The sequence below is a fragment of the Aquila chrysaetos genome, chromosome 15, assembly GCF_900496995.4.
Source record: "Aquila chrysaetos chrysaetos chromosome 15, bAquChr1.4, whole genome shotgun sequence".
Taxonomy (NCBI): Eukaryota; Metazoa; Chordata; class Aves; order Accipitriformes; family Accipitridae; genus Aquila; species Aquila chrysaetos.
In genome coordinates, this window is record NC_044018.1 from 6319942 (window position 1) to 6441837 (window position 121896).

Consider the following 121896-nt stretch of genomic DNA (forward strand, 5'->3'; position numbering starts at 1 on the left):
AGGCTGGTCTTGTAGGAAACAATGGCATTGTTGCCACTGGAATAAACATCCTGGTGGCCCATTTGTGTTTATCTGGTATTTCCATTCTCTGCTGATTAACCCAGCCAAGCGAGGTCTTCATGTGGTAATTACAGCACAGCTCATTTGTGTGTGTTTTACAATGGTGTTGATATAATCCCACTAGAGCACCCCAAGCATGTGCAAGGAGTTCCCACCAGAAATCTAAATATCGCCCCAGCGCTGCTGACAGCTTAATAACATGACAAAGTTCAGTCTCGCTGGATGTCAGGGACAGGAATGCGGCTCAGGCTGCTCTGACCTGGAGCTTTCAAAATACCGTACACTTGAGGCTGAGCTTTTGACAAATAACCTTTTCTTTGCCTGCTCAAATCCATCAGACGTTACCAGGTGCCATGGAGAGGCCACATGCCACTGTTAAAATGTTAAATTGAGTGGCACAGCCATCGAATGCTCTGGGGAGGGACATTTATCTTTATTATTATTGTTATTAATAATGCAGATATTGCTGTGCGTTGCATTCCAAGGTATTTTTGCAGCATTAAATCATCCAAACGCCCATCGACGGCCCTGATAAATCACACAATAAACCAAAATTCAATACAGCTGTCAGCCCAGACCCCAAGCAAAATCTCAGTGAGCTTAATTATAAAGTTCAGGCGGGGACTGAGCCTGTTTGCGAGGGGATGAGCACCAGCACGGCACTGCCATTTCAGGCACTCGGGAAAGGCTGTATCGGCCCTCTCCTCCTGCTCCTCAGTATCTCAGCGCTGCCGCAAGCAGCGGGATGGGGATGGATGGCTGCTCATGACAACATTTCTCACCATTTTCCTCTTTCTGCTTTTTCCACACTGTTTCTTTACTTCTTCCTATTTATTTTAAGCTGTTTCTCTCCATTTGTATTATTTCTACTTTTCCTTTTGCTCCTCTGTTTTCCTCCCATTCTTTCCCTCTCCCCCATCATTTGCTTTCTACCTCACCATCCCTTTCTTGTTCTTTCCCTCTTCTTCCCCTCCCGATCCCCCCCCATCAAAGCAAGGAAATCGTAACCCAAAGGAAGAACAAGAATTGAACCTGTGCCAACGCAATGGGCCAAGAGGCTACATATGGAACCAGCAAATCACAGAGCCATGAAGGATGTTAGTGATTTAAAGTTATGTATATTGAAGTCTGGATCTTAAAATGAATCCATAATGGTAGAGGTAACTAATGGAGAGAATTAACTGACAGCAAGCAGAGTTTTTTCTTTAACATTGTTATGTTCCCACAAACTCCTCTTTTCCGGTCCCCACCCTTCCCCTGCTCCCCTTTCTGATTAGTTCAACATCCACGTTGACAATGAAAAGCTAAAGCTGCTGCTTTATGAATAAAGATTTTAGCCCATACACCATAAATATGAGTGCTGCTCTGGCTGGATGCAGAGCAAGGCATCCAACTGGCTCTGACAGCCACAGGGCCCTCCCTGGGGAATCGTGCCCCGTGGCAAGAGGTAGTGAATTTTCCCAGCCAAACTGGCATGGCAGCACGATTCTCGCTGCGATGTGATAAATAACCTCCCTAGGACTTGGGCTTCAGCGGAGACGTGGTGCAAAAGCCAGCTGGTCCCCTGTGGCGGCTCAAATACCAACTGCACCAGTTTTCTGTGGTCATTACAGATACCAGAATTAAAATGCCGCTCGGAGGGAAGGATGCCACCACGCGTGTATATACACACACACACGTAAAAATAGATTTATGTATGTGTGTATGCATAAATATGCACACACACACAAAACATTATAGAAAGGAAAACTACACTACAACTTTACTATACTTGCAAAGTCAAACACTCTGAACTTAGGAAAAACCAAATACTGCTCATCTGAGCCAAATTTGCTACTTCTTAGGGTGGCACTGGGATCTGAGGTGGCAACAGTTGAGGTGCAGGAGCTCTGAGAGCTCCCAGCTGCACTTGAAAGCAATGGGAACGTAACCCAGATACCTGCCTTTACTACTTAGTGTATATGTATGTATGTATGTATGTCTAGACTGTGAGACCCCTCTTGGCTCAGGCCACCTAGCACCCTCCCAAACTAAATCTGTCCCCAGCATCGCTTGGAAGTTCATTTGTCCAAGGCCTGTTTCTAATAAGCAGTTTGCAGGCAGCCATCCAGTTTAGGAGGGTAAAGCCAGTATGGACAGGAGCCATCTTGTGCCAGTTTATCCTGGAGATTGGGAGTGGTCCCAGCACATTGTATTTGTTGGTACAGCAGTACCCTGAAATTGCTGTGCTGTGCAACATACTGTGGAAAATCATGGCTTAAATAGGTGAACCTGAGCATCCAAAGTGAAGAGAAAACTCCTATCTGACGTTCTCAGTCTTGATTCCCACGCTGTGAAACGTCATCCTGTCCCCCTTAGGGATACATGAAGTGATTTAATGAATGTTTGTGAAGCAATTACAAATGACACTGCTGTAGAAAGCACATGATACCACGACTATCTTAAGGAGCTCCCTAACAGACTGAGTAATAAGCAATAAAGAAGGCTCAGCACCATGCATTGCTGAGAAAACGGGGCAGGACCTGCGCAGGATGTGGTACATGAGCCGATGAAAGCTGGTACCACAACCTGTCCGCACAAGGAGGTGAATGAGAATTACATGGGTGACCTGAACTCCAGCAGGTTCTTAAAAGTCCTTCCCTTGGCACCGATAATATTCTTTAACGTTGTTTTAACAAAGGGTTGGGGAAAAGGGAACTTCTTGCTATAAATTCTTTCTCACACTTCTCAATGAATATAATTCCATCCAGCTTTTCCCAAAATCTATGGCTTTCAATGCAAGGGAACTAGAAGAAATCCCCCCTATTATCTCTGCCCTAGAAATTCAGAGCATAAGGGTTACTTAAACACTAAAGAAAACACCCTTTCTTTTTGTTTTTGGCAATTTAGGCTTTCCAGACTGCTGCACCTTCTTCCCTATGGCATGAAATTCCCCTTCACATTCTGCAATGCTGATTTAAGGAGAAACTTAAATGGATTAAAGCCCCTGGAGTGTACACACAACACGAGAGAGAAGGGCTGTGTTTCCCTCTAGTTGCTGAACAACAAGGTCGATTAGAGACTGGCCACCAGCTCTTGGCATTGCCACATTCAGCGCTGGGATGATGGTGCTGGAGGAGCCAGTTGCAATCCTGCTGCGGAGTGACTAGACTGCGGGTTTTTCCTTTTCCTCCAGGCTTCACCAGAGAAAGGCTAGATACTGTTAGCGGTGGCTGAATATTGGCCAGATTATGGGGCATGTGGGTATAGCCTATATTTATTTTTTTTAAGTATATATTTGTTTGATGTTTTGCAAGCATCTGCTTAAGATTTCTGTGCTTATCTAACGGGAGGAAAGAGCCCATTCTTCCCAAAGCCAATTCAGTGCAAGAAAATGTCATAACACTGCTGGGCCCCTTTGTTTCATCCTTCGCCAGAGGGACTCCATAGTTCCTCTGCTACTTCTTGGAAAGCCAAGAGCAGTGGCTGGCAATTAAAGGCATCTGCTGGGCTCACGAAAGGAAAGGCATGCACGAGATATGAAGGATGGATGACACCTGAAATGTCTAAACTCTTGCCTGGCGCAGACTGGACTGATTGCAGCGTGTCTAGCAGGATGTGTAGAGTGTTACAGCAGGTATTGAGATAAAAAAGAAAAACCAAACTAAACCCTCCTTGACAAAGCTTGCCCCCCCATCCCTGAAGGAAGAGGTGCCAGCAGCTAAGGACTCTATTTTTCACATGGCAAGTGGGGAGAGACAGCAGTACAAATCCCCGTCAGATACAGTGATTAGCTGGGTAGAAGCGATCCTTCAGAGACCAAATGACCAAAAAAATGACCAGCAGCATAGAGACACAGCTGTGGAAAGGGGAAAGCTTGGGCTTGTTCGGAGCAGATGTATAAGGAATGATAAAATAAAGACAGAAAAAATGATGAGTGATCCAGGTTGTTACTCACCCCATTTTTCATCATTCAGGTCTGCAATCACAATCACTCACGCACAGAAACCTCTTTTTTTTACACAGTGCCTAATGGATCTGATTCACTCACTACCGTAAAATATCACCTCGACCACTGTCCAGAGAGCCTGAGACCAGTGTCAGCTTTGTTTGTACAATGAGAGAAGCCAGAGCTATAGGTAACTATTTTTAATGAAATAAACACTAAAAAACCAACTCCAGTGTGGAACATCTTGTGTGTGTGGTCAGTATGTTAAACGCCAAGGTTTGGGGCTCCTGGCACCACGCTTTGAAGCATTCAGTACTGGCCACTCCCAGAGATGCTCATCAGGATGGTGCAGTTTCATGCGTGTGGTTCTGGCAACGCAGTGACACGATGGAGCTGTGCGAGGTGTGGGTTTCTACGAGAAAATGCATGGCAGCGTTACCAATCACCCATAGCAGTGCTGGCCATGGTCAACCCTCACGCAGTTGAGTGACCGAACAGCAAAGCTGTACTTCCATTCAGGACTGGTTACAAATTAGGCGAAAAAGGGATTGCATTACCTTATTTATTCATTCTTTGATATGCCCAATGGTCACTTTTGCAGATGCCCTGGTTTTCCTCCATGCTGCCACGATCAGAGAGAAAGGGAAAGACCACGTCTGCTAGGAAGGTGCAGCTGGGTGCTTGCACATTGAGAGCTGAGTCCAAAAGCAATCAGCCGAGGCCCTGGACTTCTACAGTTCTGGACAACTGAATAGTTATTCTAACACTAGTTAAAGCAGAAACATTAGACTGACACTTACCAGCTTGGGTTTGAAGAATTTGAAACAAATTCTCATTTTTATATCACACATCCCATCAAGAGAGATGTGGTACTAGAGAGATGTGGCCTAAAGGGTACAGCCCTTGGTGACCAGAAAAAAAATTGACACGTAAACTGGGAGAAATCCTACTTGTTCCTCTCCAGTTGCAGCTGGTGGATGATGAACTCTTGTTACTTCAGATGGACGTGATTCCCTGTCATTTGCTGTGAGAGGGACTCCGAGCCTCTGTCTCTAATGCTTCTCTGGAAGTGGTTTGCTTTGGGGAAACTAGACTAAAAGTTTTGTGCTGGAATAAAATTTACAATACTTCACATTTGTGTATCGTAGCGGAAAGGCCATCCTGGAGCCAAGCCACCCAGCCCTACCTCAGCTGTGTCTAACCTCTTGCAGCAGAAGCAATAAAAGAAATAAAGCAAATGGAAACCTACTTCTCCCAGCCCTGGTATTTAAGGACTTCTTGACCTGGAAATTGCAACCAAACTTTCATGTTTAACAACATTAACTGATGTGTTCTTCATGAAGTTATCATATCCATATTTGAATCCCATATTCATTTTGATCTGCATAGCATCTTCCGGTAAAGGGCTCCAAAGTTTAATTATATGCTGTAAAAAGGCACTTCCTTCTGTTTGCTTTAAACTTCCTGCTTGATAATTTCATTAGGAACACATAATCTGTGATATGAGAAGTGCTGAATAATCATTCCCCATTTCACCCCATCCATTACTTTATAGACCTGCGTTATAACCCTGCCACCTCTCATACCCCGTGTGCTGCACTTGGACCCTGCCTTGGAGAGTGCTCTCTGGTCCAGGCCAACACGGTACCACCAGCTGCACTAACTATATGGCACCAACATCTGGGGGACCAGGCACAAGTTATACCCTGGCCGTGTTTCTTCTCCTAGCACTGACGTAGCTTACTTGTCCTTGCTGACTTTCCCTTGATTTCTATTTAATCGATTTTTAGAGCCAGTGATGAGTATGGCTGTATTCAAGCTGTGAGCGCGCGTTTTTTCTTGCAGCTGAGGGAATGTTGCCTGTTTAAAAAAAACAATTAACAAATTAAACAAAAGTTCAGGAATAACCCAATGAGAAAATAAACCACTTTTATTCAAATTATCAGGTGTTAATCACTCTTGGAATCTAAGATTATAAACAGCTCCAATTCAGGAAGGTGGATTTCTTCATTTAACATATGCTCATTTGAAGGATACAAAAGAAATGTTTCCTTATTTATCCAAAAGCTTAAAATGAAACAATAAGCAGATACTTTTTTGCTTCTAAAAATTAAATTTAACTGTTTCTTCAATAGTAAAATATACTAGCTATTATAAAAAAAGGACATTAATTTTATTCACAGTTGACAGAGTACAGCTGCACAATCATAATATTAAAGGTGAACTGCAATGACATTTTAATTATATTATTCCTATTATTATGTATTACGAGGGTTAGAGCAGCACACAAAGGCTCTAATCAGGCTCCTGTTGTGTTAGGAGCTGCACATACAGAGAAGAAATATATAGTTCCTACCCCAAAAGGTTACAGTCTAATCTAAAATTACCCATTAATAGAGGATGTCCCTCAACTGAAAATCACAAGTATGTGAAGCAATTTATCCTGTCTTTCTTTCTTATCTGGTGGAGACCCCTAGATGCACAGCTACTTTTCACTGTCAACCGCTATAAAATAGTTGTTTACAAATAAATGTCTTTTCTTTGAAGCTTACCAGGTCTGAGTTTGAAGGTCATTCCTGCTTTCTCCTTAAGAGTTCCTGATTTTGCTTTTTACCCCAGAAGTTCAGGCGGTGATAATCCTAACAGCCATTAGATATTTCTGAGATTAATGACATTTTGGGTGAAAAAAAATCTAGTCCTGATCTTGGGTCTGGGCCAGTAGCTAAAAATTTGAGTGTCCTTTCAAATGAGATTTTTTTTTTCCTGTATAATGCCCCAAAGTGGTACCGTGCCTGATGGTCATGTCACTGCACATCCCAAATTTTGCTTTTTAATGTCACTGCAATTTTTAAGCAACTGTGGGTCAGCTTAGGGCCATTCAGGTCTCTGTGCAGGTTGCTTTCACACTGAAGACGGGAAACGTGTCCATATACCTTTTAGGACTTCCAGACTGGTTCTTGCTATCCCCTCTCAGTGGAAGGACAGTAGCATGTACAGTGGGCTCCCCTTCCTCTCTTTCAACCTCAGACTCCCCTCAAAGTAACAAGGATTGTGCCCAAAATGAGTCAGGATTTGAAAATGAGTGGGGTTTGAGGAAAAAAAAAGCATTTGTTCCCCCTTAAATCTCACTATGCAGCTCGGTTTTGATCTTCAGACTTTAGAACTGAAAACAGTCAGACTACAAAAATAAATCTATTGATCGCTAGATGATAAATTTCTAGGCAAAAGAGAGCAAAAGCCTTCAATTTTTTAAAAACAAAGAAAAAAACCAAAGTGAGGGGGTACCATCATATCTCTGAGGATTTGCACAGATGAGGACCCATTCTCCAGAAACCAAACCAAGCAGCTACTGGGAATTTATTCATAGCCTCTGAAAATACAGTCACATACACAAGCAGTCAGTTTTGCACTAGGAAAGAGGGTTGGGTTGGGGTTTGGGGGTTTTCACCCCAATTTCTTATGGTTAATATTGCCCAGTAATTTCCAGCACTAAACGACGCAATATACTCCTGGTTTATTTGAAACCCAAGGCTTGGACACAAAATGGCATTGGGAATGAGAAGTGAGGCAGCGTGGCAGCTCAGCACACTTAAGGGAACATTTTTAAGCCATTTAGCAGGAGTTTATTGCTTCAGCGCAGGAGTCTTTGAGCATTCAAGCACGACAGGGTGTGCATTGTTGTGCCAGAATTGCCCGCCTTGGGTGTGTGTGGTGTGCGGCAAGGGGCCAAAGGCTGTGTTTAAACGCACCCGCACGAGAAATGAGATTTAGGCAGAACAAAGCCCACTCCTGTTGTGCCTCCCCGTGATTATAAAATAGATCTGTGTCGTTATAAATAGAAAACGACTGGTGACAAAGATGCTGCTTTGACTCACTTCTGAGGCCAAGCTCTTACGCTGCGGTTCCTGATGTCAGACCAATTTAGCGGCTGCGCTGCAGGCAAATGTGTCTGGTTCAGGGTTAGCCAGTCCACATCTCATGATGGCTTAATTTCATTTTATAACAGCAGGGGATTCACTGTGGTCCTTTGCAAGCAACGCTATCCGTTCACCCAAGGACGGTCCTGGACGCCTTCCGAAATGCGCTGTGCCCACTGCAAGACTCAGATTGCTAAAGAGCAAATTACCCTGTCCTCCACAGAGACTGCCAAACTATCTGGAGCTGTGAAGTTGAGATCCTGCTTCTACACAACTAAATGGTGCTGCTCTTGTTTATTCCAGTGGGAACAAAATCAAAGACACAGAAATAATAGTGCTGTTTCAAGAGTATAAGTTTTCCTCTTTATGCCACCTTCCATCCCAACACACTTTACAGCATTATTGAATGAAATAATGCAGTTAAATAAAGTGAATATATATATAGTTTCTATGTTGTGCAATCAGTAAATAAAAAAAAAAACAAAACAACGGAGATTGGAACAGAATCTTAAATCCCTATTGCAATTTCTGGAGCATTCTGTTCGTTTAGTCCTAATCATGCTCCTTAAAACAAACTGTAATCTTCCTGCTTAAATTATTTAATCAGAATCACACTTCTATATATATTTTATACCACAGTTTATTCCCAAAGCTGGGGATAACCTCTCATTTCCTGAAAGCTCTTAAAAACTTCCTTAATGAAAAAGTAGAGAAATCTGCTATTTGCAAATTCTATTTACTTATTGCTTACTTCCAAACTAAAGTAGTTAATTTAATGAAGGGGAAAAAAAAAAGTGAAAAAGAGAAAGATTAATGTGGTGCCCGTAGCCATTTCCCAAATTCTTCAGAGTTTATAGACCTAGGGAGACAGGGAAAGAGCAACTTCTCAGCAGTGCAGCAGAATAGGCTGAAATGACCCTGTGAAACCCAAGTGATTCTGGGAATTAAAGGATGTTCACTCCTGTTATGGTTCTACACTGCAAACTGTTTTTAGGGCTCCCAGTAGTACCCATTAGCAATAGCTAAGCTTTTCTGTTTTAATTTAATTTAATTTAATTTCCACTAACAAATTCCACCCTGTGGTGAGAATTGACAGTATCATGTTGAGAACCATTAAAGCATATTTGGATTGTTTTTACTCCATGTATATATAAAAAAAAAAATTCCCCCACCCTTCTTAGTTTTCTTTAGACAAGCCACTTCATAATAAGAGCGAGGCAGACACAATGGAGGCATCATTATACTGCGGGGTACCACCATAGGGAGCGTGGTTGGAGATATAGCAGAACACGCCTCGCCGTTACACTGTCAGCGTGGCCTGGTCCCAGTTCGCCCCGAACCTCCCCATGACAAACCAGAATGGAGCCTGACAGCACTGGTGGTGCCCCTCCAGTTACCACTGGGACAGAGCTGGGTCCCCTGTCCTGCTTCTGTAGGAAGACTCTATATATCACTGCCGCTTCCTTTTCTGCTTGAGTGTTTTCTGTTCTCTGAGGACATCTTCACGCTTGAAACATCTTTGTGCTTATGTAGCCTTGGGCTCTACTGGGAATTCCTATTGGGAATTCCCCCACTGGGAATTCTGCCACCGGATTTCAAAGGAAAGAATAATAATGCTCTTCATTAATATAGGCTTTTCTGTCATGACTTTTAGGCCCCTATCCAGGCAAGCAGGCAAGCACATGTTTAACATTAAACACATGAGTAGTCTCTATTCACATGCTGCAAGCTAGAAATGCTCATTAGTGCTGGATCATGGCCCCAGCTGAGCTGCTAACACACATCAGCTAGAGAGCCGGGCTGGAGAAAAGGTGGCACTGAAACCTTTCATCATGGTTGCACCATCGCTGGCTGAGCAGCTTCAGCGTTTCCCACCCGAGCGCGGCTACTCCAACGGGCGACGGGTCGTCCATCTGGCAGCAGAGGCACGACCTGCTGAGCTGCGACAATGTCATCATTCAGAGCTGGTTAGCTGACGAGCACGGCTCGAAATACACCACATTCAAGTGCATCCTCTGGAGTATTTTCAGCTTTAGCATCTCTCCAATAAACGGTGAAAGGGGAATGATTTGGGGCAACAGGGGAATAACGTGATGGCTGCAGTCTCTGAGACGCTGCCGAGTCCTGTAACGCTGCGTGGTACCTGAGGAGTTACACGGGGCTCTTCAGACCTTTATGTCACATGTTAAAACATGGACTGATCAAGCTTTGAAAACCAGTGTTGGACGAGGTTTCTGTGCTTTCCTAGGGCTGGAGTGTTGCTTGGGTTGTGAGGCAAGGAAATAAGAGATTAATGCTTTCTGCTCTCCCTGCACATGAGCTAGAAGGGAAAGGAAGGGAACAGGACCCCTCTTTTCACTGCTTAGCACTGAGTTAGTGGCTATCATAGTTCAGTGCCAATACAAACCAGCAGATCCCTCCTGACCAAGGAAATAGGAAGTTTTGTGACCCAGAGAGAACACTTCTATGTATCCTGGGGAAATCCCTAGGCAAAGCCACCTTAAACACGGTGGGTTGCTCAGTTCTGTGCTGAACATCACAGTCCAGACTAAACAGTCTATCACTCTTGGTTAAAGTAGCCCAGGTGAAAAGACACATTTTTTAAAAATGCTTTTAATATTGTTTTCTCCAAAAAAAATCATTACCTCCTTCAACTTCTCAACAAGTATAAGCTTCACAGCTTTCCTGCCTCCTCTGGAATTACTAGGTCATTGCAGACATCAAAATTAATGAAGAGATGAAAGATTCAGCAGAAAGGCTCAAAAATATTTCTTAATATCGAAAGCAATTCAAGAATAATGAATATATCTAGCAGAATAATAAACAAATGCAAACTTTCTGATGCTTAAAAGAATACACATGAAGGAGGACACAAGACTTTGGGCTTATTTTTTTCTTTAAAACACCAATTCATTTTAAAACGTGAATGTTTCCATGTGCTTCTGGAGCCTTACATGAGTGGGATTTCCACTGCCTAATTTTTTGCAATACTTTAAGCTCAGCTAATTAGCCAAACTCAGTCGATGCAGAAAGGGGGCTCTCTTTGCTTCATTCCACAAGATGGATGGGTTATGCTAAAACACGCTTCCCCGTGTGTGGGATGTGCCCATCCATGAGCTACCTGCTACTTAGCACTGAGGAAATGGCAGAATGGTTATGGCTAACTTGGAGTTAATTTGAGCAGGGAAGAGAGAGGAGGAAAGGTGGCTAGGGGTTAAAATAAAATAGATACATATTCAAAATAAATGCTATGTGAACTTCAGCTGAACTTTCTTGTAGGAAACAAAGTTGTCTAGTTTCTTTGTAATGTAGACTGTCATTCCTCCCTGGCAGTGGCTTTTCAGCTGAGCAAACATAGGAGTAAACCTGTAGCTCTGTATCGCACACTAGACCTGATAAAGCAATATCATTATATGATTCTTTCTATTGGAAAAAATGTTTGTCAGAAGCCCTCATTTAAATAGTCTTGAAACATATACTTCTTTAGTCCTACCTGTACAGTAAGATGACCTCTTGGCAATTCAAATAGTCTAACAGAGAATAAGAGTAACTAATATATGAGATCCTCTAGCACTCCCATACCACTGCTAATAGAAGAAAAATCAATATTAGTTCCAATATGAATGGAGTGTTGGATTGACTGAACAGGGAGCTTTGAAATAAATATCTAAGAAATGTTTGTATGAAATGGACATCTTTACAGACATTTGGTCTGCATTTCTGAAATGTAGATGATTAAATCCACATTGTTGGCTTCTTCCCCCTCTGCACTATGTCTTTCTTTACATCTTGCAAAAAATTTATGAACAAAGTTATTGTAAATCTGCAATGTCTGTCTTGTCACTTAGATTCTTTTCAGAAATGCTGCCTTCCCAATGTAGATACACAATCCTGTATGATTAATATTTATTACTTATAATTCTAAATACAATGGAAGGTCACCAAAAATACCCTGCCTAAAGGAGTCTGGAGCCCTTTAAAATCTCACTGGTGATGGATCCTGAGTCTTGAGAACTGAGCTCAAAATCTTAGCAAAACACTTTTCTATGTAGGATTTCCAGTATTTCCTGCTTCTGACTATGGCTAAAGCCAAAAAGCACAAAGGTGAGTGAAAGCTACAGATCTGAAAACATGAGCTTGGATTTCAAACCCAAACAAAGGTCAGGGAATGCCTGAACCTGTCCATAATCTTGGATCAGCCTATAATAGAGTTATGAGTAAAATGCAAAGTTAGGATGCAGAGTGAGACTTGGATTCAGACAGAACAGGCACGGTAGCTGAAAACTGTTTCAATTCCCTCTTATTCTTTCTCATATCCATCAACATATTTTATCTAGATTTTGGGGGGATATTGTTAGAAAAATAAAGATATTCAAGGATTTTTTTTATTATTAATTAAAAGGTAGGTAGCTTGGGGATTTTCACATTTTATAATGAAACCCTAAAAAGATTCTAAGAACATGCAAATCATCTTAGAAAAAGCTCATTGCACTAACAACTCATTTTCTTTTTGGTATAAGCCCAACCATTTTTAAACATAATTTTTTAAAAACAGATGCAAGTTGAGGTCACTGAGATGAACTGATTTTGATTTGGCCCTCTTCTAGCAAAACTAAAGAAAGACGTAGTAGAACATTTCAGAACCACAAGATTCAGCAAATTGGTGAAGATTCAGAGACGGAAATCAGGACAGACCCTGAACTGGTTCAGTTACCCTGCCTGAGATCTGCTGCATGTTTGAACAACCTTCTCTAAGGAGTTAAATGTAATAAGCACAGAGCAAGAATCTGCATCTGCCTCTGCGTCTTTATTCAAAGATTCACTGCAACTGTGATTAAGCAAAGCCACTAACTGAAGTACAAACCTGGAAAAAGACAACTGAGAAAAATATAGATCCTGTTGATCACAGTGCTCCAAGCCAAATCATACTGAGAGGAAAAAAATCCTAGTGACCATTAATCAGATAGAAGACTTTTCACTAGAAAATAATTTGCACAGCATTACTAATAACACTTTTCTAAACAGACAGAGCCATCTTGACCAGCATGCTGAGTCAAAACAAAATCAGAAAGACAGACGGAAAGGACTGAGTCAATTAAAATAAATAAATAAATAATTGCCTTAATTTACAAAAAAAAAAAAAAAATCACAAATAATTCCAATCTCATGAGGAAATGTTTTTAACAAGCCACATGTGCTTGTGCAGACACTTCTAATCTCATTAGATTTTTCTGGCTGCTATTAGCGTTCTCTGAGCCAGTTGATTTCTCAGCAATATTTTAAAGAGTGCGAGCCTCTGCACTTCAGTCTAGCCCATTCTAGGAGAAGACTTGGGAGTTCATGGGTTTTCTTCCAAGTTTTTGAAAGTTCAGAACAAATTGACCATTGCATGTGAAACAATAGTCAACCACAAACTATCTTCACAGTCAACGAGCAACATTCTGCTCCCAGCTGGTTTAGTGTGAAAAGTGGAATAATCCCACCAAAGCAACAGGATGGCTTCAGATTGTCATCAGCATCACACGGCAGAGGCTGGCTTTCGATGCTGGATCCAGTTCTCCAGCTCTCTGGCCGCAAACAAGACTGCTGCGAGGTTTCCCTCGGTCACAGCTCACCAGCTTGGGATACCCCTCAAATCAGTGCAGCTCTAGCAGCTCTGATCAGAAGGGGAGCCACATCGGGTTACAGCTGAGCTTTGGTTTATCTTTGAAAACAATGATAAATCCCCCCAAACTGAATATCAAGAGGCATGCGCACTGCTGTACATATCAGGGCACGTGAGTTTCATGCAAAAGAGCTGCCATTCTGAATTTGCTGAAGTAACTAATGTGCAAATAATCACGAGTATAAAGCAGATTGTGTCAGGCAGATCTACGGATAGAACAAAATAATCATTTTTAGAAAACAAGCCTAATTCAGAATCGTGTAACCTGGATCAGTAAACCCTGGATGAGCGGGACTAAGGCATCATGCATGGATTTCTGCTAGCATTCTTGCTGAATTTCTGGCTGGAAATGTGCCTTTCTCTGGTTTAGCCTGTCCTTTTTGAGGCTCTCAAAGCAAACTTCTCCTGGGGTGAGATGATGAGTGCTTGAAAGTGACCCATCTGGAGCCCAACACGAAGAAAGCACTTCCCCTGCCTGGAATTCCTGTGCAGCGACAGCTTTCTCCTGCCTATCCAAGTTTCCCAAGATAGCAATTATAAAGGAACTGGCAACCATACAGTCAAGATGACAATATCCTACGTGGTTTGGTTAGCTGTGCCAATTCCCTCTGTAGTCGCTGGAGTCAATATGCTGCCCCCATTATTGCTGTATCTGTGTGTCTCTACCAACTAGCAGATCCACTGGGCATTTTGGCATGAGCCTCGCTCTTCCAAGGGCTGCCTGCTCAATTGCTCTTTCACTCTCTTTCGCTTTAAACATTCGGATCCAACAGCATCATGCAAATTTTATGCAAAGTTGCATCTGCAAGTCTGACATATTCGCTCAGGCTTCCCCCTCTTGCGCCAAGTTAAAAATAAATACCCTATAAACTCTTGGGCCTGCTAAGACAGAATATGCATTCAGAGAGTTTTTTAAAATATAACTGCTAAGAGCATTTCTCCTTTAGGGTCAAACTCCTTTTTTACCCCTCTCTCTCTCTCTCATATTTTGCTCCTGCCTCAAGGATCTCAATAGCACTGGGAGAAAAAGCGTCCTTGAAATAACCTACAGAAGAACCAGTGCTATGTGTTCCTAACTCTCTTACTTGAAATTTCAGCTAATGTCCTACTTCTAAAACTCCGAAGAATACGGGTGGTGATATGCCCCCAACATGAAAGAAGAAACTAGTAAAGTGGACTCATTTCCAATACTGATTGTGAATAATACTAGTTGAGCCAGATCTTAGGTTCAGATTTCAAAGGGTGTCCACCCCCCACACTAGAGCTGCCTTCTCTTTTCTCCAGGGAGAAGCAGATTTGTCCCTGACCAATACACTTGAACAGGTGAAGTCATAGGGATGCCAACCAGATAACATAATGATAAAGTATATCTTAAGGCCACAAGGAGAAGAGTCTGTAAAAGGGGATACTGAGCCACTGCTGAGGTCAGTTAAGACTTGCTGAGCCGCTTGGCCACGTCTGCGTAGGCTTGCTCAATTTCTTTGTCTGCCGCACAGGTGTTGGTGAATTCATCCCTGGCATATGCATTCTTCAGGTACCGCCACAGCCCCGTCATCTCTGTCGGGAATTCAAAGTTGCGGTATTTCTTTGCAACAATCTAAACCAAAGACAAAAAAGGGGGAAAAAAGCATCTTGATGGTGATATATTTCCAGATTCCTTTTTAGAGAGCTTCTTACTCTTTCTTGTCACATAATTAATAGCAGAGTAAAGGAATGCTTAAAGACTCAGAGGCTTATAACAGGAAAGCCTGAAAAGTGACTGTTGGTTGTCCCCTATCTTGCAAGGATGCTACTTGGCCTAAGGACACTCTAAATCAATGGCCTGGCTACTGTCACCAAATTACTCTTATGGTCACTGAATTTCATTAATTTTACCATATAGTTTTTTGGTGGTTTTTACCAGTCTTAGGTATGTCATTTAAAGATGAGAAGCCACATCAGAAAGAGCTGATTAGCTGAATCAGAAAAAGGAAGATAGATTTAAGGGAAAGGCATTAGTAACAATTATATATAACATATTTTCATACTATTATATTTATATTTAACATTATATCATCTTTTATATATACTGTATTTCTATTTTTAATATATGTAATATATTTTGCCTAGCCAATGGTGTCAGAGGATGTAACCACCTACAGCTGTTGGAAGGCCATATCTGTGTTCATGCAAAGGAAGAATTCAGGGTGGTATGGGTACCAAGACTGAGAAACCAAGATGTTCCTAATGTCTGCAGACATTAGAAACAGTAGTATTAGGATAAACTGGGGGAGAAAATGGTTATTTCAAGACTTTTTAGACTAGGAAATTGTCTATCAAGGGAAATTTTCGATTTCTAAAAACACTCAGGCCCTTATTCAGGAAAATAGTTAAGTGCATACTTAATTTTAAGCACCTGTATAGTCCCATTGAAGTCAATGGGACTAATCTGTGCTTAAAGCTAGTTGGTTAAGTAGCTTGCTGGATTGGGATATTTCAGTTTTCCTGTAAGAATATACCATATAAAATAATCCTGTGGTGACAGAATGAACTGGCTGATAGGAAGGGATGGATTAGCTGATTTAATGAGTGCTTCCAATCTCTAATTTTTCTGACAGTATAAAATTGTTCCTGGGCATAAATTACATACATATGTGCCACAGAGTTCCCCTTTATTTTTAAAGCACATGGTAGAGCTGTTTTCTATCTCAGATTTCTTAGGACAGTCATGTTCTCAGAAATGACTGTGATTTGTTTTTATTACCAGGATCCACTCAGTATTTGCAAGTCCAAATCCTGTCCTAAACTGCATTTAATTAAGCATTCTTGCCTTCAATGATGCTTCACACACACATGGGGAAGATAAAACCTGCTGGGCAACTTAAGTCAAGATTTTCACAATTTCCAGCGCACATCTTCCATCAAATGAAAAAGTCCTAATAATTTACCCTTTCCTTCCATCTGTAAAATGGTTTTCAGGCAATATCCTATGGCTATGCTTGTCTGAGAAAGATTTTAATTCTCTTTTGACATCTTTCATTTCATCCTAAGGAGACAGGAACCAGTAAGAGGCCACACATTCATTTTGCATCATCTGACTCCAATGTCAACAGTGAAGATGAGCCAAAGAAAGAGCTAAAGTTGTGAGGATATTATCACATTTCTTACTTGGTGACTTATGCACTTTTTTTTACTTTTTTTTTTTTTTTTTTTGCATGCGTGCAGTCAGTTCGCAGGCTTAGTTTATGTTTTGGCTCATGGAGCCAAATTAGATGCATGACTTGGCTTTAATTCCTAGCTTTCTTGCTTGCCAAGGTCTGCCAGGTACTTGCTTTATTCTAAAGAAACATGTAATCTGATAAATTAAATAAATGCAACATTTAGAAGTCAAGATGATGTACACCACTTGCACTCTACCAGCAACCATTGTACACCTTAAATCCTGGACCTCAGCGGTGACTTTGATTTGTTAACTTTTCTGTGTGAAATACCAGATGGAACAAATATTCCCCCAAAGAGGGACTGCTGCTCTTAAGTTACAAATGGGTGGGAACTGACTAAAGTTTTGACATCTCTCTTCAGAATAATGGAAACTAATTAATATGAAATATGCTGTTACTTCCAGCAGGGTAAAAATAAAGAGATGGGATACCTAGATCTTAACATTGTCTTTGCCACTAATTAGCAATGGGACAATTTCCCCATGTACTAAATATAAAGTTGCTTAAGTTAACCTAAAGGAAATACTGAGGACCAACAGTGTGTTAAAACTCTGTTCTTCTAGGACTTAAGATGCCTCTGCTGAAACACGTGTTGGCTTTAGCTCACGGCTGTCAGAGCAGGGCACTTCATCGTCAGATACAGCTTCTTTGACCATCGCATGACATCTTTTACCTTGACAACATGGAGTTTGGGGAGAAGGTTGCAGTCAGCAAGAGTCAGGTCATCTCCATCCAGAAACTTGCGTTTAGACACTTTCTCCTCTTCGGTGCTGTCTGCATCAATCTCCTCTGGCAGAGGGGTTCTCAGATAGTCATCCAGCTTCTTCAGAGCCTTCACCAAGCCTCTTTCAAGGGCTTTGCAAAAAAGCAATGAATAAGTGATTAGGGCAGATAAGAATTATTTAGAAACACTCATTGTCGATGGCTATGGTTGTATCTAGAAAAAAAGGCAAGAACCACTTCTTTGTTGCTAATTTGTGCTCCAATGCCTACACAATCTGGTGACAAGGTAGCCCTGCAAGGGTTACCAGTACCCCAGCTGCCTGAGGGTAAAGCTCATCCTGCAACAGAAAAAGGGGACACAGGAAACTGTTATGCCATATCTTCTCCTGACTAGCACAAAAAAAAACCCCAGTGAAAGACATCCTGAAACAAAAGAACAGCTTTTCAGTATGATACACTAATAAACCACATACAACCTACAATACTCTTCTGGTCTGTTGAGGCCGTCACACAATAAACTGGAGCCCTGTACGATGCTACTTTATTTTTCTAAGCAGCCAGGTAGGACTGTAATGAGGCAGAATTTTCTAGCATGACTTCAGCTCTAAGAAGTTGTACTTTTACTTATTTTAAACCCCTTCCAGAGTAATTAAAGGCAATAGCAATAATTCCAAAGATGCTAACCAGAGGTCTACAGAGCTGGAAGACACACTCCAACTGAAATGAAGGTAATATAACAATAATTAATTACAATGCTACACAAAAGAGTTGAGATATTCAGCTACTGTTAAGATTCCCCTCACTTCAGGTTCAACTTAGGTGCAGATCGTCTTTTTGACATTCTCAAACAGAGTGTCACAATGGAGAGGAGACTTTGGACCTCTCGCTTCAGTTACTAAAAATCATGTCCCACACTGCTGCTGGCTCCAACAAATTCCAGCCTTGAAATGCCTCTTAGACATAATATACAGCAGAGTGCAGATTTTTTACTTAAAAATATCATCCTAGGCACAGAATTTTTGTTCTTATGCTTTACTGGAAGGATAATAGAAAAAGTTGATTGTAATAATGCACTTGCAGAAAGCTGAATGGCTGTATACAGGTTTGCATGTTATTTAAACAGCAAACACTCTGGGGCAAGAAGGGTCTTTTCCATCTCTGTTCAAAGGGTGACAAGCACGATGGGGTCCTGGCCCCTGACCAGTGCCCCCAAGTGCTAAAGCAATATAAATAAGAAACAGCAAGAATTTACAATGTGAAAAAATAACAACATGACTCATGGGCTTAGGGCCAGAATTTCAGCTGGTGAAAATTACCTGCAGTGATTTATACCTGCTGCAGATCTGGCCTGGAGTCAGCGTTTAAGGCCTAATCCTGTAAAACCTTATATCTCTGAGTAACTTACTGCCATTTAACTTATGGGAGACTACTCAATGCGTCAAGATACTCAGGCGGTGTAGCACTACAAGCCTATGGAGATAAATATATTTATGGAGCATGACGCAAGCTTCAGAAGGCTGCAGTGATTGCCCTGCGTAGAGCAGCCTGCTGGCACAGGTAGCTCCGCTGGCTCTGTTGTCAGCTGCCCCTGTGTTTTTGGCACAGGGAGAAAGGCGGTGCGTATGGGGCCGTTGAGAGAGCAGAAGCTGAACACCACAGAACATGATTTCTCTGCTGCCCTAACATCCATTAAACCTTGTGCCAGTGGTGGAAGTCAGATTAAGCTGCCTGATGTCTTGCTTCCACTGATGCCTCTTGGCCAAGCACCAGGGAACCATACCAGCTCTTTTGTGGCTGACTCTTAGACACAGTGGCAAATCCTGGCTTAATTGATTGACTGGAGAAATGACTGCGATCCAACTGAAAACACCCCAACAAACATAGCAGGGAGGGAAAGAATTTTATTTCTGAAAGCAGAGCATCTAAAGCGACTGAAGTGCTGCCATCCATAAAACAAAAGTGTTGCCATCCCTTATTTAATCAATTCAAATTGAATTTTGACACTGACTTTCTGCTGTCAGATGCTGGCAGTGGTGTCTTTAATCGTCTGCAGCTGTGCTCCGCCGCGCAACTTCTACTGAAGGGTAATAACTGCATAGCGTTTAAAATACCCCCATGTGGCAACACTCAAAAGATTTAGCAATCTCTTTTTGGTTTGACCCATAACACCTGTTGAATAGATAGTTCTCCTTCCCTTGGTCAGCCTCAGACTATGTCCTCTTACAATGAATTCATTTAGAGACAATGGAATCGAATTACTGCGATTTAATTCAATTTTGCTCATCCAGATTTTAGAGAACTGGTTTAACGCTGAGCATTTTCCAGTTTCCCCTTCACCCAGTAAGATCATTGGTTCTCGGAGTCATCTGTGTAATATTTCCAGTATCAGTACTACATTAGATGCTTCGTGCTAACCCGTGGGGTCAGTTAGGTGTGTGTATGAAGACAGGAGCAGCAGGTGAGATGTGTTTATGTAACTTTTCTGGAACTTATTAGGATTAGGGGTTTTTTTTTTGTTCTTACTGATATATCAAAGTGCGTCATGGCTGTCTCAAAAACAATGCCTGGAGTGAAGCCTATTTGTGACAGTGGGAAAAACATCTATCTGAATTCATACTTGGCGCTTGCATACGGCAGCTTTAGGCCAGAAATAAGCATATGTTCAGGGTTCAACACATCTCTGACCTAATTCACAGGCTCTGCTGGAACCCACGGGATCCTGATATCTCACAGTGAAATCACCACATGGTCAGGACCATCTCATATACTGATAGTCAAGAACCAGACCACTACTTGTGACACCAATGACCTCATTTAATTAATCAAAACTCTTCTGATCCTAGTAAATCTCTCAGAACAGCCATGAAAACAGAAGAGTACTGAACAAGGAAGAACTGCCTTTCTTCCAACTGAGTAGTGACAGAATTTTGAAAAGCTAAGAGAATTAAGATCCTAAAATCGCCATTTTAAATGAAGTTTAGGTGCACAGGATCAGATTTTTAAAGCCTGTTGATGGTTTTCCAAGGCATTTTTTGAAATCCAGATGCAAATATCCATGTTGGAAATCCTACTTTCTACATGCCCTGACACATTCAGATTTATCTATATGATTTGAAGTCTTATGTTCCCTGAGAAGGTGCTCAGGGAAATCCCCACTCAAAGTAGGAGGATGCGTAAAAGAATCTAAAAAATATTGAAGCAAGAGGCTTCTAAGCGCCACATCTCAGAGAAAGCCAAGTGTCTAATGCTGGCATGGGTGGGAGAACCCACCTTATGTTTGAATTCACCAGTGAGCCCCTAGAAGAGAGAGGTAGTTTTTTCTTTCTTACAGAAAATTTTGGGAGAAGTGCTGTGATTTTACCAGTGGTATAGGGAGAGCATTTTCCTAGAAAGTGGAAGACTGAGTTTCAAATGCTGTTTTAATGCAATGTCAGCCCAGATCTGGCAGATGAGACCCCACCAGTGAAGTATCAGGTAATTTGTACAGCTCTCCTGTTGGACTGTTTCACTTTCCCTAAATGACTCAACATTCAGTGGATCATGACTGAAGGCTGACTCCACAGGTGAAAGTCAGAAAAACTAACTCTCTCATTTTCTCTCTTATCTGGCTGATATTTAACCATTATGTGAAAGGTGAAAAAACATGAACAGAGACAAAGAAATAACCTGCTCAGAATATCCTACAGCTCTGAAGGTTTTGGGACTCTTGCTGAGGGAAGAGCTGCCTGGGTTCATATTACTGAGCAAACTCAGCAGAAGAAAGATTTAATTCTAAATCTCCCATACTATGGCTATTTTGTGAAAATCTGGATGACTATACATTGTCTCCACTGAGAACATAGGGGACAGCAGGCACTCACCAGGGCAGGGGCCTTGTGAATACCAGTCACAGGACTAGACTGAATGAAGACATTTAAAAAGATGTGACTAATTAAAAAGTGACTAATTCCCCATTTGTGAACATACTATCCACAATGAATTTCAGAAGTGGCTAAGCAGGTAATTCCCTTGGCAACTTATCCTCTTGGAATCATCATTAAATAACTAAATAGGTTTGTTGATAACAGCTGAGGCTCCACTGCAAGTCTATGGGTGGGGTTAATCTTCCCTGAAGTGAATAAATTAAATGAGTAGGTTTGAATTAAATACACTAAGCTTCCTCTGTAGTCAGTGGAGTCTTCTCTTCTACACTTGGTTTAGGTGACCCCTAAATCAGCTGTGTGGAGAACTTTTCCTGAAGTGTCTAATCTCAGCCTTGCATTGTCTTGGTAATGTCAGGGTGGAGGATTCAATATTACAACACCAAGTGGAACTATGCCTGAGAATGTGGCTCTGCACTGCTTTTGAAATTTCTACCTCTAATTCCTTCCCCACCCTGCAGACTTTCAGTATGAACTTGATCCCAAATGTGACCAGCTCTGTGAGAGGAGCGCTGTCATCAAGTTACCCATGCAACAGCTGCAACGTCTGAACTCCTGGAAACCATCTTTCTGGACAATGAAATCACCAAGCACAAAGGTATCAGCATCGTATTGCCTCCACGGTGATGTATTTAATATAACTTCAAATTCCAAGAAGTTCTACCTGTGTGTATACAAAATCCATGGTAGAACCATCTCTCTCACTCTTCACTACTCTGCTCTGGGCTACTTAGGCATCCAAAGACAACTTATAGCAATCACAGTCCTGCCGTGTCATCCTACCAATAGTAAACAACAATATTAATAAAAAAACCTCACGAGCACTTTGTGATTTTCCTTCCCCCTTCAAAACTATGCTTTTATACAACTTTACTGAAGAATCCTGAGTTAGAAGCCAGAAAAATAGCACTTTCCAACCTCAAAGCAACCACAGAACACTTAATGAATGTATTACCATCTGTCAAATGCACAGGGTGAGGTTCAATTTAGCTGATGATACCTAATTCACAATGACGCTCTGTTTTCAGCAAAAGGTTACTTGATGTTGAACAATGAGATTAACAAATCCTGACATGCACAGAAATACCAATAATGTAACAAAAGTTAATAATTGGCAAAATAGTGCTCTCAGTTGCACTGACATAAAAGAGGAGTAACTCCGCATTGTCGACAAGCTATTCCATATTTACTCCAGTTCAACCGAGAACAGACTTTGGCTCTGTTACTCAACTCTTCAAGCAAAAACTTCCTTAAACTATTAGCCTGCGCAACTATTTCCAGGGGACAAAGAGAAATCCTTGTGTCTTGAAGTACTTATACCACGACTGAAGAAAACATTGGAAAATGTAATGCATGGAGCAATCCTGCAAGTCAAGGGGAGGGCCAGATGACAAAGATTCATTACTAGGTACTCAGGGTGAAATTTTGGCTATACCGAAGCCCATGGAAGTTTTGCTGTTGACTTCAGTGGGGTTAGGATTTCTCCAGCAGCTTCTAAAGCCAAAAGGGACTATTATAATCAGTTAATCTGACCTCCTAAATAATACCGGCCATAAAACTTCCAGCATCATTGGTCGTTTCCATCTCTATTTTCTGTGGGTCAAATAAGGCTGAAGCAAAATGGAAAGTAACTAGAAAGTAGTAAAAGAAAAATGGTTTGGAAAAAGTAAAACTGGTTCAGGCTGCCCACACCCACAGCATTTGCAGAGGTCAGACAAGGACTCTTCTTCCCCTTCCTTGAACTCCAAATATTTCCTTCCTTGTTTAATGCTGGGACAAGGAGAAATAGCAAAGCAGACAAAGCACATAAACGCCAATCTCTGTGGCCTGAAGGAGCTACTGGAAGGCAAATCAGTCCATCCTAAAATAGTAGCCTAGGAAAAGCTGAATTACCACCAGAGGAGCCTCTCTCTCTTTTTTGAGAATAGGCAGACTGGATACCTAAATTTAAAATAGCTAAAATTAGGTGAGATGACTCCTATTTTATGTGTCTGAGTGGAACCGTTTGCAGGATGAGGATTTTACATTTTACTTGATAGTTATTATGGGAAGAGATGCAAAGCATAGAGCACACAATAAGAGCAGTAAGAACAATTGATTCTTTGGCAAAATTGAACATAAAAGCTATTTGATTTACATTAAAAGAAAGCAAAACTAGTTAAATTTTTTAAACAAACTTAAAGCAAAATAACATAAGATTTCCAAACAAACATGAAAACAAAAAGAAAACCATGTTTTGGGATGGTTGGTTAAGTCAGTCATGCCTAGACATTCAGTGATTTTCACATCACTTTTAAAATGTTGGTAATCTTGAAAATTAACATGTCATTTTCAAATTAAAAAGAGAATAACCTTTTGTGTCAAAAAGTTTAAGAGAAAATACTTTTACTTTTCAAAACAAGTCACCAAATTCACCACATTTGCCAATAATTCAGGTTACTCACACCACCCATGGCATTTTTTGTCAAATAAATATTTTGTCACAGAATATTTTCTCTAAGGCGAAGTAAAATACATGTAGCCCTCTTCATAAGTGAAGACCACTGAAAGCACAGTGACAACAAGGCTTCAAAGTCATCGAAGCCCAGCAACATAATGGCTTTTGTAGCCATCATCTGCAACCACCTGAGACTGACCTCAGCAGAACTGCAAGTTTCTTAATTGTCAAGCCCAGGCAAGTTCAACAAACAATATTCCATGTACAAAAATGAACAACGATTCCTGCTGCTACCCTGGATCACTGATTGATGCTTTTCCTTTTTACTGCTTTCTTCCACTGCCCTCCAGTAAGATTTATCCTGTAACACACGCAAATGAACTTGGTGAAATATGCAATGAGGGAAAAGGGGGAACAGTACATAAATATTCACAGTCTCACACAAACAATCTGAAATTTATTTTTCCTTTAAAAAAACAAACCACCTTTCCTGATCACTTCCAGATTCACAGAGTTTGATATTATAAAAGACCCAATACTGTTTTCTGGTCAGAGAGGGAAACCAGCTAAGAAACTGCAATTTAAGGTAAGAAAATAATATCATTCTACTAGTCTGACAGTCTGATTAAAGACCAAGGATTCATATTTTCACTCTCTTTTTTCTCTATCCTGCTCATTTTTTTCAGGCAGGCTCAACAGAGTATTGTAACTTTAATCTGTATAGATTAATCCTTTTCACATGGAGGAGCTGTGACTGCAATATGCATGCCACTGTATTACATGTTGAACAGTTTATCTTCCCCCCTACGATTTCAATATAACCCTCGAGATTTGAGTTCTGCCTTGATTTCTTCTGTTTAGCCATTTAAGAGTCAGGTATCTTGTCTAAGCTGGTTATGTAGGTTCCCTCTTGGCTAAGCATCTCCAGAGGGCAATTCCTTCCAGCTGCCTGAGACACCTGATTTAAACTGGTGTGACTCACTCCACACACGCCCTTCTTGCTGCCTGAATTACAGATGAAGCCTAAAGGACTAGCTCAGGCTAGACACCTAACTTTCAGGGAGGTGAAGTTAGAGATGCATCCTACCCTTTGAATATAATTTCACAGTTCACCTAAGAGATGTAGGATAGTATCTCCCATTTTTTTTAAAGTTACTTAAATATTAGGTCTTACTCCCCAAAGGACAAGTACATTGCAAATTTGAGCATTGCAACATCCTTTCCAGGCATGTTTCTGCCTTGCAAAATCCCCAGCTCTGTGCAGCGTCTATATTGAGAGGCAAATGAGTGGGCAGTCACTAAGAGAGCCATTGGAAATGCAGAGGAGAAGGATGGAGGTTGCATGCTCCCATGCATCCAAGGCATTTAGATGCCTAACTGTGGGCCAAAGGGAGTTTCTGGGGTGAGTCACCTCTCCTATTAAAGATGTTGCACTCTAGATAAATAATTCAATACTCACTGGAACAGAGACTTGTGCATGTTCCCACAATAAAGGTAAATGCCCATACAACCATGCTGAAAAGTTGTGATGTGTTTCTACTCAATGAATCAGCAAATACCTGGTTGCATATGTAGAAGAGACATAGATCAGTGTCTCTTATTTCTCAACTCTACTTTCCTGTTTAGGGGTTTCTTTTAGGGGACAGGTGTTAATATTCATCCTCCAGATCAGTCAGAGCTGGGACTTGAAAAGGGATTTTTTTTCCTGGTCAGTGTTCGTGTCAGTGAGCATACACCAGGAGTGGGATAAGTCACACGAACACAGGTGCACACATGCAAACAGCCACATGACTTTGGTCATAAGCTGCCTTTCAGAGATGGTCTAAACCAGGTATAAATAGGTACATATTTTCCATATATGTTGGTGCATATGTTCTGTGTATGTCCAGTGGGAGAGGTGCTAAAGCCCAAGAGCACTTCCTCCAGGACTCAGAGGAACATGGAGCTGAAATACAGCTGTTAGTTACCCAAAGCAACCTTAGGAACCCAGACACATCAAAAATCTATTGATTCACTTATGGATAAGATTCACCTTGCCTAACTTCAGCTATCTAAGTGTTAGGTAATTAGTCCAACCTACTTGTCCAAGTCTCCGTTACAGATAGCAGTGAAAGACAGGCACCTCTAAAGGAAGTTCCCCCAGCTTTAGATCCATCTTTTAAGATAAATCAAACTGCCCTTTGGAAATGGATTTATGTCCCTCTCCACTGATCACAAAAGAAGCCCTTCCCATCCCGTCTACACACCCTTGATCATGTGGATTGATCAATTAGAGCTTCATCCGAAAAGTTTGGGATATTTTGACAGACCTGTCTCAAAAACTCCACAGAAGGTATGTCTCAGTCTCAGAGAGACTGAGACCTTGATTCCCCAGGTAGTCTTTCCTAAAACACAGCACAATGATCCAAGGGTTAAGAGGTTACCTGGATTTAGGAGACCTGAGTCTCTTCTCAAGCTTTTCTACATGATCTTATATAAATGGTTTAAATTATCTGCCTTCCAACTTCCTATATACAAAATAAGGATAATAGTACTCTTCAGCCACAAACTTTACATTGGTAAAAGCAGTAATGCATCAGCTGTAGACTTATGTTTCAGGTTAGAGGGGATAAACGGTAAATATAACAAAAAGAAGAGGCATCTTCCTATTTTTGTGATACCATCTGTCCTACTCCCAAATTAAACCTAGAGAAACAGGTGGATCGATAATGTCTTTAAAAAGAAAATTAAACACATATTTTTCGAGTATCTAGAAAGTTTGTTTTGACTTGTTTCTAGTTTTAGACTGAAAACTCAGGTTTCTTCCTTTCCTTATTCAGTTTTACAGTGGAGGCAAAAAATAAATGTAATACTTGTAATGTTATCATGAAAAATGCAATTGGAGCACCTTCAAATGCTGTTTTTAAGAAGAAAACCCAGGTGTTCAAATGACACCAAAAGAAGGGTTCATTTCCAAGTCTCTTAGGAGTCCAAGCGACCCTGAGGGCAGGAAGCAAGTGAATGTAAAACTACTGGCCTACAAGTGCCCCAGGAAGAACAGTACCTAACTTGCATTTCACAAATCATTGTAACTCTGTAGCAGCACATAAGTGACAAGCATCATTTCTAGAGCACGTCCCCAAGGGCCTAATCCTGACCTCTGCAATGCTAGCCTTGTGCAGGTGTCCCTAAACCAACTGCAGACAAGCAGCAGCTGATTTGCATCAGAAACCTGGGGGGGGGGGAATAAAAATCAAGCCCTGCAGATTATAAAACCACATATTTATAGTATGAGATTATCACTCCGGTATCTTGATTTTTAAGATGCTGTGTGTTTACTCAGAGTGTAAAGTTTTGTTTTACTATCAAAGAGCAAAAAAGATGATTCTGGGACTAACAAAGAAAAACTAACTACATGTTTGTGCATTAAAATAAGAGTAAAGTTAGCTTCTGGTAGAGTGCAACTGGGCTTTAGCGACAGTGCTGTGGGGACCCCTTGTGTTCTAATATTTAAGCAAAGAAAGAAGATTGTTCATCTACAGGCTTTTGGCACTTGCATCTTTAAAGTCAATTTCTTTCAATCCCAGGCATGTAGAGGAATAAAGTTTTGTTTACACCAGGATAATCCCAGTTGCACTCCGCCGATTTCAACTACGTTATTTAACTTCAGCAGTGGTGAAGACACGAGAGGGAAATGCAGAGGTGCCTAGCTAGCAGCACCTGAGGATGAAGTTTTAAACCTTATTGAGTTCCCAAATTCCTCAGTTCACTTAGCAAATCTCAGTCTCAAATAGTTTTATTTTAATGTTTCCAGTATTTTCTGCCCTTTGTGTTCAAAAATTGTTCCTTAGATAAAAAAAAACACGAGATGATGAGATTTACAAATGACTCACATCTTAATTCTTTTCCATTGTTTCTCTGCTTTTGAGACTTTTTGTTTCAAGCTCCATGAAATGACTTAGGGATCATCATGATAATGCCTCAACTTAACCTCTCTGAAAGGAGCAAAAGCAATAAGAGTTACAATTATGTCTGGATGTATGAAAAATTTTCAAGTACTAGTAGGGAGGTCCTATTCCCTCTGTTGCAACTCTACTGTCGAGACAAGTATTAAGAACATTTTTCCCAGTTCTGGTGTCCCCAGTTAAAAAAGGCTTTGGAAATTCCAGCAAGAGGTCAAAGGAGAACAATAATACGGTGCTCAAGGACTGGAAAACAAGCCTCAAAATGCAAGGTTTGAAGAGTCTATTTGTTCAGCTAATCGGAGAGAAGGCTGAGAGGCCAACGTGCACAGATGCTCACCCATGGACAAACACCTGGGAAGTGTGAGGGAGCTCTTCAGCGTTGCTGACAAAGGTGTGGAAAGGTCTAATGGTTGTAGGTTGGACAAATTAGGTTTCCACGTTGCCAAAGCAATGAACTGTTCAAGGAACCAACAAGGAGAGAGGGGAGGTAGACATACTTCTTGGGGTGTTTATAATAAGACTAAGAAAAGGCAGACTTTAATCCAGTTCTGGCAGAAATAGGAGAAACTGGGATGGAGGGGGATGGAGTCACATGGGCAGGTCATGGTACTTTAAAATCCCTAATACCATCTTTTAGGTCTTGGAACAAGGACCATGGTAGGCTGACAGTACCACCATCAATGTCACAGAGAATTTGCTACTCAACATTAAGACAATGACTGTAATTAAATCTCATGCTTCGAGACTTAAGATGCTTGCAAAGATCACAGTATCTTTTCTCCCAATATGCAATGAATCAGATGTGTTGTGGGGCTTATCCATGGCCGTCAGGTCATTCTCTGCTAGAGATGGGAATGGTTGGACCAATGCCTTGGAGCCATGCAGAAAGTCTTGCTGAGTAGATGCCTTCCTCAGGTGTTCAGATGCATCCCAGTTCCAGGTTAAGGTCCAGGAAATATTTGTTTTACAGCTTTGACTGGCTGAAACGCTGGGGATTCACCTTCCCCTGCGGTGCAGAATATGGACCAGCTATTGCCATCAGCTGGGCATCTCTCATCCAGTAAATTCCCCCTTAGAGGGGCATTGTGCACCAAAGACACTTCAGTTTCTCCTATTCTCTGCTCTAATGGCAAACAACTTCTATGCTAAAGGCTGAAATACTGACAAGTTTGCTCAGTGGGCAAAACTGACTGGGATGTGATTTGCAGGAGATCATAGTAAATAATCCTTCTAGTGTCAAACTCCATGAAATTCTGATTTTTTTTTCTGCAATCATAAGAATCAGGATATTTAGACAAGAATCACGTCTCCAATTCCCACTTAGTCACCTTATTCCCAGCACTGTTTTAAAGCTAAAGGTCAACTATTTAGGATCTGATCTAATAAAGAAAATTAGCAACATTGATTTTCATTTATGTCTCATTCTTCTCTTCCCTGTTATTTGATGAAGAACATTTGCATGCATAAAACAAAAAATCTGTTTTGGGAAAAACAGATTCTGGGCCAATCCTTCTCCCTTTGAAGTCATCAACAGTTTTGCAAACTGACTTCCAGGAACCAGTCACTGGGCTCTCTGTCATGTGATAGCTTGCTCTAGAATTCCTAAATATAAGCCTGTGAACAAGCCTCTCGGGACAATAAGACCAGTTGGGTGCTTAAATCTGGACATTTGCTTATTTAAGATTTGGACACTTTACTAAGGCCATAACTTCATCTAAGCCCTTGCTGTGGGGAACATACTTCAGATGCACCAAGTATATTGCAACGAAGGGAGTTACCCACCAGTGCGAAACCATAGAGCAATGAAGTTAAAACTCAATTCTAAATAATAATGTAATTTAGGCCTCCCATTCCAGCAGCGAGGCGCTTAATTCCTCCCAGGACTGCTGCCACCAGATTGCTCTAATCCACTTCCAGCTGTGCTACTGCTCCTGTGTGTGAGCATGGAAGCTCGGCTGGGAAACAGAACAAAGCATCCCAGTAAAGCCAGCAGCACTTGGAGGAATATTCAAACACACAGGGGAAATAATTCCCTCTTAAAGAAGAGCATCTGCCAACTAGTTCCCATTGCAAGTATTTTAGTCTAGGCCTGGCCTGTGCATATAAGCCCTGATTCAGCAAAGGCTTGAGAACATGCCTTAATTTGAGCATATCATTAACCTCGTTGACTTCAGTATATATGGTCAACTGTTTTTTAGGGTTTTGCATATTCTGTGTCTTGAACTTATATAAATATATATATATATATTCTTTCATTTTTTCTCTCCCTCTCTATGATATGTTATGGCTTCAAAGCTACTTCAGCACAGATGTGTCAGAAAATTATGTCTGCTAGTGCATTAATTGTAAATATTTACTGTTCCTGGAATGGCTGCATCTAAGACTGCTAATCAGGCATACCAAGTCCCTGCCTTGGAGGGCTTGCAGTCTGATCACATCTGGACTTACACAGAGTTTTAGTTTTGTATTGTTTTCAAATAGTATTTTTCACGTTTCCATCAGGAAATCTTCATACCTTAATTAGCAAGGTCTTAGAAGAAGGAAAGAAACCTAAATGATAGGAAAGTTCAGAAACATTCCCTAGTAAGGTACATATTTCTGAGATTAAGATGATGGTTTGTCATAATTTTAGAGAACTGAAAACCTCTTCCTTCCAATGGCATAAAATTTCAGTTCTTAGTTTTGGCAGGTCAAAAGATATTGGTCCTTAAAGCTGTCACTGGTACCAGACAGAATATTGATGGCTCCAGGCCTCCAGCCAGCATGATTTTGAGGAGAACCTTCAAAAAGTTATTTCTCAAGCAAACTTATTTTGCAAACTGCTTTTTCTGAGCATTTTAGAATCAGTCTTTGATTACTGGGCAGAAAGCAGATAAAGCAATTTAGGACGGATGATAAATGCAACTTGCGGCACTACTTAACAAGTTAGCACACAGCTATCACCACTGTTTTAGTGGTCTTTATATGTGTGTTTTTATAAAGAGACAGAGTGGAGAACAGTTTTATTAACATATCATGAGTGAGTTATATGGGTCATCCCAAATGAATGGCAATAAAAGCTTTATATCACACTCACCAACATGTATTTGGTACTTTATGTGCCACAAATGTTGCAGAAAAGCTATTTTACATATGTTTTAAAGACTAGGTATTTTTTATATTAGGCCTGGTTTTGTAAAGCTGCCAGGCACTTTAGCTACTGCAAGCCCAACAGTATTCCGCTCAGAGGGAGCCATAAAAACTTGTTTAAAATGTTCTGAAATAGGCTTTTTGTGCTTCAAAATGCCAAAGTTAAAGATCTGTCATCCTGATATGTTCCATCACAAAGCAAGTCCTTTTCTCTAAAACTATTTTAAAAGCTATTTCTAGTCCTTCCTGGTTGCATGGCAGAGAAAATTTAATATTGTCATAGCATAGGACAAGTTGTGACTCGTGCTGGGCCTTGGACAGGTGTGGGGTTTTGTAGTGGAAAAGGGAAATTCTGCAACTGAAGAAGGAAAAATTTTAGTTGCAAGTTGATACACAGACATCACACACACAGAGATATATATTTATACCTATATATTTATATGGCACCTTGAAAATATGTGCAAAAAGCATAAAGCATTAATGTTGGTCCTGGATTAGAGCCTGATCCAAGATCCCTGTCACAGGAAACTCCCCATCGATACAGGGACATTCAAACAGCTTTTAAAACTTGCTCTGTTAAAGTCAAGAGGAGCTTTGCCAGGAACTTTGCTGAGCACAGGGTGAAGACTTTAGGCACACAATAGGCCAGAAGGATCAAAGACTCAGGACAAGCTGTATCACGTTTACAGTTATAATCGGACCCCTTTGGATGTGAGAAGCCGGGCTGGAAGGAAGAGAAGTGACCCCGAGCTCTTCCCCACCAAGCACGGAGATGCTTTGGGAACATATGTTTTGCTCTCCTACACCGACCTGCTGCTGGAGACCAGACCAGACCACGTTTGTCAGGACGACACAGGCTGGCCCACAACATCAAGAAGCTCCTGCCCCAGCTACGTACATCAGCTCAGGTGCCACAAAGGGTCTGCACCACAGAGCTGTTATTACTGTAAATATTCCACGTAGGTTTTTGGCGTGAACTGATTTTCTGCTTGTTTAAGGAGGCACGCGATGGTTTCTAGAAAGGATCAGAGCACACCATTCAGCCTGTGCACATACCTATACTGTGGGTCTGACTCTCTTCTTAGCAGGAGCAACTCCACAGCATAAAACTGATGTAGGCCTGTTTTAATTCCAGCCCTATGTGTGTGTGTGCATATCTACTGTATACATACGTACACAGCACACGAAGAGAGACATTTCCCACCTCACACACTTAACCACAAAGTGTGATGTAGCTACTGAAAGAGGTGAATGGCATTTAATCACATGTAAGTTAATGATTTAAATGCGCTTTTATTTTTGGCCTCTTGATGTAAATCCAAACCAGACAAGCGGAGTCCTCTGGTCAGACGGCTGGAAATTCCTCTGCATGAAATCATGTTGGTGGTCTCCCGGCTCAGTGCCTTCTGAAGAGCCGTACAGTGAAATATCCTTCCGTACCACTAATGAATGCGCCCACCCACACTGGAGCTGGTGCCCCCTAAGAACTCAATTCAAGAACAACTTTTTAAACTCATAAATGAAATCAAAGGGCTCATTCTATGAGCCAAAGAACTTACAATTTTAGGCGGGACAGTTAATGGGTGGTTACTATAAGTTGTCCCCTTGGTTTGCAGTATACAGTCTCGCAAGAAAAAATAACAAGCAGGATACCGAATATGTACACAGCATTCCAATTAATTAAATTTCATCCTCCTGCAATGAATACATAAATTGTTGCTACCCTGGCTACTGTACAGAGCTTGAGTGACTTGCTCAGCATCAACCAAAGGAACCAAAGTAAACTCACAAGATCTCGGTTTACTTTCCTGTGCTCAGACAAGATCTCCTTCTAGCTATTAAACAATCACTAAGCAACCAAAACCTCTCAAATTGGCCATGAAAACTTGAGCAAGAGCATCCAGGGAATAATTTTTAAGACTACCGCCACTAAACTCTCCCAAAGACTCCTCTTCTTGTGTGAACAAGCACTTGTCATTTCAAGAGCAAGCGGTGAAGCCGGGCGGCAACGGCCGGAGAATTGAAGAACCCAGTTGTGCTACCGAAGCGAGGCGCGGATCTAATCCCACGATGAGGAGATGACTCCTTCAGAGAGGCCTGTTATAAAATTATCGAGTGACACGGGGGGTGGAAGGAATCAAGCCCGTTGTAATTGAACTGACTTGAAATAATAAATGCACACACTTTCTTTAAACACAGCTTGCCACATCCTGAGAATCTGGAATCAATTCCTTCCCTTTCAAGACGCTTAAAAGTGGTGGGACTTTGATATGGCATAAGCATGTTTGCTTCTGGGCTTACAGCCCTCGCCAGCCCATTCCAAACCTTTCAACGTTTTTATATTATAAGACAGAAAAGTTAGGAAAACAAAGACAGAAAAAAAGAATCAGAAATTCAGGGAACTATTAAATCAGGGCAGCCTAGCTGCCAAATACCTTTGGTAAGTAAATGAATCATGATCAATAACATATTGCCATACAGACTTACAGGAGAAGGTTATCACCTGTTTCTGTGCCAGGCATGAAACATAACGGTGTGTGGCTAATGAAGTACTGCATGAATCCAGAAAAAAAGTACCATTTTTCTCTGTAATGTTAAAGCATTTTACTTCAAAGTACTTTTAACTCATCCAGAAAAAACATGATTTTTTCCATGAAAACTTTGTGAAAATCGATAGGTTACTATGAAACACTTTGCTTTTGACGATGTTGCATTTGTAAGAGGAAACTGTCTTGATAGAAGGAAACCTGTTTTGTTATGGGGGTGTTTCAGCCCTGATTGTAAAGCTGCCTGCTTTATATATTCACATATTTGCCAGCAGAGGGTATCACAATCTTAGAAACAGACAGACATATGTATCATCGTGTCTATTCATTTACATGCAAAATTCAGACACATACTAAACCAAGAAATTACAAATCTCGTTTTCTTCAGGAACTTTTCCACTATTGGGGAAAAAAAAAAAAAATCATTTAGCTACTTAAAGGCTACAGACTCTGTTGTCGGTGCCATCTCACCACCTCTCACGATAGGAAACATTGCAATGACATAGCCAAGTGATGGCACCACTTGAAGTCTGAAATTGTTGCATGACCCTGGCTGTAAACCCTTCTGGGAGGAACACCAGCTTGGGCTTATCTTTGGTGTGCATTAGGTTCTCGTTAATTCTCACATCCAGTATCCTCATACTGCATAAATCTCGTTAATTACCCTAACCACTTCACGGCACTTTTCTGCAAAAATGTAATAGCCACAGGCTGTAGTGAGAGCTCATGTTACGTCGACCGCATGATCTCTGCTAAACCACTATGCTACAAAGAATGATCATGTATAATCACACCTAACCCACACTTCTCATAGCTAGAGATAGGCTGATGCTACAAATTCCCAGCCTGATATCCCACACATTAATGAATTCGCCTCCCTGACTCCCAAGTTAAAAGAACATAATTTAAACAACCTGATGTTTGGTGCTTTAGCTTACTTGGTATTCAGCACTCCCCTATTCCCAACTAAAATAAATTAAAATTATTTTTTATGTGACAGTCTGAGTTCTCCATTCTATTTTGGATTTATTAACAAGTTTTTTCCTATTTGTGTATTTTGATCATGTGCAACTGATGTCCTGGTCACTGGTGTGGCTTTCCAGATTAACCCAAGCACTTGAGTCAGCTGGAGCTAGGAGCAGATATAGAGGATGACTGTGAGACATGTATTACCTTTATCTGAGAGCTGGGGTGTATAGGAACCATTTAAGATAACCACAAGCAGCAATCTGTGTTCTCATATGCTCATATGGAGACAGGGAAAGGGACATTCTCCTAAGTAAATAAATTTTAAGTTTATAAAATGCTTTCTATTATTACAGAACTATACACAACTACTGCTGCTGTTATACAGGAAAAACAGTGCATCAGAACCTGCTGCAAAATGACACGTACCAGATCGGGGCTAGAGCCCCAGATCCCTTTTTGATTGGTGTTGCAATTTAAAAAAATACCAAACAAAAAGAAATAGGTTCATTAGGAAATATGCATACAGTGGTGCTGTCCTTTTTGCACATAGTCTTTTCACTGCTCAAGAAATCTAACACAACTACTTTTTAACTAACTGATTATCTGCTATCCAAATCAGCCTTCAGAATAACTGCTGCAGGTTCAGATGAGCTGGATAGGGAAGTTTGTAAAATGTCCCTGGGACAAGGGAAAAACTGTTTGTGCTTAGCCCTTGAAAACTGAAAGTCAACTACTCTGCTGAAATTGAGGTCTACTTCCCGCGTTGCATAAGTCTGCACTGATAGTCCCAAGGACTCTGAGGTCCTCAGGTGCTTTACTCCGTTGTTAGAAAGAACATATAGGTACTACTTATACTCTGTTCATCTCGGCTTTATTCTCCTTGCACTGCAGCACTCCAGCTGTAGAAAATTAAGCCAGAAACCTTACTCTACTTCAAAGAGGAAAGTTGAGTATCAGTATGTTCAGAGATTGCAGTGTGTCTGGATATCACAAGAGCATGAACCAGCTAACAAAATAGAGTGAGGATGTTTGCAGGGAACAAATATTGTTGCTCTCCTGCAGCTTAACGTATCTTTCCTCTATAACCTTGGTGTGCTTAATTGCCATTGGGAAGTATTTTCCTTTTATTTTCAAGAGTACCTAAACCAAGACCTTGTTAGGTAGAACTAAGGAAAACTTCCAGTAATCACACTGAAGCTAGTAAAAATGTGGAGGCCCGATCATGAGGGTTACATTCCTTATCTCACAGTGGCGGATATCCGACCTTGAATTCCAGCTCTGGTTATGGCCAGATGCAGATGCCTCTAGGACAGCCATTTATTACTGGCTGGAGCTGCCAGCCCTTATGAGTCCAGGGATTTGCATATTGCAGAGTCACTGAGAAGCAACACGCTGGGATGTGGACAGATACCCGTGGCTGTTTTAGAATGCAAGGGGCAGCACAGCTGAATTTAAGATTTACAGTTGCGGAACAGACCATAAAAATTCCTTGTAAATGGCCAAGATATTTTATTTTCACCGTAACATCTATTTAGTCTAACTCTTAATTTATCTTCCTTTTACAACTTCCTACAGAGGTTAGCTGAGCATCCCATTAGCATTGGACAAAAAAATAAGTTTTTAGCATCTCTGAGAAGTGAAGCACTATAATTATTTCCTTCTGTTAACAACACAAAAATATTAAGGAGCAGATTGTTATCTGACATAAATCATCATTTACCCATTTTCATCTCATGGGTCAGCCCCAGGCAATGAAATATAATCACACAGATGAAATCTGTGGCAGAGCTGGAACCTGAAAAAATCTAGTTTCTCTCTGAATGATATAATAGGAGCACATGGTGTTTAACGTGCCTTAGGTCTCTGTCTGTGAAACTAGTAATATAAGGCAAGATGTACACCAGTGAGTGACTGCAAATATTCTACTAAATCATCTCAAGGGATATGGCAGTGTAAATCCAGTAGCTTTCATGGAGCAACAGGAGCTTAGACTAGCTGAAGTCTTGCCTCTCTGAGGAGAAAGGAATGTGGAGAAGAAAAGCAATTTCATTAAGAAGACAGTGTAGGATGCATGTAAATATGCATGGCATCCAACTTTGGGGGGGGGGATTTCTTTTGACACACAAACATGTGAGGGAAAGTCTGGAGCTTACAGAGTGCCATTACATTTCTTAAAGTCACTTCTTTCATTTAATTACTTTACGTTTAATGTCTTGATATAACTCAGTTTATATGAGCAAATTAGCTATAACAGCATAACATAATCATGACATAAGCGGGCCAAGAGTCTGATGACCGCATCTAACAAATTACGAAGGGTCAGGGCATAAGTTGCTCTCACCCAGTCATTCACTGCTAAATTTTTAGTACTAGCGTGGTTTTGGGTCCAGTCAACACACACTCCTCTAAGCAGTGCCTGGGCAGAGCAGAGAAGGTAGCATGGGCCACCACTTCCAGTAAGCAGTATGGGATCCTGTTCTGGAGAGGAAGCTGGGCTGTATGGCCAGGAGCCATGTCCTGACAGTTGATAAAGGGCCTACTAAACACTCTGTGGCCTGTTTTACTAGTATACTAGTATAGATGTAGTTAATTCAACTGCAGACATGTGAATTGAGTCCACTGAACCAACCATCTCAAACTGATCAGCAACAGTACCTGATGTCATATGAACAGAGTTTAAAATAAAATGATGGGAGAAAGGCAAAATTATTCCACTTCTAAGCACACAAACTCCCTAGCACATTTGGTAACAATCCTACTCACCAGCATTGTCCTGCTGCTTGGTATTTTTGATGTATGCAGAAAATTTGGAAAAGATATCAATTCCAGCAGTGTTTGATTCCCGGTGCTTAGCAGCCAGCTTGGGGTACCTGAAAAGGGAGAAGCAGTGTGGAGAGTAACATCTTGTTACCAGCAACATAGTGATTAGTGATGATTACAAATACAATTTACAAGAACAAAGAAAAAAGCCCTGTACAAGGAACTGCAATTAACGCTGTCATTTATCTCAAAACAACAGCTTGGCAAGTCCTTCTTAATAATAGCTGTGTCTGTCAAGGCAGGCATTTGGATACTTACACAGGGATGGATTCATGACAAAGGTAATGCACTGGTTCTTTATGTTACCACGATCCAAGATACAGTGGCCCTAAATCAGAAGGAAGCATAACTTTCCAGAAAGGTGCAGGGGAGTTTGGCAGCCAGCTCTCTCTATTATGAATGGCAGTCGTGTCTAATTCCCTACACTGAAAATGTACTCCAGGATGTAATAGCACGGCATGTTCGTATTACCCAGGTGAAGGAACATAAAGTTTTCAGTCTCTGAATTGTTTTTTATAGACATCTGGTGTAAAAGAATATATCGATTTGAAAGACCAACACAAACTAACGACTCCTACTGACTTCAGTGGTCTTGGACCAGAGTATAGAAAATTTAAATATCTGATCTCTTGCCTCAGGACTGGCCTATAGCTGCTGATTCACTTGGAGGTAAAACACTCCATAAGGAACCAAGCCAATTTTCATTGATTCATAGATTTTAAGGTCCAAATCACAAGCCAACAATTTTTTTCTCCCCATTATCCTCGTATTAAGTACAAAATGTTTGACTAACTAAGGCATATCTGGTAAATCTAAACCTTTCCTTGGTAGCTTGTTCCAATGGTTAATCATTCATACTCAAAAAATCTGTGTCTTATTTCTGATCTGAATTAGTTTGGTTATAACTTCCAGTCATGGGCTCTTGTCATTTCTTGACTAGAATAATGAGCACTTTTCTGCCTCCAGAGCCTCTCATACTCTGTAATCAGTTCCCCTTCCAACCTTTCTAATACACCACACAGCTCAGAAACCTCCAGTTTTTCGCTGTAAAATGCTTTTCCTGGCACAGATATTTTGTGTGGCAATTCTCGGCATCTATTCCAAGTTATTTTTAGCTTTGTAAAATGTGGACACCAGACCCCTACAAAATTTTTCTAGAATTGGTCTCCTTAATTCTGCATACAAGGGCATCCTGAAATGTGTACAGAGAAAACATTCTGCAGTTATTAGTCATACAAGTAACCTTCACACATGGAAGTCATCTCACTGAAGCCAGCAAGTTTCATAAATAAATATTACTCCTGTAAGTAAAGATTGTAGGAGGGAGTGCTTTTTAGGAACTTCTCTTAGGACATCTTTCATTCCTAGGAAATGGAATATTGACTGAAAAAATCCCAAGTTCTTACTTTGGAGGTGCAAGAGTCTCTTCCAAGAATTCCTCAATCTTGTTAACATCTGTCTTGACTTCTCCATTAAAAGTCAAGAAAGGTGGGTGGGTCCCAGGAGCCAGATTGTGTAGGTCAGCTGGCTTTCTGCAGAGAGAGAAAAAGTAATGAAATCGCTAATCTTTATGGTCAGGTAGTTTCACAGATATTTATAGTTCCTACAAAATCAGTTTGCCCTTCAGTTTTTTTTCTGTAGTTTGTGGTTAGAAGACTTTGAAACTACCCCAAGTACCCTGTTTAATATAAAAACATTCCACAAGTGAAAAAAAAAAGAAAACCAAACCTGAATCCCAACTATTTTGTTGTGCACCACAGACTTTCTAGGCTAGATACAAATCTGATTGAACTTGGTTGGGCCTTTCAGTAGGGCAAACACTGGATCATATAACTATTTTCAATTAAACTGAACAATTTTTACCTTTTCAGGTCAACAGTGGTGACGTTGAACACAACTCCTTTGAGCCACAGAATCATGAAGAGACGCTGGGAGAATGGGCAGTTCCCAATGCTTTCTCCATCTATACCAGCCTGAGGGATGGAAAGAGAGGAAAAATAGATTTCAGACTTGTTAGTCACTTACCTCCCTCAAGATGGAAAATTGGATGTTGAAAGAAAAATAACCAGTTTAAAAATAACCAGCAGTGCCTGTTATTTAATATAGTTTATCATCAACACAAGCATGGAGTTACTCCAGGATTCAGCCTTCATCAGGAGCTTGAGAAAGCAAACTGGTGCCTCTCCTGAGGGCAGCTCTGGGTAAAGGAGGTGTGTCCCTTGCTGATGGCAAGCAACATCCAGGAGATTGTATATTCTTTCAATTATTTTCATCCCTACAGGGCTGCCTGCTTCATGGACATGCTGGAAAACTCAGGACAGGTTTTCTGCTCTATTTAAGTCTGTGGAGTGCAGCTTATATCAGCTCAAGATCTGCTTCACTGTTTTACTATCCAAAATATAGACTTTCATATCTAGATTTAAACCCAAGCACTCCGGACATTCACTCATTCATGTTCACATCCACTAAAGCAACAGCCTCTGACACAAACGACCAGATCCAGACAGAAATCTCCATCCGAATCCTTCCAAGGTTCAAAGCAGAATTCAGCCACTGCATTCAGTCTGTTCCTATCTCTAGTACCTAATGAGTTGCCTACAAACCACTACAAAACAATAAAAAACTGCTAGTGTTAGCATTGAGGAAACAGCCTATTTTTTCCTCTAAAAATTTATGGTCCTTAGCCATGCAAATTCTGACTTTGAGCCATGGAGGGATACAAATAACACTAGCTGAACTGAGCCAAAGCTGTGTCCAAGGACAACATCCTTCTACAATAATTATGCTTGTGGCCAAAGCTTTCAGGACGATAATGGTTTTGATAGATTTCCATTTTAATTTGTGGTACCATTGTGTTTAAAAGATTCTTATAATCCTGGTGAAGCAACCAACCTTCCGCTGTTGACCCACATGGGTTGCATAACTGTATTTTAAGCACACAGTGTGTGACCGAAAATGGCTGATGAAAGAGCTAAGCAAATACATGCCCTTTTCATTTGTAGAAAATATTACATTACTCTGCTCTCATAAATTTTATCTTATTAATATTCAAGATGTGAGGTAGCATTTATCTGTCTTAAAGAAGGAATCACTTCTAATCATCGCAGTTCTGTGAAGCATTCACAGCACAACTAGAAACAGTTTGAGATGTGTCCAGTTGCTACAAACTCAGGCCTTGCATGTGAGATGTTTAGCTGAAAGATTTTCTGGTAAGCGTCGCGAATCTTTCTCATGTATTGAATGCAGCTTTTGATGATTCTGGGTTTATGAACAAATTCCACAATTCCTATCCACCAAAACATAGAGACAGTGTGGATTCAAGGCTTGGAGATACCCGTCGTAAAGTTTAGGGCTATGTAAAGAGGTTTTCTATGGGTTCAGATTTGGTTTCAAACACTCAGACTTTAGAGGTATTTGGATACGGGGGTACAGTTTGTCTGAAGTTATGGATCAGCAATATGCCTGGCACATGACGTATGCAAGAATCAGCAAACAATGTGGGTGAAAGAGTGGTATGGCATGAGGATGAGCAAGAGAAAATGCATTTTCCCATCTGCCTGAAGTGTGAGTAGCCTAGTTCTGAAAAATTTTATTTATTAAATAGCTAGCTCTGTTCCGCAAATTTCATGGCAAAACAACGACAATGTTGCCATGGGAATACCAGGCACCACTGTATTACATGCAATAATTACTGCAAAGTGACATTCGTTGATTTGGCTTTGGCTTGTTAAACCATTGCCAAGAACGTTTAACTTCTTACCCTTCCTGAAAAGAGTCAAGTGCTATAGAAGAAAACAGAGATACAACACCAAATTTCCCCTTGGCTTTTTCACCATCTCAGTCATAATCATATCCTTCATAATGGACTTGGCTAACTGAGTCTACACACAATATATTACAAACCTAAAATTTGAAGAAAAACAGATTGACTGAATTAGAGGGCAAAAGAGTACAGACAGAAGGGCTGATTCTCATCCTACCTTCTCTGGATTTACTTTGGCTTATAAATTCATTGAGTCTGATTCACTCTTCACCTGACTCCCTTCAAAGTGAGTGTAAAACCCTGGTTTGCCAAGTCCTGCAAATACCTTGCAAGCAAAGGGGTCTTGTCTCACAATAACATGCAAAGCTCCAGCCCTCCTACAGACCTCCATCCTGCATGGAGGCAATCTCCTGCCTGTCCTCATCACCCACTTCTTGTGCTGCAAGTAACAATTTCATCTTTTTCAGGGGAGAGAGTCAGGGAGACCATTTCCCTGCTCTCCTCAATTATATATTTTCATACAAAGCTTAAGGGTTACCCAGATCTGCATCTTTTTATACGTTCTCCATCCTGCAAGGCAATGGTGAAAAGCTCTCTCAAGACCAGAGAGGACTAAAGCGGGGACAGAGCAGCTGAATGGCAAGGAAGAAACAGAAGTGATGAGTCGTATGAGGATAAGCGAGACAGAAGTCACTGGGGACAGGAGAAAGATGTGAAGTCTGGAATAAACGAGATTCACTTGGAGATCAAAAATAAAATTGTGTAGGTCAAACGAGGCCTCCAGCAGCCCCAAATGGTCAAAATATCTTCCCAACACTTTCAAAAGAGTGGGAAACATTAATTGCTAGAGACACATTGGGAATAGACAGAGGAAATTCCAGAAACAAAAGATAAACTAAAGAAAAAGTACGGCATGATCTCTGTTCAAAGCTCCTGGATCTGGAAGCCAGGCTCATGATTTGGGTGGAGTCTGACTCATGGGTTTTGATCTCATGTGACTGGGCATAACTGAAAACGCTACCACAAATCACAAGGCAAATTGGTGACAAAGGAGGGAACAGAAACAAAATCTCCCCAGCAACACAATTTATCCATTAAATTCAGCTCTTTTTCTGCAGAAATTATAGGCAAGGCTCTGTCGGTTTTGTGAATCTTTTCTCATTGCTTCTAACAGCAGTCAGTAATTCAATGTTCAGCACTCAGAAAGAGCAAAACCTTAGTAGGTAATAACTTCAAAGGCTTATCAGAGTGTCTTGAGATCCCTTGTGAAGTCTATTAACTACCAGGAGGAGATGAAGAAGAATAGAGAACTTCCCAGGCTTAGTCACTCTTAGTTTCAAAGAGAAACAGCTTGCTTAAAGCACCCCAGTAGTGTCTAAATACAAGCCTATTATATATATCTGTCCAAGGTTAAGGGCTCAGAAATGCAGGAATTAAATAATACCTTCATCAAGATCAAGAACTCAAACAGTGGATGGAAAGAAAAGAACAAATAATTGACAAGCTAGAGAAACACCATTTATCCCTGCTGTTATTCACAAATGAGCACAAAAGCTTTCTCACGTAGCTTCCCTGAAGCACAGCAAAGTGATCAAGCAGTTATAAAAAAGAGCAAGTTGATGATATATGCACTCTCCCTGCCAGTAACACCAGATATTTCTGATTTAATGATTGCAGCTAGGGATAAACTTGAGGCTTTGTGAGCACTAGGATCAAGGAAATAGAGTTTCTAAAGTCCACGCTAAGTCCCAAAGCTGTGAAAGGGTTTCAGACCTTCCCTCCCCCTATGGAGAAGAACCTCACCTGAAAAGGCAAATTCCCAGAGTGACTGTGGAAGAGTAAAACAGATTCAAGGATTTGCTGGGTGATACTCCTTGCCCAATGCTCATCCCACTGAAATTTAATTGAGATGCTTAAGGGAAAGTCTCCTGTGCGGGTAAGGCCAAGATGCACATCCAAAAGAAGAATCTGGCCACCTTTCACTTTGATTGAATCTGACAAGTGCCTGAATTTAGGTGGGATGAATGCAGACCCCAGCAACAGAAAAGCCTGGAATTTATGGAGGCAGAATTTCTACAGAATTATTTTGCTCCATCTTGGAAACATCACTTTCTGCTCCCATTGCTTCACACAAGCTTACTTTTATTAGTTTACCTACTAAAAATATAGGCTTTTCTACTTAATCTACATCTGTTTAGGTACTTCACACCAACTGATGAAAGGTCCTGCCCTGGAACTCAGTATAATCACATCAGGAAAATCTCACCGTCATACCAGCTGCTTGCCTCTATCCAAGTAATGGCAAGAATGAACAAGATGTTCTTCTTTATTATTTATAAGGTGCTCCTCCTTAAATACTTCAGCTATTTTTAATAAATTAATTAAAACTTAAAGATATATGTGTGCACAAGTGGGGGATGTACAGACACGTTACCAAGGAAGAAAATTAAGGAGGTTTTGGAGGGGAGGGGGGGAGAAAAAAAAGTCTCAGTGATTTTACGAGCTCATGCCAAGTATTTTTGTAAAGTAGCGGTAGTATCGAGAGCCTGCAACCACTGCACAGCACAGCTGAATGACGTGAACAGAGAGCTCTTCTCAAGTTCAAGCTAATACTTTGCTATAAATGAAATAACTGAAATAAACTTCCTCACTTGTTCCAAAAATACTCTAACTGGTACATGCACAGTGACTGCAATGCACACAGACACCTATATATTATTTTAACTAACCTTAAGTGGGGAAAAAAAAGCAAGTTTCGTTTCCAGTTATTCCCAAATATAGCAGCTTTAATGAAATATACTGTCATTAATAATGACTAAGCATCTAGCTTAAAAATGGCAGTGCTGGAAAGAGTTGCATATCAGAAAGCACTGTGTTTTTTCCAGTAAAATAATGTATTTGGTTTTACCTATTTTCTTTCTTCTTTCATTTTTCATTGCATTGAGGCCACTCTGCACAGTGGACCAGTGCTCTCTTAGACTCTGGGGTAAAGTAGAGAGATATTTTTGATGACACTAAAACACATTTCTTTTTCAAAAGGATTTTAACAAGTTAGCAAAAGCAGGCAGGCTAATTCACCTCAATGTTTCCCAGTAAGGATTAAGGAGGGATTTGATTTCATCATCCCTACGATCAAAATCTAGACTCACATTACACATGGTTACACCCTCTCTGTTTTAAAATTGGGAAAGCGCCTGCCTTTTGACACTTACTCTTCTTACACTCAGAACCCAAAGGGGAAGTGAAAATCCTATTCGAAATGCAGAGCAGGCCAGGAAATATCCTATTTATTGTGCCATTAAAAAAAAAAAAATCTGTCTTAGTAATTATACCACACACACAATAGCACAAATCTCCATTGTAGGGAAAAATCGTTGGCTGCAACATGAGATTAGACATGCCAAGGTATTGCTTTAGTAAGGATAATTTTTTTCCAGTTTCTCGTCTCTTTTCTTTCACAACTTCTCGTCCAAATGTAAAAGCCAGTAAGCTATTTGGAGTGCCACCAACGGAGACGCAAGCTAAGAAGTGTATATTCATAAAGCAGCACTGGTTGGTCTCAACTAAGAAGTAAATCTTGTAGCACAAGTCCTGTGTATCACAGGACATTCTTGTTGACTGTGGCTCCGGTTCAGGAAAGCATTTAAGCATGTGCTGAAATACATCCCAATTCAGAGGAAGTATATGCTTGACTTTAAGCATGTTCTTAAGTCCTGATGATTTCAATGGGACTTAAGCACATACTTAAGTACTTTCCTGAATGGGGGCCTACAACAACAATAATGAATTTGCTGTGCAGCATTTTAACTTCATTGGACTTTTTCCGAGATTTCATTTTGCTAGGAGAAACTCTGAGCAGCAGCCTTCCAAGGGAGGGCAAGATAGAGCAGAAATACATCCCTAAGCACACACACATGGAAATGGACCATGTGCATATATGTCAAATAAAAATAGAGCATTTGCTAGAAAGACTGTCAGGGTAGTAACACAAAAAAAAAAAAAAAAAAAGGAAGTGGTGAAATTTGTTAGCCAGCTCCCCAAAAGCCAGCCAAAATGTTGTCCAAGTTTGGCATACATACAGACATATATTATAGATGCACATAAGCTTAACTTGGTCTGCACTGCTGGCCAATTTGAAGGGAGCTGGCTTGTTACACTTGGTTCAAACCGGCTGAGCAGCACATCAGTAGAGTTGAGGATCTCCAAGGAACTGCTGTTGCACTTCTCAGATCTCTGCAGTTTTGGGAGAGATGCATTTGTACTCTTGAGACATTCAGGATTTTCAGGAGATGGAATTGCAGGTTGGAGACCCCGTGGGTATCAGTAGTTAAGACATGACAAATATTTTCTTTAGGTTTGGTAAATCATTATTTTACAACTTTTTATATTCACATGAATGGCAGCACGGGCAGGAAGGCATCAGTCATATAGGTCAGCTTCTTCCTAGGGATCCTTTCGTGATGGCTTAGGACGTTCACAGTTAAAGATCAGTTGACTCAAGCTGGTCCATGCGCCTGGTGCAGAGCAGATTCCTCTGCCACATCAGCTGAGGTCCTGGTAGCAGAATAGCTATATGCACAGTGATCAACCCGCACAAGTAAGTCTCGGTTTTCCTCAAGGGCTTTGTTAGAGCCACTGGCCACTGCATATGTTTGGCATGAAATATGTTTTGCTTTGAAATATACTTTGCGATGCCTGAGAACTCTAATCAGTCACTTGCAGTTTGGATTTAGAAAACTACAGACTAGAAGCAGGTAAATTGTCTTATCATGTGAAAACGATTCATGGTATTCCATCACCTCTTCTGCTTTCTTTAAAGAACTAAAGGCATATAACTTGACAAATATCAACAGAGTAGAAAAGCACAGACTGGTCCAACACCCTAGACCAAGAAATGATTTTGTTCTCAGTTATATTTGCAGATCCCCTACTACGCCTGGAGTCCTGGTCTTTGGCTACCCCCCGCAGTCCAGCCAGAGGATGGGCAGGGTGCTGGGACCATGTAAAGCCGCAAGAGCACGGGGTCCCAGCGTGCAGCTCGGACTGGACTCACAGGGCTCCTGGCTGCCCGGCCACCCACCCACCAGCCAAAATTTCCTTTCAAAATTACTGACACTATTTCAGTTTCCCTCCTCGCAGAAAACCCACAGGTTCTGTTCAATAATGCTGTAAATGTTTTTTAGACTTAGAGCAATTTAGAGCAAAATCTTGAAATTCTTCAAAACCCAAAATTGCCATTCTCATCACAGCTCTTATTAGCACATTATGCACAAAGTTCTTGTGCTTCTGGACATAGTGGACTGGAAATATATATTTCTTTCTTGGCTTGATGGACAAATAGCAATCAACCCTTACACTTCTTCCTGAGCCTTTTCCAACCTAATAAAGCAACTGTGCTTCCATGACTCACCAGTATCATGGCACAGGATCCTGTGTACCCACATTACCCACTGGATGTAACCACAGAGAATAGCTTTTTAAAGCTTTGCTTTTGGGGGACCCTTCAATAATTCATTGCAACTGAGATGCCATAGGAACAAGAAAAGAACTCAAGAAATGACAGATATATAAGCTTAAAATATAGCAAGATACTGGAACAAACCATTAAACTGTAAGCTCACAAGTGCATGTGGAAATCTAAAGTTGATAGGAAAGACAATATGGACTTACCAGGAAAAAATGACATTAAACCAAGCAAATTTTGTTCTCTGACAGGGTACCACACAGCAGGTAGGAAGGAAGCAGCAGGTATCTAGAAGCTGACTTCTGTAACGTTTCTGACATAAGCACCAGACTGTTTTTTCATAAACAAAGTAGGGAAATAGGACCTGTATGAAATCTCAGCAAAGTGCTTGTATGAGTGGTTGAAAAAATACTTATAGAGTAGTAATAATCAAATTTTCTGTTAGTCTAGAAACACATAACAGAGGTACCATAAAGGTCTACGACAAGATGAGTCATATTTAATGTTTCCATTAGCAACATGGAAGAAGGAATAGAGAGAACCTTACAAAATTTCCTGACAGCAATAAGCATGGAGAAGTTATTGGTGTTTCCCAGGAGAGGAATAGACTCCAAAGTGATGCTAAGAAGTTGGAACAAAGTGTCTGAAATCACTTAAATGGAATTTAGGAAAGTAAACCTTAAGGTATAAGATGTAAGAAGAGCAAAATCTAATGTACAAATGCCTGATGGGGAATAGCTGGTGAGGCTTCGAGGATGAAGTGAAGGAGGTTTTACGTAAATCACAAACAATATGAATCATCAGCGTATGCATCTACAAGCAACAGCAACAAGATAATGCGACATACATGCGATGTTCTACACCACAGAACAGTCCTCAAGCATGTATAAGACTGTTTTACAAAGAGGATGATGACCCATTGTTGTTCATGCCCACAGAGGATAGGATTAAGTATTTTGCTTAATTTGCAACAATAAAGATTTAGGGTGAAAAAAATCCAGTGTAATTATAGGACTATTGAAACACAAAGCAGGCTTTCTAAGGAGGTTGTCTAATCTGCATTAGTGGAGGCTTTGAAGAAATCAAAAGAAAAAATTTGGTAAAACTGGTCTCGATTTTTTTCATCCTGCTGCAGAGCAGAGAAGGTGCATAGGATGTTTTAAAAATCCTTTCTAACAGTATATATTAGTGACCTTGACAATGAAGTTGTTCTTACTGTCAGTGCTAGATGCTTGGTGGCACAGACTTTTGCTTTCCTCTGACCTGCACAGGATGAAGTCTGGCCCCAGTGAAGTCAATGGGAATTTTGCCCGTGACTTTGACAGGACCAGAATTTCACTCATAGGTTTAATGGCCAGAAGGGACAACTATAATAATCTTTCCTGACCTTTTGCGTAATACAAACCATAGATTTCACTCAGCCTGTAGCCAACGTCTTGTGGTTGAACTAGAACATATGTTTTGAAAGGGTTTTCAGGATAGACATATGCTAGACATAGAGTGGTAGTAAAATCCCCTCTAGTGGTGTATGTTTGCATTGCAGGATGAAGTTCTCACTCCCGTGGAAGTCGACCACAAACATACCATTTGTAGGATTTTGCTAAAGGTAGCTAACTTGCCCCATAACTTATATATGTAATTTTTTTTTTCTTATCTATCAGCTGCATTTCTGTATGTGGGTTTAAGTGCTGGAAGGAACCTTAGTCACAGGATTAGGGGAGTCAGGCCACAGCAGTACTCAGAAAATCGTCACAATTTTAGTAAAAGTTAATACAGATGCTTAAGCATCAGCTACTGCTTGGTTATCTGGATACAACGGTGCATCTCATAGGAAGAGGTAAGGACTTTGAACAAGAAAGCCACAAATCCTTTTTTAAGACAAATAAACTTGTCCTGCAACATATTCATACTGGATAGCTATTCATGCTCTGCATATACAGAATGCAGCTCCTACATTTTGGAAGCTTATGCCTATAGGGTCATATTCTGGTTTTGGCCTTTTGGTGCCACAGCTATTAATGGATTATACTCTAATACACTTGATCTAATTCCTTAACAGTCAATGTTCATACAAAATATTCCCACTGATGACAAATATTCCACCAACTTCAGTGAGAGCAGAGTCATACTTTGGATTCACTAGTTTCTTTCTAATAAGTGATTAAAACCACAAGTGGTTTTATGGGCTCTGGAGAAATAATCTGGAAATTAATCTGGTTTAGCTATTCACAAAGCACCAATTATAAGCGTTTCAAATATTGATGATTCTATATCCTGAGAGCTAATTAGAGATGTAAAAAAATCATTCCCCCAGGAAAGCTGCAGAAAATAAAATGAGAGATAGATCATTGTCAAAAGGTGTGACAGGCAATGCAAATTATAGTTAAATTATTCCTGTTTCTAGTAGAGATCAGGTGCAAATAAAGGAGTCGTTTCTCCAAAACAAGCTCTATGCAGAGCTCAGGTTCCCATTACAGTACCAGAATCCTGCATGCAGTTTTTCTCGTAAGAACTAAATCTGTGCACATCTGGAATTTGAATGTCTCTTAAAAATCTCTGAGCCAGGGACAGTAATCTGGTCATATAGTATATTCTGCAAACGTTGATGAATTGCAGCCAAATTTCCATGCCTCTAAGCAGTGTATCGGACTAACAAATAATAACAGCAGCCAGGTGCTGAAAGTTAATGCTGAACCTGAAATCAGATCCAGGGCTGAATTATTTATTGAAATTCCATGACTTTATTTGCACTATTAGAAGAGAGAGTCACTTGCAGGCACTGCAAATAAAGGTCTGAATGGTGGGGTGCTGCTGCTAAGGGCATTTAGCACCACATCAGCTGACCCCAGCGCAGGCCATAATCTGCCCTCGATGATCTCATTTTGTATCTTATTTAACATCATAAAAATACTGTTCATCAGTGACTTTAAATGGGATGAAAGAGCAATCAGTAACTCTCAGGACCTATCCTGCAGTGGGCAGAACTTTTCTTTCTATCTCCTTTTGCATCTCCAAAGTTAACAGTGCTGCAGAGGGTATGAGAGAAGCTTCATCCCGAGATGCGATGAATGTTTACAACTTTCACTGAAAGCAGATCAAGTTGCATTGCAAAGGAGCACTACATTGTAGGCTAAAACTAGTCTTTGGTTTGATGTTTGCATCATGGTATGACTTCCCAATGCAACCCACAATACCTTCAGTAAAATAATTACTTATCAATACGATATTACCAGCATTCAGACCAAGCCCTACTGCCATAAGAATACAAATGCAATATAAACAACTTAGAAAGTTTAGTGTTCAGGGGATATTTTTTCACTTTTAATATTTTCTTACCTGCCAAAACTGTATTTGTTCATCTCATCATTTACACAGACATACAGTCAAATTTAGCTGTTAAAGGGGGTGTTACACTACAAGGTAGTCTTTTCTGATACCCGTCTACAAAGGAAGGGAATGCGACTTTCTCTGAGTATTTCATTAAACAAGAAAGAGAGAGCAAGTTCTGAGTTTGTAAATGTAAATACCTGCAACGAAAACAAAAGTCTATAGAGGTACACAAACAGCAAGCAAACATTCCTTGTGACTCATCTAAAAGCAAAACAATTTGCGTTTTCAATATCAAATGCTCAAGAAAAAAAAGCAGTGATGCTTTCCAAAAGCTACTGAGAAATTTTCAGTAAGTGTATATACTAGAAGAACAATTTACTAGTACTTTACAGTACGAAGTTCTGAAACTAATGTATGATAAATGTTGTAAATAGAAAAAATAGTTGGATCAGTGAGTGGAGTTTGGATCACATTTCTTGTCTACTTGCCATCTCAGTGCAGGATGATCTTTTAAATCTCTGTGTCTATACTGTTTGGGTCAGTTTGAAATGCTCCAGTGAAGCTGCTTTACAAACTTCCCATAGGAAACAGTTTTGACAATTTTCTCAAAACACATTTTGACTTGATACTCAGACTGAATTTCCTCTAATTTCATTTTATCCTGTTATCCAGCGTAAAAAAAAAAAACCTTAATTAAGTTTAATTCAATGTTATTTATGAAAATAATAGTTACGTTTCTTCCCTTTATACAAAATCGTACATAATTATGCGATTGCAATTTCTCTAGTACCTCTTCACCTCTTACTGTCCTCTTGCTTCTGGGATCCTTGACCATGCTGTCTATTCCCAGTATCATCTTTTTTTTTATATTGTCATCACTCCTGAGTCCCTTTCTCACCCAGGCTCCTCATGCTCCAAGTGGACCACCGTCCAAGAAGACCAGCAGTGACCCCAGCATGGTCATGCAGCAAAACTCTTCTCCAGCCTGTTCTTTCCTATCATCACACCTGTCTCAGAAGAAATCAGTAACTTTCTCCCCAAATGTGTCTTGCTCACTCTCTTCCCCCCCGCCCCAAATAATCACTTTCTTGATTTACTTTCTTTTTATGCCCCTTGCGCTTCAGCCACATACTCTGTTCACTGGCTTCACCAACCAAGTCGGTGACAACACCACTGAAATCTGCCCCCACCTCCTGTCCCTTCCCCTGACTGTCCGCTCTATATCTCTGACATTGTCACTCAGCTGCCTTATTCAAATTAAACAAATCCCATTTGATAGGGTGGAAATGGAGCATGTCACAGGGATCATGCCCTGTAAATCCCCTCACCCATTTATCATTAAGTTCATAAGAGGGTGCCACCTTCTTCTCCTCTGAAGACAGTCTCCAACCAAACTCTGTAAGTCAAATCTTTATTCTGCTTTTCTCTGGCATGACGACCCTTTCATGATCTGCAACACTGCAGACTTAATTGCTGTTTGACTCTCTTAGAAACAAGAACTTTCTCACAGTTTTTCCCCTCTCAGGCTTAACAAATAGACACAAAATATCACCTGAACCTTCTTGATCCTATTGTCTGTTCTACAGAAGAACATTCACTTAACGGTCACTAAAATATGTCACTACAGTTTAATCTGAACACTCAGGTTTGGGCTGATAGAGCTGGGTTTTGTGCTGTGATAGGAGCACGTCGTACATCCTATGCCATGCTCGTGCTTTGGACCTAGATTTTATTCTAGATGGATTAGACACAGATTTCACAGTTTTCATGCTATCAATCTACAATCTTTCTAGTCTTCTACTTCACTTATATATATTTTATCTTTGCAGTTTTATATTTTATATAAACTATTTTATATTTTATATTTACAGGTTTATTTTATATTTACAGTTTGTTGTGCAATCTGTTAAGAGGCATGGTTAATCTGTTTCCCAGCATGGTTAATCAATTATAATTCACACCTTACCACCTTCTGGTGCTATACTCTTAGGCAGGTAATTGAGCCTAACCATCAGATCTAGAGAAGGGCTGCGTCACCTCACCCTGCTTCGTTTACAAAGTTTCTCTGGCAGCATTTTGTTTTATCCTGTGGCCCTGCTCAGGGAAGGCAGCAGTTTCCATTTGCAGGCTGTCGGAGAGCTGTTAGCCTGGACAACTGCGACCTGCAGAATGCCATTTGAACTCCATATACCAAGCACCCACCGAGAAAAGCTTATTGGAACATCCAGGTTAATGAGGTAATTGAGAAACTAGCATTTGGCAAGAGAATTTCTGAACTTTTTATATACATTTGTGTACAGCTAGGCCCAGTTCACTGAAGTACCTAAATAAGCTCTGAGGAATTAGCTATTTTGTCATGTTTACTTATAATTCTCTCTGAAATGGAGACTTTTTTCTATTATTGTGAAATGCCAAGCACACAAGTGCTTCTTGAAAAATAACAAATACAGAGAAATCCTGTAAATTCACACTTCCAATGAAGAGCTAAACTTCAGTCAGCACAAAAACCCTCTTTCTGACAGCATGGCACAACATGATTACTACTGTTTGCACTCACTCTTAAAGGTCCTGGATATGGCTTTAAATAAATAAATGTTAAATAAATAAAAAAATTAAATAAATAAAATATTTAAATAAATTTTAAAAAATAATCCTTGGTGCCCAGAGTGGAAGAGTTGTCCAGGGGCTAATTATGCCCCTGCCACATGTGCAGATGGGGCTGGGAGCAGTGGCTGAGGTCAGGGGAGAGAGGCATTTCCTTCCCCTGGAGAAGAAAATTGACATTTCAAGGTTTGTCTCTTTGTCAGGGGAATGGGACTGCGCTTCCTCTAAGTTCCCCCCCGGTCACATCCTTCCCAGGCTTTCCAGGGTTGGATCTGAGTAGCTGCCTACAATCAGTACTTTTAAAAATTATTATTATTATTGTAGAATCATCTCTTTTGATATAAACATCAAACCATCAGACAGAGATTATGCTTAGCCCAGTAAGAGGATGAGGTATCCCCATAGACACATATCATAGGGCTGCTGGTTTCAGTGTACCAGGATGGGCAGGTAGATACTTCCCAAACTGGAACAAATCTTCCTGCATGTATGTTCATCTGCCTTTATTACAGACTGATTAGTGAGAAGTAAGACTTATGGGGTGTTTAGAGAAATACATACTTGGAGATGAACTAAACCCCAAAAGATTACATTCATGCACTCTGAGGAGATCCTTGCGGCTCCATCTTGGAGCAGGGTGTGTGCTTAATGCAGAGGAAGCAACAGATCATTTTTGAACGTCAAACAAGACCCAGCTCTAGAACTGGATCTAGAGTTTAACTGGGAGATTCAGATATATTGACTTTAAAAAGAAAACAAAACCAAAAATTCAAAGTTAGAACACCTCAATACAAGAAAGGGCAACTCAGTAAATCAAGGCAAAAATACTATTCCTTGCCAAACTGCATGGGCAAGTCAACAGACAGAGAAAAAAAGTCAATTAAAATGATCCAAATGTCTGAAAAAAAGGCTTAATAATGAAGGGGTTTGGAGCACTGGATCTTCTTGGCATGTCCTGAACATTTAAAAGAACTGGGCACAGAAAAACAACTAAAACTGTCATTCTGAGAGATCCTATAACCTGCAAGAATATTCCATGATTCTACCCCTCTTCATCCAGGAACAGCTTTTTGAAAAATACTATAAATAAAATAAACAAACAAAACAGGTCTCCAGCTGCACACTGAATCAGCAGCAATGGCTCATCACAAAACACAGGGCAGTGAAAGAAAATAATTTCCTCCCATGATATGCATTCGTATCTGTTTGAAGCTGCCCATTCAGCAGCTAAAAGCAAAAGGAAAGCAGTAACGCAGCGTGCCTGTTGACCCACACAAATTGAATCACAATCTAGAAAAACACCGGCAACAATAGCGATGATCCATCAGGGCCGGTTTCTCTGAATTCCACTTGTTTCGGACAATACACAGGTACAGACACGCACCAGCACCCAAACAATAGCTATACGCGGTGGGTGGCAAGGTTCAGGATGTTTATTTGGGTGTTGAAATGTTTATGGGGTGGACAAGCCTGGCAATTGATATGGAGAAGCACCTGCCCAACCTCAGCATTAAGTTGGTATTTTGAGAGAAGTTAAACCACAATGCTTGAGTAGCTTTTACAGTCGTTCTTCTATGTAAAGAGGCAAGAAGGAAAGCAATTTTAGCTGGAGAAGCTACTGGGCTACACAAATGTGAAAGTGAATGTTGGTGCAAATGTTTCATAGAAAATGAAGCCAAGGCACAGGGATGTGGCATGACTTAGACAATGACAGACAGAAAGAGAACGCGTCTCTGCTATCTCCCAGTTTAGCTCTTTCTTCATCTCAGCCTCAGGGTTTGACCCGCACTGACACAGCATTCAGAGCCCTGGCCAAGCCAGCATCTGCTCAGCCTCTGAAGGCCCTTCCAAAGTCTGGCCCTTGCATATCCAAAGATATGCAATCACATATTTAACCACCACCTGAACTAACCACATCCTGGAGACAAAGAGATATTTTAAGACAGGCAAGCAGCCTCTGAATATAATTTCTATCAGACTGACTTTGGCCAAATTTGTGTTATCTGAGACACAGAAATCAAAGATTTCTTCTGTACTTGAACCAAGCCCTGCTCTTGTTTGCCAAGATACCCTCCATTGCAATGCCTTCCTGGTTTGTAGATTTTATGTCTTTATTGACTCAAACTATATGTGTTTCATTACAGCATATCTAGTCTGATCTGAACCAGAAGAAGAAAGGGCATGACTTCTTTGGTGGTTCATTCCAATGGTTAATCACCTTTACAGTTACTATTAAGCTTATTTCTAACTTGACTATATCTGACCTTAACTATTAGTATGTCTTGTTATACTTATTACCACTATATTAAAAAGCCCGCTACAGATGCATTTAATATTGCAGTCAAGTGACATTTGGTCTTTTACTTAAATAAGAAAGACTGCCTTAAGGATGGCAATCTGAAGTATTTTTTAAACCTTAAAATTATTCTTCTCTACATCTTTTTCAATATCATAACATACATTAGCTTTGTGTGCATTTAAAATAACCAGCCAAAAGATAATCTAAACCTTGACCCCTCCCTACTAATAGCAAAGGAAAAAAAATTTAAAAGCATAGTTGTGACTAGTATAATTTGTGTATTTATTATTGGAATACCACAAATTACGAAGCAGGTGGGGCACATGAACACTGAATTAGTCGTGCTAAGTGCTGTACAAAAAAACAAAGGCACAAGAGCTATGCCTAAAGGATGGAGCACAGGACCAGAGTGGTGATCTTGCTGGACCTCTTTCCACAGGGCCACCGCTTCTCAGCTTCTGCACCTATAAAGTGCTGACCATGACTGTAAAGTGCTTCAGAATTGCTCTAAAAAGGCCTTTGTATTTTTTTATCTCAGGGACTGGGTTTTGCAAAGAGAATCATGTTCAGAGACGACTGCCAAAGCATGGAGCAGCCTGCACAACCTCCTTTGCAGAACTGGGGTCTAAGTATGCTTAATAGCTGTCAGCATCTAGGCAGGTTATGGATCTTCTATTTTCACCCTGGGTTTTACTACTAAGTGTTTAAGAAAAAAAAAAAAAAAAAAACAACAAAAAAACCAACACAACTGCTGAACATTTAAAACCTATGCTAAAATATCTTTTCTAAATTGCAAACAGTTGTTGTCCTTAGCTGTCAAATGTTTTTTTGAGATGGAGCATACATCTCCATGGATTAGCTCATCATACTTTGAACTTCACCGCTAGCCTGCAGCAGCACACACTCTTTGGAGGTGATTAGCCCTTTTCCAAGCAGTAAAGCATTATACTTCTATGTCTTTATTAGCAGCAGAAGTTAGAAAATTTTATATCTGCTTTGGCATCTTCATGGTTAACAGAAAGGGAAACTAAAGCCATACCTAAATCAAGCAAACTTCCTCTGTGTGTAAACTCCATTCCCAGTATCATGAACAAGTATTAACACCTGAAATATTAGTGAATGGCAAACTGAGTCATGATATTTTTTTCTTAGTCCAGAGGAAAACAACAAATGCAAGAGAAGCAACAAAAAACAGTCAAGAAATGGCTATTTTACAGCCCAACTTACATAAGGAGGAAAAAAAAAATTACTATTCCCATATATAATCTTTGCAAGTTTTAAATATGTAAAATTCAAGTTTTATAGAATTCAAAGTAAATGAAAATCAGCTTTGGCCTTGAATATTAGACTTTGAACACTGTTATTACATTTTGCATCAAGCACCTACAGGTGAATGCCATGGGCTTCTGTCATCTGCTCTGCACACAAAATTAGTGACTATCAAGAATGAGGATTTAGAAGAGCAAACTATCACTGTCTGAGCAACTTCATCCTTAATATAATGACATTTATGCCAAAGTAGCTATAGCAGAGATAGGTTCAACTCCTACTGTCCTACAGAGGCATTAATAAGCTATTACAACACAACCCTCCTGAAATACATTTCAATTAGTGCTTTATCTCAGTTTTATGCAGAGTTGCCAGAAATACATATAAAGGAGATATTTCAGTGTCTTTTGGCAATCAGGTGCATGAGAAAAAAAAAACTGGAGAAGCACTCAAGCTCCAGATATACAATACCTCTTAGGCAGAAGTTGAACCAGGGTACCCTGGAGACCAACATACAAGTCATGGAGATTAGGACACTGGTATAAATTTATGAGTCTGAATGCATATAAGAACAAGCAATAAAAACAGAGAAGTTGAAAAAGAAGGTACTACAGAAGATACAAGACCCTAAGAAGGAAAAAGGAAGGCAGGAAAGAGTGGACAGGGTGCCAGCAGAAAGGAGTTTTGGCTCAACTGCTGTGGGAGGCAGCTCAAACTGAGATCCCCACCACTCCACTACCTGGCTGGGCCCAGTGCGGTGCTAACACGGCTGCACAAACTCTGGGCTAGAGCTAGCTCGTGTCCAGACGCTTAATAAAGCACCCAACAGCCTGTACCTGAGAGCAGACAAATGTCCAATTTCCTCTGGTTTGATTTCTTTTATGTCCAGGAAATCAAGAATTTCGATATAATTTCTCAGGAGACAGTTCTACATCAGAGACCTGATCCCATCATGTATTTCTCTTCTATTTTAAGTGGTGTTCAGGATGCTGTGCTGGGATAAGGGTGAAGAATGTTCCCTGCTCCCACGATGTGTCCACATGTGGTGGAGAGGGAGTGGTATCAGCATTTTATCAAGGTAAGGAGAGCCTGAATAACTTGCCTTGGGTTGCTGAAGGAGGCAGAAAAGCAAAAAAGTAAAAAAAAGCCTCCCGAGAATTTGCATAGAAATCTAGTAATTTTACTGAGTTTAACACGTTACAAAATTTGCATGGCAGGACTTTTCCATAGTTTGATTAGAGCTGGACAAAAAATAATGAAAATCAGAGTTTACAGCTGGTGGGAGCTATTGCTGTTGCTTTGTATTAAGATATAGTGCTGAAACAATGATTTGTTCATAGAATGGAAAGTCAAAAAAATGTTGATTTGCATTTTGACTGTAGCCATTTTAACATGGCAAAACTTTGCTATGGTGTTACAGAACAGTATCTTAGGTGCTTCGTGTCCCAGTCTCTTTTCTGAGCACATCTTCTCTTATGACACTGTAGCCATGCGATTTCTGCAGTGCACCAGAGTCACTGAATCAAAGAGGAATCTGTGTTCTATCATGGAAGATCCACTTCAGCCAGTGAACACTACCATTAAAAAATGATACATATAGAAGGGTAAAATCATAAACACTCTAAAAGGTAAGTTATGGAATTATTATTGTGAGGGACAGAATAATACTCATTTACAAAGAATCATTTAATTTAACAGAGTCAGAGAAAACATCCTATGGACTCGTTCTACATTTATGTGTGAACTTGCAATCAAGTTGCGTAGCAAACAGCAATTACATGCTGTAAATGTAATCAGTTACAGAGAGTTCTACCCTTAGGTATTATTAGATAAAATTAATGGCTTTGGATCTTCAAAACACAGGTGAATACATTTTGAATTACTTTTGTTTCACTGTAATAATTTCCAACTCTTAAGTCTAATATAAAAATCATGCCAGGAATACATGATGCTGATTAAACTCATCAGACCTACAAAAATCAAAGATTTTTTTAACTCATAGCTCCAGATATACATATATATTACTGTTATCACACCTAGATGAGTTTTACTGCATGTCAGCAATACAGAAGAAGTGCAAACAAATGGGGAGAGCAAGAAGCAAGGAAGGAAAGGGAATGAGGATCTGTTCTGGACTTTGTTCATGTTAAACTTTACTGTGTCAAACACACTGCTTCAAGCTATTTTCAGAGTACCTACTATAGCACTTTAGGTACCTGCTCTGATTTCCTAGTTCACCTAAGATTTATAGATTTGAATCCAGTATGAATCCAGCACAAAACCAAACCTTCCTTATTCCAAATGATTCTCCCTACGACTTCCAGTCAGCCTTTGTGGAAAAAAAAAAAAAAAAAGTATCATTGAAATCCTCTGTTATTCATGTATCAAACTAACACACAAACTCACAGCCCTTTAACATCTGTCTGACTCTGTTAAAAAAGAGTAATTTGAAAAATCTTCTACCAGAGCTCTTAGCTGCAAAATGGAAATACTTGTGTTTACGTTACCTCTTTGCAGCATTGCTGGGATTATTTTGCTGGTATCTGCCAGATTTTGAAGAATTATGTGTCATACAAGAACTAAGTAATATTGTTGCTGTAATGATCAGTATGTTATCCTAAACAATCTTTATACAGCCTTCCATCAAAATATATTTGATATAGCCAGACGAACTGATACTAACACTAAACTCTGGAGCACAGGCAGACTTACTTCCTACTGGCTCTCTTGGAAAGGATCCCTGTGTATTTTTGGGATGTTATGTCAAATGATCTCTGTGACATTTGCTGTTCTGAATAACTGCAGCAGAGTCATATATTGCCAATAAAAGTTTCCTGGGGATACTTACTGGAGCTTCACTGTCATCGCTGAACCATGACACAACAACCTGTGAGCCTGACGAGACGTGTGCTGCCAGAGATGGAAAAAGAGCAATCTACAGCTAAACATAGAGCACCCAAAGCATACCAGTGGCTATTTCTAACTACAAGCAATAATAATTACAAATATCACCAGTTCTTCATGGTAGAATTAAAACACTGTATTTACCTGATTTGACTCTGCAGCTCAGAAAAGCTGGAATAAAGGAAGAAGTTAGTAGGTGGAGTTTAAAGAAGATCTCAAATACACTTAAGCTGGCCTAACTCTGCTGCCACTGAACTCAGCAGTACAAACCTGATTGGCTTTTATGGCCATGGAATACGACCCATGCTGAATGTTTCTGAAGACTTATCCATTCGAATTATGGATCCAATTTATAAAGGCATTTAAGGAAATAAAGTTATGCATATTCAACAAAGCATTTGAATATGTTTCATTTTAATCAGATGTTCTGATGACAATTAACATATATATTGATGCCATCAAGTTCAATAAAAAGCAAGTTGTCACAGCCATTTATATGAGGAAAAAAACCAAACCATGCCAGATAAGGCTGTCGTTCACCTTTAGCCATAAACTAATGATTAGAACATGAACTCAGGCAGAAGGAGACATAGCTGAAAATCCCTTCTTAATTGGAGATCCAGTTTTCCAAGCAATCCTAAAAGCATTCCAGACTAAGTTCAAGGTGGCAGGGATAGTGATTACAACCCTCCCAAGTCCTTTTATAAATTTGGCCTGCTTAAACTATTCACTGTCCATCTCTCATATTCCCACCAATGAGGCACTTGTCTTGACGTAAAACAAAATCTGCAAATGCTCAGAGAGAAAACAGACACACAGACATACAGACTCTGGGTTGTATAACTCTGGCTAAAGCTTCTTTAAAGTATTGGTTTTCTTCGTCACAAGGCAAAACAAGCAGCTTGTGATTTTAAAACATTTGCTAGGCAGCTATTTGTTAATTTATTGAATTATTTTCTTTTAACAACATAAGATTAAAGCAAAATTACATCTTGCCAAGATGGATGTTTTCCCCTTGACTATTCTTTTTATTATTTTATTGAAAATGCTTAATAAAAAGACCAGAGAAGTAACTATCAGTCCAGGCAGTAATTCCTTGATTTAACTGGGTCTGTATGGAGTTACTATTAATTTGTGATTCAAATTTAGGAGGCCTGACTCTCTTCTTGTGCCCATTTTATATATATATATAAACTCTATGGGTTTCAACCCCGTCACTCCTGATTTGAAAAGGTCTAAGCAAGATAGGAACCAAACCAGAATTACACTGAAATACCTGAGTCCCCCTGCATGGAGCTTATGAAACACATTTATAGGTGTTTAAACAAACCTAGTAAAACTATCTTCCTCCCAGTATATATGCTGGTGTCCAGACTACTAGTAAACCTTGTAAATTTGGTAACCTTAATACTAACACACAAGGCCAGTACACTAGAAGAGGACACTTAGGACGCTGATCATACACTGCCTCACCAAAAGAAGTTTGGAAGATACATGAACTGTGGTGCCCACCATCTGCTCAACAGCTCCAAATAGATGAAAAATGCAAGATCCTAACAAGCCCCCATGCTCACGCCACTTCCAGGGCGACAGCTGAAAATTATCAGAGACTGCAGGCACTGTATGTTTCTGCTTTGTAGGGTGGCTACGTCTCTCTCAAAATGTGAAAGGCTTGGCCAACCTCATGACCAAGGATCCAAAAAAATGTTATTGTTGGTCTTGGAGCACCAGACAGGTTGAACCAGATGTTTCAGTATCATTATTCTTCCTTTTGTTTTTCTCTCTTTATTATTTCCTCTTTACCTAGAAAGTTTCACTGAACATAGGAATGATTTTGTATGGAAGCCAAAAGCTGAGTTCATAATACCCAGTAAAATACCCCTACTTCTCAAGAAATGGAAGTGAACTTTGTACCTTCCAGATCTGATTGTGATTTCTACTCATCATCAAAACACTACTCGAGGGCAGTCTATGAATCAAATAAATTACAGAGCCTGTATTCTTATAATGGATTAAAAGGTTCCTGTCAAGTTTTCTCTCCCAGTTTGTAAAGCCATTATTGGTTTTGATAATCCTGAAATTCTGAAACTGAAATCAGTTCTCTTATCAGAGTGACTCTCTTGTGTTACAACTAGAAAAGCCTCAATAGTGGGGAATGACTGTTTGTACCAGGAGTAACATTTTTATATCTTCCTTTAAGGCTACATTGAAGCAGTTCACCAAAATCCAAACCAGGGTTAGTCTGAAATCACCTTTCGGCAGAGACAACTTTAAAAAAAAAAAAAAAAAAAAAAAAAAAAAAAAAAAAAAAAAAAAAAAAAAAATAACAGAAAATGCACAAGAAGAAATTTCAGAGTGCATTAAAAATCTTGCACCTCCCTGGGACAATTTCTGGGATAATTGTGTCCAAAGGAGAGGAGAAGGGCAGCTACACCCTCCCGGGAGCAGTGACTCCTGGGCTTTTGACAGAGCACACTAAATCAGCAGGATGACTGCTTTGTCCTGGACAACCAGGCTCTCTGACTGACTGATTCATTCAGGGATAGAAATTTCGGTGCCAAATGTTGCCATCGCTTTCAAACACACTCCTAACAGACAGCTAAAACTCCCCGAAATGAAACCGTTGGAGATGACAAAGGGCTCACAGGTTCCTTGTATGTGTGTTTGCCGCTCCAGGAGACTGTGAGCATACCAGGACTAAGCTCTTCTCTTTGTGATAATCCTCGAACAAGAAATGACCGTAAGGGGCCCTACAAATACTTCAGTGCTGTCAGTCCTTGAACCATACTTTGGCTGGTACCGTAGACCCGAGACATTGCAACTACACCATCACGGTGCCTGGTCGTACACAACACTCAGCTCCTAACGGGAGGAACAGGCTGAGAGCGTTCAGTGCGTTTTATGCCTTTAAGACTTCAGCTGGCAGACGGGAATATGTTCAATGTCTGAATCAGTGAGTGTGGAAGATCAAGGCCTTTGAGAGATCCCTCTTGCTTTTTATATTTGCAAGCACCTTCATGTTTTCTCTAGATGGGTGTTCAGTGTGACTGCAGTTGAACACTTTGTGAAGTAAAGCCTTACACCTTTTAAGCAAAAGCTCTTGCACACCTGAGCTGATGAACGTATCCTGAATGTTAATTACTCAACACCACAACAATGACTCCTTCCAGAAATGACTGTCTGCCAGCTCACTACTCATTCTCCTACTACCATGATGATACTACCATCTTTTGATTGTCAGAAATATGGATTAACATATATCTCATTATAGAATGTTTCTAAAGCAGGAAGATTTTTAAAATGAAATGTACTTTGGACCATTCCTGTGGTTTGTTTGCTTTCTAGACTGCACTCATCCTGACCAATGCAAATAGACAGGTGTACTCTCAAGTCTTATTTGTATCATGCTTTGTTTTCCATGTTTACAATGTATCTCCCTTCAAATTAACTTTCTGGATATTAGGCACTACTCCAATTCTGAAATGCAAGGAATGTACATCCAAACACCCGTTTCCACTGCAAACAAAAAGAAACCAGAACAGTTTCGTGATCCTCCCGTATGTATTGTAATAGTCTGTATGTAAAAAGAGCACCATTCAGTTTAGTCACAGGTGCAAGACTGCCAGAAAAAGCTAAATATACCTTCCATCAGGGTGTCATTTATACAGAAGCACTTTGCTCCTCCAGCACACAAAGAATTAAAATTAATCTGAGTTACAACAAGCCGGGTTAAGCACAGAGCAAGCACTACCTCCCGATGCTCGCTTCCCCAAAGCTGCTGCTGCCAGCGTCTCGCACTACCGCGTATCAAGCCTTTTTCTCTGGCAGCCTCTTCCAATTCCCTGTCAAACAAGTTTAGAGAGGGAACTGCTGCTGGAGAGTTTCAGCGTTCACAAAAGGCCTGCTTACACAAACTGCAGATCTGATTAAGGCGGCACCACCTCCCCGGCGGACCTCACCGCTCCTCGGCTCTGCCCGTTCTCACCATCAGTCTGCTCCTGTCCTGCCCCAGATCTCTCAATCAAGCACCTTGCAAGAACAAACACTCGTTCACAGAAAAAAAAAAAAATCTCACAGATCCAGGTTAGGGCACCATTAGAAAAAGAGTAAAATCGATGGGGATGATAACAAACAGGTGATAACCGCTTGACCTGTCTCTGCCAGAGCAGTTCGGCTAGCTGAGTCCTGGTGGTGCCCAGCCTATCTGCATAGCTCAGGAGATGATAGCTGACCTGCATTAGGTTACAGCACGGCTCTTTTGTGTGCAATCACCTCGCTACTTGTCTTTCTAAGGCTCCTGCTCTCCTGGTTGTTAAATAAAAAGGGAAATAGAGCAATTGTGTAACACCTTTCTTTTTTTAACCTGAGACAGGAACTGTTTTTATTAGAGACTCGATGGCTGGGGAAAAACAGCCCTTTCTGGTTTATTTGGGCTTGTAGAAGATACAGTTTTCTCCAGGCCATGTGTACTGCCCTGGATTTTTCTTACTGATCTCTGTGTTTTCTGGCTCTGTGTTCATTCGAGGATGCAGGGCAGAACTTTTTTCAAGGGAAGTATTAGTGCCACAAAAATCAAAGGATGAAATGCTCATTGACACCAACATCTCCTGTTACTACAACTTGCCTCAAGTGTGGGCCAGTATATTTAGATTTGCCACTTGTCCCAGCATCACATACTCATCCAGAAGTTGCCACCTTTCAGTTCTTCTTTCCAGTCTTAAAACAGACTGAGCAAGTGCCTTGTCCTTTGCAGACTTTCTCCTGGATCAGCCTTCCTGTTTTTCTCCCCTTACTAATATGCTATTCTTTTAAATTTCATGCTCTGGCAAGTTTTCACCTGTTCATATTTCTCTTATATGCTCCTATTTTTCAACTTTTAGTTCCTCCCTTGCTTGGATGTTCTTCTCTTACTTATTTTTCAACTTCTGAGATGTATAATTTAATACTCTGGTTATATGCTTTACTATAAAACTTTTTAGACTTTTAATTAAATTAATGGCACCTTTCCAAAATATCAAGAATTGCAATTTTTCAACCTAAATGGAAAGTCTCCAGGCAGACACCAATTAATTCTTTTACTCCAACTCTGCAAATTATGAGTTTTATGTGAGAGTGTCTATGCAATTCTGTAACATGCATTATGCAGGAAGTCACATTACTAAAAATGTTCTTTCTGGAGTTATAAATCTTCAAATGATGGCATGGCCGAATTGAATGCAGTGCAAATTTTTTCCAGTTACTTACGGATCCAGAACTTCACACAATGAATCTGGGCAATGACCTTCACTTTAACAGCTGATGCAGTCAAAGAACCATATATCACAAACATCCGTATCAGCCTCAATAAAATAGTGTGGGCACTAAAACAAACCACCAGTTAAAGGTTTGCATTCCAGAATACATTTGTGATGACAGAGTGCCAAAAAATCCCATTAACCTATTTTTTAGCCCACAAACATCTCCATTAAACTCACTTTGGTAGAAACAACTTGTAGAGGAAAGGTATTGGGATGTATGGACACACGCAGGTCCCTTTTAATACATTAAGGCCTATTGGGCAGTTTTGAACCAGGAATTCTTGTAAAATCAGTTTGCTAGGGAGAAAGACCTTGTTGCTGGCTCGATGAGAAAGGCTGCACCTGAACTGACTGGTTTTAGAAGACGTGTGAAGAAGCCATGTATACACATCATGGATGTGGCTGACATTTCAACTTACAGCCCAAAATATCCATCAGGGAGTACAAAGTAGTTATATACCCTCAACTTGACAGAAAGGAGGGGTTGGAATTTGCTTTCCCAATCATTCAGTACTGTGTTTGCAATGGGCCTGATATAACTCCCACATATTAATAATAATCCTGCTGATTTACAGTGATGGTTTAGGCTCAGCAAGACCAAACACCTGCATTTTATATGGGCATAGTGGATTTTAGCCTCGACATACATAGAGGCTTTGAAACATGCTCTGAACATCAAAAAATCTGAGCTCTTCACTGGGACAGAGTTTGCATGAAGTTTGCAGTTAGTAAGGTTGTATGTGTAATGGGTTTGAAGTGTGCCACTGATTTTAATGGTCAGATTTTCATAGACCAAGACCAAGAGACATACCCCATTTGAAACATTCTGAAATCCTACCATGTAACAGGTGTACTTATTTCTCTATATTTTCATTAAATCAGTTTCTGTTCTCAGTTACCCTTGTATAAAATCAGAATGAGCTTCAGGCTGAGGAAACTGAGAGTAAAAACTGATTTAGTTTTCATTTTTTTAGAAAAATAAAAGTATTGCAGGAAATAATCAGAAGACTGCCAGCTTATCTCAGTCCTTTTTGTTTTATGATCCACTAGCATTTCAGACCTGACAGCCTCTGCTGAGGTACCAATAATGGTACCCCTCAGCTCTTCATGCTCTCTTCCCAAAAACGGAGAAGCAAGTCAGGATTCTTATAGAAAAACCTGAATTCTAAAGCCTAAACTCTAAAGTTAGGACACAGTACATTGCAGGCAGCAGGCTAAGAATAACAGGACAAACTCACAGGGAGAGAAATAACAATAAAATACAGGAACTCTGACTCTCCCTCCACAACATTACCTAATTCTAATGTCACGAAGAAGAAAGCAGTGTGAATGTGTGTGCAAGAGATAACAGGCTGTCAAAGCACCGCTTCTGCTCAGCGCCAGAAAATTAAAGTTTGATTATTCAATAGAAGCCGAGCCGATCCGAGAGTCACACCAGTGTTCAGTTCACAGTGCAACTTACCTTCACAAAGAGCTCAATTTCAGGGTCCTTTCCTTCCCCATTAGCAGGAACAGAGTCTGTCATTTTTCACCCCCAAGGCTACCAGCTGATCTCCTGCTATTAAGTAGCAAAAGGAGGTTTTAACTGCACAGTGGGTAGGTTTCCCTTCTGAACTGCTCTCACCAAGCTTTTAAAACATCATTCATAATGATAAAGCTCGAAACCAGCAGAGAAAACAAGTTTGTGGGTTAATAAATAAATAATAATCATAAAAAAAAAGCAGGCAGCAGAGCAGCAGTCCCTGTTACGGCTGTGTAGTTCTTCAGAGCAACAAGTGCTGCTGTGCTCTGGTACAGTATCCTCATCTGTCAGAGCTGCAGTTCTCACTGCCTGCCCAAAATAGCCCAGAGCATAAAAAAAGAGGGTGGGGTTAACTCACAGGGGAGGAGACAAGGTCCTGGTACCTACAGCAGGATCAGCCTCTGAGCAAATAATTCTGCTCTTCCCCATTTTCAGCATTTCTGTTGTTCCCTCCCTTGTTCTTCGGCTGGGAGCACTAGTGACAGGGGAAGAGGGAAGGTCTGCAGCAGGCTGGTTTCATTGCTTGAAGCAACAGTGATGTTTTTTCCTTCTTTTCTGAAGGGCGTTTTTCCTGCTTCTAGCTGTTCAAAATCCTAATATTGTTATTGCCAAGAATGGTAAGGGGAAAAAAAGCCAAATTTCTTCACCCTGTGCATTGGCTGTTGCATCAGTGCAAGGAGCATGCAGAAAGCAGAGCTCTGCCTCGGCGAAAACCCCTGTGCGTGGTACAAAGTGGTACAGAAGCCAAAACAGAACACTCTTAGGTGAGAAAAGCACCTGTGGTGCCACCACTCCTGGTAGAGTTGAGGAGCAGAGGAACGGGAATGGGGTTACGCAGGAGAATGAAGAGCTTCAGGGCCCTGGGAAAATAAAATGTTTGGGTCCCATAACTATTTCTCAGTGTGTCCCGCGGGGTGCTGGTTGTAGAGGGGGGATGGGAGAGTGATGATACGCTGGGGTGGAGTACAGAAGAAAAATTTCAAGGGCTTCAGCCTGCTGTTGACGTACTGTCATCCTCTATACTCCCTTCCGTCGCCCTGCATTCCTTGCGTGACTCAGAGGTCACCACACAGCAACCCTAAGTGAGAGGCGACACAGGATAGAAAGGCCTGACACAGCTAAAAGGCATGGAGGAAAGGAGTGCTGGCACAGCAGGGGAAGGGGACAAAGGCAAAGGGGTCGGGTGGGACCTCCTCCTCATTGCCATCATTGCCCCGAGGGACTTCGTGCCCTCCTGCCCTCGGGAAGTCCCTCCTGCACCTCGGCCCTCCCTGTCTGCTGCTCCTGTTTCGGGACCGCCGAAGCTCCGGCTCGCAGGCTGTTTGCAGCTCGCACCGCCAGACGTGAGCAGCTTTACCTTCTCCTGATATAGAGAGGCCTTTTGGGTATGGTTTTGACATGATCAAACACTTGCCTTTCCTGAAAGTGCTCTTAGCTGTGTGCTTTCGCGATGATCTTTAATTCTCTCCCGTGACCTCTAGGCATTTGACATGGATCCAGAGCAGTAGCAGCTCTGGCTCTTCGGGTAAGTTCTACGGGAATTTCCCACAACAGCTGTTTCGTGTGCACTCCATGAAGCACTGAAATGGTTAACAACTAAATCTCATTATGCTGTTGCAACTGTAATTACAACATAATCAACATTATAATTAGTGTAAAAGTGTGCTTATGGTTTTTAGATCTAATTAGCACTCATTCAAATAACTGGAAGGTTAACTATAAGAGAATTAAGTGTTATTACTACTTTGATTTCAAATTTTTTACATGTAATTTTTGGACTAGGCACATTAATTACCAAACATTTATAGTATAATTATTCTTAGGCCTACCGGCAAACTTCCAAGGACATGGGCTAAGTGTACTTACATGTGGCAAAAAGAATCATTGCACTGTAATTATATATTACAGTTATAAAAATCTGCCAAAAACGTAACTGTAGTTCACCATATGTCTAAAATGCATCCTTAAATAATATATTATCAACTATACGATTATAAGCTTTTGGTTTTGCTGAAAAATTATTTTGCTTTAGCACCTCATGTGACAACATAATTTCCCTTTAATGAGGGTTCCTGGAAACAATGGGAAGTGGGTCATCTTGACTGAGGTTACCTGTATCTCTAGCCCCACAGAAAACACTGTTTTGATATAGGCAAGTGCTTTGAACAATTTATATCACAGGAGTGTATATATCAGCTCTGGAAGAGAAAATACTGCCAGCTATGAGAACAGTATGGAGGTAATACCGCTAATGCTAAACCAAAATGTTGAAATAAAAGCAGCATTCAAGATACCAGCACTTATGAGACGTGATGCATGCGACCTATTTAGATGTCTATTTTAGAATGAAAAAACGTGTCCTAGAAGTGCCTACTTTTTTCCACTGGTAATAAAGGGAGCCCAGGGTTAACAAGCTCAGATAAAGACATTATAATGGTCAGACAAATCCCGCTGTAATTATTAAGTAAAAGAAATCTGTGGCTTTAGTGCCTGATTTCTATGCACATGTCATCTCTCACTTCAGAAGTTGTGCATGCCTTGCGCTTCTGAAAGTTAAACTCTAGATGTAGCAATTTTGGTAGAGACTCAACATGTCAAAACACTTAAATCCTTCCTTCCCAATTACTGTCTGGGCTTAGTGGTGTATTATAATTAGTTTGCAAGACGAAGAGTATTGTGCTGAGGCTCAGCAAAGCAGAAGGGAAACTGTGCAATACAGGGAAAGGGAGCTAAGATGCCCTGAAGCTGTTTCCATCTTGACCCAGATAAAAGCTACTGCAGGAATGGGCCAGAGTCCATCTGGTTCAAGATGCTTCTGGGCAGCAGTGCCCCTGGAAGGTCCCTTCCCCATCCGCTTTCACCCATGGGGCACCATCTTGCACTCATGCCCTGCCCCAGGACTTGATATGGGATGCTCAGAGGTTACAGAGGCTGTAGTGTGAAAACCACACATCTGATATTCCAGCTGTGCTTTTAGGTATCCACAGAGAAAGTTACCAGCCCACCTCAAAAACCTCTGATTTTCAAAAATCTCCCTATGGAACCCCTAGAAGAGACCAAGCAAAACAGAGTCCTTGTTCATATAAATGCTGTGTTTTTTAAAATAGATTCTGAAAGCTTGATTTAAGATAAACATTGTAGGAGGCAGTGAGTAGGAGGAAATATATACATATATATAAGTACTGCTTCAGGAATCTATTCATGCATTTGCTGCTTTGCTGTCATATAAAACTGACTTATCACTTACATCTGGGTGGAACCTTTTTGACTATAATGGTTATTATTATCTACACAGCTCTGTTTTGTGTTATTAAATCAGGTCTTTCTTCAGCCAAATTAAGGGTAAGATACTGATAAATAATTAGTACACTCTCATTTTACTGCAAAGAATGAGTTGCTTAGTTGGGCCTATCATTTTCTTACGAGTCAGAAATGGCAGAGGCTTTGAGTTACGTACAAGAACATTAGACGCTGAATTATGAACTCTTCATAAGACAAGTCATTATAGTTTGAGGTTTATGAGATATATAAATGAATATGAGCACATCATCCCATTAATAAAAGAAGAGGACAGCTTCAGAAAAGGAACCGCCACATCTCCACATAAGACCTCTATTGTAGGTGAACTCTGACGCACTATCAGCTTTCACAGGCCTGATCCAAGCTTCACTTCCAGTAAAGATTTGTCCCGAGGGGGTGAATCAGAGGCCAAGCATCCAGGATGTAATTCTATCGTGGAGTTCTCCAGCAGACCGCTAAGTTACCAAGAAGGATCAGGGCACAGAGTGCATCCATCCCCCGTGCTCACTTGGTGCTGCCACCCAGCCCATCCTGTGAGAGCAGGCATTACAAGTTTTGTGTGACACAGGTGACATTTTTCATGTTGTGAATAAACTTCCATCGTGGATGAAAAGAAGTAGTAAAATCTTGGTGCGGCCACAGTAAATGGTATTTGGGGCTATGATTTTACCTGGGAATTATTTAACTGCCTAGTTGCCTAAAAAAACCACAATTAAGCAGCAACCATGTACTAAACCAGCATGTTTGAATGGGTTATGAAAATGTATCTTCCAGAGGCAGTTCTGAATTACTGGTAATTTCCAACTGCATTTATTGCATGCTAGTAGCTTCAACATGCTACTTATTTAACAAGTTAACAAGTGCAAGGAATCAATCCAATAGTTTTAATTTCCTTTTGAATTACAACACATCACTATCAAGTTCTTGTTTAATCTTCAGAAAAATCAAAAGGGATTTGTTGCAGATATTTGGGGTCAGACTGCATGTTCCCCTCCCCAGATGTACAAGACATGCAAGGATGTACAAAGCTCTCCTCGTCAGCCTCATGCGAAGGTTAGGTGAGCAGATATTTTCCCTCAACTCCAGAGACATACAGTGCTTCAAAACATGTTGGTTTGATGGAATGAGGAGGAACTGTGATTTTGTTCCTTCTTATAAATTGCTCCACACTCAGGGGCATGGAACAAAAGACATCAAGTGATACAAGAGGTGTACAGCCTGAATGTCCGAAGAAATGGGATGGGATGGCAAAACCTAGGCCAGAAAACTTTGCACTCCCTTAACTGGCAAATCTGAGATAGTCCACTCTATATCCATCCCCCAGACATTATGAATCCATCATAGCCATGAGCTATAGCAGCTCTCCTATGCCTTATTATGAAAATGCATTATTTTAGCTCTAAATGTCTCTGGATGAAACTCAGCTGTTTAACAGAATGGTAGATCACTAGAATCAGCTCAGGCAGGAGTTTTGCAAAGTAAGTTCTAGTCCAAAAGCATGAAATGATTTTTTATATATAATTATGTTTTCACATGGACGCAGTATCAAACTTTGCTGTAACATTAATAAGCATTAACAACTTCAAAAGAAAAACCCACTGCTGTTCAGCGTGAAGAAGGATTTCATTATGGATAATTATCTCAACACTCGCACTGTGACAGTCACAGCTAACCATTCATAAGGAGGTGGCACTTAAAAGGTACAAAATCATCTACCAATACAGCATTCAGTAGGGAGGCTTCTAGACGGCAGTGGTTTATTCCTTTATTTCTTTATTTTACTATCATTTCAAAACTGTTATTTCAATTAAAAACAAAAGATACTTCCAAATAGGACTGAGACTGCTTTGGAAAGCGGTATTGTAGGGGATACAATGGAGAGCATTACAGATTGTCCCAAACTGTGGGCTATATGGATAAAGTAGCTGATGAAAGAAGGAATGTAGATATCCTCAGCCCTTGCTTTTCAAAGTAAATCCTCCATACTGTTAAGTGTGATGAAGAGCAACAACACTAGGTAAGTGTGATGTACCCGTTATTGTTGACTCACTGCTGTCACAGAACCAAAATCACATGATTTTACTTACAAGTCTGCAACATTAAGTAATGCATATCCCTGTCATAATTTACAAGTGTTCTTAGTGCAAGTCCCTACTTAGATTATTTCTGTTCATTTCTTGGTATGCTCCTTGTCATAAACTAAGTCTAAATTAATTAGCATTCGAAGCATGTACATGCAAACCAGGATTAAATCCCCCCAAGCAAAAGACTAGCACATAACACACTACTCCAATCCCAATTTATGAATTATTATTTACAGAAAGTGTTCAAAATGGCATGTACAACTCATGCAGATCTCAGGCTAGGTTTCAATTCTCCTTAGTAAATAAGGCCCAAAGAATGCACAATTGCTGCTGATTTCATTGGATACATTTGTGTTTCACTCTGTTGTTTAGCAAACAATTTGGCTGAAAGCAGAAATTACTTTCTACATTCTGATGCCCATTATTTCTAAAAGATAAAGCCTTCAACAACTCAAGTTTGAAATTACTTGTGACTCAGACTAGCTCCCATGGGTTCAAATGTTGGCATCAGTGACATTTAGCTGTGCCAGATGAAGCCATAAAGTACCTGCACAGCAGGTTACGTGCAAGGATCTGCACAGCGGATTACAGGATACTCTATGGTGTATGTACCGTTTGGCTTCAGAAACGGGCTTTTGGTTCCCTGATAAACCCACGCTTGCTCAGTATGAAATAGCAGGGATCAGCATCTTTACATCTCTCCTTATGGCAGCAAAGTTTAACCTCTGCATACATTATGGTCCACCTCATCAATGGCAGTGCTGTACACCTAGGTTAATGCAGCTGGCTGACCTTGAGCCTTACAGTGAACTGTAGAACTCTTCCATTCTCCTTAGAAAATTGCCCTCATTCATTTTTCATTTCACCTTTTGGTACTTCTGTGATAAAGTTTCCACAAAGTTTGCCAGAGAACAAGCTCAATTTCCTTAGTGCATAATCGTTATTAAATGAATGGTAGGTTGTTTTTTTTCCCCTTCCTTCTTCAACATAAGAGCTCATCTTGAAGCACCTGACATTGACTTGGTGATATCTCATTTTAGGTTTTTTTTGCTTGAGGATGCTTTTCACTGCAGAGTTAATGCAAACAACCACAATGAATCGGAGTGATGTGGTTAATTAAGCACAGATGTGAACCCCTCTGCTGCAACTACACTTTCAATTTAGTAGATTTTCACTGGTGATGACTATGTGCAGGTTATTAGAGACCACGTCCCACATCCTTAAGTGAAAGATGGTGTGGCTATTCTTTAAGAGGAGCTTAGCTTAAGACTGAAAGGGAACCTTAGTGTGAAATTCAGCTCTGAGCACAGTCTGAATAGTGATGGGGTCTCGTTTAAGTCTGTCTAAGAATTGGGAATACTGGGTAGTCTAACTAGAAAGATTTAAGATTTTTTCCTGTTAAATGGAAAATTTTCCAAAAATTGTTCATCTTTTCCCAAAATCACAAAATTTTCACAGAGCATGTAGCAGGTATCGCTTTTATAAGGAAGGTGTGGGCCCTTGGTCACCGGCTGCAATACCTGGAAGCAACTTCATAGATCACTGAAATGTTAAAGCTCAGAGTCGTCTGCAGTCTCAGTGCTCTGACCTTGGTGACAACTATGATACAACTCTGCAGAAAATGGATGAGGTTTTCCTGGGAGACATACATCAGTTAGAAAAGTGCTAATGAGATATGGAGCCCTTTACTCATTATTAGCAATTTTTACCCATTCCTAGCCAAGCAGCAAGTGAGAGTTGATGCTGGACTAATTCATAAATATATATAAAGGTATCTCATGATGTTGAGAGAAAGTCTAAATCCCCCTGTGGAGGACGGCACCAATTAGAGACTCTCGGGTTCTCTCTTGGCTGCATATTAACACAGAAAACTGACTTTCAGAGAGGAAAGGCAGAGATTTCAGAAGGGTGAAGTTAGGTGTGCTATAAGGATTGACTCCTCTCAGCTCTGCATTTGGACTAGGTGGAAGCCACTGTGTGGCAGCTTCTACCAGCTCTGCTCATGCTGGGTCTCCTGACCAAAAAAGATGACTTTAGCCTACAGAACTACCAAACCAACATCCTCTGCAATTATCTTATTCACCATGAGAGATGTCTCAATTAAAAAAATAAATTAAAAGTAACTGAATGTTCTTATGAAAGGGAAAATGGCTAAGCAGTTACAAGTGACCTTTTCAGAAAATGAAATATATTGAATCAAAACTGGAAGCAACTTAGGTCATCTGTCAGTCTTGCAGGATATTATAAACCTTTCAGTATATATTATTATAAACCAGAAAAAAAATTAAAATACTATAACTAAACTGAAAGGAAATCCAGCCATATAAATTCCATAGTGAAATGCTTCATAAAATCAAAGAGAAGGACTCAGAGCAACTGGAATTAATACATGAGGGAATAGTTTACTATTGATAGGGCTGATACTGCCACCTATTTTTAAGACTTCCTAATGCTTTCCCTGATTACACCCTATTTTCAATTCAACGTAACTTTTGCCGGACCTTAAAAGGGGAGCTCTTCAATACAGGTGTCTGCCTTTGTTCATCCAAAGCACTTCAGACATCCAAAGGTTTATCTTCCAATGCAGTCAAACACAGAAGTCACTGTTCCCCCAAAGTCTATAGTTTAAAACAGAAGACAGGCAGAGCTTGAAAGGGAACAGAAATGCAAGGAAGTGACCTGGCTTCCCCAGAATCAACAGCAAGCCTAAGAATAGACTCCTGAACTCCTCAATGCCAGATTAGTTAAACCATTGTCAAATAAAAACACATTTGTTTTTCCAAGTGTTCAGAATTCCATCGTCATGCAGTATGCTCCCCATACAGGTGATTGTGTGAGTATATACACAAGTAAAAAATTCTTGTACAGAAAAATATAGATATTCTGCAGGCACACTTCCAAAGACATTCCACTGGCCCACCTGTCACACTCCACTTGGAAACCTGCTTGAAAAATCTGGCCTTCAGTTTCTGTCCCCCCCTTTTTTTTTTTTAAAGTAGAACTTGGTTACTTCCCCATGAGTCACACAGTCCAGTGTGTGTCTTTACTTGATGAGTTAATTGTTAAGTGGAATTAAGCAGCAGAATGTTCTCTGGTCACATATTTGCAGGGACTTGGAGAACACCGTCTCCTCCCTCGCTGGCAGTCGAGGAGGGAATGCCAGGGCAGCTGTGCTGCTCGCTGGGCTTTTATACCGGTGCTATTTTTAGCTGTTATCAGCCGCAGTGTACAGGGCCAATCGGCGCCCGATGCCTGCAAGAAACTCTGCTCCCGTCCAAACTTCATTCTCTGCAATCTCACAGGGAGGAGCCAAATGACTGTGAATTTGCTGCTCCAAACCTCTGTTGTTGGTTATACAGGCTCATTAACACACGGCAAGGGACTAGCACACCAAAGTACATGAATAGTTAAGATCACGATGAAGTTACTGATTCAACAGATAAGCACCCTGCCTACATTTGGTGAAAGTAAGTAATTTGAAGTGCCTCAAGAAGTCCAATAAAGTATGCAATCCTGCAGTATGAGATATATATATATAAAAAACAATCTGTGTGGTTTTTACAAAGTTGTTCTTTTTTATGTCACCTTGTAACTATGTGCTATGTAACTAGAAACTACTTATTGCTGACTATTTACAAATCCATGCGCTCACCAAGGGGAAGAAAGACAGGTGCCTCTTCAAAATACGCCACATGGCGTATAACAAATTTTTGATACTGGACCATTGTCCAATAACTTTAAGCTTTGAGAAACTGATGGCGGGGTTAGACTGCTCTGACATAGACCTTCAGAGCCATGTTAGAGGCCCTGGGGTATCCTGCCCAGCCTCCCACAGTTCCTTTTCACAGGAACATGTTAAAGCACTTGAATCAGCTCCCCAGCTGAGAAAGCTGCTCTTTCTCAGATAGTACCTGGTCAGATTTATCAGGTGGTCAGAGTTCCCCATTAGTCGATCTACCACTTAATGACTGACCTCCTAGAAATTTAGACTGGACAAATTCCTTAGGACAGTCTATGCTGGGTCCTGGGGTGTTTAATTCAAATAGATTGTCTCTGAGGTTCGTGAACGGCCATTTCTAGCCAAAGTAAGAATTACTTCTTCTCCATATTCAACGTCTATCCCACCGTGGAAACAAGAGAAAAGTAAGCAGTTCAGACCGGTGTTCAAGAAATCAATCATTAAAACAGGCTTAATAAATTTTACACAGATGAATCCCCAAATCCAAACAACCTTCAAACCACATCTACAGAGTATGCATCAAACTATCTTGAGTAATATCCTGTCTGCACTGAATCAGTGCAAATCTCTTACTAATTTCAGCACAGTTTACATTTTCAGCCTGAGCATGCTATTGTTTAGAAATATCTCTGAAATCTCACTGAGGCCCACTGAGCAGACAGCATTTAACCGTGATCCACATCGAATCACTTGATTAAAAATACTTGCCCTATAGCCCTTTATCATATTCATCTGAACTGACAAGTTGAATTTTCTTTAGTCCCCAAAATGACAAACAATGAGACTGAAACATTAGATAATTAAATTAAAATATAGCAATTAGTTTCTTATAGTTTCATACCTTACATCTAAATTCATCCATGATTTCTCTATATGATAACATTTTAAATTAGTTAAGCTCTCTATCTTCATAAGGCAAAGGATGGCGTTGTAGTGTTGTCCATTGAACTTCCTCTTAAACACTATGATTCTTCTTTAAAGGTTCATCAGCTTTTAAAAAAAAGTCCTACTTTCTAGTCTTCCTTTTCCCAAAGCACTGAAGCATTTAAGTGGAAACATAATTTTGTTGATTTAAAATGATTGAGAAAAATGCGAATTAAAGTTCTTATATGCTAAAACATTAGGCATGTGGTTTATACTTTTTATGGATAAGCATCAGAGCATTCAGCATGCTGCAGCACTGAGCTCTTGGACAACTTTTTTTTTTTAAACAACTGGGATATGAGCGCAGTCTTCATTCTTAATAGGCCTTATTGATGGCCTGTGAAAAAAAGCATGATATGTACAAGAAAGGTTACCTTCCATGCCTGAATCACAGTGTGATACAAAAAAACCCCAACAACAACAACAACAAAAAGCTAAAAAAACAACTCTTAGGTCACCAAGTCTACTCTATGAAATTCAGGATTCCTGAATTATTTTCTCCAGTACTTATCTGGAAAGTTCCTAAGTAACAGACATTAAAATTAGAAAGAATTTCTAATGGCATTAAGAAAAAAATCTTTATAAGTTTAAATTATTTCTCCTGGTATTCCTGTTTAATAAGGACTTGCCAGTATTATTTAGACATCTCACTAACCAGTCACATGCCATTTCTGGCTAACAGTGACCCTCTTGCAATGAGGGGCCACAAAAGTATCAGTGTTACAGATAAGGATGCACATATTTATAGAGCAAGTATAAATGTGGGGCAAATATAAATCACTTCTGCTGGCCAGATTTTTAATCAAATACATTTTAAAACAAATTTAAAAAATGGTACAAATACATGTGAGCGGTCAGAAGAGGGATTAAATACTTACATATTCAGATGCAAAGCTTCCACTCCTTCCATTTGCTTCTCAACCAGCCCTCAAGCTATGGGCATATAGTCTTGAGCTTCAGATCCTAAGATTTCCCAAAGAGCAGTAACATAGTCAAGTGAACAACCCCATCTAAATGTCAATTAAGGATCCAGAGAGAAGCCCTCTGAAGCTGATGAACTTAAGAGTCACGACCAGTACCTGTGAGCACTCAATGCCAATGGGACAGTGGGAATTATGCCCTGCTGGTGCTCTGCAGGCAGACTAGGAAACCTTACAATGATGTTAGAAAAATGTTATTGTTGCTGAAAGGAAAACAAACAGGTGTCAGGATAAGTGAAAAACTGTGAAAGGCACCAAGAAATTAATGAAACTTTTTCTGACTGACTCTAACTTGTTTATATCAGGACATTTCACCTCAAATAGAATTATGTGTTTACTTAAACAATCATAGGTATCTTAAACCAGGAGGTTATTAAAAGAATCTTTTTTACTGCTTGTTTAGTCTAGCTATAAAAGTAGAAGCAACCTGAGACAGGATGCAGCTGTGAAAAAAAGAGGCACCTTTTTTGTGGAAAGAAGATATTTGCAGAAGGGGATTACTATGACGGCTGGCAGAAATGGAGACAAAAAGGATTGGCTGGTTTATCCCCAAAACATCTGAGGATGCCTAAGCTTAAACTGATTTTAAAAAGTGTTAAGTGAAAGAATGAACGCTAATGGACCATGCTGGCACAAAAACAAGGATTTATTAGCTGCACATGAATAAATGTCATTTGGAAATTAGAGTAAGGTGTCGAACCATCAGAGCAGTGACATTCTGAAAGAGATTTCCAAAATGAGTAATAATGGCCACTTAGTTTTTAGATCAGCCTTGATCAGTTTATGAATTATATGATGAGGCTGTCTGTGACAGTAAAGGACTCTATTTCATGTCCCAAAAGGTCACCTCAGTCCCATGCATTTTTTTTCAGGTTACCAGGAACCCCCCCAAAAAATCATCTTGGTGAGCATGCAAAGATTTTTACCTTGGTTTCAAACACTGCTTACCTGTACTGAAACCAGATCTGTGCACTAACCAATTCACTTCTCATCTATTCCTAACTGTATCGCTATAACTTCATGAAGGTCACTGACTCCTTATAACATTATCAGAGATGTACCAACAGTAAAAAGTCAACCATAATTGTATCATTAATTGATATGAAAAGGATCATCTAGAGGTCTAAATATAAAAATCACACCTGCAGATAACAAATCAATGACTCATTTTAGAGTGACGTGCCGCCTCATATTTTTTTTTTCCCCACAGAAGGTAGTATCATACAGGTTCGTAACATTTACCATTAAGCAGTTTTAAGTATTTAAAAAATTGCCACTGATACAGAAAAATACAGGTGTTCCTTTTCAGCCACAATCAGAGTCTATGAGAGAACACTGAAAATATTTCTAAAGGACCAGGAAATACAGTTGCAGATCAGTGGAAAATTTCCCTCCAATACAGTACAAGGTCTTATCACTCAAAGAAACAAAGCAGATTTTCTTTTCACAATTAAAATATTAAGCTGTGTTTGAACTGCTACCTAGGAATTCAAGTTCAGCTGGCTTTCCTCTTCTACTATGGTGTCTAAAAAAAAAGTTAACTACAAAACAGATAGAGTTGAAAGAAACATATATGGGGGTTGCTATTAAGAAAAGGATAAAGGTTGACTGAAGCTAAAGAAAGTCCTGGTTCTCAGTCTTGGAAAGATGTTGAGATGTATCAGATGATTTTATCTGATTAAGTTAGACTGTCCAGTGAACAGCCAAACTGTCCAACATTGCAATGTTTGTTCACTGTTGCACTTCAACTGTTGCTGAGTGTGGACACTGAAAGAAAAAGGAAAATTAAATAGCCTGGGGGGGGGGGGGGGGGGGGGAATCTGTCTGGAGTTTGTTTCCAGATACCCATTATCAGAATTAGCTTCTAGTCTAATCTAGTAATCCAGGCTTTGTATTTAAACTGTCACTGGTGGGATCCAGTTTATTTAACTTCAGGTGACCATGCCATTGTATGCAGTGAAAGTTTACAGCTTGATTCATTTGCCTAAACCTAGATATCCAGCAGCATTTGAGAGGCCCTAGGATAGCTGAGGAAATCTGTAAATTTATAGGAGAAAGGATCTATGGGAGACCCATGGCCTTCTGCAGAGGAAGCTGGAGGCCAGGAGGGAAACCTTAAGGCATCTAAAACAGCACTGGACGCCTATGGGTGGAAAACTGAATCAGGCCCCTACTCGATTCAACAAATGGAGTCTACAGAACAACTAACCCCACCCTACAGCTGATGCCTACACTTGGCCACATAACTTACCATCCCAGTGCGCTATTTCAGATAGCTTTTTGCTGCAAAAGGAGCCTAGATATCCTGCAGAGATGTAGTTAATAACTTAGCTTACAGACACACCTTAAGTTGAATAAGCCAAATCTAACCCTTGATATCTGACGAAAACAACGAGCAGAAAAGAAAAGCAGCTTTCCTCTTGTAGACTCCAAAATAATTTACATATATCATTACCAGTTGCTTTGCAGGGACTATCTATTACTTTGTGTTTGTAAAACATCAGTCTCGGTAGAGCTGCTCTTTAGGTACTTCTGCAATAAACAATTAAAAATAATACATATCCCTCTATATTGAACAGAAACCATTTAACAGCTGACAGTACTGCTACATAGATAAGTTGTCAGGGACAGCAAAAGAGTAATCAATCCACCAATCCAAACATTTTCCTTTCCTAAAATGTAACAAAAGGAACTGAGATGTTTCGAAAGAAAACAACAAACCAGGCTGGGATAACAGTCTTATTTTCAGAACATCACAGAGGGAGTCACAAAAAGAAAATTGTACAGAAAAGAAACAAGTAAATAAATCCCATCTTAATTTTCCCTCAGTATGACCTACATAATTACATTGTATTTGCTATAGCTGCAATCACTGTGCAGTAACAATTTCCTAGACAATACGGGTCTGTATTTTGAAGCTGTTGCTACGCTACTGTGCTATACCCAGCCACAGTCGCTGCTGGAGCCAAAAGCTGAAGGTGGCACAGGAGTGTCAGCTGAAAATTGATTCATGGATCTTTCTGGAGGCAGAAAAGGTGCATAAGCAAGGCAAAGACTCAGCAGAGGTCAGAAGCAAGACCTTTTACTCTTTGTATCCAAAAGATTAAGCAAACTGCTATGCCCTGCTGCTAAAGCACATGTTCTGTTCATGACTGATAGTCAGGGAACTGGATGTTATCTGTTAACAGAACTGCCATTCGCTAATCTTTTCACACAAGCACACAGAGTAATTCAGATAAGCATAAATCAAGCTATGAAGAAACCCACAACACAGTTTTCCTCCTCAGAAATGAGGGTTACATAGCTACTAGGTTTATATGTTAACACTTAAGAGATTACCAGTGTCCTATATGTAGTAAGGTGTAGGAGGTAGCTGTAAAGCCATGTTATGTCTGCATAGTATGGTGCAGAGATATTACAGGTGTATCTCTATTTTCTGAGTTAGTAGAGCAAAAGCATTGGTGATAGTATGCTCCACATCGGACTTACATCAGAGCAATTCTCCAACTTCAAAACCATACTGTTTTCAGCAACGGGTGATCAGTCTGATCACATCACTCAGAGAAACCTAATGCTCTTGAAGTCAAATGGCAGGTGCAAACTGTGCAACAGTACTGCATTACAGCCGCTTGCAAACAGGCGAGTAATAAATGGTTGAGACCATTACAGAAGCATTTATTGTGAAAATACCAGGGCTGGAAGATGAACTTTGTAATCCTAAACAAAATGTTAAAGGATACACAAATATGCTAAAATACAGCAGATAAAGTGTCCCAACTAGAGAGTTGGACAGATGATGAATTAGAGGCACCTGTTGTAGTAATTTTTATAGGCACTGCTAAATACACTACCTGTACCTGAAAACCAGAGCTTAAGAAATATACACATTAACTGGAGAGAAACTGGAAAAGGTCAAAAAAAGCCTAAAACAAACAAACAAAAAACCCCCACAACACACCAAACCAAAGTTTAGAAATGATGACTCAAGCTTGAAGGTAGGCTGAAGGAAGTGAATTTGTTTGGTCTAGGAAAGCAAAGACTGAAGGAAATTTGGTATCTGTCCTCTAATACATAAAGGACCTATCTATTAAAAAGAAAAATAGCATAATTCAGAGCAACAGAATTTTAATAAAGAAAAATATTTGTCTCAGGAAAATAATTACGCATTGACAGAGACTAACTGGTAGAAGTGCTGAATCTGCATCACTGAATGTTTTCAAAGCAGCAACTGTTAGGGGTACTCTAAATAAGACTGAGAGCAGGAGGACGCATCTTATCACTTGATATTCCAGACTTGTATTTCTATACTTAATTGTACTTGTAAATTATCTTAAGTAAGACTATTTGCAGCGAAAAACATCCATTAATTCCATTAAAATTATCAAAAAAGGTATCATGTTAGGGTATTGGCTCCCCATTAGTCATTAGTGCACATGTTAACTTCAGCATGTTGCATCTTGGTCTGTAAATCTGCCATGACTGGAGAACTCTGAAAATAGTTCTTGGATCTTGTCCTTGCTCAAGTTGCTCAGTTAACACTATTTAAAAGGTGGATCATGAATCATTTAACCTTTTTCTAAGCTTATTCATAAGACCAAAATAATATTTGCTTACTTCCAGTAGATTTACTATTAAAAATATTTTTAAAAGCTGAAATGTCATAAAAAGCCAAATTACGATAATTTTATGTACATATAGAGACTTACACCTGCCACCTGGCTTCAGCCAGAACTCGTTTTACTACCTGCAAACCTCAGTGGAGAAGATATTGTTTAATGAGCCTTATGTGCCGTATTGGAGTCAATTAAAAGACTACCCAGCTTGCATTGCTAAAGGTATTTGGACACCAAATTATGCTTGCAAATAGCTACCACCCCAAAATTGCAAGTGCGGTTGTTTTACTCTGTAGACTATGAGTGTCATAAGAAATAAATGGTTGAAAATTTGAAAAATTGATACTCTCATTAATGTCCATATTCATCCCTTTATTTGAACCCCTCTGCAGGACTTCCTACTGAACTCTACACATGTTCTTCTATGCTGGGTACTCTTTTACTTTTCATCTGCTTCTGCAAAATGCTCAGCTCTGCTCAGCAAAGCACCAACATAACTACTAACTTAAGACTGGGCATCCATGTGGTTACATTATGATTTGGTTCTGCTCTTTTCAAATAATACATGCTAAAAATTAGCTATGTCCTGTGACTTCATGTTCTAAATTATTAATACACATTTTTGAACAAAACTTTCTCAACAGATACCAATATGCTCCATAAAACAACAGAAAAGCCAACTCAATGGGAAAGAGCATGATTTTTGCAGTGATGCAAGGGATTAATCCTACTTTCCCTGTTAAGAACACAGTCTGTCATTTATAAGAGTTCAGTTCAACTTCGTGAGTCAGTAGGGAGCTAGCACAGGGTTCTGCCATCAAGTTAGAGCCCTCAGACCTTCCTGAATTGGAAACAAGGGAGTGGGAAGCATCGTGTAGGCAAAAGAGAAATGTCCTTTCTTTCCCAGCTATTGACTTAATGAAGTTTTACTAAAGGATGCAATAATCCCAATGGAAACAGCTAAAAGTTTAAGTTCTGATGTACAGAGAAGTTAAAAGCAGTATCTTTCTTAAAATAGTGTTCTTAAATATAAGCACTGGTATCCAGTGAAAGCGCAGGAGGCAACAGGCACAAACTGAGATACAGGAAATTCCATTTAAACATAGGAAAACACATTTTTACCACGAGGGTAGGACACTGGAGTGGTTGCACAGAGAGGCTGTGGATTCTTCATCTCTGGAAATATTCAAAACCTGATCAGACACAGCCCTGAGCAACCTGCTCTAGGTGATCCTGCTCTGAGTAAGGGGTTGGACTAGATGATCTCCAGAGGTGCCTTCCAGCATCCTTAACTCTGTTACCCCAGTGCAGTGATCCAACATGCATGTTCATGATGCTAAACCACTGTATTAAATTTGTATTGTTTGCATAACACAAGGTGTTTATTGCTCGGGGTAAAGAATTACCTTCCTTCTTTTGGGAACTGTGTTCCTATGGCACAAATGTGTACAGAGAGGGTATAATCTGTAGCCAGTCTCAGGTCATCGATAAACCAGAAGGGCAATAATTTTCTTCTGAAAAGAAAATAGAGGGACTATTCTTTAAATAACAACTCAAGCTTCAGGAAAACAAAAAGTCAAAATTTTCAAAGAAACTCAGCCTTCAGAGCAAGCACACTGCTAAACAGGGAAATGCAGCATACAAGTGAAAAGGCGGGCCTCTGATCAACAGCTACAATTAGGTCAAGCTCTCCTATGCACTCAGTAACATAGCCTGTGTGTCAGTCATGTTTCTGTTCAAATTTCAAAGACTTTTGTTTGAAGAAATTACAATGTTATTGAAAGGGCATTAAGGTGGCTGTGACAAGCCTGGACATGCTGGATTGACACAAACATATCCATGTTGGTATATGCTACATGTTGGTACATGCTAGATTCTGCTATTAAAGGTACAGGGAATTCCTTGATAAAAGCCAAAATTTTTCACCTTATGGCACATCCTGAAACAGTCTACTGACGATGACATAGTTACCAAGTACTGATAATCAGTGAAAGATGAGTTAATGTGATTTAAACATGTTTGTGGTCTCTAAACACAGAACAGACTACAGAAAAGATTATCCAGTCTGACTGAAACTATGGTCCTAATGCAACAGCACTTACAATATTCTGATGAAGTTAAATTTTGATGCTAGGCAGCGCACTGCAACTAAGCCAGCTAGACTGTAAATGAGACACCGTTCAATCTTTCCACTTTCTCTGGTTTTCAGTCAGCAGCGACCTCTGTCTGACACTCATGTTTCCAGCCACTCAACAGAGATATTTTAGTGCTACAAACAAAGGAAGGAGTAAATAGTGGCAGAATTGTCATTGCCACTATTGTCCCACAGCAAAAAGTCACTGTTGATGTCTGCAGAAAAGAGCAAATCCAGAAGATGAACCCTATTTCAAAGCAACACTGGCCTCAGGTGGACTACAAACGACATGAGAAGGAAACTGTCTATGAATAATAGCCATTGACACAACTGAGAGATCTGGTTCCTATGTGCAAGGAGCGATAGCCCTCAGGTATTACACAATTCTTGTTATATATTACTCCATGACCTTCCACTTTATAGGCTGACTTTTGCTATCTAGATAATTAAAAATAGCAAAGCTGGATCTGCACTCCGTGGAGTTAGTGCTTTATTACCTTGATACCAGAAAGAAAGAAAAGCAAAAATGCAAAAATGAAATGTCATCAATTGTTCAAGGAATAAAATGCTGTCGTAGGAGTTCAGTTCAGCCACCCACCCAGAAGTATGCAGTGCCCTGCCCGTTGGGCCTCCAGCTCCTGCTGGAGGAGGATCACAGCAAGGATCACCTGAAAGCCTCACGTCTCATCTTCCAGCCAGGTAGGGATGTCTTGGGGCTCAAGGACATCTCAAAGGCAATAGGTACTTGTGTTTTGGCAAGTGAATAGAGTCCAAAGTTTGTGCTTCTCTCTAGACTAGCTGATAGGCCCCTTTATGGGATACTCGGCTACTCTGCACAACAAAAGCAAGGAAAAGGACTTCCTCAATCCTTCTCCATGACAGTTCTTTTCAAAATGCCCCTCTTCCCAATTTTCAGAAATTCAAATTAACCCCATCATCTCTGCTTGTATGGGAGCATCTGCACGCATTTTCTTTTTTCATGCACAGTAAGAGAGGACACCATTATTTTGAAACAAGAGGAACGTGAAAGAATAAGGAATAGAAAGAGGTGATTTTAAAGCCAAAATACAACACTCATGTTGCTAACACCGTGAAGTTGCTAACAAACAAAATATACTCAATTGCTACAACTTTTAAAACACATATGCAGGACTACAAGCAGAGATATGAACTAGAACCAACACCATAGATATTGCTTTGTCCATAGAATTAACGTATTTTTAGCAACGCCCATGATCCAGTCAGAGAAACAGGACAGCTGCCACTTCAAAGAGCCATACAGTGTAAGTACTATGAAGATAACAAAAAGGCCAAGTGCCCCCACACATGGCCCTCACAGCCCACTTCTACAGGAATCAGTAGCAGAAACCCTTGTGGCAGCACACATGGACCCAGAACAATTCATGACCCAGCAACTAATAGATACTCCCTCTCCTGAAGGATACACACCTTTTTAGAAGAGTAGCTGCAGTTAAACTGAAATTCAAAAGAAATGGCTGAAGTTTTGTGGTTTGTCTTGTGCAGAATAAGACTAAGTAACCTGACAGCCTTTTCTTGTTTGTTGGTTTTTTTCATTTATTAATAACTTAAATTACCTATCTTTATGCAAAAATTAGAAAAGCAATCGCAAAGGGTTTTCACATTGAGAAAGGAGACATGAAGGGGGAATAACAACTTTTCATCTACAGGAAGACATGACACAAAGTAAAAATATTTAAATCATAACTTTCTTAATGCATTGAAAAGAATCTCAAGATTCTGTTGACACTTTATGGAAGTGATTTCCTTGATCCTACAAGTAAATGTAGGATAACTTTTTAACTAACTCAGTTTTCCAAGAAATCCAAGATTTATAACAGGAACCAAATGAAGTATTAGGAGAGTCCACTAAGGCATTGATCTCCCCTAGCTCATATAAGATAATCAGCATCTCACACCAATGCAAAGGTTATAGTGTGTTCTTTCTTAAATAAACTAAATTAACCAAATACAGATATTGCTGAAAACAATTCTGCGTGTGGTAACAAAATCTCTTATCCTGCTTTCATAGCACGTGTGGAACTGAGGAACAGATCCTGATAATCTTGTTTATGCTGAAAAGTGACAAATTTCACAAGACTTCTGTTGAAATAACAGAGTATTACACTCAAGGTGTATGGTCCTATTGAAGGGAAACAAGAACTTGAAAATTTATCTCTCTTGTAGTTGAAAGGAGGAACTGTCAGGTCTGTGTTATGGCCCAATAAATATTGAGAATGGTTGAATACAAGAGCCCTTATGAAGGGAAGTACAGTGTTTATTTAAGGACATGGGTGTTTATGGTTTAGAAATTCAAGTAAGACTTTACAAGGTTAGAGATGTGTGAAAGCCCCCTCAGTAATTTATACCTAACTTGAAATTAATGAAAAATACATGTTAAAATTGTCACAGAACTACATTAATCTAACTAATCACAGAAAGACATGAATCTAAATATTGAAAGAAATATTAATGAAAGACCTCTTTCATTAAAAACTATCAATTTTGACCTATTAGCTACTAGATAGTGAAATGCAGGAATAGCTGAACTAGCTTAACTAAACTTGAACTAAATTAGTTCAAGCAGTAACAGCCTAGCTGTAACAGCAGTGAGATTTCACAGAATAAATTGCAGCAACAATCAGAATACTTTTGCCATACTCATACTTCCACTTGAAGTGAAGAAATCCCAGGCACCTCCACACAACACAAATCTTCTCCCTTCTGTGCCTTAAGGTGTAAGAGGTAAGTGAATGGATTGGCCCCCTGCAGCACACAGGCAGCAGAGTTGGGAACAAAGCAGTGGGTAGCTGTATTTTACTGGTTTGGAGGACATGTACATTGACTTGGGGTTTAAAAGTAGTGTATTCTTAGGAGCACCCAAGCTCTTACCTTTACAAACAGGAAAATCTCACCATCTTCCTGAAAGTTGTCAGTTTCTCCGAAGTTATTGTTAAGGGGGAACTTGAGGGAAGTTGAAGAGTTGGAAGAGGTGCTCTGGCTCCGACGCAACTGGAAATCCAGAGGAAAATGCACGTTGCTCTCAAACATCATGCCCTCTACATGTTTATCTTCCAGACTTGGGCTCATCAGATCCACCTCCCGGTATGGGTGGTCTTCTTCAGCACCATGGTGAGATGAAGAACCATCCTCCCCATCAGCCTCATGCTGAGAGGCCACAGAATTACTACAGCTATCTTCTGAGCTCTCTTGACTACTATCCATGCTCTCTGGGATAGTAGTGATGGAAGAAGGAGATGCTGGATCTTCATGATCATAAAGATTACCCTGTTTGTCTTCCTCAGAGTCTGGAATCTCATAGCTATTGGTGTCATTAACATTTTGATAAACGTTGGTAAAGACCTGATCTTCCATGACTGCTGGCTGGTGAGTTTTGTCTGCCTTCTGGTACCTTTAGAAGACTACAAGTGAAGTGAGATATTGACAGACAAATGCTCTTCAGGAGGAAGCAGAGTCTGTGGTATGCTTTCTGAATGCTCTGCTACACATGGCAGATCTCCAACAATCATTTACTGAGAGCTTTAAATCAACAACTACGCTTCCACAGAAGTAAAAGGTAGGGCTGTCTCACTTTTAACCCTTTTGTCGATCTGACTGCTGGTAACTGTATCTTAGGAGCTGTAATCACTTGTTGTTCTTCCAGATATAGCCTGGCCAAGTATAGTGAAAAACAGCTGAAGCACCTATCAGTACTAGAAAGCTATGGTAAAAAAAAAAAAAAAAGTATTCTTTCACAGGAAGTAAAAAACAGTTTTACTGGAAATCTTATGTGCATTTTGTGCAAAGAGGCAGAAACACAGACTTCACCCATTTACTCATATTTTCAACACACAAAAGCCTAGCTTCAAGGAAAAGCAAGGCAAAACTGCCTCAACAATACAAGCAATCATCTGCAACGTTTCAGTGGTTACTTACAACATTATCAACAAATAATGATCATTTATAAAAAACTACAAATAAAAAAAAATTATAAAGTGGTATATCCACAAGAAAAAGACATCAAACTTGAACTCTTTCCAGTTTTGCCACTGGTCCACTTTAGGACCTTCAACAACTCACTTCACATTTAGCAACTTCATCCTCTCACCTATAGAGTAGGGCCAAAACTGTACAAAGTTGTGTGAGCTGCCCTGGAATCTAGGAAAAGAAAGCACTGAATAAGCATTAACTATTATTACATATACTTAATATATCAATTACTTATAATCATATTTAGGTTATATATCTCCATGTCATAAGACATAGACCCAAGTTGCCAAAGTTGGGTTAATGCCACTTGACTTTAGCAACCTAGTTAGCCACCTTGTCTGTATAGCTCCTTTTCTCTAGAGAACGGAGAGACACACAAAACTCCACAGAATCTAAAGCGGATTAATAATTCCACTTTTGGCATAAAATGAACTGCCCTCTTAAAGACAGATGCACATTCCAGAGCATCTGAAATCAACGGAGCTGAAACTCGTTAAAGATCCAAATCTGAATTTGAATTTTTTATGAGAACTTCAGACCTTATTGACTAAAGACTTTTTATCTGTATGTTTACTGCATCTGGATTATGTAGATTATTATGAGAATTCTTAGAATCTAATCTAATCTTAGAATCTACAGAGGCCTACAAGAAAGCTGGAGAGGGACTTTTTACAAGGGCATGTAGTGATAGGACGAGGGGTAATGGTTTTAAACTGAAAGAGGGTAGACTTAGATTACATGTAAAGAAGAAGCTCTTCGCTGTGAGGGTGGTGAGACGCTGGAACAGATTGCTGAGACAAGTTGTGGATGCCCCATCCCTGGCAGTGTTCAAGCCCAGGTTGGATGGGGCTTTGAGCAACCTGGTCTAGTGGAAGGTGTCCCTGCCCATGGCAGGGGGGTTGGAACTAGATGGTCTTTAAGGTCCCTTCCAACCCAAACCGTTCTATGATTCTATGAATTATATTTAACCTTTTGGTTTTGAGCCAAAAGGAAAAATAAAGGTGTTTTCCTCCTGATCCATCCTTATAACTTCCTGAGAGGTAATTGCCACAGCCAGGCTGGATTTCTAAAAGAAACATAGAAGAGAGAGGTTAGAGAGAGAGATTGTAATTCCAGCCATCTCCAAACAGAACGACCAGGGGACACATATTGTTTCACGTGGCAGAACAAGTGTTGCTTGCCTGAGATATATGATTGTAGTTTACTGTCCTTATTCTTATATTGAACATTTTAGAATACTAATAAATATCAAAAGCAAACCAATACTTCAGCTTATTAAACTTGGATTCACCTTCTAAGGCCCCTAGATAACCCAAAAAGTGCCAAAAATCATAGTCACAACCAAGTTTAATCACTGTAACCGTGAGGAAAAACACTACAGCAGAATTTCAATTCCCTACATGGAACCAGCAATACAGTACAAAGATGCAGGTAAGTATCAGAGATCAATGAGATCTCTTAGCTCATGACTGCATTTCTGGCCTGGTGCAACTCAAGGACTTCAAGGATATGTAACCCATATCAAAGCCTAATTTCAACTATTAGTACCCACAAATTTCTGTCTGGCACAAGTGGTCCACCAGCAAACAGAACGAAGCACATCTCCTCTTTACATTTTCTGTATGTAACTCAGCCACAGCTCTGAAACGTGTGCTGTGTAATCTGTATTGCAAACTTATAGCATTCAAGACCAGCTATTAGGCTAATGATAAGACTGATTTAAAATCATGAGTTTAAATTACTAAAGCTCAAGAAACTTGGGAAAACCAATGAGCCAACTAGAACTTTAATTTTATAACTTTATTTAAAAGAAATTTAAATAACTTTAATTAACTGACCTAAATTTAATACATTTAATACAAATGTATTTCTACCTGTGTCTGTTCAACTTGCTCTGAGCATGGCCTTGATAAGCAACTCCCACTGATCTTCAACCCCTTTTTACAAAGAGCGCTTGCAGGATCAAATATGCTGGGATCATAAAAATTCCCTCCTTAGTCACTCCGCTGGCAAATAACTCGAGGAAGAAAAGAGAACAGATGCATATTCAGCACACAAAACAAAGAGCAAAGTCCAGTTGCACGGTATTAAATCAAATGACTGATTTTTTTTTTTTTTTTTTTTCCCCTCCACGAAGACAACATTAGCAGGTTGCAGCAGCACCTGCTGGAGGGTATAAAATATCACAGGTAAAATAGGGAGTAAGAGCATAACATATGAGTATTATTTAAAAATAAATAAATACAGTTGATGTGGATTTCATTAGCCAGAAATGTGAGTTACCTAAGTTCTCCTTTCCTCTGCCCCCCTCCAAAAGCAAAGTACCATTCTGCTCCAAAATCCAGACTTCATTCTTGCAACAGATAAAGGCCCAGAGTATACCTGACCGCACTTAGTTTATCCAAGTGAAAATCAGGTGCATTTCAAATCACATTATATGAACCCACCACTGGTTTACAACCCTTACATTTCATCTTCAGGGAAGACAGAAATAACTTTTGAATTGTGGCACAAAAATTATGTGATAACAAACAAGATCAAAACTGAGGCACCCACATTGTGACCTGAGATACTAGTGACCTGTCCTGCTCCCCTGTGTCCGGTGCTGCTTCCTCCCTATTCCCCAGCCAAAAATGCTCCGCTCCAGCAAAGGAACAGGGCAGACCAGCCATGTGCATGTGTGTCCAGTGAAATGGGACTTCCCTCCTGCAGAGAAGTGAGAGGAAAGAGGTTGTATGAGGCAGGAGAGCAGAAAAAGGTCTCGGCAACACTTTGCGGTCCATTCTCCACAGGAAAGTGAAGCCCTCTGAGTAGCAGTCCCAGCCCCACAGCCACAAGAATGGAAGATTACAAAAACAGAGAGATCACCAATTTCATCCATGCCCTAAATTCCTCTGGTCCCAAATCTAGAAGGTGTTGAATTAATGTGGTAGTTAGTAATAGTAATACTTTCCGCTGTTAGTTATGTAATTCAAGTTGTGTCACTTACCTTTGCGTGTACCATCCGTACCCATGCGAGCCATCTGATAACACCAGTTACTTGCTTTCCAGAAATACAAATAACCACATAAACCATAAGCAGCAAAATTCATATAAGGGCATAGAATATGAGCAACCAAACTCCTCATTTTCAAGGTTTATTTTTTACTTCACAACTGAATTTCCGTTTTTACTCTAACCTTATTCTTTTTAAAGCAAGAAGTACCAGAATTAACATGACCATAACTCGAGTCAGTATACATAAGACACAAATTACAGTCAACCAGCAAGATCTCTTGGGTCTGATTTTTAGAAAGTTTGTTTATACTAAGTTCAGCGCGCTGCTGTTCAGCACCTAGATTAAGCTAATCACTGTTTCCTTCTACAGTCCAATGGACAGCAATGGACATCTCGGAGTATGTAATAAAAAGAGGTGGAAAGAACTATGTCAGAAGGAGATTAAGTGTATTCTGGAGATGGTCTTTACTACTGTAAAACTCAGTCATCTGAGCTCCCTAAAATAGATGGTTTTTTAGACAGCAAGGTTGGAATTCACCTACATTTAGAAGCCTACAAATGGACATCAAAACTCATGCTAGGAACCTAGATAATTGCCTGGTTCACTCTGCAGAGATACACAGCGCTCAGTTCAGTAGCCCAAACACACACAGCCATTCATTGGTATTTGTTTGCTGACCAACTTGATTTTATCTGAAGGACAGCAAATATAGTAAGGGCCCCGACACACTTAGAATAGTATGTTAAAATGAGACCACTGAAGCTGCTACTGAAGCTTTATCTGTTCACCCTGTAACCCTAACAGAAATCAGCACATCCAGCTTTGACTTACTTTAAAATGTCAAGCAGAAGATCAGCTTGTAAAGAAATTCCTGCATTGCTAGAGTCAGTTATCCATCACCTCCAGAGCAGAAGAGAAGGGTGGAAAGAAGGAATAGTAACAAGAATGTCAGACCCCTAAATACCATACCTCGCATCTTCTCAGAGATTAATAATTAAAGGCAAAAAGCCACATTACACTATTTAATTCAGATTACAAATACAACAAGACTTTTACCTGGGTGCCCCTTTATTAAAGCCAATAACTTGCATGTCTTCTAGACGTTCCACAGTATGGGAAACTTCAATTCATCCATCAGTGCCATGAGTAGCTTCAGTAGTTAATAGCCCTGTTTAGAAATAGCAACCTGTTTCCATTGGAATTTCTCAGGAGGTCATTTCCAGTTGGTTATTGCTATGATTTTAGTGTTTTAATTAAAAGAGTCCTTCAGTTTTATTTGTTCTCCATGAAGATACTTGCACACTTTAAGCAAAGAGCCTGTAAATCTTTCTTCATAACATAAATTGAGGTCCCTCAGCTGCTTGCTGTAAAGTATCTTTTTCCAGCCGTAAGAGAAGCAAGAAAAATGAATAGTTAAAACAAAACACTCAGAGTTCTTGGAAACAGCTGAACCCAAAACTGAATGACGGTGAATGTTTTTTATGTCAGTAGAAACTAAGGGATCTTAGCATCCCAGAGGATCCCACATTCGTTTGCACTTATGAGCACTCAATGCAAAAATCATTAATGTTCCTGGCCATTCAGGATACTGGCTTTACAAAAACAACTTTTTTTCTTTGTAAAGCTCAAACGTTTCCAAAGCTTTGCAACACGTAGTTCAAGTACATTATCAAAACTACACTGTGGGCTCCAGGAGAAAGACTGTTTATGGTTTACAGGCACATTACAAGGGAGTTGCAATAAAACCATACCACTTTGTATTCACTCCTGACTGCACTAAATACCTGGATGAAATCAACCGCAAACAAATTTTCTTGCATTGTTTCCAGCCTCAGCTTTTACTTATACGGTTAGCAACACCTCATCTCTTCACAGTTCATAAATAGTAATGCTTTATTCTCTGCCAATCTTGCACTAAACAACATGAGGAAAAGACCTTCATCCTGCACTCAGATCTTTTAGGAAGCCTCCATGTAGGGTACTTTTCTGTTTTGGCTCTGTGCTCTCCACAAGAATGAGAGTCTAAAGTTCCTCTACCCACTTATTCCTACAGCCATTAAGACTCACATAAATAGCGAGTGCATAATAGGAACAGACTGTGAAAAACAGCACTCTTAGAGGTCCAAGCATCTGCAGCTGCCCACAATTTTTCAAAATGGGTATGATTTGGTGAGAAGTAGGAACAAGACTGTTCAGTATGGCCCTGTTCTGCTCCAGCCTTTGGATGGTCACCTTTGGACACCCAAGAAGATCACTGGAACCATGCTGCTATGATGTTCTACCTTATGAAGGACAAGAAGTTGCATAGGTATGCTGACAATTTTATCTGTATTCTATGTGTACATATGGAGTTAGTTCCTCTCCTGAAACACGTGCTTCAGCTGTTTCATATTAACTGTTGACATGTGCAGCTATAGCAGTTTCTGTATTCTACTTAAGACGTACTAAGGAAAACAAAACACACAGAAAAACCATTTCAGAAGACAGTGGTTTGGAGGAAGACTTTGATCATCACACTGTTTCACGCAAGAGTGAGCACATCCTTGAAGCAGGCCTCCAGAAATCTGTTTGTTGCTCAGATAACACTGACCTGGATTCTGCAGTCTTGAGGGGCTGGCTCATGAATTCAGGACCCCACTGTAATAAGGGTGATTCACCTTCAGCCAGATTTTGCTTTTCTACTGACACTTCATAAAAGGCATATTTAAAGCCAACACACCAGTAAATTTGACTCTGCATAAGACAGACACTTCTCCACTGGGAACTAGACAAACAATAGAAAATTATTTTGCACAGGACACTCAACTCTCATATTATCATCAGTGTTTAGTAGTTAAAAATAGCAGGACTAGTCACTGTCAACAGACATTTGAAAACCTGCTTTACCTGCTGCAGGGCCTAAACAATTATTCCTGATTTGGATGTTTCAAAGCCCTTTATTTGTGGTATTCCAGTTCCTTTTAAAAAACTTTGTTTGGTTTGCTCTCCAACTCCATGGTTGGAAACTCCATTAGAATACCTGAGAGCCTAAGAAATATTGACTTTTTATTCACCCAACTGCTCTAAGGCAGACATTTTTGTTTGCCTCTAAAATCTGGCATCATTTCAACATCATTGTTTACCTCTGAAACTAAGCACCCTCAGAAAGCCCAGCAACCTGGCTTCAAGCTTGTTCACAGTGGAGGCTCTAGTAACCGAAATAGAGAAGGCAGAGACACCACACGACTCTGTATCACCCTGTCATGCAGCCTTAGGGACATCGTTCCACAGACAGTTTGAGAAACAGTGTGGTTAAGAGCCCCATTTTGTGTATAGCCTCCATATACAACCTATTCTTCAGATTAAATGGGCACTAAAAGCTTAAAGTCTAATACAGTTTAACGGCTGTTAGTCACCTAGCTCTTTTATGGTTTTACGAAACGTCTTCCTATTTTTCTTCATCTCAACTATATAAAGATGCAACAAAACACAGTAAATGATGGATTAAAAAACTAGATAGCAAAAATTATCAAAGAGATCTGTCACATGGATAAAATTGAGAAAAAAAAGGAAAAATACAGAAAAATGTTTCTCTTTCAATATTCAGTTATTTTAACTCTAAGTAATGAAAATGCCCTGCTTTTTCTTAAGAAAGTACTTAAGACAGGTATCTGAAATATTTGTGTGCAACATCTAGTTTTCATCTGAATAAATGAGGAGTTGCTTCCCCTCCACAACACGGCCAACGGGAGGGTATAGTTTCCCATCTAGAAATTAAGGGTTTTACTAAACCTAGTCAAACACTGAGAATATTTAGAGGTTGCCTACCCTTTACTTCCTGTCATTAACTAAATTCCACTGACAGAAGCAAACATGTGCAATGGTTCTCGAGCTGCAAGTGCTCAATTCTACTACAGCAATAAGTCTGTACAGCTTCTGGCAGGATTTAGTATGGTCTAGTGCCTAGAACTGCAGTCTATACAGACAAACATGGGGTAAAATACAATACAGGGAGAGATTAAGGTGAGGAAAGGCAAACATCTTGGTAGTTTCCAGTTTTACTTCTCTTAATGTAAGTAACTCACCCATTTCTTGTAGGCATACACTGTATGAGCTGTATGAAATACGTGATACATGTTGGCTAGCCCAGATCAAAGTCGAGAGTTTGCATGGTATGCTGCCTTTATGATGTGTCAAACTGGACACATTATGTTAGGCTGGGCTCATGAATAGGTGAATATTGCAAATAGGTTTCAAAGCACATCGGTAAGGGTAAACAAGACATTACTCATACCTTTTTGGACTGAACAGCTGAGTAAGTATGTTGCCAAACTAGGTTAGCAAAAGAGCCTTGATGCTTAAATTTTGCCTGTATCTCTGCATAAAGTTTGTAACAAGAACTCCATTGTAATTTGATGAAATTGGCTAAAAGCTTGCACCTGTTATGTATTTCCTTGACCTCTAATTCACTCTGTGTAATAAATATTTTGAAGGAAATACAATAAAGTAATTCATAAAGGACACTTATTTCCCCCACATGATCAACTGTCATGTACATATTTACAAAGCGGGGGAGGAAAAGGGGGAGGAAAAGGGGGAGGAAAAGGGGGAGGAAAAGGGGGAGGAAAAGGGGGAGGAAAAGGGGGAGGAAAAGGGGGAGGAAAAGGGGGAGGAAAAGGGGGAGGAAAAAAAAGACCTTGACTTGAACTTGACATGTAACATGTAAATAGCTGCAGGAAGTCTTATCTAGCTCACCTGGAATTCTTTTTTTTCCCTCTTTTACACTCCTGTGCTTTGCCACACCTGCTACATTCCATAAATCAATGTCAATCAGAGGTGTGTCTCTTTATTCAGCGTACTGTACCGCATCTTTAGAGCCACTCCACAGTTAGCATAATCTGCCAAACTCATACATATGTAAAAGCCATTAGAAAGAAACAAGCTCAAATCTATGCAGCATTCAGAGTGAACACACAGAATGAAATTCAGGTCCTCTACCTAAGTCAATCATGAAGCTATAGACACATCTTTTTCTCAGTTTTTATGATGAAATTTAACATGGAATGATGATTTCTTCTCTGTGCTGTTAAAGTACACTTATTTTCTCTGTTTACACAAAGCTGATTTCATTGTTATTCAGCACCAGTAACTTAACAGGTTTTGCAGAATTACTAATCCTTTTTCATAATAAAAGGAAAACCAAGGGAATGTAAACTATTTGCCTTAACTTATGGACCAAACCTACAGCAGGACCCAAACCAGACCTCAACCCATCATAGCACACACTGCCTTCCTGAAAGCAGCACTGGCATTCAGAGTACTTACATTAACCAACACACACATTTTCCTGCATGCATTCTAAGTTTTAGGGTAAACCAGCGTTGTCACAAGAGCACGCAAAAAAAGGTCATATGCAGGAAAGAGTACGAAGTCAACTTTCGGAGCTGTGTGGCCGAAAGGGAGCAGGAGCCACGGAGAACAGGAGGTTTGCAGTCACGCTGACAACCGCCGCTGCCTTGCGAAGGCCACAGCCGCGACACCCGCAGAGGAGGCAGGTTACCGGCATCCCGGGGGGACGCAGGGCTGCTCCCAGTAACGCCGCCCGTCACAGCCACAGCAGACCCGGCAAACAGCCCGTACCCCTTACCAGGGGGGGGCCTCACCGTCCGCCCCTCGGGGGCCAACCCACCCGCATCCCAGCCCAGGGCGGAGGGGGCCAACACGCCTCTCGTAAAAACCCGTGCTCCCCTGCAACCCGCCACATTTCCCTGCCTGGGACAGCCGCCTCCCGCAGCTCCCCGCAGCCCTGCTCCTCTCAGCCCCCTCTCCCCCCGGCTCCCTACAGCTCCACTCACCTCAGCCCCCCCGGCTCCCTACGGCCCCCTCACATCAGCCCCTCTTCACCTTAACTCACCTCTCCTCAGCCCCCCGGGTTCCCTACAGCTCCTCTCACCTCAGCCCCCATTCACTTCACCTCAGCCCCCCCAGGTCCCTACAGCCCCCTCACATCAGCCCCTCTTCACCTTAACTCACCTCTCCTCAGCCCCCCCCGGCTCCCTACAGCCCCCCTCACCTCAGCCCCCATTCACTTCACCTCACCTCAGCCCCCCTGGCTCCCTACAGCTCCCCTCACCTCCCCTCACCCCACCCTGGCTCCCCACAGCCCCCATCACCTCCCCTCAGCCCCTCTTCATCTTAACTCACCTCTCCTCAGCCCCCCGGGCTCCCTACAGCTCCCCTCACCTCAGCTCCCCTTCACCTCACCTCAGCTCCCCTGGCTCCCTACATCCCCCTCACCTCAGCCCCTCTTCACTTCACCTCAACTCACCCCCCCTCAGTCCCTACAGCCCCCTTTCACCTCACCTCACCTCACCTCACCTCACCTCACCTCCCCTCAGTCCCTACAGCCCCCTTTCACCTCACCTCAGCCCCCCCCGGCTCCCTACATCCCCCCCCTCAGTTCCCCTCAGCCACCCCCTCCCCGCCTCCACGTCTCACAGCGCGACGCCCACTCCGCCGGAACCAATCGCAGCTCCCGCCAGCGGGCCCCCGACCAATCGCACCCGGCGGAGGCCGGGCCCGCCGACGAGCTCCCCGCGCTAGCGCAGCCCCCCCCGGCCAAGGCACTGCTCGCTCCGCGGCCGCTAATGGCAGTTGAGGGCGCGCTGGGCGGCGGGTGCGCAGGCGCTCTGCTCGTCCCGTCCCGTCCCGTCCCGTCCCCCCCGCCGCAGCCGGTCACCTCCAGCGCCGCGACGGAGCGGGCCCTCACGGTGGGCTCGGGGCGGAACCGCGGCGGGCGGGGGGGGGTGTGTCTCCCGCCGGGGGAGGCTGTGGTGACGGGGGCTGCCCGGGGACAGGGCCGCGGGAACCGGCGGCGGTGCCTCGTCCCGGGGACCGTCTCGCTGTAAGCTTTCGGGGCCGGGATGACGCGTTCCTTTACCGAACGGAGCGGCTGGAAGAGGCGGGCGGGAGGTGGAGAGGTTCGAGGGCCGGGGGGGGGCGGCTCTGTGTAGCCGGCTGCCGTCCCGCGTGGGGAAACACCGGTCCTCGGAGGACCTGGGAGCTGGGGTTGCGGTCTGGGGTCTCCCTGCGCCGCGAAAAGCTCTCGTTCTGCTTTTTTAAGCACCTGAAAACACGGAACGGGTGATTTCCTGCTCCACTGCTCATCTCATTTCTGGTTCCCCCCCCACACACCGTTATAGGGGCTGTGTGTTACAAGTCCTCTGTATCAGGAGATATCTTAATGCTGTTTTTGACGATCCTTTCTTCCAACAGTTGTATCTTCTAAAGAAATTTTAACTGTTGCTTGGGGCGGTGGTGGTGATTTCCCATGCTTTGAATTCCTCTCACTGCTAAAGCTTTAGCTAACATTAAAGCTACTTACACTTTTAAAATAATACAGTTTTAAAGAGTTTTGGGGAAAAGGTTGAGATAGGCCAGAAGATGCTACCGCAGTTAGGAAAATACCTGCTGTTCCTCCTACAGTCACCCTAGTTTGTGCAAGTGAGATAAAGGAGAAATTTGCTGGAGTGAGGCTCTTGAGAAGTAAATATGCTGTGTAACGATATTGCAGAAGTTTTTGTGGAACCTGCAGCTTCACTTCCTCTTTCTTCAAGGCTTATAGAATAATTATGGACCTTCCTGGACAGAGTACTCCTGTCACACATCATAAGCTTAGGGGGGGGGAAAATCATACTGCTTACAAATCATACCTTGCATTCGTAATAGTCATGAATTCCTTCGTGAGAAATACTTGCCTTGTGGCCAAGGTTACTAATGATATTTTTAGGTTTTTGAGAGAGAGAGAGAAATACGATATGTAAAGAACAGGTTTAAATACTGTTATGGTAGATGTACAACTGCTTAGAAGGAAAACAGAAGTAGAAGCTACTCCTGGCAGTTCCATGTATAGAGTAAGCAATGAGTAAATAAGAATGTTGAAAGGCTCAGAAGTCTTCCAGCAATTTGAGAGGGTGGAAACTGTGGAAAAGGAAAGGTGGGATGAAAAAGAAAAATTAGAATTATAGTAGAAAACAAACTTCTGGTCTGAACAGTGATGTATAAGCAGGATTTAGACTTGCAAAGGACTCTTAAATGTGGAGCCGGAGTTGTTCAGGTGCCTGTGCTTGAACATGAGGAAAATATACTGATTGTCTGTCTTGAAATATAGAATCGTAATAAGACACACAGAATGATGGAATAATTGCTTAAAAGAGAGAAAACAATTCTTCCTTTCGTTTAGTCTGGAATGAAAAAAAATCTCATTGCTCATTTGTTTTAATGCATGAAAAACTATGATGATATATGAGAAACATCTGAAGTCAGTAGGGAAATATAGACTGTTGACTTCAGTGGTTGTTTAGACTGGTTATTTTGCAGTTAACCTCGATAAGGAAGATTTCCATAATGTATAGCTAGTTAAACTGGTTCCAGTACAATTATTTTGTGTTACATGCCTTATCTTTTTAAATTTTTCAGATACATCTGATTACCTGCTGGAAATACTTTGAAGTATCAACAATGAACTCGATGTTAACATTGCTTTTTTCTGGAATAGTTGCCTGTTGTGCTCACTCTACTGGGGATTCAGTATCCAGGTTACTCCTTGTGTCCTTTGATGGCTTCAGGGCTGATTACTTGGAAACCTATAAACTTCCTCATCTTCAGGAGTTCATTGAGGATGGTGTGCTCGTAAAACAAGTTACAAATGCTTTTGTCACCAAGACTTTCCCAAACCATTATACCATAGTGACAGGCTTATATGAAGAAAGCCATGGCATCGTGGCTAATGACATGTACGATGCAGATGCCAAGAAAAAGTTTTCACAGTTTAATGATTCGGATCCCTTCTGGTGGAATGAAGCAGTTCCAATTTGGGTAACAAATCAAGAGCAAGGAAATGGAGCAAGTGCTGCTGCAATGTGGCCTGGTACCGATGTAAAAATTAACGATACGACCCCTCAATTCTTTTTGAAGTATAACTTTTCAGTAACGTTTGAAGAGAGAGTGGAGAAAATTGTTGCATGGCTGAACAGCTCTAATCCAGTAGTCAGTTTTGCTACATTATACTGGGAAGAACCAGATGCAAGTGGGCACAAGTATGGACCAGATGACACTGAGAACATGCGCAAAGTATTAGAAGAAGTGGATAATCATATTGGTTTCCTTACTAATAAATTGAAGGCTTTTGGTTTGTGGGACACTATTAATATCATAATAACAAGTGATCATGGAATGGCCTCCTGTTCTGCAGAGAAGCTAATTATCCTGGATAAATGCATTGGTCGCAATAACTATACTCTGATAGACAAGAGTCCGGTTGCTGCAGTGCTGCCAAGGCAGAGTAAGTTTTGGTTGTTTTAAGTTGTACACTGAGAATTAAATCTTGTTTGTCTTACTGCTAAAAAGTACGCACTATGGTAGACTGTTCACATCTTTTGCAAAACCAGTATAGTTCATGTTGCAGAACGCTGACATCATTTAATGAATAAGCTAAAGAATGTTTGTTTATTTAGAAATTACTTTGTTTTGGTAATCAATGGGCCAAGGAGAGTTTCTTGTCAAATTGCTATGGTGGTAAAGATGGTCCCTGTATATAGCTTGTTGAGAAAGTAGATAGGCACTTAGTATGGCTGCTGTCTTGTTGCTCACTTAGTCTATACGGTTGTAATTCACAGTGAGCATGAAATAAACTGTCATGTTTATTCACAATGAAAAATGTCATTGTCTAAACTTGCAAGTAAAAATCGAAACCCAACTTTGATTGCTTTACCACTTCTGTTTCTGTGAATGAAACTTCAGTTTTCATACTGTGAATTCAATTTTTGTATTTTGGAGTGGTTACTAACAGGCATGTCTTAAATCATGACACTGCTGGTCTCAGTTTCCGCAACTGTGGCCAGACTGAAGCAATTCTAATGAACAGAGTGATTTATACAGTAGCAAAATTTAACACTTACTGCTTTGGATAAAATATTGACTACTTTGGTGTGCGATTGCTTTCTCTTGATTTCTGTGCTTGCATTTTGCCCTCCTCCCCTGCAAGCCCAGAGGGTAAGTTGAACTGTAGGTCTGAAACCATAGCTGTGAGGTGCTGATTTAAAATGAGAGCAAATTGTGAAATCCACCTCAATACATGTAATGTTTCATTAGGGACATGAAAAAATCCTTTTCTATATGCCTTTTAAAAAAATAATTGTTTTGAAAGAAATGGATCTTAGGTTTAAAGACAGATAATTGCAGTAAATTGGGTACATAATTTCCAGCTGTTTCACATGCGTTTTTTTCCTTGGCAGACAAAAGGGTCGTGTATAACTTACTGAAAAAATGCAACAGTCACATGAAAGTATATCTCAAAGAAGAAATTCCAGACAGATTTCATTATCGTCATAATAAGAGAATTCAACCCATAATTCTGGTTGCAGACGAAGGCTGGACAATTGTACAAAACGAGTCACTTTCAAAATGTAAGTGTTTTTTCCTCATTTGTGCTCTTGGTGGGTTATGTTGGTAAACTGTCTTGTTTTTATTCCAGCCATCTGTAGAATGGTCCTAGTTTAGCTAGTGGAGTCTTGGCACTGTATCTTTAGGAACATCTCAGCATTTTCTGTAACATCTCAGCCTGAGCCTGGAGTGTTTTAACAGATGAGGAAGAGATGAGGGATATTCCGTTGCCTAAAGCACTTTGTCATGTTCAACTTAATAGCCTGTGGTACACTTTTAAGAGTTATCTTAGGCAAGTTAGCAGTCTGTCTCAAGCTTCTACTAGAGTGTGGCTTAACTATTTTTTGTATATAAAATATATATATATATATATATATATATATAGGGGAGCGTAAATTGAAGAATGCAAGACACAACATTTAATGTTACAGTACATATATGAGGAAACAAAAACAAATGGGAGGGAATACTAAAAATAATAGGAACACAACAATAATGGTCAAAGAAGCCAGAGTTCTTCCTGTTAGGGCCATCAAATAGCATGTTTTAAAGACAAAAAACAAACAAAAAAAATTCACACAGTGCATTGCTAAGCTGTGCGCTTTCTTCCTGCTAGATGCTATGAATGTCAAATTACATACGTATGTATGTGTGTATATATATGTGTGCATGTGTGTGTTTATAGATATGTATATACATACATACATGTATATATAATTCTTGGAAGAAAAATTCATTAATAGGAATTAAATACAAAGGTGCCAACTTCCAGATAGTTTCTGAGCAGCCAGCAGCTCGAGGCTGGTTGGTATGTCAGGGCTAACCCTGTTGGATACTTCCCAGACTCCCTGTTATGACTGCTGTCAGAGACATGATGCTGGGTGGCGTAAACTCCCGCTTTCACCCAGTTTGGCTCTTCTGTCTGCCCTTTGCACATCTAAGTTCAAATTTTTCTCATTATTTGTACAAAAGTACTGCTTTTAATGTAAGATATGTTTATATTTTAATTACCCTCCAGATTTGCTACAATCATCTTCAAATTGACAACACTTAGCAGAGGTGTTCTCTAATAGAAGTCTCTTTCTTGTTTATGGTTAGATCCAATTTCATGTATCTAAAACAGTTAGTAAGTGTATATTTATAAGTAATAGCATTTTATCAGTTGAAGTGAATCACTTTTCAAAACAATTTTGCTAGCCAAGGCTTCCTAGAAGCCGGCAGGGGAGGTTTTAGCCTAAAAGGCTATTTAAATGTTTATTGTACTTGTCTTCATGGACAAAGTGGAAGTGTAATGATTAGCAAGGGTACCAATACCTGTACTGTATCTAGCAATGTTAGCACACACCAGCCCTCCTACTTCAGAGGTGAAATATAGGAAACTTCATTGGAGAGGGGACTTGGAACAGCTCTGTTCAAAACGAGCAAGTAGTAAAAGGAAAAAAAATGTGATCAAGAAACATAGGATTGCATTAAAGCAAACAAACAAGGTGCAGTGCGGTAGTGTCTTTGTGGTAACAAACACAATGGTGGAAAACATTAAAAAGGAATATTGGAAGTATACTGAAGTGATGACTGTAATGTAATCAATAGGAATCTTGACATTTCACGTCAGAAACTTCAAGGAAGCAGCAGCTGAGGACAGTTCTCAGGGAGGCTTGTCAAACTGTTACTAATAAATGAACTCAAAACTTAAATGCAGTCACTCAAATACTGTGCTGTGTGTGCTATGAGAAATTTTTGGCATCTTGGACAGATTTTTCAGCCATGTTACTAGGAAATTTGACTATGGCTGCTTTTTAGCTGTTTATATTCCACCAAAAATAGGAGTGAGTAGGTCTTAAAAACCTACCAAACGTTCAAGTACTGGTGACTTTGTAGCCACAAACGTTTTGTTGTATGCCTGTCACAGACATCATAATCCTTTGACTGTTTTTTTGGGTTTGACTATTTGGGTGTCCCTGCACCTGAAGTACCTAATCTGATAAGCATGATTTCAGGGTACTTAATATGCTTGAACCTAACACTATCAAGGGGAAAGTGCTTGGCTTTTAAGAAGTAATTAAAGTGTCTGCTTTGCAAGGGGGAGATGTCTTTCCAAAAATCTGAGAAGTACCAATTTGCATTCCAGCTACGGACTCGTCGTGGAGTGGCAACATCCTTTTCAACTTTGGCATGAGGAGTGGGAAGGGGAAAACTGAAAATGTTGATGACCAAAAGGAAAAGAGATAATGGTGGGGGGGAACCACGGCTGAAGACCAGTATGGGAAAAGACTTCTGGGGATCGGGGAAGAGGGAAGGAACTCTGGGTTCCTTCAGTGTTTCATCCAACAGCTGCTTTTATGTTCTGCATTAGTCCCTGGTTAAAATATATGCCTTTTGGGGGTGGGGGAGAGACAGGGAGGGGAATACTTGATATGCAAATGCAAACTGTGACATTAACTCTTTACTTTGCATTTCTCCAGTAGGTGACCATGGCTATGACAATGCTCTCCCAAGCATGCATCCGTTCCTGGCTGCTCGCGGGCCTGCTTTTCATCGGGGTTACAAGCAGAGCACAATGAACAACGTTGATATTTACCCCATGATGTGCCACATCCTGGGACTGACACCACAGCCCCACAATGGCACTTTCAGTAACACCAAGTGCTTGCTCGCTGACCAGTGGTGCACAAATATTCCAGAAGCTATTGGGATAGTTATTGGGGCTTTTATGATACTGACTACTTTCACCTGCATTATAATAATCTCAAAGAATAGAGTAGCTCCCCCACGGCCATTTTCCCGACTTCAATTACAGTATGATGATGACGATCCTTTAATTGGATAGCATGCAGGGAGCCTGGTCTCACTTGCTAAATAGTGATTTCAGGAAAAAGAGTTTGAACTTGCACTGGATGGCATTCTTTGATGCACTTTAATGGTATCTGTATAAAATACTGTACAGCCAGATCTTGTTAACTTGTTTGTATGTGCTACCTGACTAGGAGTCCTGTAAAAATATTTTCGGAACAAAAGGGTGAACAGGTGGCTTTCTGCTGGAGGAGATGCTTAACAAAATAAGGATGCTTAGTTTTTCCCTCAAGCCTTTGAACATTTTCCAAATTAAATTCCAGAGTATGAACTAGCCAGGATAGATTAAGTGAATTTTAACATTTGTAAATTATAATTGGTTTTTTGTATTATTAAATTTAAATTAATGGTGACTTCTTTTATTGTTCTTGTACCTGTATTGGAAAGATCTTTTTTTTGTAAGAGTTGGAAGTTGTATTTGGACAGTCTGTTCTGATTTGTTCTTAAATTTGGGGATAGAGGGTGTAGAGAAGATCCAATACTTCTGTTTCAACCCTAAGCCAGCAATATGACAAGAAACTGGTGAGAAGGAAAATGGAAGTTGGTGAGGAAAGAATTGGTGCATATCACTTCTATTTTGAGCAATAAGTATGTGGTTCAGCAGTTACAACACGGGGCAGATGGCTCTGACATTTCTAGACGTGTGTCTGTGGATGTCTTAGTTCCACAGTTCCTGCACTCGGAGAGTTCGGATGGTAGTACTTGCTTATCTCACGGATGCCGATTTAATCTGAGAATCCTTGGATTACTCAGTTTAATGGGCTGTAGTAGTAAAATTACTGCTTCTAAACCCTGTGAAAAGTTTTTCAGGTGTAAACTCTGCTGTAGGTGGTTCTGACCTGTGTACCAGCTGATAGTTATCTTTTGAAGGCTGTCATGTGCTAAAAAGCAACAGCTGGAAGTTTGACATGCAATCATCAAGCAAGGATTCCAAACTCTTATTTTAAACCCTGGAAATTTAAGGGGAAAAAAGTAATTTCTTTTTTGAGATAAGATCTGTTACCTGTACTGTCTAAGTTGTATAGATGTAAAGTTCTGGTGAAGACCAGTGCTAATGGTTCTCTTAACTGAAACTCTTTTGATTCCTTGTTAATGGTCAAGTTTAGTAACTTGCCATAAGAAAAAATTAATTTGATTTAGAAAGCCTTAGTGGTACCTTACCTTTTAGTGAGGAAAGAATGTGAGTTAAATTGTTAATGCTAACCCAAAAAAAGAACTATAGTTACCAAGTCCATTTCCTACAAGTTTGATGGTTTTAAGAAATGAGAGAGCTGAGGCACCTGGTAGCATGCAACATGGTTTCTTGTTCACAAGCTCAAATTCCATGCAATTTGGTATTAGCCATGGACTACCTTTTAGTGATCCAACTGGAAGGAAGTATGGACTTCAGAGGGAAGGGTTACTTTTAACTGCCCACTGAAAAAAATACATTTGAGTTTTAAAAATGGTTTGTGGAAGCTTTACTAATTTGTATCTTTCTCTTTGAGGATTCTGTTTTACTGATTAAAAACACAATACAAAAACTAACCTGTTCTGGTTTTTCACCCCCCTTAAACTACTATTACTACTTATTGACTAATGCTTTACTCTGGATTAATCTGAACTTGAAAGAGGCTCAGGCCCCTTGAAAAATCTGTACCGTTACTGACAGTATACTGGATTTTAGGCTGTTGATATAATAGAGCAATAACTAGACTGAACACAGAAGTCACTTTCTTATCCTGCTGGAAGATTTAAAGTAATTAATTACATACAGTAAGAGGTCAGGTTAATGAGTAACTATGAAGTGAATGTTTTGCAGGGTAGAACCCAGGCTTAGAGATGCTGTAAAAGGGAGGATGCTGGAATTCCTATGTTGGAGAGAGCTGTTAGTTTTTTTTGATTTTGCTAATAACAGCTGCTACCCTCAGAGGGTGGCAGACTTGCTGGGAGCTGCTTTGCATCATCTATATATGGAAAGGCTTGCCTCAGCTAAGTTATCTTTATCTTTCTGGCAGATGTCGTAAGACCAAACTGTACTGTCCTCTACCTGTGAGGGTTTTTCTCCTAGATGCTAAAGCTGATTGATTGATTAGCACAGTATATGCTCCACTCTACTCTTCCTTTCTTCCTCCTTCCCCCAAATAGTTGTCATACAGTGTGTGACTGATGTGCTTTCAGTTCCTCTCTGCATCACTACCACAGGCCAGGTGTCAAGGTTACCACCAAAATTTTAATTACCAGAAATGTAAATGTTGACTGAAGTGCAATGGCAGCACTCTAATCTCAAATACAAATATTGTTACAGATGGGGAAATCTAGGTCTAAATGCATTTCTCCTCCTAGCTCTGGTTAGCTCCTGGTAAGAACTGCTATAGGCAACTGAGCTCTTATCAAACCAGAAAGTGAGTGGTAGTATCTAGCAGAGATCCTTATGACCCTCTACTCCTCCCTTTAGCATTGAGACTAAACAGTGCTGTTGTAGGAAGGGTTTAAAGAGAAAGTTTAAGTATTAATCAAGAAATAGGATAAACTACGTGCCAATTGCATTGCTAATTATTTTCAATTCCAAAGATGCAGTATGTTCTATAGAATGCTGAGTATTCTTCCTGGCACAGTTCTATGCTGCTGGCAGGGAGGGTTCAAAGTAGCTCTTGTACATCCAGGATTTCATACAGATCATGTACAAATCAAGAGAATCTAGAAAAACACCTCTTTCTCCTTAGAGACAAAGTTGATATATTTAAAGATGATTATATTTTTTTTTAAATAGTGTTAGTGCCTTAAACATGATGAAATATTTCCACTACCTAGTTACGGTTTGTATGAATTATTGCTTGTGAAAGTCAGCAGCTGATTTCCTTTTGAATAGCGAATTCAAGACAAGAACATAAGCAGCTGTGGCTTCCGCCTTCCTCAAAGCTGTGATAAAGGAGACATCCCACAACAGTTTGTGGCAACATGTAATGACTTGCTAAATATACACAACTCTGCAATGTTCATACAGGGCATATTAATTTAGGAGAACTTCTTAACACTTAAACTAGCACTGAAGTTTAGAAGGCAATAGGGGAAGTTCGTAACACTTACTTCCCAGTAGTAAAGACTGATGTTTCATTATATTGACTGCCTCCAAAAAGGAACTCTCAACACTGGGTAAAGAAGCCTTAAAACATCCACCCCTCTGGGTTTGTATGCTTTTTGTCCATTAGCACCAGGAAATGGTTCCAGAATTGAGGCAATTTCAACTAACTATAGGTCCAAAACACTTGTTTCAGGGGGAAGTTTAACTTCCTATAAATTGAAAAGAATGTATTACCTATGAAAATAAACCAACAAACAACATCATGTACCTCCAAGGATCAGACCACAGGGATATATGGTTACTTTAAATATGCATGGTACCACCTTTTACTGTTTTTTGCAATAATAGAGATTTGTTAATATGATTCAGATTAGGATTTCGTTATGGAAGGGCCATCCATTTGCAATGCTGCAGATACCACTATTGAACTTGCCACTTTCATGTGCTTCCAACAATTTTTGTAGTCTAACATCTAATAAATGCTTCCATTACCTTTACTGTAGTACAAACATGGCATTTCTTGAAAGATACGTACAGCAGCATAGGCATGGCCAAGACAGCATCCATGGCCACTATTTAAGCAGAGAAAAAGATTTGGAAGTAAGCCTGTTATATTTGCATTTTACAAAGCAGCAGGACTCAACAACTGCGCCTTTGTCATTCTGCCCACACACAGCTCAAGATTGTGTTGTTCCACGCTTCTGAGAAGTCACACTGCACAACCCTTCATGTGATAATAGGCATTTTTGCACCTTTTTTTTTTTTTGAGACCGCATTTATTGTTAACAGCTTTACTGCAGCTCTTTACCAAGAAAGTCTGGAAGACATTTTTTATTAAAGAAAGAAACTGTTATTTCCACTTACAGTAGCAAGGTGGGAAACAAGGAGCCTTTTATATAAGAAAGTTCTATCACACTTCCAGTTATTTTTAATAAAGGCATACACTATGGAGTACAAGAAATAGTTGGGATACATATGAGTTAAGGCCATTCTCCCCCAGCCATCCCCCCCCAACTCAAGTTTTTTTCCAGAAGTGTTTTTAAATGAAGCAAGCACTCAATGCTTGATGGCGCTACAGCAAAGATGTATTTCAACTTCAGCATTTCCAAACGGGAAGAAACAAAGAAAAGGTTTGACATCTCAAAGTATGCTTCACAGGTCAATAATGAAAGACAAAATCATGCAACCTTCTCAGCTTCCAAGCTTAACTTACAGGTACTATACAGTGTACACTTTCCAATGTACATCATAAAAAGTATCATATACACAGAAACCAAATCGCACCTCCTCCCCAACGAAAACGGAGTCTGAAAAAAATCTCACATCACATCAGAGAAAAAGTTGGTATTTTTCTCCAGTGACATTATATGTGCTTTCAATTTGATTAGGCATACACCCAACAACTTAAAACAGTGTTTAACACTGGCTAGGCAAATACCCTAACAAGGTAACTACTCAAGAGGTACCTGCAAATAGACCTAAGCAATAAAGGAAACATGTTTACACCTAAACTGAAATACCCAAATGCTGAAAGATTCCCTTCAGTTTTCTATAAAGTTTCATTTTACCCTCCTCAAAGAAGGGTTTTACAGTGCAATACAGAACAACAACATCAAGAATTCTCATGTTTGTGTTACCAGTCTATTTTGACTATTATTGTTCCCACACCCTTTGTGAGGGAAAGCCTACTGCTCTTCCATTGTTGCATGTTTGGGCAGGCAAACCTAAGGCCCAGGATGACTGAACAACACTGACCAACTTTGCCCCCTCCTTAAAATCAAGGGTCAGTTTGGCTGATGATAGAACTACACCTGTCACAATTAAAAAAGTGGGAGTTTAATGAACACCTCTGAGGTTACAATCCAGTTATTTTTACATCTGCCATAAGCATTGCTATGAAATTACTGCAATAAGAAAAAATTTCTATTAAAGAAGCAGGTTCCAAAGTGAGAAAGTGTGCAACTGAAGTAGCTACAGGAGAGGATTACAGCATCTCCAATTTTTAGTGTTATTCCCTTAACTAAGCCTGTAGATCTTTCTTTAAAACACACACGAAACTTGTACTACAATTGTTTCTAAGTTGCAAATAAGCAAAAGGTGGACTCAATGCATCAATTTGCTATCTGCCATCCACTTTTTGGAAGGTAGCTAGGGAAGTGATTAGTAACAATTTAGAGGTTTAGGTTTTCTACTCAGACTTCCCCATCCTCTCTAGAAACTACTGTGAACATCATTACTGCTTTCATCTTTCAGCCTGAAAAGCCCCTGCAGCATTCATTTTTAGCTGGCATCAGCAAATGAAACTTAAGACATACCTAATCGTCAGCTCCACTAAGAATCAGCTTTACAGTATCAGGCACACCTAACCCAGATGTTTTGCTTCAGTGTTTTCTTAAGAAAATGGCAAGGTAGGAAAACAAGGCTGTATGCAGAACAGTAACAGCAGAATTGCAGAGATGAGTCAGATTAAGTTACACAAGACTTCATACATATCCCCCAAATTAAGGGGCTGTCCTCCAACAGATCTGCTAGTTTCCTGCCTCCCTAAAGCTACTATTACAGCTAGACTTTCAGCATATACCTTAAGTTGGAGTCTTTCATTGCCTTCCCTCTCAAGAACTCATTGCAGCTAGTTGTGGTCTCTGGAAACTCCCACATCTGCCTGCAAAACAGCTTAATGTTAAGCAAGTGTCCGTGCCATCACAGAGGAATCCAACAGATTACTTCCGACGCAGTGAGCACCAGAGAGTCATCACGGAGGCAGCGAGAAGCAAGCTCCCTTCTGAACTCACCTAGATACCATTCATTAAGTCTGGAATTAAGTTCAGCAAAATGAGTCTTGTACTTGCAGTTAGACAGCTTGTTGCAGCTCCTTGCTAGGTCTGCTAGCAACCCTCCCAATTGCAGTATTAGACTGTTAGTCACACCATTAGTTTGACAGAGCACATCCAAGGCCAAGATGTTCCCATCTTTGCCCTCTGCTGGGTGCTGTAGATAAAGCAATAAATTGCACTTAGAGAAATACCCGACTGAGTGTTTGTGTGAATCTTGAAAGGTTCTTTCTCCTTCAGGCACTGTACTCGGAAGCAAAGTGCAGAGAAATACTAACTGACACAGGGAGGGGAAAAAAAAAAATTCAGCTTTCGAACAAGTCTGACAACTAGACAACTTTTCTCACTTCATACCATGTTTTTCATACAAACCTGAGTCAGCAGCTTCTCAACTACTATTTAAGTGAGCTTATCAATAAAACCACAAATAGCAAGAAGATTAATTGCCCCACACAAAAGAATCAGAGTAATATATAGTTTTGTTGACTCAGAATTAATAATTTTCCCTGACAGAGACTTTCCTCTGGAAGAACAAACTCAGTCTTACACTTTTTTTCATATTAAAGTGTGCTTTTTCAGATTTAAGAGTATATATGGCTTAGGATTTATACGGCTGTTCCTTAAATTGTGTGCCTAATCCTACTCACCAAATTCTAAGGTCCACCCAGACATATCATATAAAACACAAGATAGCAAGCCAAACTCATACTAGAGAAGTCTCACACTAGAGAAGAGTTTCCAGCAATGGGTCAGATGTTACACCCAGTGACAAGCACTCTTGAAAACAGCTTGTACATGTAAGTTCCTTAACTGATTCATCTGCCTTATTCTGAAAGAACCCTCTTACCCCGGAAATACAAGATTCCATTTGGATATACAGGTGTTGTGCTTGTATGTGTCTTTAAACTGCCAGCTACATGGAATTCTTAGAAAATTTAGTCCAGCGTACAGGAAACAGTAGAAAAAGTAAAGACCTACATTTACCAAAAATCATACCTAAAATTGTAAAGACCTATATTTACCTAAAAAAAAAAAAAAACAACTTAAAAAAAACCAAGTAGTTTAATGCTGATTGCTAAAGGCAATACCACCTAGATTCATATTTTGGGGCTACAGTTAACACAGTACTTTAAATAAATATGTCTAACTCTAAATTTAGACACTTAGCATTGCATGACCTAGCTTAATAATAATGTTGTTTTCTGCAGGATTTAGTCCACCAAGCTATGTGTAATGGTGATCCATGCAAAAGTTTCCTTGGGCAAGGAATTACAAAAAAAACCCAAAGGAGTCTATTCACATTCAGTGACTTGTTAGAATCTAAGAGACTTTAAAAAAGCCTCTCAAAAGAAGAAGAGGGGGTCGAAAATTAAATCACCACATAACAGTCTGTGAAGTGCACCTCAGTTGATGTTATTTCCCTAAAAGTAGCTCAGAATGAGGTATTCAAGGTCTATTGTCACTACACATCTACATACATACACAGCTTTCCGCGTTTACCTAGAATATTTTCAACGTCTGAAGGATTTAGCAGTGGTAGGGTGAAACAGAAACATGCTCTTTCTCTGCATACCTAGTACGTACATACGCCATGGTACCAATGGATCAGCATCCATTTCCTTTTAGTCCACATATTTATGCTAATCCACCTCTATTAATTTTTTTTGTATAACCTTATTTTAAGCATCAAACAGGAAATAGTACCAAATGTTACTAATCTTGCAACAGTGGCTGGGCAGCTTCAGTATGTTGCATTTGCATGGTATTTGCTTGGGTGAGGATAAAATGCTTAACAAAAACTGCAATAAAAACCATAACAAGAAAGCTGCCCAGAAAGACTCCTACAACAGTAGCATAGGTGTCTGCTCCAAAGGCTACAGGAACTTCTTCAGCAAGTATATCTTTCACAGCGTTGAACGAACCATTGTTTGGCAGTGGGTTAATATCAAGTAGATGGCACAGCAAGGGGTACAAGTCTGTAGCATTCATGACTTCTTTGGTGGCATTCTTTCTGAAAGCAGGCCCAACTGCCAAAAAAATTGGATGCATTTCTGGTAAGATGTTGTCATATCCATGATTACCAACTAGAAATAAAAGATAGATAAAGGTCAATATTCTGAAGTTGCAAAACAAGCAATGAACCTTTTCCTAGAATTAGCATAACACAGAAAAGGAACAGCCATCATTTATTCTTGCAGAGGTTTAAAAGAATCATTTTGATCAACAGCACAAATGTTTCCTAGCAAATACCAAGTCTCAGAACCACAAAGAGAAGATGCCTTAAAAAAAGAATGGAGAGCACTATTTAAAAAAAAAAAAAAAAAAGTAAGCTCACATGGTAGTAACAGCACTGTCAATAGCATGCTATGCTACACTGAAATTTCCTTGATTCTCCTCAAGTCAAAACTCCAACTTTGCAACTGGACCAGATCTCTTAAAAAAAAAAAAAATCCATGTAGAGATAGACTGTTTGACACCTAGTAGCGGACAGAACTTAGGCTCTGACTGCTTTGACACTTTGTCCAGTTTGGTGCACTATTTACTCATCAACAAGGAAGAAGTTTACAGATCTCACTAGTGGGTCTCCAGTGACCCTTCCTTACAGGGGCACTAAAAACTCTGAACAAGTAAATAAACATGCAGGCACAAAAAGCTGCTCTCATCATCTATCAACAACTGAGAAACTTGTTAAGTCTTGCAGGTAATGCTGTTCAGCTTCATAACCAGCAGCAAAGTTTAAGAAACTTAAGAACTGACCATGTGACACCTATATCTTTTCTCCTAGATAACCAAAAGTTACAGTTTACTGTTTCCATTCTATCTATAATAAATCTCAAAACCCCAAGGTGAGGAACTTAAAAGTGGGGTTTTTTTCCTCCAAATCACCTAGAACGCACATTATCCTATAAGGCAAAGAAAAATCACTGGTATAGAGTAACACAATATTCAAAGACTCTTTCTAGCAATAAAACGAGGTTACCATAAGTGAAGGCATCCACAGAAGTTGAGGACTTTCCAGAAAGCATTCTTTTATTTCCAACCCAACCCTTCTCCAGTAAATAAATAGTACATGATAAAGAGCAATGCTATTCATCCTCTATGCAACAAGTTCAGTTACAACTTTTTTTTTTTTTAATCTCTCAGGAAGTGCTTGTCAGTTTGCTAGATCTTGCAAGACTCCCTCAAGTATGTGACCACTAACACATGTAAATGATCTTACCTTGGTAAGTTTTAAGTTTTAGAAACTGTAAGTCCAGTCCCCCTCCCCTAACAGTAGGGTGCTTCCCATCCCATCAGGAAAAAGAAATTATAAATTCTACACACTTAGCTTCAGAGTTTTCCCTCCCAGTCTTAAAAAAAAGGGGAAAAAAAAAGTTAACATTGGTTGAGATTGGAAGAGAAAGTATCATGTAAGATCTCTGACTAGGAAGATATAGCAAAACACTGTAAATACAGAATACTTACATTGAAAACCATCAGACTTATTATATACAATTTCCCATCCTTTATCAGCCACTGCTAAGATTGGCTGAATTTTACTGTTGTGTTTGTAATGTAATCTATCCGGAATCTGCTCCTTTTTATATACAGTCATGTTGGGATGAGCACTGGCCAAAGCTTCATATACTTCATCCAGTTTGCCTTCAAACAAACAAAAGAAACAAAAGACAAAACTTAAACATACCAATATGTTTACTGAACTCACCAGTAGTTTAAATACAACTGAAAGAAGAGGGCAAAATGCACTTTCCCAAGAGCTAATTATAGCTGTAAGAAACAACAGTGGATTACAATGCACACAGAATTTCCTGTGAGAAATCCAGAGCGTCATTCACAGTAAGATCACACCTGGCATCACACTTCACAGCCTGTTCCTAAGCAGTAAGTGCCTTGCTAATTTTAGAAAAATCCCTCACTTCATAGTTATCAGAATGTAAGCTTCTCACAAGAATGAGTTAGAAGGCATTCAGCTAAGTCTCACAGAAAAGAAACCAGCTCCTCCTAGCTCCGTGCAAAGCTTGAAAGCAAGAAGATGGCTCCTAAACCTGTTTATGAGGTAATGTGCATATTAAGGCCATATTCTGTCTCTCCCCCCGTTGGCTATGATGACAAGTGACACTTTTTATTTATTTTAAAGCAGTTCAACTGTTAGTTGCTTTCCTTAAAAGGCCAAAGAGAACAGCCACTTTGTTTCTTGGCATCTCTGAAAAACAATTGGGTTCTCTCAGAAATAAGTTATTTCTCCTTCTGCAAGATGCTCCAATAAACAGCTACATATTTGACCTCATTTGATTCCCAGTTTTGATCTACCATTTTGATGACAAGTTTAGCCAATTTCGAAAAAAGTAGCTAGTTTGTTGCTATGTACCATGTAACATCATAGTATTAGCAATTAATTACCTAGGGAAAAGCAAAACTAGCTTGCATTAATCTTTCAGCAGAAGCCCTCAGGTCACAGTCCAGATGCTGCTAACATATTAGGAGCTGTACAAAGATTGCAGAGTCCTAAGCAGGGAACACAGGACAAGCATACAGAGGGACAGGTTGGACCAGCATATGAAGATGGCACTTTTGGTTTGGAACTGTCAGCCACTCTGTATATTCAATAACGGCTAACAGCACTACCTACTCCTTTGTATTCTTAGTGTCTACTCCTTTCCCTTCCCTAGTCATCTGCTGCATAACAAGCGTAAATCCTTAAAAGCTGTACTATCACAACCAAATAAATAGGCATTTTCCACCCCCAATTCTTTATTTGCTTTTTTTCAGTTTCTGAGCTTTTCTTTCCAGTAAAAAAATCACTGAACAGCCAGAAAGCAGATGGACAAGCTGGAACACCAGCACACAGAAAAGAGGAACCAGGACACACAGACAGGAACACAAAAGCAAGTTCAGGAACCTACATCTGAGCAAGGTTCTTCAGCGTCATTCCCCATGCCCCATTTAAGCACAGATTCCTATTGAGGGCTATGCAGTGTATATAACAGACTTCTGTTATATACCAAATAACTCAGCCCCATGACTTTGTGCTACACGCATGTGCAATTCACTTGGACAGCCGAGTTCACAGTTAGTCTCTGCAGGCCAGTTTCAGTGCTACAAGGTCTGAAGCACAGCTGGAAGAAGTTTACATTTTCTTTGTGGCCAACACTGCTGGTTTTAGTAGATGAGTGGGATTTAAGCACATCCTGTCATTTTGACTCATTTCTTGCTAGCTCTGCCTTCACAGCTAGCTGTACGTCCTGCAGCAGGCGTTCCTGCGTGTGAGCTCTTCTCTGACTCTCTGTCCTGAGAAACTATTGCCTTGATGACCACAAGAACAAGTGCTTGGTTTGACCCGAGACACTGCCTGAAGTAAACGAAAGATAAACTCCTGTCTACCATTTATAGCATGCGTGAAGTTTTGAATACATCTCAGGAAAGAAACGTTTGTGAGGTGCCCAATGTCTTTAAAGAAACCATCTTCAGTTTCCCTCAGTTCCTAGGATCCTGTATAGAAATAGAATGATGCATAATGTTTCTTATCTCAAATTGGCATTAAAAAAAAAAAAAGACTTAAAAGATTCACTAAACTTAAGAAACACAATAAAGGTCAAAATGAGACAGCAAAAGTCCATATATGATAGAGATAGTTGCAGAAACAAGAAAAGGGAGTCCAATCTAGCATTTCTAGGACTACATTAGTAACAAAATTAATTTTGTTATGCTACTTTTCTATATGGGGTAACAGGGAGGAGAAGCCCCAAATACAGCAAACTATGATTTTACACTAAATTAATTATTTGAATTAATACATTTATACTGAATGGAAGAAAAAGGCCAGCTTCACCAGCTGTGCTACAGGTACCATCTTCATGAACATATAATTAGCTCCACACACACTAATACACTAGCATAGTTAAATAATGGCTTTAATCCATCTCTTGGGGATGAAATATGCAGCCAAACAGTTTAAGTAGCAGAAGTTGCCGTGTATTTAAGCATTGAAATTTTTTCTCAATGTCTCACTAAGTTTTACCATTCCCTTGGTCTAAGCAAGATGAATGGACTAACTGTTGAAGAATCAGTCTTATGTCCTTAAGTGTATGTTATTTCATAGCTAAACTGAGACTGAAGCTCACTGGTTTATAATAAAAATTACAGCTGGTAACAGGGAAGGAAGGAATTTGAGCTGTGCTCAAAACTGCTTCTTGTTTATTGGTAGTGTAATAAATATCTGAACCTCTGGCAAAACCAAATCCAAGCTATTCCTGAAATCCATTGAAATGGCTTTTTTACTATTCTGTTATCTAATTGCTGCAGAGATACTATTTCTTTTCAGCATTTAGCAGACAGGAGAATCAGGTTACGCATCTTCAAGTTCTCATTTACTGCATTAGGGATGTTTCAGCACTAACGCTTACTTTTACAACTCCTTTATTTGGTAACGAGAGCATCCTGGACAACCGTGTTTGTCTCCATTAGGATGGAGCTCCCGAACTCAGCTCTTCTATCACCACTGAGAGAAACAGTGCCCAGCAACAAGCGCCTGAGTGTGCTCAGGCAGCAAATTATCTCAGTTTGGACATACTAACATTTTAGTCTGGAATATTCTTCAAACTAAAAATGACAAGAGACATTTGTTTACATATTTAAAGGTCACTTACGTCTGCAAAATACCCTACCTGCTGGGGCATCAAATACAGAGTGCTATCCATTAGTGATGCAAATATTACAGAAATCTTAAAACACACCTTTTCAGAAGGCCACCTTAAAACTCAACTTCCAAATTAGCACCCCTGCCCACACAAAAAATTGCTGTTTTCCAGGTTAACACATTCGCACCAAATACTTATAGCTTTTGATCATCAAAATAAAGAGCGGCACCTGTACGTGAGTGACACTCAACACACACCTGACACTCAAGCAACCCTTCAATGACTGCAACTAGACTTCAGATTTCAATTCCAACAGGATTCTTGCCCAGCATTATCACATATGATATGAACATAACATACGGTATGAACATAACTGGCTGGCTGTTCAGCGTGATGGGGAAAAAAAACCTGAAGCAAACTACAATAGTTGGCAGCTAATCAAATAGCCAACACAGGCTTTCTTTTTATCAGAGGTCTGCATCTGGTTTCAGTTTACTGTTTGAGTTGGAAATCTAATTCCTCCACTATGGCTTTAGCATCTTGATGAAAGGCAAGATATGTTAACACTCAGTTGTTATCCATCTAGAACGCCATTCATCCTTGATAACGGCATTAGATTACTTTACTTCTCATAAGGACTAAAGGACAGTTGGCAGTATTAGTCAATAATAGATTTGCTCACTTTTCATTTCAGAAAGTTAATCCGGGCTTTTGACAGAGCTAGCAAAAAGAACAAAGACGTGATCCTGCAAGTACTCCTTGTTCAAGGCTGATGTCCTACTGGCATCAGTGCTGCTACCACCACTTCAGTTAAGGAACAAGTCTATAAAGTTTTGATACTCAAGTATTTTCTTCAGAGAATTTTACTGCTATAGCTCCTACCTTCTTTTGGCAAAATAGCTACTGCAGGAGAATGGTCGATGACTTCATAGAGCTCTCTATTCACGTACTGATCAAGCTCAATGACCCTTTCCGAGGAGGACTGTGACATTCCATGATCACTTGTGATTATGACATTTATCACATCCCACAGCTTTGCTTTCTTCAGTTCAGACATAAGATATCCCAGCTTTTTGTCAATATCGCTAATTATCGGACCCATAAGTGGGTTTTCTGGGCCCAGAATATGGCCCATCTCATCAGGCTGTTCCCAATATAGGAGACCAAAGTTTATGGGTTCTTCTGATGTAAACCAGTCAATAAGCCTAGCAACTCTATCTTCAAAGGAAACAGATTCATTGTAGGGCATATAATATGTAGGAAAGACTCCATGTATTTTCACATCTGTTCCAGGCCACATAGCTGCACCGGTTTTATGTCCTTCCTTCTGGTTCGTGACCCATATTGGGCTGGCTTCTTCCCAGAACTTGGAGTTATGGATATCCATTGTGTTCAGAGAAAAAGTTTCATTCAGAATAGGATCATACATCTCATTAGCAACTATACCATGGCTTTCTGCATAGAGACCAGTCACCATTGTATAATGATTAGGATATGTTTTCGTTATAAACACATTAGTGACCTGTTTGACATGAACACCATTCTCCATGGCATAATGAAAATTGGGAGTTGAGACTTTATAGATGTAATCCCATCGAAATCCATCAAAAGATACTAGCAACGCTCTGGGCTGGAGAGACAATGCACTTGGAAGAAACAGTAAGAAAACTGCCAGGATCTTCCAATAACAGTTCATGACTATTCTGAAAGGTATTCGTCCCCTCTTCTGAGGCAGCATGGCATCTGTTGAGCAGAGACAGAAGATTTGTTTGCATTAGCTTGTCTGTCAAAGTCATAACTCGGTTTTAAGAATGAGTAGCTAAAATATTCCCTATGTATTTATACAGCTTGCTTTACTAACACTGAGCACTCCAAACATAGGAACGGGACCTTTTACCTATCAGTTATATTGATATCCCAATTTCAGAGATGGGAAGTGAGACACTACGATTTGTTGAAGGAAACACAGTTCACAATGCAACTTCTTTAACCGACACCACTGCCCAACCTCTTCCTTTTTTTCTTCCAGCTCCCAATACACAGGAACTCCTGCTCTTGCAATTTGACAAGTTTTTGAGTATTTTCTGTACTCAATGTTATAAGAAACTGCCCTATGAGAAAGCTGGTGCTTGTTAAGAGTTAAGATGTAAACAGGGGCAGTTCTCACCTTCAGAATAACAAGGTCCATCTCTATCAGAACTTTATAACCCTCATTAAAATCTCTGGAGCATTACTTCTCTTCTGTGCAAGTGTGGCACAGACACACTAGCATCACATGGCAGACCAGCGGATGGGAGCAGGAAGGCCCCACTGGAACTGGAGAACTCTGTGCCTGCACAGCTCCCATCGGGGAGAGGGAGGGCAGCTAGAAACCATTACAGCTTCTCAGCCCCGACACTTGGTACAGTGTTACTAAACATGCCGAGTACAATTTCTAGTGGAGAAACTAGCAAATAAGAGTTGAATTTCAGATACAGCAGTATATCCATTAAAAGGTTTTGCTGCTTAAAAGGGGTCAGATCAAGACTTAAGACAAACAAAGAGCAGGAACATCAGTTTCCCAACATTCTGTCACATCTCTAACCTGATCGTAGCTTCCCTACATAACCAAGCTCTTCTTGATCAGCTAATTCTGACACTCACTACCAAAGGTCACTTCTAGTGTACAGACAGCTTTACAGACAAGAACGTATACAAGTCATACAAGTCAGTGCGCAGTTTAAGTTCTAACTAAACACTTCTGTCTCCGAATGGATTGGAAAGAGGTGGTTGAAAGATTCACTGGTAGAGTTGTGAGCCACTGGAAATACTACATCTTTCAAGCAAGCATCATCTGTCCTTTCCAGTCAAATACCGCTGCAACCAGAGTGCAAGCAGCTTGAAGTACGCAAGACCCAAGAACTATAATGCAAATCCCATCCACGAACTGCAGGAGATGGTGACCACTACACACTGTACCCTAAAGCATTTGCTCCCTAGATAAACATTCAGCACTAATTCCGATTATATGACTCAAGGATGTTGACTATTCCTAGCTATGACTGGCACTCCTTATCTAATAGCATGACATAATATGCCACATAATTTCATATGGTATTGGGTTGTACTCCCCTGCCTCAGTTTCCCTCTGCCCTTTCCAAACACTTTCTTGTTCAAAACTCAGTTATCTAACTCAAAGTAAGATCCCTATAAGAACCCTCACACAGGATTTCCCTATCTGTAACTGACCTAAAATTACGTGCTAATACTCCCCACTTCTTGCTCAACAGCATCATTTAACCACAAGACCAGATACTGTTCAATCCAAACCTGCATGTGGACTGAAATGATACCCCACACAGTTCCCTTTAGGTTCCTGTTTTTCAGCAATCCTCTGGAACAAGTCACTACTGAAATTCAGCTGGAAAACAGTGATCGTGTAACCAATAAATCCATATGAATATCTGGAGTACATTAAACATCCTAGTTAATATAAAACGTTATAGCATAACAAGCATCTGAATACCACTGCAATGAAGGAATAGGATTTGTCATTTTGGTAGAACCCAAGATATCTTATATGGGAAATTTTCCTACTCCAATTCCCCAGCTAAATCTCTCATTTACACTGGAAAACAGCACAGGCACTATTGACTTGCAGGTAGTCAAATGTTACACCAAACTTGCATGTCTCCCAAAATTAAAATCCATGCCTAAAGTCCTGCTAAGAATAAACTTGACACTTGGAGGCATAACTCCCCTTTCAGCCAACACCACAGACCCAAAGGCTGCGGAGTCACTCAGTTTCACCCGATGTGGGATTTCTTTCAGCTGAATCTGAAGGGAGAAAGGGAAACATGCTGTTGTGTCCATCTGAACCCCACCCACCAAACTAAGCATAGCCCATGGCTGAGTCGTAAATTCCCCCTTCTGGCGAGCGACAAGTATGAGTTTAAGTCCTCTCAAGTGAAATTAGCTCCTTACTTCTGAACTTTACACAGTTAATGATGTCAACATCACCGAATCCTTTAATTGCATATTCTTAATAAATAATGGTGTGGGTGTTTTTTTTTCAAGGCCCTCTTATACCGGTCTTCACTGGAGACAACCTGAGCACCCCTACTGATCCGTCTCTCTCCAGAAACCCAGCACCACAACGGACGGCTCCAGGGCCCTGAAGGGGCTCCGGTGGGACGAAGGCATCTGGCTGCCCAGGGCAGGGAGCTGCCACACAGACAGACAGACAGACAAGTGCCCAGGGACCTGTTCAGCAGCCGGAGGAGCCCAGCACACAGACGAACGCCAAGGGCAGCCCGGCATTCCCCCACACAGCAGTCCCCGACCGCGGCCGGACACCTCCGTGGAGGGCTCACTTCACCCTGACAGGCCAGCCAGCCGAAGTCAAGCCGGGACTCACGAAACCCACGCTCCCTCAGGCGAGAGACCACCTCGACGCCCACGGCGGCCCTCACCGAGGCCCACCCGGGCCTAAACGAACCGCTCGCCCCCGGAGCCCTCGCTCCGGTCCGGGCCACCCCAGCCCCGGGAAGCGCAGGAGCGAGGCCGCGGGGGCCTCCCCCCGCCCGGCCGCAGGGAGGGAGGGAGCGAACGTTCCCCCGGAGGAGCCGCGACCCGCCGTTACCTGCCGGCGGCCCCGCAGCGCAGGCGGAACGACACCCACCTCAGCGGGCAGCGGCGGCGCCCGCACGTAACGGCCGCCCGCCCCGCCCCGCCCCGCCCCGCCTCTCCTCTCTGGGAGTGGCCAGCGGCGCTGTCACTCAGCGCCGGATAACGGTCAGGGCGCGGTGAGGGGAGGGGCAGGCGGGCTGGCGGCCGGGCGGAGCCGCCGCCTCAGGCGCCGGGCGGGAGCGGCGGGCGTTGCGCTCGGGGGGGTTTTAACGCTTTCCCGGTGGTTTTAACGCCTCCCGGGTGCCCCCGGCTCGGGGAGAGCGGGGCCTGGCGGGTCTAGAGCCGGGGAAGTGGTAAGGGGGCCGCTGGGTGTCGTGGGATTGCTTTAAAGGGAGAAGAACGAGGGCCCAGGCTGGGCAGGGTGCGCTGTGACCTGACTGAAGGCAAGGAGCCGAGTTCGCTTCCTGGGTATCTGTCTGCAAGGGCTTCCTCGGTTAAAAACAAACCCCAAACTAAACTGATTTTGAGTCAGGTGTTTTTCCTTTTGCCTCCTCTTGTCTTCTGAGGCTCTGCGTTCTCCATTTTTTTCCTGGCAGGTATGCTTTCCTGTGTTGTGGTGTTCAAGAGCTGTAGGCATACCCTGGAATGAAGAGGAAAATCAGTTTATTCCTCCTCGTCTCGCTAGAAACTGAACTGCTGAAAGGGGACAAAGGCCGAGCTGGGTTCCCGCCTTTACTAGGCAAGGATCTGTGCTACGTAGAGGTCCAAAGCCCATGGCTTGTGTACATACACAAACCTTACCCCACTTTGTGGCAGTGTAGAAAACCGTTACGCTTCTACTGGTGCATAGGAACATGCTACTTATTAGTCACTTCATAGCCGGCACTGGCTAACTTACACATCCTTCTGGTGCAAACAAGCATTGCAATGCAAAGAAAACAAAATTTGTGGGTTTTTTCCTTTTTTTTTTTGCCTAATCCATACAGGATGAAC

The 121896-nt window shown here is 40.5% G+C and overlaps 3 protein-coding genes across 11 annotated transcripts; 1 reads left to right on the forward strand and 2 right to left on the reverse strand.

Annotated features, from left to right (window-relative positions):
• Positions 1-5900: 5900 nt before the first annotated feature.
• On the reverse strand, positions 5901-87388 carry CLIC5 (chloride intracellular channel 5). 2 transcript variants are annotated; one of them, XM_041128883.1, is made up of 6 exons: positions 86395-87388; positions 39122-39231; positions 38665-38790; positions 37202-37308; positions 17444-17625; positions 5901-15167 (listed from the first exon to the last, which is right to left on the reverse strand). In XM_041128883.1, the coding sequence occupies exons 1-6, from the start codon at positions 86875-86877 to the stop codon at positions 15000-15002; spliced, it is 1176 nt and encodes a 391-aa protein (XP_040984817.1). In that variant the 5' UTR covers positions 86878-87388; the 3' UTR covers positions 5901-14999. The 2 variants fall into 2 exon arrangements, with proteins under 2 accessions (XP_040984817.1, XP_029893656.1); XM_030037796.1 differs by lacking the exon at positions 86395-87388 and adding an exon at positions 65651-65995.
• A 9575-nt stretch (positions 87389-96963) lies between these two features.
• Positions 96964-107323, forward strand: ENPP4 (ectonucleotide pyrophosphatase/phosphodiesterase 4). 5 transcript variants are annotated; one of them, XM_030037774.1, is made up of 4 exons: positions 96964-97239; positions 98948-99812; positions 100765-100935; positions 103378-107323. In XM_030037774.1, exons 1-4 carry the CDS (start codon positions 97117-97119, stop codon positions 103737-103739), a joined length of 1521 nt encoding a protein of 506 aa, XP_029893634.1. In that variant the 5' UTR covers positions 96964-97116; the 3' UTR covers positions 103740-107323. The 5 variants fall into 5 exon arrangements, with proteins under 5 accessions (XP_029893634.1, XP_029893633.1, XP_029893632.1 ...); XM_030037773.2 differs by having other exon boundaries at positions 97056-97242; positions 98951-99812; positions 103375-107323; XM_030037772.2 differs by having other exon boundaries at positions 97056-97239; positions 103375-107323.
• A 319-nt stretch (positions 107324-107642) lies between these two features.
• Positions 107643-121016, reverse strand: ENPP5 (ectonucleotide pyrophosphatase/phosphodiesterase family member 5). Of its 4 annotated transcripts, none has more exons than XM_030037776.2 (4): positions 120917-121016; positions 117178-118038; positions 113123-113299; positions 107643-111741 (listed from the first exon to the last, which is right to left on the reverse strand). In XM_030037776.2, the coding sequence occupies exons 2-4, from the start codon at positions 118031-118033 to the stop codon at positions 111371-111373; spliced, it is 1404 nt and encodes a 467-aa protein (XP_029893636.1). In that variant the 5' UTR covers positions 118034-118038; positions 120917-121016; the 3' UTR covers positions 107643-111370. The 4 variants fall into 4 exon arrangements, with proteins under 4 accessions (XP_029893636.1, XP_029893637.1, XP_029893639.1 ...); XM_030037777.2 differs by having other exon boundaries at positions 120956-121013; XM_030037779.2 differs by having other exon boundaries at positions 117178-118041; positions 120937-120963.
• Between the last annotated feature and the right edge of the window lie 880 nt (positions 121017-121896).

Coding starts and splice junctions, on each gene's coding strand:
- CLIC5 (XM_041128883.1), bottom strand. CDS start 86,877: ATGGAAGATCAGGTCTTTACCAACGTTTATCAAAATGTTAATGACACC. Junction 17,626..37,201: donor CAAGCAGCAGGACAATGCTG/GTGAGTAGGATT, acceptor TTTTTTGCAAAG/CCCTTGAAAGAGGCTTGGTG. Junction 15,168..17,443: donor CCAAACTCCATGTTGTCAAG/GTAAAAGATGTC, acceptor TCTTTGGTTTAG/ATTGTTGCAAAGAAATACCG.
- ENPP4 (XM_030037773.2), top strand. CDS start 97,117: ATGGCAGTTGAGGGCGCGCTGGGCGGCGGGTGCGCAGGCGCTCTGCTC. Junction 97,243..98,950: donor CGGAGCGGGCCCTCACGGTG/GGCTCGGGGCGG, acceptor ATTTTTCAGATA/CATCTGATTACCTGCTGGAA. Junction 100,936..103,374: donor AAACGAGTCACTTTCAAAAT/GTAAGTGTTTTT, acceptor GCATTTCTCCAG/TAGGTGACCATGGCTATGAC.
- ENPP5 (XM_030037776.2), bottom strand. CDS start 118,033: ATGCTGCCTCAGAAGAGGGGACGAATACCTTTCAGAATAGTCATGAAC. Junction 113,300..117,177: donor AGCTATTTTGCCAAAAGAAG/GTAGGAGCTATA, acceptor GTTTGTTTGAAG/GCAAACTGGATGAAGTATAT. Junction 111,742..113,122: donor TAAGTCTGATGGTTTTCAAT/GTAAGTATTCTG, acceptor TTTTATTTCTAG/TTGGTAATCATGGATATGAC.